Source organism: Genypterus blacodes, unplaced genomic scaffold (genome assembly GCF_046128005.1).
Source record: "Genypterus blacodes isolate CSIRO-AG114 ecotype Tasmania unplaced genomic scaffold, CSIRO-AGI_Gbla_v1 ptg000005l_1, whole genome shotgun sequence".
Lineage (NCBI taxonomy): Eukaryota > Metazoa > Chordata > Actinopteri > Ophidiiformes > Ophidiidae > Genypterus > Genypterus blacodes.
The window spans coordinates 108,350-232,500 of NW_027466819.1; the positions used below are offsets into that span (position 1 = coordinate 108,350).

At 45.6% G+C, this 124,151-nt stretch overlaps 12 protein-coding genes across 15 annotated transcripts; 7 read left to right on the plus strand and 5 right to left on the minus strand.

The window, feature by feature from the left end:
- Window positions 1–12,168: 12,168 nt before the first annotated feature.
- Window positions 12,169–17,690, minus strand: LOC142996409 (vimentin-like). Its single transcript, XM_076147397.1, has 9 exons — window positions 17,096–17,690; window positions 16,919–16,979; window positions 14,167–14,262; window positions 13,832–13,996; window positions 13,418–13,543; window positions 13,049–13,269; window positions 12,869–12,912; window positions 12,681–12,766; window positions 12,169–12,590 (listed from the first exon to the last, which is right to left on the minus strand). Exons 1-9 carry the CDS (start codon window positions 17,620–17,622, stop codon window positions 12,549–12,551), a joined length of 1,368 nt encoding a protein of 455 aa, XP_076003512.1. The 5' UTR covers window positions 17,623–17,690; the 3' UTR covers window positions 12,169–12,548.
- A 4,685-nt stretch (window positions 17,691–22,375) lies between these two features.
- Window positions 22,376–27,989, minus strand: LOC142996108 (uncharacterized). The gene is made up of 5 exons (XM_076146999.1): window positions 27,321–27,989; window positions 27,011–27,182; window positions 24,306–26,865; window positions 23,536–23,840; window positions 22,376–23,481 (listed from the first exon to the last, which is right to left on the minus strand). Exons 1-5 carry the CDS (start codon window positions 27,987–27,989, stop codon window positions 22,376–22,378), a joined length of 4,812 nt encoding a protein of 1,603 aa, XP_076003114.1.
- A 2,520-nt stretch (window positions 27,990–30,509) lies between these two features.
- On the plus strand, window positions 30,510–34,708 carry tcea1 (transcription elongation factor A (SII), 1). 2 transcript variants are annotated; one of them, XM_076149420.1, is made up of 10 exons: window positions 30,510–30,742; window positions 31,570–31,632; window positions 31,726–31,831; window positions 31,912–32,011; window positions 32,130–32,275; window positions 32,410–32,466; window positions 32,595–32,749; window positions 32,847–32,993; window positions 33,157–33,228; window positions 34,262–34,708. In XM_076149420.1, the coding sequence occupies exons 1-10, from the start codon at window positions 30,668–30,670 to the stop codon at window positions 34,268–34,270; spliced, it is 930 nt and encodes a 309-aa protein (XP_076005535.1). In that variant the 5' UTR covers window positions 30,510–30,667; the 3' UTR covers window positions 34,271–34,708. The 2 variants fall into 2 exon arrangements, with proteins under 2 accessions (XP_076005535.1, XP_076005527.1); XM_076149412.1 differs by having other exon boundaries at window positions 30,512–30,742; window positions 32,127–32,275.
- A 2,975-nt stretch (window positions 34,709–37,683) lies between these two features.
- rgs20 (regulator of G protein signaling 20) lies at window positions 37,684–44,266 on the minus strand. The gene is made up of 5 exons (XM_076147800.1): window positions 44,072–44,266; window positions 39,438–39,604; window positions 38,988–39,062; window positions 37,976–38,210; window positions 37,684–37,872 (listed from the first exon to the last, which is right to left on the minus strand). Exons 1-5 carry the CDS (start codon window positions 44,264–44,266, stop codon window positions 37,684–37,686), a joined length of 861 nt encoding a protein of 286 aa, XP_076003915.1.
- An 885-nt stretch (window positions 44,267–45,151) lies between these two features.
- atp6v1h (ATPase H+ transporting V1 subunit H) lies at window positions 45,152–58,411 on the plus strand. Its single transcript, XM_076147870.1, has 14 exons — window positions 45,152–45,228; window positions 46,042–46,169; window positions 46,685–46,784; window positions 46,875–46,964; window positions 47,237–47,350; window positions 48,197–48,301; window positions 49,347–49,406; window positions 50,360–50,457; window positions 50,968–51,160; window positions 52,575–52,753; window positions 53,114–53,239; window positions 53,682–53,783; window positions 54,230–54,343; window positions 57,993–58,411. The coding sequence occupies exons 2-14, from the start codon at window positions 46,066–46,068 to the stop codon at window positions 58,057–58,059; spliced, it is 1,452 nt and encodes a 483-aa protein (XP_076003985.1). The 5' UTR covers window positions 45,152–45,228; window positions 46,042–46,065; the 3' UTR covers window positions 58,060–58,411.
- Window positions 58,412–63,088: 4,677 nt separating this feature from the next.
- Window positions 63,089–65,396, plus strand: oprk1 (opioid receptor, kappa 1). Its single transcript, XM_076147612.1, has 3 exons — window positions 63,089–63,327; window positions 63,817–64,169; window positions 64,858–65,396. The coding sequence occupies exons 1-3, from the start codon at window positions 63,089–63,091 to the stop codon at window positions 65,394–65,396; spliced, it is 1,131 nt and encodes a 376-aa protein (XP_076003727.1).
- A 2,766-nt stretch (window positions 65,397–68,162) lies between these two features.
- On the plus strand, window positions 68,163–70,975 carry chmp5a (charged multivesicular body protein 5a). The gene is made up of 8 exons (XM_076147300.1): window positions 68,163–68,343; window positions 68,811–68,915; window positions 69,007–69,053; window positions 69,150–69,243; window positions 69,404–69,475; window positions 69,711–69,819; window positions 69,900–70,015; window positions 70,566–70,975. Exons 1-8 carry the CDS (start codon window positions 68,275–68,277, stop codon window positions 70,614–70,616), a joined length of 663 nt encoding a protein of 220 aa, XP_076003415.1. The 5' UTR covers window positions 68,163–68,274; the 3' UTR covers window positions 70,617–70,975.
- Window positions 70,976–71,570: 595 nt separating this feature from the next.
- Window positions 71,571–73,645, plus strand: bag1 (BCL2 associated athanogene 1). Its single transcript, XM_076147881.1, has 7 exons — window positions 71,571–71,691; window positions 72,046–72,171; window positions 72,273–72,355; window positions 72,430–72,543; window positions 72,622–72,729; window positions 72,820–72,882; window positions 72,975–73,645. The coding sequence occupies exons 1-7, from the start codon at window positions 71,655–71,657 to the stop codon at window positions 73,062–73,064; spliced, it is 621 nt and encodes a 206-aa protein (XP_076003996.1). The 5' UTR covers window positions 71,571–71,654; the 3' UTR covers window positions 73,065–73,645.
- A 60-nt stretch (window positions 73,646–73,705) lies between these two features.
- myl12.2 (myosin, light chain 12, genome duplicate 2) lies at window positions 73,706–75,232 on the minus strand. The gene is made up of 4 exons (XM_076147893.1): window positions 75,124–75,232; window positions 74,549–74,754; window positions 74,274–74,435; window positions 73,706–74,163 (listed from the first exon to the last, which is right to left on the minus strand). Exons 2-4 carry the CDS (start codon window positions 74,730–74,732, stop codon window positions 73,991–73,993), a joined length of 519 nt encoding a protein of 172 aa, XP_076004008.1. The 5' UTR covers window positions 74,733–74,754; window positions 75,124–75,232; the 3' UTR covers window positions 73,706–73,990.
- A 1,985-nt stretch (window positions 75,233–77,217) lies between these two features.
- Window positions 77,218–91,380, plus strand: myom1a (myomesin 1a (skelemin)). Its single transcript, XM_076147278.1, has 37 exons — window positions 77,218–77,453; window positions 78,999–79,139; window positions 79,245–79,431; window positions 79,525–79,682; window positions 79,884–79,976; window positions 80,121–80,209; window positions 80,496–80,540; window positions 80,653–80,814; window positions 80,902–81,063; window positions 81,418–81,559; window positions 81,801–82,000; window positions 82,102–82,158; window positions 82,373–82,497; window positions 82,598–82,781; window positions 82,886–83,060; window positions 83,194–83,315; window positions 84,177–84,373; window positions 84,517–84,643; window positions 84,731–84,915; window positions 85,019–85,133; window positions 85,208–85,364; window positions 85,450–85,556; window positions 85,718–85,762; window positions 85,931–86,067; window positions 86,231–86,375; window positions 86,666–86,725; window positions 86,814–86,881; window positions 87,001–87,126; window positions 87,748–87,831; window positions 88,086–88,173; window positions 88,278–88,316; window positions 88,463–88,568; window positions 88,932–89,095; window positions 89,202–89,238; window positions 89,473–89,495; window positions 89,979–90,034; window positions 90,161–91,380. The coding sequence occupies exons 1-37, from the start codon at window positions 77,263–77,265 to the stop codon at window positions 90,428–90,430; spliced, it is 4,569 nt and encodes a 1,522-aa protein (XP_076003393.1). The 5' UTR covers window positions 77,218–77,262; the 3' UTR covers window positions 90,431–91,380.
- A 464-nt stretch (window positions 91,381–91,844) lies between these two features.
- lpin2 (lipin 2) lies at window positions 91,845–107,655 on the plus strand. 3 transcript variants are annotated; one of them, XM_076147934.1, is made up of 21 exons: window positions 94,356–94,370; window positions 95,696–95,837; window positions 95,999–96,199; window positions 97,946–98,041; window positions 98,454–98,821; window positions 98,907–99,014; window positions 99,100–99,226; window positions 99,310–99,625; window positions 99,719–99,818; window positions 100,042–100,229; window positions 100,432–100,525; window positions 100,620–100,689; window positions 100,793–100,885; window positions 100,994–101,073; window positions 101,407–101,554; window positions 101,993–102,141; window positions 102,990–103,076; window positions 103,279–103,431; window positions 103,950–104,064; window positions 104,920–105,023; window positions 105,113–107,655. In XM_076147934.1, the coding sequence occupies exons 3-21, from the start codon at window positions 96,008–96,010 to the stop codon at window positions 105,255–105,257; spliced, it is 2,733 nt and encodes a 910-aa protein (XP_076004049.1). In that variant the 5' UTR covers window positions 94,356–94,370; window positions 95,696–95,837; window positions 95,999–96,007; the 3' UTR covers window positions 105,258–107,655. The 3 variants fall into 3 exon arrangements, with proteins under 3 accessions (XP_076004041.1, XP_076004032.1, XP_076004049.1); XM_076147926.1 differs by lacking the exons at window positions 94,356–94,370; window positions 95,696–95,837 and adding an exon at window positions 91,845–92,032; XM_076147917.1 differs by lacking the exon at window positions 95,696–95,837 and having other exon boundaries at window positions 94,030–94,370.
- A 484-nt stretch (window positions 107,656–108,139) lies between these two features.
- emilin2a (elastin microfibril interfacer 2a) lies at window positions 108,140–119,187 on the minus strand. Its single transcript, XM_076147904.1, has 9 exons — window positions 118,869–119,187; window positions 117,732–117,857; window positions 116,623–116,813; window positions 114,637–116,529; window positions 110,473–110,802; window positions 109,528–109,581; window positions 109,375–109,434; window positions 109,128–109,268; window positions 108,140–109,039 (listed from the first exon to the last, which is right to left on the minus strand). The coding sequence occupies exons 1-9, from the start codon at window positions 119,015–119,017 to the stop codon at window positions 108,702–108,704; spliced, it is 3,282 nt and encodes a 1,093-aa protein (XP_076004019.1). The 5' UTR covers window positions 119,018–119,187; the 3' UTR covers window positions 108,140–108,701.
- Between the last annotated feature and the right edge of the window lie 4,964 nt (window positions 119,188–124,151).

The following is a 124,151-nucleotide window of genomic DNA, read 5'->3' on the forward strand; positions in this document are numbered from 1 at the left end:
AAGGAAGGAGTGTTGACCAAAGAGCTGTAAACAAACATTACAGAGCAATCGCGAGGAAAGGAGACGAATCTGCACTCGAGCACATTTATGTCAACTCATTACATCACAGAAACACGACGGCCTGGTCGCCTCACGTAAACAAATGGGCGTTCTCGTGCCAATAATAAGAAAAAATAAGCTGTTAATTTCAGATACTGTAATCCTGAGATCAATCAGCTGTTGTGGATATCGCCATGCCAACACCCACACACACACCAGCCGATAAGCACCGCCCACCCTCACGCTCGCCTCCGGGTCACACTGAGGAGTTTTATTTACCGGTTTAAAACATCACAGTCAAAGAAGTGAAAGAACGATCTGTAATGAAGAGGAAGATGTGTTCTGTTGCTCCGTCTGGCCTTTGATCAGCTAAGGAATGCCTGTCCTTGTTAGTCTTATGATTAATATGCAATAAAATGTGTGGTATTAGTTCTCATTCCTATTTGAATGTCAGCCTAACAAACATATTTACAGGTTGAGCATCAGTCAGTCGCTGATACACTCGGTTCTAAATTGAATGTGTCACCGCTTACATCAACTTCATTTAAAATATTCAGAAAATATGTTGTTATCTCTCATCCCACCAGCCCAGTGTCACATTTTGTACTTTTTGTGAGACAACTCCAGCCTCAGTATCTCTGAATTGCTTTCCCATGAATATCCAGAGCTTATTATCCTGCCTGACTCTGCATGCAGACACCCGCCGTTCAAATCCTCAATGAGTTTAGCGCTAATTACGTGCCATGCACTACGGTAATTAAAAAGGATCTGCAAGGAAACGCACACAAACACGCAAAAAAAATACATAATCGGAAAGTGGCGAGGGAAAACACACAGAAGAAACCCGAGAAACACGGGCGGTCTGAATGCTGAGACCTTTCAAACGTGTCTTCCTTCACGTGAGATTTGTAGCATGGACAAATAGACCCGACAGAGGACAAAACACCTCAGTCGCAAACCCGGCAGGGTGCCAGCCAAGCTCCAGGCTGAGAGTCTAATAGAGGAGCGAACACAAGGTGTCCAGACGCACAATGAGGGACCGGCACCTAGGAGTCACGCTTCGGAGACGCTGATTGGCAAAGTGCTGTGCGGTCCAAAAAACCGAGGCCTGGTGAACAATTGATTGTGACTCTCCTGGGTTACCATGACAACTGCCGCGCTCGCGCTCGGCACAGATGTGATATAGGCCACATGCAATAGAGCCAAGGTTGTTAGAGGTAACAGGACGTGTCCGTGGAAGCAGAAAATCCAGAAGTCAATTTTCTGGGGGGTTGTGAAATCTTTCCCCCGCTGCTTTGATGACAGTAAAAAGACATCATAGATTTGCTCTGCGCTGCTTTATTCCCTTTGAAGGTCTACAAGTTGAGTCCGGTTCAACTTTTGTTCCATCTACCTTGAATGGAGCCGGGTGAAGGCCTGCAGGGCAGCCACTCAGGAGAAAGCACTCCAAAAACATGAAGGTTGGGGTTTTTTTATTGGACAAACTGTTCTCGATTAAAATCTTTTTTATTGCTTTAATTGAGGCTGCCAAGCATTTCACAGTGACAGAAACACTGCAGTACTTTTAACCGTATAAACAGAGTCACGGCTCGGTCCTTCCACGGCTCACAGAGTGAAGGCATCATGCAGGATGAACACCGGCTTAGTGATGGAGAATGACAGATTAAAATGGGAAATGACAGCCAAGTAGAGGGAGTGTGTGACGCTAAAAGGAAAAGCTGCTGAAAAAATAAATAACTGAGTGCCTCTGAGAGCGGCGCCGAGGATGCCAGGCCGCTCGTCCCTGTCACACGGCCTCTTCTTGGACTTGGTGTGGATTGATTGTCACTTACATCTCCAAACCTGCTGGTTGCTGACTAATGCTGTGTGTAACGAATACAAAGATGTCCTGTAGTTTTTTAGCAATAGTTTTGTTAGTTTGTATAATTACATAACTATGCAAACTATGTCAAAAAAAGACGGGGATCTGTCGTGAGAAAATACTGTTGCTGCTACTGAAACGTGTTCTGTAAGTTTCCACCCAGAAACTTACAGAACACGTTTTGTTGCGTTTGGAATGAGCCGACAGCCGAGGGCTAAATATCGACAGAATGTTATGATTCTGCTGAGTTGTTGAAATGTTTAAACTTGTCTGTGAGTCACAGCGATCACTGCGACAGATTTCATACAGATTTGGATCAAACTTTGGAGGTTGTTTGGGGTTTGGGGTCAGGCCCCCGGTTAAAGGTGGAGGTCACAGAGGAAGGTCGTGTTTGCAGCCCAATCCTGAATGCAATACTGAAGTAAATATGATGTAATGCAGGTAAACATTGTAATGAACACAATCTGACTGTACCTGGTGATATTTAATTACTGTGTGGGTGATAATAGGTGTAATTACAATCCATATAACAAGAAACACAGTATTTATCCCTCATAAATATTCATGCGTGGCATTAATCCCAGTAAGTGTTCAATTACTTGCAATGCCCACATCCTCTGCTCTGCACTGGCATCATCTCCATAAAGCATCATCTCACTGAATGCTACATGTTTTCTAATGTTGACATTGGAATCCAATCGATCAATACACGCGTTTACTTTCATAAATTGAGATGACATGATGATAAAAGTTGTAGACAAACTTTAAAGTCAAGACAGAGCAGAGTGGATTGTTTGTCTTCATTCAAACTTCTCCTGCCCTCCTTCATCCACATCCCCCTCTCTCTTCCCAACACCTTCATTCCTCCCATCGCTGCTGCAAGAGTTTTCAAAACAACGCTGCAACAAAAACAAAAACGAGGCAAGTGGCACATAAGTTCATCAACACTGCGGTTGTCAAGACAATGGAATGAACTCCTGGTGACGTCGGCAGCAAACAGCTTTAGACTGAAGCCCCCTTGTTTCCATGGTGTGGCTGCGCTACAGAGGAAACCATCAACTTCAATAGAACAGACTAATGTGTCCAGTCATGCAGAGAGGCTTAAGTGTGTGAGGTGTTTAGCGATGTCGCTGCGCTGACGCCAACTACTAAACATTCACGCAAGAGCCCTACTTGTTTTGATCTCAGTTGCTCTCTCTCTGCCCCTCTCCCTCCCTCTCTCTCTCTCTCCCTCTTTATCTCAGTCTAACACACACATGCACACACACACAGTAAATCCTCTCTCTGTCAGCCACTCTCATGCATGACGCTGCCATGCAAACACACTTATTGTCGCCTCTCAAACTCACAACTTAGCAGCGGCCGGGCTCTTACCTATGGTGATGTTAAAGCCGTCGATGCTGAAGGTGGCACTCCGACCCTTTCTGAAGCGATGCTTCTTAGAGTTTGCTTCCATTGCTTTGTTTTTTGGCAAACTTGTGCCTTTAAATCTGTTCTCTGTAGGTTCTGGTCAGCTGCTGTGTCTCTGGTTAAGTTTCAGCGGGGTAACTCTCCTCGCAGTGGGAGAGACGTCGCCCTCCGACTCCTGCCAGTGTCAGCGCACGAGGAGAACTGTCAAAGACTCGGCAGTTCTCGTGACAGCTCGCCCGCGCCACAGAAAAATTCCCTCAATTCCTTCTCCACCCCGTTGTCTCGTCTCGTCTCTTCTCTCGCCCTCTCTCTCTCTCTCTCCCTCTCTCTTGTTTCTCACCTCAACACGCTCATTTCAAGGAGCTTATGGTTCTTGATTTGTTTTTCCTCCAGCGATCTCCCTCCACCCCTCCCCACTTACCCTCCATCTCTCTCTCTCGCTCTCTCTCCCTCTATGTGACTTCCCCAGAGGTACAGTAGGTGTGTGTGCTTTAGGTAAGGTGGTGTGTGTGTGTGTGTGTGTGTGTGAGAGTGTGTGTGTGCGGGGGTGGGGGGGTGGACATCTCTAGGGGTCTTAAACGAGTGCGACTCCTCCTACTGTCAAGTATTGACAGCAATAGTTGTGTTATCCCTCTGTAGTGCCTTACTCTCTCTCTGTCTCTCTCCTTTTCTCTCGCACACACACACACGAGAGAGAGAGCGAGAGAGAGCAAACTACATGTTAAATCAATGCCACTGCTTTTCACAGAAGCCATTTACCCAGGCTGTTGATGGTGCACACAGATAGGAAGCCCATTACCTGTACACACGCGCCGAGCTGCTCTGAAACAAAGATCCCGCTTCTAAGGTCGTTACCTGTGCAGAGTCTGACGTCCATAAGAGACAGCATTGTCTCATATGCATTAGTTTATCCCTCTAAACTATTCTTTCAAGTGGTTGATGGTTCATTCATATTCAAATAGGGGCACAGCTTTCAGTGTTCAGAGTGCTTTGCATGAAACATCCTCCTCATACGTATTCAAATTACCTTTCTTTCCAACAATGCTCCCCTCTTCACCTGTGCAGACAAGGACACACACACACACACACACATCAGCACACCGGAGCAATAAAGGATTTAAAAAAAACCTTATTAGCACAATCTGACATTTAGCGATGACATTTTTCCGAGTTTCTTTTTTCCCCGTTTTGATTAGAGCCTGTGAGCGCCGCTTTTATTTCCAGCTGCCCTCAAATTCATCTTATAATAAGCGCATCAATGAGTCCTGATGTATTTGAATCGTGGTGTCGTCCTTAATTAGAAACGCTCCGCTAAAACTCCTCTTTAAACGTCGTCTTTGCTTTTTAAAATTGCTCACAAAACGATGAGATGAGCGCAGCGAAACCCTGAGTGTTGGGAGGAAGGCGCCGCTGCAGAGGTGTGTGATTAACTCATAACCGCCAATGTTTGAGAATCACAAAGCTACAATCAGGGGTTCTCACCAATTACTGTACGGCCAAGTTCCACATGCGAGTGTTTCACAGCTCAGGCACACGCAGAATTCTCCTGTTAGATAATTACACTCAATCTCATTTTTGTTTCCACGGCACTGCGAGAGCTCTTATGATGCCGAGTGCTCTCCTCCTCTAGTCCTCCTCTCCTCCTCCTGTCCTCCTCTCTTCCATAGCCTCTAATTCACATTCTCAGATTCTAATTTTGTCACCGTATCACTGCGCACACACACACACGGAGAGCCTCTGCCCGCTTCCTTTGTAGCTTTTGTTTGTGGGAAAACTTTAACTTAGTTATCTTCTCTGTGACCTTTGTGTTAGCGTCCACTTAACCAACCATTAGTGTGAGCGTAAACTCATTCAAATCTGCTTTTTAAGTGCTGCTTCACTACATTTGAATGAGAATAGACCATTGAGGCCACCGTCATGTCAGTGCATGATGAATGATTCTGATCATATTACTGCACCGCCCGCTCGCTGATGTTAAATTCATCCTTCATTACTGGATTCACAAAATGCGGGTAATTACCTCATAAATTAATCACAGAGGTGGGAAGTTGCTACAGGCCAGAATGTCTCTGACAGTCTACTTCATGAAATCCGGATACGGTTGAAAATATCACAAAGTCTCCTACGTGTTCAATTACAGGCTTTAATTTTCATGACGTTCTAATTGCCGGAACACAACGTAGCCTGCTGGAATCTATTAGACAACATGCTGCTACGGATTTAGTACAAAACTTCTCCAGACGTTCCTCATATCGTTGAATCTTGTTACGTCAGTTTGGAGGCAAGCGTTGGTGTCTTAAAGGAACATTCTGCAGAGAGTGGCATTTCTGAGAAAGCAAGAAAAAACTCACTCCTCCTGCCTTCAACCTGCTGAATCTTTTAAGTGCTTGTTTGTCATTCTGTTCATCTCCCCAAGACAGCACAGGTCACCAAGGTCATCAATGATTAAACCGTTGATGAAAAACGGATGTACATGTCATTCTACCGTCAATAACATCCGTCAATGTCACATCCCTAAGAGAGAAAAGTTAGACGTTCAATGACGATTACATCTGAAAGGCAACACACTGCGTCTCAGCCACACGTCGCACAGCCTCGGAGAGATGTATCCTACACACAAGTGTTGCCTCCTCACCGCAATCCGCTTCCTTGAAGGGTCAGGAGGTGACGTCATTGTCACTAGGCAACAGTGACACCTTTCATACTGTACGCGTTTGCATGCGGTGCTTTGTGTTGTGGATGTCGTGTTTACAGTCAGAGAGCGTGGTTTCTACAGTGCGTACTCAGGTTGTCTGTTATTTTCAGCATTTATTGACGTCTGCTGTCGTAACTGCAGTGGAGAAGGGAACCGTTCAGCCTTTACTGACTCCTGCAACAAGTCCAGATACAGATGGAGGGTCTGCACAGTAAGGAAAACACTGTCACAACCTTCTGTTCCACTGACAGCACATCTTGCGGACATTGCAGGTGAGGTAATTAGGACTGTTTCCAGAGGTGACACTTGCTGTGTGGACTTCAAGCAACCGCCCCCGCCCCACAGCCGATTTTCAGAAATACAATAAGTTGTTTCAGGCCATTTGAGATCTTTTATCAACAACACAGTCCATTACTGGAACACCTGCTCGCTATTATCTCCAAAGAAGACAAACAATTGCTCAACCTTTGATCTGACCATCAAACAGCAGGACGCAGCGTCACTACTGCACATTCATTACTAAAGAAGAGAAACGGGACGAGAGGTAGGGGGGTTTTATAAATACTCTGCTGCACCGGATTCATCCTGATGTTTTAGAATCGCATTTCTGACAGAGTCGGAAAAAGCTGAACACTTTAATGTTCACAGAAGAAGCCTCTCTAGCTGTTACCTACTAACCAGGTTACCCACTGCATCATGTAATAGATCCAACAGAACATCAACATCCAGAGTGCTGGGACACTCGGATTGTGTAATAGATCCCCCTAGCACATCACTATTCAAGACAACAAATATGTAATCAGACAAAAACAAGCTCATTAGAGGTCTTCCCTTGACTGTGGAACACTCGGGCTGTGTTGTCAGTCCCCACACTGCTGTTACCACAGTGACACAGTCATGTAATTAAGACACACAGGGAGCCAGGGAACTTGTCTTTCCCTTGCTAAATACTCATTAGAGGCACCTTTAAGGGTAATGTTAGTCCACGTTGCAAACCTGAGGGAGCTGAGCTGACATATCGCTGTATGAACTGTCATATCACAGTGATCCGGCTACATTAGCATCCGTGGCCGGGGTGTAGGTAATGACTTCTTCCACCAGCATGGGTCTGGATCAAAGAGGGGGCCAACACAGATTGGTCGAGTGTTAGATCAGCAGATCAGATAAATCTTTTGATTAGGAGCAGACATCTTAAACACCCCGGTCTCCCTCCTGCCATCCGACTAAAGGAGCTAATCAGTTATTTTGGTTTGGGTCGGAGAGCTACAGACATCCGGTGCTTTTCTGGAAAAATGACACAAATATGGGCTTTGCAAATTGGCACAGGCCCGAGAGACCTCATAGCAACAAGGCATGGCTGTGTGTGCTGTAGGAAAAACGCTGGGTAAATTAAAACAATCAATTCAATCGCAAAAGTATTTGTATTAGTTTGTCTGGGAGAGCAGAGACACAAAAGATGAAAACTACTGATCTTAAAACCTCTCCTAAAACCAACCACTAACCATCAAACGTCTTGGATGGATGGATCAGAATCATACGAGACACAAAGCGATGTGTTCTGTATGTTCACTGTCAATTGTTTACATGCTTGAATGTTTCTAGCTAATTATAATAATTGCAAAGTACCGTTGCCATTCTTCCTCACCGGGCTATTTGAATAAACGATGATATGCAAAACAGCCGACAGTCCCAGGAGATTAGCTGAAGTATCCAATTAGTAAACATATTTCCATCCACTGGCTAGCTGATGCCTGTTTAATTAATCAAGCATGTATGGTCAGACTGCAGTACTGTATATACAGCAGCAGTTCTACTGTATACAACAAGATTCAAACAGCAGACGTACGGCATCGTCTAACTTACGCCGACTCAGATCCGTATACTTCACATGTTCTGACAAGACCAGTACAAGTACAGAAACGAGTACTAGGAGAGAACCCAGGATCTCAATGACATCTTCCTCCAGGGACAGTGGGAGTTTCCCCTCGAGGGTTAGATCACATACAGGCTTAAACACAACCTTGCTCTGCTGTTTGTATCCAGGAAAATGCAACAATCATCAGTTGACTAACATCCGCTCGCTGTTTGTACCGCATGGAGAACAACCTGGCTCTTGTGCCAACACAACAACCAACAGCAGGGTAATTGAGGCTCTTCAGCATCACTGTTATTGCAGAGTCTCTACAGTGGCCTATATTTACATCCGGCTGTATTTCTAAGAAAACAAGACAATCCCCGTTAAGCTTCGGCTACACTGGCCCATCCATTGTTCCTCGGTCATTACATTTGCACTGTTTTGCATCTCGTTAATTGCGGCTGCGGACGGTCTAATTTGGCACGACTGACAAATAAGAGCCAGCGTCTCGAGTTCTTAAAGAGAAAGACAGATCTAGTCTCTGAGGCTTCAACTTCGGACCTCTAACGGCCAGAGCACAACAAGCAGCATGCACTGTCATGTCAGGTGAGATCTCTTAACCACCGCCAGGGACCTTTTGACATTGAACTGACCCAGTCGTGTGCTAATAAGGAGTTGGGTGTCTATGCTGTGTTCCTCGAGAGGAAGCAGAGGAGTGTACAGGTGTGAGTCAGAGAAGAGACTCCTCAAGACAACACTCTCACGGGGCCCGGGGAGGAAACTCAACAGGAGTCTATACTGTCATACGACCATGGAAACGCCACAGTACATATGGTATTTTGGGAGTCAGCCAGAGACATGCATTTTCCTCTGGGACACAGTTAAACAGGGAGTTGGAGGAGCTGCGGCGGTGGAGAATTGAAGACAAAAAGGATGAACTTGACATAAACCAAGATTAAGGCGGGGAATTGTCAGAAAATAATAGGTTTGTGAGTAGAAATGTTGGAAATATACAGATAAGGAGGCTGTACACAGAAACACTCTAATAAACACCCCAATAAACACAGACCATAAATCTTCAGTACTTCATATTCCAACATTCATCTGATGCAATAAATATAATTATTGTTGTGTTTTGTTCATTTGGGTGGGGTGGATACCTCAGACATCAAAGAGATGCTTTGGTAGTGGTGATATGTTGCATTGAGGCCGGTCTTCAAAGAGCTCTGCATTCATTTAATGAGGAGATTTGTTTCAGTCGCATATTCAGCCTAATCCTCTGAAGTGACCGGTCGCTCTCATCTGCAGATAAATGCACGAGCTGGACCGCAGTAATGTGGCAGGTGTGGCTGAGGCTAATCGGCCAGCAGGATGCTCCCAAAAACGGACAAATGTTAGACTCCTTTCATACTTTTGTCTTACTGTTATAATAATGGTCGATATTAAAGGAGGGCCTTACTGATTTTATAGATTATTTCAGTTTATTTTGTTATTTAGATTAAGTTTTAGCTTAGTCTTGGTCCCTGGGGGGGCTGCACTGAGTGATGACCCGCTGCTCAGGTCAAATTTCCTCCATGGAAATCAATAGGTGTAAATTTTACTTCAATAAAAGCATTTGTAGCTGTCAAGGCAGGAAAACTAACCTGTTCGACATCACAAAGGATGAACACAAAGTAACCCTGTGAGTGACACTAAAGGGTATACACACATTGGCAGTTTTACAGGTCTGATAAACATGATTTGGTGTGTAAAAACCCTTTAAATGTGGAAAACTGAAACATTGGCTTTGATACGCTTTCACTAACAACCGAATTTCAACATGGAGACACCTGTAGTACAGAAGTAAAGTTAAAAAAAAGGACGAGTTAGACACAAATCTAGACGTCTAACTCGAACGTGTCTGTTTGTTTTACCTACCCGATGTAGCAGTGCGGTGCGTTTTTTGCCGTGTTTAAATGCGAAATAGTCTACAGGTGGGTAAGTTGTTAAAGGCTGGAATCAAAATGGAGGGAGAGCGTCCTCACCTCTCTGCTCCGGCGGGTGAAAGAGTGAACTTACCGGCCAGCGGACACTCGGGCGAGCTTCCCTTCGCACTTTCCTTGGCTCCGTCCGCCTCCGGTCTGCCCAGTACATCGGACAGCGACTGGCGCGTGCTCTGCCGCCCGGTTTGGCCGACGTTGAACCGCGCGCTCTTCTTCTTGGCCCGGTCCGATCCGGGCGCGGACTGGCTCCGCTCCGGGTCATGCTCCGGCTCCGAACCCACTTTCACCAAGGCGTTCCTCGTCCTTGTGAAAGCGGATGTCACGGAGCCCATCACCGAACGGTTTGGGGGGTGAAAACGTCACTTCTTCGGTACAAACCGCTTACACTGAGTTACCAAATGAGTACAAACTTGACTCCATTTCTGCCCCAACGTCTACGTCCGAACGCGCTGTGAGAGAACATCACCCTGTCACCCACAAACTCTGGCGCGCAACTCCATGCTGAGCGTCAAAGCGGACATATGGAAGTGTTTACAGAGCCCAAATGCGTAGTTTGAACGAATCATACCGGCATCTCCCCCGGTTGGTGTTTCCTACGACAGACACGTCACGCATGGAGAAAGTTGCTCTCTCGACAAACACACCGTTCTCTCGGGGCAGGACAACGAAAACAACCGGCGTGAATTAATTGGCAAGCGGACCGGATTACTAAAATGAACGGAAACGCGAGATCACGAGGCTAAAAATACTTTACTAAGAAAATCAAAACACAATTATCCAAGTTAATCTCAGGCTGTTGCTCCTCTACCTGCGGGTTAAAGAAGGACAGGTGCCACATTAGGCCGCCAAATTAAATTGGATTTGAGTCATTGTGAAGCTTTGTTCTGGCAAAGAAAACAAACATAAGAATCTGCTGTAAGAGGCGATTCAAGGTTCAACAATCACCGACAGATGGCAGTCAAACATAGAAAGTATATGCCTGTATTCTCTTGACCTCTGGTTTATAAGCGGTGGTGGTGATTTTCTTTCTGTTGATTTATTATCAACTTCAGAAACGTGTTCAACTCTTAACTTCTACAAATGTGACACTTCATACACAATACATATATAGAAATGTAGGAATTTTGTCTCTTTCTGCTTTTTTTTAACTGGTCGTGAATTTTTAGCCAAGGAAAATCTTTCAGACGTATTTCTACTCGCTGGTTCTTCGTAATGGTCTTGTCTTCTAACACCCTTATACATCCTTACATTCAGGAAGTTCTCCTGCTTCTCACAGTTCAATCCCTTTTCATATAGGACATACAGGTTTTGTTCCACATGTGGTTTTAAGGCGTTTTCAGCTCTGTGTCTCTGCTTAATTGGCTGTAATTGGCTGCACCTGTTGTCTTGTACTGTGCTTGTGACTTCTTCATTCATTCAGAAATCATTCACACATTATTCAGGCCTACAGGCTTCATTCTTTCAGGGATTTTATTCAGCATTTCAAGCGTTTAAAATCTTTTACGGTTTTCCAACAAAATATTTTTTGCGTCCAGCATTTCAGGTGCTCTATACTTTCAAGTCTGTCTTGGCTTTAATCTTTCAGGCATTTCAGCTGCATTCAGCGAAAACTTTCAGCCTTTGCAATCACAGTGTAATTTCATCAGGAAATGCATTTGTAGTTATGTTTCCTATTTTTATATTTTTGCAACAGCATAAATAAAACAACATCATAAGGCTGTTGTAAGGAAACACCACATTTAGCAAGGCTCGCCCTGTGCCCACCTGGGATATGAAAGGATCCAAACAACTGTGGGCAGATCAAATGTCTCGGCCCAGAGGTGACTTTGATTACAGGCTTTGTAATAGAAACGTGACCAAATGCTGTTTTTACTCTCCTATCTTTTAGTTTAATTTACATATGCAGCAGGGTAATTGAACTTAGCTGGAGTCCCCAAAAATTAGGAAACCCTACCAGCTCACAGGTGACCCTTGACCTCGCTTTTGGAAGTGACTGGGGAATAAATCTGTGACTGAAAACAACATGTCATTTTCATTTCCTAGACAAGTCAAGTGATAACGGCGGCCACCATGCACAACTGTGACCGAAGACTTTTATTGTTTATGTTATGAGGTTCCAACCAAAACATGTGAATGGTTAATTTGATAATATAATCACATATATATACTTCCTTAGCGAAACGATTCAATTAGTTTCCAATTCAGTGTCACATCTTAGGTGTGTGTAAAATTAAACGTAAAGTACAAAGGATATTTTGTTGGTTTTGACATGCGTTTGGCCATCTGGTCTTTAAATGATGATGAACAGTCCACAGAAGCACAGACTTAATAGTTTATTGCTGCAAACAGGTAACTGTGACATCTTGTAGCGTACAGATTTCCTGGGAGTGTGCATGCATGTACTGATCAAAAACTGCAAAATACTGTTTTGGTTACAAATAAATCCTTCCATACCTCAATACGTACTCGTTGTGCTGATTTCGTAATCGTGTCTAAACAAAGGTGACAAAAGGTAACACTTTCAGCAGAAGAGGAAGCATAATACAGTCTGTGTCGACTAACAGGCTTGTTGGATCATCACGTAGAAAGGCACTTTGAGAAGCAGTCTGCTTTTTGTGTGTTGGTTGGTTGATTTGCTTATTTTTGCTCGCGTGAAATGATTCTGTTCGTATTGCTGTTGTGGGTCGTTTGGCAAAGTCAAAGACATTACTCGAACTCCTCGTGATTCTGGGTTGACTCGTTGATCACCTGAACAAGAATGTTGAGAGAAGAGATAAAGTGATGAGCGGACCACCAAAAGAAAATCACCGAAAATCAAGTCAAGTGGTCTCTACCTACCTGACCATCCCTGGTCTCAATGGTCTTGATGAGAACCTTCTTGGTTGTTGCCATTTCCACATGAGGTTTGAAATCAATCATTGTTTCTATGGTTATGAACAAGGAGGGGGAAATGTGTGTTATTAACTGACAATGAATCAATATTAACAACCCCCCCTGTGAAAACAACATGTAGAGATGTATCCTACCTCTCAGGTTTAGAGATGAGAAGTTTGGTAGAGGGGTGGTGATTCTGCAAATGAAGAAGAGCAAAAAGTTGTAAAATCAACACTAAAGCGACGTCTTTGTTTGGTGAAAGAGTCTATGAGAGCACTAAAACTCACTCAGAGAATATTAGTATTGTTTCTGAGAAAGTATTTATCTGTCACCTGCTCTCCTCTCCTTCCAGCAGCTTCCTGTAGGTGGCGATCTCAATATCCAGGGCCATCTTGACATTTAGGAGGTCCTGGTACTCCCGCAGGTGCCGGGCCATCTCATCCTTCATGTTGTGAATGTCCTCCTCTAGGCGGCTGACAGTGTCTTGGTAACCATTGGTCTCCAGGGAGAAGTTCTCCTCCACCTCCCTCATCTGGCGCTCCATGGACTCATTCTGGGATTGGAGCCAAGAGGGAGCAAAATGACATTTAGGGAGTGGCAGTATAAATCTCCCCTTTTCTTTTTCTCTGTGCTTACTTTTTTTTTTTATTGTTCGCGGTTTAATTAAAACTGTGCATGCGTGGTTAACATTACACACTCACAGTTCCTTTAAGGGCCTCCACCTCACAGGTAAGGGTCTGAAGCTGGCGTCTGTAGTCGTTAGCATCCTGCTTGGCCACTCTCAGGGCATCATTATTCCGGGCTGCGGCATCGGTGAGGTCGGCAAACTGGCAATCACAGCGAGAAACAAACAGAGGACATAAAAAATCAGCTGTTCAATAAATGAGTCGGGGGTTGATGGAGAGATTATTTGGCAGAGAGAGTGAACTGAGTGTAACTGGGATGAACAATATGACCATAATGGTGTTTGAGTTTAACCTCTACTGCCAACATCCCTAGGTCATTCCTAGGGAAGATTCCGGACATCTTGCAGTATTGGAAAACAATTTACAGTATCTGGAATATGTGTTCTAATCATTGTGTCGGAGATCCCACCTTCACAGTAGGAACCTTACCTTGGATTTGTACCATTCCTCAGACTCCTGAATGTTTTTGGAGGACAGGTTCTCATACTGCAGACGGACGTCCCTCAGAGCAGCTGTCAAGTCAGGCTTGACTATATCCATGTCCAACTGCACGTGCTGCTGCTGCTGGATCCGGCTCTGCATTTCCACCAACTCCTACAATAGATTAGAGAACCAGCATAAGCAAAAAGCTTAAACTGTATTTCCTTGATGAAGAACAACCACTGGACTATACAGAGTCTGTTTTAGAGTCTATTTCTATGGTTTACTGGGGAATTCCTGCTGCAGTCCAGTGTGTCAGCTTTTACACCGAAGTGGACGCTTACCTCATCATGCAGCTTTTTGAGGAAGTCGATTTCCTCCTGGAGTGATTCGACCCTCCGTTCCAGGTCCAGTCTGGCAAGGGCAGCATTGTCCACATCCTGTGCCATGACAGATTCTTAATAAGGTGATTCGTGAAGGTGACTTGCATTATGCATTAAGTGTTTGCTGACAGACCCAAACGTACTGTACAGGTTGCTCTGCGCACACACACACACACACACACACACACATACACACAGCAACCCCACATACAGTACAAAATGACCTATTGTGTCAGTCTACCAAGGTCACAAACAGGCACATGCGTCCAATATAAATCAAGTGTAAGCACATGACAAGGTGAGGTTGCTGGCAGACGGCTCGGTGTTTTCTTGTGATTTTCAAACGCAGCGCTTTCAAGCCACAGTCCCCTGACACGACCACAGGCAGATGGACAGGAATCAATTGTCAAGTGGTGTAGAAAAAAAGAAACTAATCAGGCTCTATAATTGCCTGTTCGTCTTTACTCATCTCTGGGAAACGCTTTTCAATCCCCATTTAAAAGATTGTGTTTAAATAAGGGAGAGCTCTGTTGAACACCCTGAATCCACTAAGCATTTTTCAGGAAGATTTAAAAACCATTTACTATAACCAAACCTAATTCCTAACTTGATATTTGAGATGAATTCGATTCAGTTCTATTGTATTGGCGTATATTTGGTTATCTCTCAGTCATGCGTACACATTCTGGCATGGTACCAGTGTGCTTTGTCAGGGCGGCGGCAGGCTGTTATTGAGGTATCAGCAAATGAAGCAGCTTTGCTCTGCTCTAATGCCACAAACAAAGTCTGCTATTCAGCAGAGTTTCCCCGCACAGACCCGGGGGATGGAGGAGTGACTGTCTGCCTGACTGAGTGCCTGCTGCTGGCCCTGCATTGTTGACTGTGTGCCACTGTGGCAGGACACAGGGACTTCCTTCCTGCCATTCATGGACATGGTCGAGATCCTTTACTGCCCTGAAATGACTCGACTGGAGAAACGGGAGTAACTGGATCAATTTTATATTACTGTTTTGTCCTTTGTCTTTTGTATTTTGCACAATGAGGCCCATTCTGAACAATTTGCCAAACACTGTGTGGTCAATTCCTTACGACTGGAGGTTCATCAACTTTTGACTCATCTCATTTTCACTAATTCACTCTCAAACCAGTCACAGGGCATGAACTCTGACAAATCCTCAATAAGTGACATTTTGCTGGTGGCTGTTCTTCTCGCTCTGATAACCACACGGAGCCCACATTGTTCAGCCAGTTCCTCTCATTGTAGGACTGATTTAACCCCTTAAACCTTTTTGGGATCCTGGCTAGATGCGGCTGTGTTTGCAATGATGGGAGTGCATTCCTTTCTCTCAAGCCCGTGAGCAATAATTAGATAGAGAACACGGGAGGAACAGGAGACTTGACACCAGGGAGCAGTTCCTTTAACTAAAACGCAGAGCCAGTTAAAATGCTCTAATCTCATTCGCAACAATTTGGGGGTTTGAAGGTTTATTAAATCAGGAATAGATGGGGACGTGGAACAATGCCCACTTTGTCGGATGCACATGTTTGATGCAATACCAAGAGAACTAACAACTAGCAACTCTGTGGCTCACACATCGCCACAGAGTAGAGGGTCGTGGAAATGGTTTATATGATTGTGTATTAAGTCGATCTTTGTCTTTCGTGTCGTTTGGTGGTGTGGTAGGGGGGTTCACCAGCTGTGGGTGAGGTCAGGGAGGGACAGAATGGAACGTGTATCTGCAGTATCTAGTTTGTGATGAGTTGTAACAGGAGACATTTGTGTGAGAACTTTGGATATACAAGGTTAGTGCTGGGTGAGAACATTCAGTTATGCCAGTTTATGCATTTCATAAACTGCAAGAGGACAACAGTGCCCATTACATAAACACACACATCAGCTCACTGATCAAGTGCGACAATAACAGTATAATATTATTATTAGGGAGGCAGTGGCTCAGTGGGTAGAGCTTCCGCTTGGGAACCGGAGGGTTGCCGGTTCGAGCCCCTGCCAAGGTGCCCCTGAGCAAGGCACCGAACCCTCAATTGCTCCCCCCTCTGCGAAGGGTGGTAACTGTAATGTAAGTCGCTTTGGATAAAAGCGTCTGCCAAATGATCGTAATGTAATGTAATTATAAATAATATTACAAGCTCACTTACTGCAGATGTATTGCGTATTTAAGTGGTCATTGAGGGTTCGTGCAGCCATTATTGACTGACACTTCACAGAGCACCACGGCACATTACCTTTATTTTGTCTCTAGTCATACATTATAAAGGTGGAGTAGAGTTTTGGCTTGTGATCAGGGCAAAACAAAGAGGTCTTAAACTTGTTCTTTTAGAAACGAAGGTTTATTTCCTGTATTTCTATACTAAATGCTATGTAAAGCCAATTGAAAAACACTAAAAACAAACAAATTACACCTAAAAACCGAAACATCCGTGTCTCTATTTATGTTTTGGTTTTTCTTGTTTCGAAGGACCCCTGCTGAGCTGCCCTATCAGCTCCTGCACAAAAATATCTGCTTATCATAGTTTAATATTAGGTCCGCATAAAAGCGTGTTGCTTAGTGGGAGGGGCCGCGCCACGCACACACACACACACACGCACACACACACACACACGCACACACACACACACACACACACACACACACACACACACACACACACACACACACACGAGAATAGAGTTAAAGGGACTCAGATACTGAACCTGTCTGAAGCTCTGCATGTTGGCCTCAGACTCCTCACGCTGGTTGATCTCCTCCTGCAACCTAAAGTAAACAAAGACAAAGCAGGTTTATATTCTGGCATCAATGAACCCTCTGGGATCAATCAAACACACTGCAGCTAAGTGACAGTGACTTTCAGATGGAGCACCAAAACCTACTTTTCTCTCAGCCTGTCGATGTCATCTGCCATGTTGTCCCGGTGAACCTCCACCCGGGCCTTCTCGTTGGTCAGCTGGTCCACCTGGCGCCTCAGCTCCCGCATCTCCTCCTCGTAGAGATCCCCGACCCGGGACGTCCCTTTGCCCCTCAGCTGCTCCAGCTCCGCCAGCAGGATCTTGTTCTGCTGCTCCAAGAAGCGAACCTTCTCGATGTAGTTGGCGAAGCGGTCGTTGAGTGACTGCATCTGGGCTTTCTCATTGGTACGGTTGGTCAAGAAGTCGCTGTTGACGGCGTCGGACAGGGAGAAGTCCAAGGTCTCGGAGGCTAAACGCGGCATGGCCGAGCTGCTCCGGAGCCGCTGGGTCTTCGTCGCGTAAACGGTCGGGGCGGAGGAGAGCCCGTAGGAGACCCGAGAGGAGCGGATCGGGCTGGAGAACTGGCGGCCGGTGTAAGAGGTCCTGGTCGGGACTCTGTCACCGCCGAACATCTTCTTGTAGGAAGACTGTGGAGCTGCTCTGTAAGACATCTTTGTTGTTGTTTTTGGTCAGCTGCGGTAAAGTGTGCGGTTTGGAGCAGCCTCCCGTCCCAACAGCATCAGCGGAGTGGGATGAGGAGGGCGTTTCTCCTGCGAGCACTGATTTATAGTCTCCTCCTTATGCAAATGCCCCAACAGCACCCTGAGTGACACCCTAGGGATCCTATGGAAGCACTAACGGAATTCAGAGCGAGTAGAGTATTTACGATGTAAAGAGTAAACAGTAAATGTCAACATAGTGCTTGTTCACAGAGCGATACAGTGTTAAGGTTGTGTGTGTATCACGTGTGTGTATCACTTTCATTTGACTCATGTATCTACAAAGGTGGGACATTTTATTCTCTATGTTCCGTTGCCAACTAACTGTTAACATCAATCTTTAGATGTGACAGCACAGTGTGTGTATCGATCAGATGGAGCACACGTGACTTGCAGAGCCATATTCTATTGAACACACACTGGATGGGGAAGGGGCGCGCCCACGGTGAGAGAGGAGAGAGAGAGAGAGAGAGAGAGAGAGAGAGAGAGAGAGAGAGAAGGTTGGAGAAGATGAGGTGGAGGTGCAAATCGATAGTCAATACTGACAGGTTTGCCGCAGTGTGGGTGCGTTAGACCATGTTAACTATCTTTAGATTGACCTGCAGAATGTAAGACTGAGTCTCTCTCTCTCTCTCTCTCCCTCTCTCTCTCTCTCTCCCCCTCCCTTTCTGCTTGTGCTGCAGTGCTGCTGACTTGCTGAGACTCAGTCATTCTGTGTGAGAGAGATGCGGGACAGGAGAGCTGAGCCAATGACTTTCTACCCCTCTTGCCCCTGCGCACACTCCAGCACTCGTCCAAACTGTTTGCCATATTCCACTTCTCTTCTTTCTCTCTCTCTTTTATGTCTCTTACAGATTTGTTGACTGGATCGCAGCCCCGCATGCACAAATATGACTTCTAGTGAGATTTCCACATTTCTGCCTCGTGGTGCAGGATGGCGGTGCATTGATTGGAAGTTGGCGTGATGCCCCTGAGCCAGAACTGTGTGGAGGGATAAGCCGCAGTGACCTTATCAGATCTTTTTTAAACGGTAACTGGTAAAAGTCTCACCAGGCAGCAGATTGTGGCTGGAAATGGAAGCCAAAGGTTTCATATTCACTGTTTCCTGGTACCTACACTGCTTTTATTCCTTTTTTTTCCGCAGCACCGGGGAGACAGAACCATTTTCTTAACTCTCAATGATGGAAGGAAGGATGAAATGATGAGAGGAATAGACCAGACATGCAAAGACACAGCATTAAAACAGTTAAAAGCCCACCAGCAGTAAATTAGTGAAATCCCGATACCAAAACTGGAACTAGAAATCCACATGATCAACACCCAGTTGGAGGCAGGAGGAGAAGAGGGGGGATACAAATTCCTGCTCTCGGGCCCATTATGACCCAGCACCGACCAATGTTTGTGAGCGAGACAGACAGAGGAGGCCGGGTTGTCGCACACACACAGAGCAGGGATTGTGTATTGCTGATCTGTCACCTCGCCACTGCAACAGAATGCAGACAGTGGGTGGTAATTATTGTCTGTAGATCAGGATTTGCCCATTTGACACAGTTTGGGCCAAATTTCTCCCTTTTTTTTGCATGGGGCAAAGTTTGTAATTGATTGTACAGTCGTTTCTTTCTTGTTGCTGAGGTTTGAGGCTGAATGGCGCTGCAGGGGAGCTCATTACAATGAATTTCAAGGACGGGAGGAGAATCAAATAAGGCAGGACATTACAGTCTGTGTCACTTGGCCTGAAATGGCACCGGGTTGCCAGATATATTAAATCCGTATTCCTGGGTGTCATCACAGCAGGCCGCAGGCACCGCAAAGTAAAAAGTCCTCCTTTGTTTCATCTCCCATGATGGTGAATCACTCGCCTGCACGCCCAGTAACCATAGCAATCTTTATTTTCAGAGATAAAGCCCAGACCGAGGCGGATTCAGCTGCTGCCCTCTTCACGGAGATTAACACTCACAGGATATTAGAGACACATTTTATATCCCTAAGTAACTCTGGCAGAAGAGTAATGTAAGTCATGTGTAGTTTACAACAACGTGCTGTGTATGATATGGAATTCATATACAGACAGATACAGAGTTTTGTTATTTGATCTTGTTTAAAACTGTTTGATCAGTTGGTGGGATTTGCTTTGGGTCATGACATGGCAGATTTAGGAGAGGGAGTGTTAGTGCACCAGTGTGTTTGTTGCTCAGTCCAGTGAGTGAGAGTGAAGCTAAATGTGAGAAAATAAAGGTCATAAATCCATGCGAGCGGCCCCCATTGAGCCTTTGTCAAATGTGTGTGCGTGTGCGTGTGCGTGTGTGTGTGTGTGTGTGTGTGTGTGTGTGAATTTGTCTGGACAGGCAGAAAGAGAGGCTCGGGAAGGGGGGCGTGGTTGTTGGATTGCTACAGCCGAGTTTCCCCTGCTGTTATTCCCAACATTTGCCATAAAGACTGTGCAGAGTGATTTTTCTGACAAACATGTCCCAGCTGTACAGATTGTGTTTACATCCGACTATTTGTGACAGAGATCCAATCACACTGGGAGTCAGATCACATCTGTATGTGGTATTGTTCATTTTTAAAGGCCCCATGCACCCTCAGTGGTGTTTTTAATTATTCTCACTGACTGAATCTCTTCTTGGTTGTTGTTGGCAGTCACCAGACTCCATCTGTACGTTCTCCCTCCCTAAAAGATGCAACAAACCAATGAGGGGTCTCTGGAAGATGTCGGTCAAGCAGTCTGGTACACACCCACACACACATAAGAGGCCTCAGCAGCTAACATAATTTAAAACACCTGTCTGAGTGAAATCACAGAAATAACCCAAACCACACTTTAGATCATGTTTTAGATGTTAGAAAGTTTATATAATGCCTGAAAATCCTCTACTTTTCTGGTAGAGGATGTTCTCTTCTGTTCATCACTCACTCATGTTTTGTCCTCTTCTATTTTCCTCTTCTTAAACTTACTGTTACTTAACTATTTCCCATCGTTTCCCCTGCCAGTTAAAATGAGTTGAATAGGGACGGGCACTCTTTTTGTGTGATGGCGCTTCCACCGAATACCTTTCGACTGTCGTCACAACAGGGGAATTAAACTGCAGCGGCTATTTTCCAAATCTCCATGGTGACTGACAAAACACTTGGAAAGCATCCAAGTTGGTAAGGTCTCTCTCTCGCCCCCTCTCTCTCCCTCTCTCTCTCTTTGTCTCCCTGTGTGTTTGTGTGGAGCGACTGGCTTAGGGGTCAGGCTGGGGGAAAGTGTGTGTGGCTGAGTTCAAGTTTCCACTTTAGATGTTTTTTTTTCCTCAACATTTGCCCTTAATTTTCCATGAAGTCATCATGTTTATCCTATAAAAGGTTCTTCTATTCACACACATACCTTACTATCCAGTAGAGTCCGTCACTGACTAAGTGTCACTTACATATGACTGTACCAGGGGGCGGTGCCAAGTCTGACTGCCACTTCCAGATGACACTCACTGTCTCCTCGCCTGCCTGAAACTGAGAGGCCCAGAATAAAACAAATCCTTTACATGTTAAGATAGAGAATGCATCTATTTAAAAGACCAAGATTCCCGTCTCCAGGCTCTTTCTTGTACCTTTCTGTCATTCAGGGCCTCTTTGTGTTCGGCTTGAAGGAGCTCCGCCGGCCCCCTGCACTCAGACTCTTCAGTTCACATCCCCAATGAACCCAGAGGACCCCAACTCCAGCCATGACATCACTTTTCCAAATCCAGCCATTTGCTGTTACTGACACTAAAGCTTTATCTAATGTTACTGACTGAAGGGAGGTGATGTAGAGGAGTCATATTTCTGGTAAATTGACTCTTATTGATTTAATGCAATTATTCAAATATGTAGACAAAGTCATCGGGTATGATTCATCTTCGTCTCTTTTCTTTTTCACTATTTATTTCAGAAGAAAAGACACGCAATGATCTGCATTCATTCAGTTCTAGGATAAGGTGAGCCTGTCAGATTGTCTATCAACTGCTAACACACACAGACAGAGAGTGTGTGTGTTAACAGTTGACATTCATTAAAAATGTAAAGACTAAAAAAAACATGTATTTTGATTTTGTAAAACAGAGTTTAAACCATAGAGGACTTGCTTATTCAGTCTGATATTGGACTTGTTGGCGTAGAAATGCTTTGCAAAAACAGCATAGGCTCACATTTTCACAGTAAATGATACATTGGCACAGCGGTTTGTCCAAATGCTCAACAGCCCAACTTGAGCTGCCATCCGGAGGTCACGCCAGTTTGATGTCCACCCCGTTACAATCAAATACGCCTACAGGTAGTTAAGTTCATATTTATACCATTTGAAAGTTTGAAAATGTGATCATACTTGATTAAAACAATAGATTATGTCCATTTAAGACTCAGGCTAAACATGAAAATGGCAAGTAATGCATTACAGGTGAAAAGTTAAATATGGTTTATTAAATAATATAATCTTACAAGCGATAATAACATTTGATCAGCTGCCTTCAAGTTCTTTATGTGCGCTGTTTTCATTTTATAAAAGCTCTCAGATGAGGAAGAGAGTGAACATTATTTACAACAAACAGTTTCCCTGCTCATATTGCACATTTTCACAGAACCAAAACAATCACAAGAGTCACAACTCTCTTGTTATTGTTATTGTTTATCATTTTGTTTACTGATCACAAAACATTTGTTATAATCGCTGTAGTCCCTGAGGAGTCTCCCTTTATAATATGGGACAGTATTGGCCACATCTCACACGCAGCGTCTCCATTGAGTCTTGTACTTGCATTACATGCCTCCTTGCACTAGATGGCGTTGTTGCCTGCGCCACGGCTGGGGACTGGTCCTCTGGATGCACTCGTCTGTCTGCAGGTCTGAACTCAACTGATGCAAAAGATGACAGACTGCCATTCTTATTGGCCCAGTTCTTGTTGGTATCGACAGTAGGTGATACCCTGGGTCCTTTACCCGTCCCTCCACTCGTGCCTTTTCGCCCATTTTTCACGCTGGCGTCATCGTCCAGGAACGGGTCAGAATCGCTCCCGTGCGACATGTTGAAGTAGGTGCACTTAGGCGTCGAAGGCTTGGCCATTTCTTCCAGTTCTGATGAGGAAATGGCCTTGAGGGGGTGGGGCGGAGCCTCGCCACGTGGAACGTAATCATGACTCGTGTCTGTGGACGCGCTGTCCAAATCGTCGTACATTCTGTTGGAGACCGGAGGAGATTTCCTGATGAGGTGATTCTCCCTGAGCAGCCATCGACCTTTGTCAATCAAAACTCCATCATTAGAGTCTTTTTCAGAGTTGAATGAGACGCAGTCTAAGGCCTTCAAGGGACTCGCTGGGGACAGACTCTCCGTTGAAGCTTTAGCCCCCGAGTCACAGGAAGAGAAGCTCCCAGCACTTTTTAATCTGGAATTTTCCACGTGTCCTGAATGTCTTCCGACGGACGACTTTGTCCTTTGCGTCTCAGTTGTGGGTCTCTTATCTGGAGACGTTCTCCCCGAAGCGCCTTCTTCGCTCTCTGTGAAGACATCTAATGATTGCTGAGTTTGATATCCACCGCTCTCCGAAGTCTCCGGCCTATAATCCGATAATTCCGATAAATCTGAGGTGCTGGGACTCGGGAGACGTTTCAAACCGTACCAGGGATCCTCTCTGCATTTAGGAATGGCTTGTATACCCGGAATGTTATCTGGCTCGATCCTGATGTTACCCTGAGTGTCGTATGTGAAGATGAGTGAGGAAGATTGAAGGGCAGCGTTGACAAAGTCGAGCAGTTCCTGAGATATTCGAACTGGGTGTCCCTCGCTTCCCTCCTCATCCTCATCTTCATCTTCATCACAGTCTGTTTTATTTTCATTGACAGATTCTGTACCATTACCTTTTTCGTCTTCACACTGGACCTCGTATAACGTGTTGTTCAAAGACTCAACTCCTTTGGGATCAGCCTCCTCTAACACTCTTTCACCATCATCTTCACACCCCTCGTTTAACTCGTCACCTTGCTCTTCTTCGTCTTCTTCATCTGTCTCTTCCTGCTCAGCTTTTGCGTTTACTTCCCTCATCTCTTCGACCTCCTCTCCTCCCTTTGCATCCTCTTCTAACCTCTCAAACTCCTCTTCACTGTTTTCCTCATTTACCTCCTCATTCACTTCCTCTTCCTCTTCTTCTTCAGCATCCTTTCCTCTTGAAAGTCTACACTGTTTCCCCTCATCTCCTTCCACAACCTCCATCTCCTCTTCCTCCCCTGTTGCTCTCTCATCCTCCTCAATCATTAATCTCTCTTCCATCTCATCAATTGCTTCTTTTCTTCCTCCTTCCACATCATTTCTCTCCTCTTCCTCATCCGCTGTCAAATCCTGCTCTGACACTACCTCCCCTCTTTCAACAGACTCCTCTATCGCCGCAGATCTGTCCTCTCTTATCTCCATTTCCTGCTCTTCCTGCCACTCATCATGGTTTCCTGCCCTCTCTTCTCCTTCATCTTCCATTTCATTCTCCCTATCTTCCCCTTCATCATCTTCCTCTTTTATATCTCCAACCTCTCTGTCTTTATTTACCTCTTTTACGTTTTCCCATTCTTCATTATTTCCTGTAACCTCTTGTCTAAACTCATCATCTCTTCCTTTGTCTTCAGCCGCTTCCTTTAACCTTGCTACACTGTCAAAGCTTTTAGAGATTTCTCCTCTAAGGTCTTGCTGGATACAAAGCTCCTCCATAAGCTTGGCAATATCCAAATGCTGATCATCAAATACATCTCCTCCTTCAGAGTTCACCTCCCATGTTACCTCTCGCTCCGACACCTTGACAGGGATGGATTCATTTTCAAGCCCGTCCCTCAGAATCTGGAATTCCCTCCATCGTTCTCTGAGCTTGGAGGATGTTCTGCTCTGCAAATCCATCAGCTTTGCCCTCTGCTCCTCCTCATCCTCGACAGCAGAAATCCTCAGCAGGGATTCCATCAGTTGCATGGCCTCAGAGGTGTTACTTGTCTCTCTGCTGTCCCCATCCACTCTGCCCTTGAAGACGTCTCGCAGAGTCACTGCTGCCAAGAACGCCAGGAAGACTTTGCACGGCGAACCAAAGACTAAAGCCACTTGTGATGAGAAATCAGGAAGGCTGCGGGACTTCTGAAGGTTTGACGGGCTGACAGATTCAGAAACGCCTCTAATGTTTTGAACCGTGGACCGAATCTGCCTCAAGACAGCTTGAATCTTTGCTTTAGGGCTTAAAATGTTCGATTCAGCAGTTTGGGGCGTCTGCAGTCTGTTCTCCTCGTGTGCAGTCGGTGTTGAATCACACAGATCTCCTGCTTCCTGTTCATTTGGTGTCACAGCTGTGTCTTCTAATGTTTTGACAGCATCACACTCAGGGCTCTCTTCAGATTCGGAGTCGTCGCCTATCTGAAACACAGGTTTTGTCTGCGGTGACTCTCTGCCTCCCTCCTCCCTGTATTGACTCACATTATGCAGCCAGTTCTCAACATACTGGTGGACGTCAGAGGCTGAGGAGTTGAACGAGGACCCTAAAGTCTTTGATTTAGGCTTGATAGTCATCTTTCTGTCCGGCAATACAGATTTTTTGGGTTTTAATACATCTAATGTGTTTTTCTTGACATTTACATTCGGCCCATTGACCTTAGCAGCTGCTTTGCTGGTATTGGTTAGTTTCTTCCCTAGGGTCTTTCTGGACGTGTTCAATAAGAGGGATTGGCTCTTCCTGGGTCCATTATCATCACTACTTGATTTCTTGATTGCTACTTTTTCATCTGGCTTACTCTTTTGACCACCTTTAGCCATTTTGGATGAACTCTTTTTTCCTACATCGGCATTGCTGAGCTTGTTAGCAGATGAATTTTTGGTATTCTTCAAGGGACTCGTGTTTTTTTGCTTTTGAGCTACTTTTTGAGCTACTTTTGAGCTACTTACTGAAGTGAAACTCTTCCTACTCGGCTGGATCACTTTTTTATCCTCATGTGGCGACTGAATTTGTGAATTTGTCACAATCTGGGCCTCACTGTTAGCGAGACGCAGCATTAGATCGTCCCTAACCTCGGGTGTTGCCTGGTTTGTCTCTGACGACAAAGACAAGATCTCCTCCTTCCATCTGTGTGGCGAGTCAGCAGAGGCAGGCTGCCAATTCAGATCCACGTCACAGTCATTGTTGGGTGAATGAGGCTCTGAGGCGCTGGAGGCCGGTTCACCCTGCAGCATCGGGTTTGAACAGAGTGACGCCATATCCTCTGAGCTGTAGTGATTAGTATTTGCTAAATAGTTGTTGTAGCATCCTTGACTCTCATAAATATGCATCACCGTCTCTGTGATCTCCATCCCGTTATTTTGTATCTGGAGGACCTCAGCGACTCCTGCGGACTTAAGGGAGGTGCAGCTGACCTTCTTGCTCGCCCCAGCAGAGGCTGTTCTCCGAGGCTTTGGTACTGGCCTGCTGCTGCTGCTGCTGCTGCTATGTCTGACCACACAGTGTCCCGCAGCTGTCTCACCATCAGATGTCCTCTCCGTGTAGGAATAATAACCTCTGCTCTCCTGGACCCCTGACACTGTCACCATCCGAACACTTTCAACAGATTCCTTCTTCTTAACTCTACGTAGACCTGGTGTAGGAACGCGTTTGAAGCTTGGTTTTATCTTTCCAGAGGTTTTTGAAGCGTCGCCCTCGTATTCTCTCTCATCACTGAAGCCAACAACGCTCTTCCCACCAGCGACAGCGGAATGGTTCTCTTCTTTAGATTCTTCTTCAGTGATGCTCAAGGGCCCGTTAGCGAAGGCCATGTTTGAGTCAGGGGAAATGTTACCTGAGCCGGTAACGGAGGCACAAACGGGCCCCTTGCTGAGGCTGGAGCGGCTGAGCGTGGTGGTCCAGTGCAGCATCTCCTCCTCCTTAATGGTCAGACGCACTTTCATGTCCACTGTCATGCTGCCGTCTTGGTTCACACGGAAGGACTTTTCAATTTCATCTTCTTCAGGTAGGATGGTGGTATGACACTCAGGGTCGACCGGTGCGTTTTCATGAGTCTCTGTGTCTGCAGGGGTCTGAGGCTGGTTGACGTCGCTTTGATTCGGTCCGTTGTGATGGTGTGGGTGATTGTTCAGGCCTCCGTTTCGAGACTTGTTTATCTGGTTGACCATATATTGCTCAGAGGATACTGAAAACTTTCTGGAGCCTCTTCCACTTGAGAAGGTTTTCCGGTTCTCTTTAGTACGAGGTTTAACAGAGAGAGAGAGATAGAGAGAGAGAGCGAGAGAGAGAGAGAGAGAGAGAGAGAGAGAAATTCAATAACGAGATCAATCTTGGAGATGACATCACTTATGTATTCAGTATTGAGGAGTCACACTTACGAGGTCGAGGCTCAAGTGGTGGCATTGAAGATGGTTCCACAGCATCTGACTTCACCGCCTGTGCCATGTTGCCTTTTCTGAGACCGCTGTTGTTGTTTCCTAATCTGAAGGGTTCGTTTCCCGCTGCTATGACAACTCCAGAGCACAAGATGATGGCAGCGAGCCCATCAATCTGAGAGGAGAGGGGAAAGGAGAGGAGAGAGATGCATCACTACTGCCAAAGATAAGAATACCAATTGATCACTTATATGGAAACATACTTGTCATTGTGATACAGATTTTTGTGTATGATGATATTGTAATCACTTACTCTTCTGCCATCCGTAGTGTAGAGTTTCAGCACAGGGAACTGCATAATCTGAGAGAGGTAATCTAACAAAGCATCAAATGTCGGTGCAGTTCTTTTGTGCAAAACAATAGTTTGTTTAGCCGAGGGATCCCTGTTCTTGATGACCACAAGTCTCTTTGGCGTCCTCACTGCCATCCTGTCATTGATCCTTGCTGGCCTGTTTAGGACTTTTTTCCTTCTCCCCAACTGAGCTAATTGGGCCCCACGCCGCCCTCGCCGCCCCGCGCTGACAGGTCTGGTGGTGTTCCACGGTACCTGCTGCCGGTTAACTTCATCCAGGTTTAACGGCTTGACCCGTTTATGATCAGAACACACATACGATCCCCCGTCATGTAAATCGTGTAAATCCGTAATAGAGTGTGTCCCCCGAGGTGTGGTGATGATCCTCACACCAAACGGCAGGGGGACCTTCTTGGACAGAGCGTCTAACAGAGCATCAAATGTCTTGAAGGTGCGTGCGTTGATGACCAGGCGCTGGCCGGTAAATTTATAGTCCCCGCTTTTGTAGAAACATACTCTTTTAGAGGCCGAGGGGTCAGAGGTGGGCTGTAACCGCCTGGAGGGTAAAGTCTGCCCACTATCAGAGGACAGGGCCGGGGCAGGCGGCTCGTGGAGGGAAGAGTGGCTCATACTGTGTGGAGGAGGCTAGGAAGAAAACAAAGAGAGGGAGATTCAAGTTGGACCAGAGTCAAATTGTTGGTCAAGGTAGTGCAAAAGAGATGCATCCTGGATTTGTGGCATGGATCACTTGTTGAGCAATGTTAAGATTTGTAATATTCTTTAATATTCTTACGATATTAGTATTGGCAACTAGATCATTTAGTTTCAGTCACACTCACTTTGTATTAAATTTCTGTCATGGCAAAATAAGTAAATTAGGTTCTATTACATTAAAGGAACTTTATACTGTTACTGTTACTTTCAACAACATAGCAACATGAGTACATAAGCTGTCTGTCTCTTCTCCATACACACACAATGTCAGTTGACTTGATTTGAAGTACAGTCAGCTAGAAACAAGACATACACACGGGTAAAAATCTAGATGTAGGTACAAATACAAATACGATCAGACACAGGCATGATTATAAGGCTTGTAAATAGAGCACTATATAGACATAGATGTAAATAGGCATCGATATAGACATAAGCATAAGGCCACAAACATATAACATACAGTACAGGTACTAAAGAAAACAAATGATTAGCAAACAAACTTGGAAACATAATGAACGCAGCTTACCTTATCTCATATTTCAATTTAATTATGAAGGCTAAACAGCAGAAAGTGTACATCCAGTATTCCTGCTAGCGCTTGTCAAAGCCTCTCAACGGCACTCGGGGGCTATTTTTGGACATGCAACATCATGGCCAATTTGCTTAATCTTTACTCACTCTTAATCAGTATATCAAGATAAGGTAACAAACAGAAGAACCACAGGGGGAAGTGGGTTGATAGTGTGTGTTGTAAGTCATATTTCACAAGGATTAAATCAAATAAATGCAATAACAATAATAATAAAATCTAATATATTCCTACAAGCATCAGATTACATTTTTATTCTATCATCTATGTTCCATCATCAATAAAATATCATATTACAACACAAGAATATATTCAGAAAGCATCTCTACGTCATACATAAACATTATCACTGGTGGTTGAGAATGTTTCTACTTGCCAGCAGCCTCCTAATCAGATTTGAGCAGTGAAGGCCTAATAGGGATTAGGTTAAAGATTCTGCGCACTTGCTGACAGCATGAGGGAGAATAATACATCTAGAGCGCAACAGAGAGTGTTAGAAAGTTTCCATCCGCTGATGTGATTTGCATGTTCGCTCAATATCCTTTTATTTATAGGAATTGGGACAAGAATGGGACCAGAATGTGAGGAATACTGCTGCCTTTATAAAGAAATTAACTTGAATGGCTGTCACAGTGTATCAGTGTGCTTATTGCATGTGTTTATGTGATGTGAAATTCTGACTGTTAACAAGGAACAACATGTCAAGATGAGCACTAATACTGTACTTCACGGCCGTTATCAGACAATGTGCCAATTACCAACTGTCCCCCCCCCGACTGAGTAAATCCTGCTAATTCCCTTTACTAGCGTGGGAAAGGCACGACAAGTACGTACACTGTCTAGAATTATGAAGACTGGCTGGGAGGAGGATTCAGGGAAGGGCCTGAATGAGGGCAGAATATGAGCACATAAGTCCATTACATCACTACTTATGTTGTCGGTATGTCACCATCAGATGTGGGAAATCTTTGGGGAAAATAATGTTATAATAGTGTCTGACATATATTGTGTACTGTACAGTGTGTGTGTACTATAAGCACATAACAGATCGTACAGTATTTGTTGGATGAAACCATTGAAAGAAATTTCCATATCCCGTGCCAGTCTATGTAGATTTGTCATAAACTAACAAAGTGATGTCATCAACCTAACAAATTGATGTCATCACACTACGACAGGGATGTGGTGATTGCAGTTTGATGGGATTTGATCACTTCGTTTGTTTGATGATATCACTATTGTTTATTTAAGTGGCTACAGAGTCTGACACTGTTGAGAGAAACATTGGAAGCAACACAATTTTTTTACCCCTATATTTGACTTTGACAATTTAAAAGAAAGTTACCTAGACTCTGATCACCCTCCCTCCTCCCAATCCCCTATTCCCCAACCCTCGGACCTCAGCATGACTGGAAGACCCTGGATCACCCTATGACTGTGAGTTTCACGAACGGACTTGAAAACAGCAACAATACCTACAATAATAACAACATTGCACTTAATCCGTGTATTGTCTGCAGTCGCACTTGAGATATTTCTAAACTATTTGTTAAAACAATGTAATATCTGCCGTTAAACAGATGTATGCGCGCTGTTAACTACTGCCGCAAGAGGGCATTTGGCGCCATCAAACGATACGTTGCGGTATTACCACAATGCGTGCAAGGTTTTGGTAGCGGGCCAGATGTTTGTTCACATACAGATTCACATTTATTTATCCATAAAAACATGTCCCTTTGATAAATGTGTCTGATCAGTGATGAGTACCCAGCTCAGGTGTATCAACTACCTGTCCAATCTTCGTCTCTGTTTCGATTCACTCAGCCCTCCCCAGGTCATCATCGTGTCTCGGCTAGTCAGGTCTGCTACACAGCGGAGGGTCTGTGTGCGGTCCCGGTCCGCCAACTAGACGCTGCCTGCACTTTAGTGGCGTGGTCTTTGTCGTTATTTTTCTTTTTTTATTTGCTCCTTTAAATTTTTACCTTCCACGAAATCAGCCGTTATGGGCAAAAAGGAAGAAGAGGATATCATTAGAATTGCGAAGAAGATGGATAAAATGGCGCAGAAGAAAAACGGGGTGAGATGCCTGAAAGAATGAACGCTCGAGCTGGCTGCTGTTGATGTGTTAGCCTCGGTTAGCCTCGGTGCTAATGGCTGGTGGTAGGATGTTATGTTGTGTTATGTCCCTCCAAAATGCAAGTCCCAACGTTTAGTGCATTACCAGCTTTAATAGCAAACCCAGCGGCTAGCGTGCATGCTGCTAGCTCCAGCTTTAGCTTCAAGTCTGCTTTAGTTCACTGTAACTATCATGGGGGTGCTAGCAGTTAGCAGTTAGCCGCGGCTAGCCTCACAGGACAGAAAACAGTTCCAGGTGATCATTTAAATCGATCGCACTCATCTGACCTGGCTGTTTTGGCGACAAGTAACATCTTATCTGTTACTTTAAGCGCGACTTTGGCTTCTTTCACTGGCTCAGTAACCGGTAGCTTTATTAGCTGGAGCGCTACTACACGCAAGTAAAGCAAATGTTGTAACATTTCGTCAACGTTTACCCAAATGAATGATCGCTTGCTTTCTGTGCGACGGCGGGTACGCGCGTTTGAAGGTTGCTTGAGTAAACTCAATGATCGATGAATTTATCTCGCGTCCCGGGGCAAAAATGGTAAACAAAACTGGGCTCGATTAGTCATCCTGTGTGTGCATGAACTACAAAACAAAACATCTTCTTTCATCATCTTAAGATCTTTGACCTGCAAGCTGATGCATCAACTAATGTGGGCCAGCTTCAGGGCAAAGTGTTATGTGCGTTATGTGTTATGGGATTGTTATGTCCAAGTGTATATGAAGCCTGATATGTGATTGAACTCTTCCTCATCCTTAAACTCTTCCTCATCCTCTCTGCAGTCGGGGGCATTGGACCTGCTGAAGGAGCTGCGTTCCATCCCCATGACCCTGGAGCTGCTTCAGGTACCTTTTGCTTACTTGTTGTTTAGGCTTATTGTCGAGGCAGCGTCACGTTCCCGAGGCACTCACACACACTCTCTCTCTCTCTCTCTGTAGTCTACCAGAATCGGGATGTCCGTTAACGCCATCCGTAAGCAAAGCACAGACGACGAGGTGACATCGCTCGCTAAGGCCTTGATCAAATCATGGAAGAAGCTTTTAGGTAATTACAACGTTTGAAGTTTGAGTTGGATCACGTTTGGCTTTGATTTGATCTCAACATTTGTGTGTATTGGACTCTAGATGAGCCTGGAGGTGGTGAGAAAGCCTCGGACGAGAAGAGGAAAGAGCAAACCCCCGTTCTCTCTCCGTCGCAGGGAAGCCCGGAAGCAAAAGAAGAAAGGTAACGGGATCAAACACATACAATAAGTCGGGACACAAATCTGCTGATCAGCATTGGTCGGCGGTGGCGTTAACGGCGGTGGCATTAACGGCTGTGTTGTCGCTCGCTCTCTCAGCAGCTCCAGCAGTAACTCCAGCAGCAAGAGCGAGTCCGCTGACGTCGCGTCCAACTCGCTCATCGCCACCTTCCCCCGTGCGCCCACCACCTCCGACTCCATCCGGATCAAGTGCAGAGAGATGCTGGCCAACGCCATGCAGACGGGAGGTAAAGCCGCTTCCTCCACACAATCAGTAACAACTTCCCAACAGAGGGTGTGAGTTTGATTCGTGGTTTAGTTGCTGCGGATCTGATTTGATCTATTTGTAACCTTTTCTCTCCGTCTCTCTCTTTCCTTTCAGACGACCATATTGCTATCGGCGCTGATTGTGACGAGCTCGGGGCGCAAATTGAGGAATATATCTTTTTCACACTTCCTTTGTGTTTACATTTATATCTTCTATCTTGCATTGAGAGCTCCAGCTGTTTGCCTCAGTGTTGCGTAGCTTACTGTATCTACGATTTGAGTTCCTTGACCGGCTTGCACGTATCTTCCAAGAGTTCAAGAACACAGACATGAAATACAAGAACCGAGTGCGGAGCCGGATCTCCAACCTGAAGGACGTGAAGAATCCCAATTTAAGGAAGACGGTGCTGTGCGGCAGCGTAACTCCAGAGCGCATGGCGAAGATGACGGCAGAGGTGAGAGAGTCTGTTGTTTTCGGTGGTACGTTGTTGTTTCAGCAGCGTTTGATTCGGGTCAGAAGCATCATTGTTGGTATTCTTGGCTTCCCTGCAGGAAATGGCCAGCGACGAGCTGAAAGAAATGAGGAAGAATTTGACCAAAGAGGCTGTCAGGGACCACCAGATGGCCACCACAGGAGGCACCCAGACGGATCTGTTCACCTGTGGGAAGTGCAAGGGCAAATGTTGCACCTACACACAGGTACGTGTGAGCCCTCCTGCATGTTTGGATGTGTGTTTGAAGCGGTTTCGCATCATTCAATCTTTAGCTTGCTCTAACTAGATGAGAGATCTAAACCCATGTCCTCTTGCTTGACCCTGAGCAGCTCCTCTCTTAACGTGTGTGTGTGTTTGATCCTCCCCAGGTTCAGACTCGCAGCGCTGATGAGCCAATGACCACGTTTGTCTTCTGCAATGAATGTGGAAATAGATGGAAGGTATGTTTTTCTATTTTAATGCTTCTCAACTCGACTCATGTTGAAGTTTACCTGCACACCAATATCCACCTACAACCCCGAGCCAAAGTATGTGGACACCTGATCAGAACACATCTTTGAGTTTGTTGGATGTCCCGTACAAAGGGAGTTCAGAGCCAAACCATGACCCGATGGACCTTTGCACACGGCTATGCTGGAACAAAGTGCTGCTTAAATGTCTTTGTATGCTGTAGCGTTCAGATCGCCCCCGCACGGGCGCTAAGTGGCCTCAAACAAACCCTGAAACACAGACCCAGATCATTCCTCCTCCTCCTCCTCCTCCTCCCCAGTCTGCACCATGCATGCTGGCAGGCAGCGTTCTCCTGCCATCCACCGCACCTACACTCATCCATCAGACTGGCAGATACCGAAGCGTGATTGATCACTCCAGAGAGCGTGTTTCCACCGCGCCAGAGTCCAATGCGGGCGTTCCACCACTCTAGCTTGAGGCCTGGCGTAGCTTATATTGATCTCAGGCTTGTGATCAGCTGATCCGCCCGTTTCATGAAGCTCCGGAACGCACAGTCGTCGTGCTGACGTTGCTTGGATTTGTACACATTTATAAGGAAGTCAACAAGTCTTGTTCAGGCGTAGGAAAGTGTGTTTGCTGGCCTCACCCAAGATGTGACACAGCTGTGCTGAAGAGGAAGCAGGACGTGACACTGCAACAGCAACTAAGGTTGACTGGAGCAGATCAAGCAGGGATCCTATGACAGTGACGGTGAAGCCGTTAGTAAAGGGTGTGGCTGAAAGTCAATGATCAGGAGGGGTGTCCACATACTTTTGGCCAGGCATGCTTCATCCTGTAGAGCTCTGAATGTTGCCTTGTCCCTGTAAACAACACGAGAGCGACCCACTGATATTCATGTGATCCGTCTTATATTCAGTACATTTAAGTGGCATGCAAACAAAGTAAAGACATTCACTTCTCATCATCAGTGTTTCCAGACATTTCTTGGACGTGCTAACCCAGAGTTTCTCCGTGTTCCCTCAGTTCTGCTGAATCGGCGGGCATCGTCTTTGGCACTCCGACAAAGTAGCAAAAATTCCTGGACCAGGTTCTGTCTCTCTGCAAACAGATTGGAGCTTTCTCTTCTGTGGTACATGGTGTACACATTTGCCATATAAAAGATGCCACTTGCAGTTACAGTTTGAACAAATATGTTTATAGATCCAATTCATTTGTCAGTCGCCGCCGCCCCCCTCCCTCCCCCCTCCTTCCCTCCAAAAACCCCCCTCACAGCCCCCAGAATCTTTTACTATTGTTATTAGTTGTTTCTCACTGTCAGATATATGCGATTATTCATGTCTCAAGTCTTTTATCCGCATTTTTTTATATGTAGTTTTAACACTTTCAATGATGTTGCGTTGCTTTCCTCTCACGACATTGCATTGTTTTATTTAATTTCCCAATAACGTGTAATCCATTTGATTAAAAAAGAAATGCTTTTCATTACGGCTGCTGTGCCTTCACTTCCCCCTCTGCTCGGGCAATCTACATTATACTAATGCAATTAAGGATCTCAAAAAGTGTGTGTGTGTGTGTGTGTGTGTGTGTGTGCGTGTGTGTGTGTGTGTGTGTGTGTGTGTGTGTGTGTGTGTGTGTGTGTGTGTTGGGAGTATACATTTGTTATTGGTGGAATATTCATTTCATCAAAGTGAATGTTGATGCATGCATATTAATCCGTCTAGGGGCTGGAGGATAATGTCATTGGCCGAAGCTCAGAGGGGCCACGATTGTTTCCCTTCCTTTCTCTGGGTTTTAATGGCCAGGTGCAGCCACTCGGCGCTTTGCTGCGGGACGCCCCGTTTCCATATAAACCCCAGAGCAGCCGGAGGAGCCGGGGATAAGTTAGATCTTCATACAAAGCCTCATCTTTAATATGAAGGCTTTTGTATTTGAAGCTCGATCCAAACGGCTTCATGTTGTGAGTACAGGAAATGGCTCAGCTTCTTCTACGTTGTTCTATTTACTATAAGGGATATTTAAACACACTAATATCAAAACAAACACTCCTCTAAAGAACACATTTACATTTGCAAGATAATGATGAATAATCTGGTTTTAGCTTTTACACTTTCTGAGATCTGTGCATCTAAAATCTTCAATCTGCCCAGAATCTTCTTATATTCACTATTATTATATCTTTTAGTCGTTTGGTTTGTTAGAATTGTGCTGCAGTGTTTGAGAAATCCTTAAATGCTACTTAAAACCCAGTAGAGTCGTATCACAGCCACACAAAGGAGAGATTTACATTTGAGAGTTTTGTGTTTGGTGCTTTTGAGATCAAATACTTCCAGACTCAGGCAGTAAAATTATTGTGCTTTATTTTATCTTAATCAAAATGCCCACAAGTCATTATTTTTCTTGGAGAGTAGCAGAAAAAAAAAAAAAAACCTAAACCATATACTGTAAACATTCACATTATTTGTTTTTTTAAAAATGTATTCTTCAGTAAACTTAGCGCAAAATAACACATTTTTATATAGTAAACAAGAAGGAACAACATTTATAGGCATCACTCCAAACCCATTGGCTTAGATTGTTTTTGAGGTTGATCTGCGTGGTGGTGGATCCATCAGCTCAAATTGCACATAAGTTCAAAGTTAACTCTAAGACAAGCAGAGGTGCCGGCGTGTACACACACACACGCACACACACACAGCTCGGATCAACCAGCCCTGTCCGTCCTCTGTGAATAAACACGTGTGCTGTGCCGCCGCCGCCGTCGCTCTGCACCACAGTAACGCTCCTCGGTGGCACCAAACCCAATCAAAAATGGACCCCGGTGCTGTTACCACTTAAGAAATCAAGACGAAACACATGCGATAATTTTGGCCAGTGAGAAAGGAGGAGTTCCAGTAGGCGTTATGGCCCTTTATGGCAAACGTTTGAACACGACTGTTGCTCGAGAAGATGTCACAAAATTGAATGTCAAGGCACTTCCCCTGTGTGAGGATCTTGTCTTTGTGAGTGACACATTTGTGAGGCAACAAAGTAATCGAACTAAACACGATCAGAATACACACACCAGAGTTATCTTAACACTTGGCAACTCCAATTTTTTCTTCTTCTTCTTCTTCTTCTTCCCAGGATTAATGGAAACAACTTTCATCATCTTTATTAACGTATGAACACAGTTTACATGGTAGCTTTGGTGTTGCTGCTAAGCTGACCCCTGACCCCCAGCGTTTATTTTGAATCATAGGTTAATTCGGGGCTTTGGAAACCTCTCGCAATATCCTCCAGTATGATAAAGAAAAAAAAAAATGATATATTGTAATATTTATAAGTTATAGATATATTTTTTTTGACAGTGCATTATGTAACAATATAGTTTTTCTCCTCTGTTATTTAAACATACTTCACACTTGCTGGTTTTCTGTGTTGGCAATAGATATTAATAAATAAAATACTCTTATCGGTAAATAGATTTACTCATAAAATGATATCAAAGGTGAGTGTTATATGAAACCTATGAGGTGTGTGGGTGTGTGTGTGTGCTGAGTAACATATTCAAGAAAACTGACTTAAGGCGCACTCCTCACTCCTTGTCGTCGCTTCCGTAGTTAAATCTGAGTAAAGAAAGTTAATAAACCCTTCCATCGTTGATTTTAGTTTCTTGGGGGAAACAAATTGCACACTGTGAAAAGAGCTTCTGTCACTTTCTCTTACTTTCGTCAACCGCGTTTTTCCCTGCACACACACAACGGTTTTACACGAACTGGAGTTGCCAAGTCACGGTTACGGGTCGTACCAAAGAAAATGTGAGGTTAGGTAACGAAAAAAAAGGGGTTGAAACCAAAGGTAAATCATACAGTACCCCACAAAGCTGCCTGCAAGTAGAGCTAACACGTAGCCTTTGACTTGAGCTTTGATTTTCATACGCAGTAAATAGAACCAGGCCTTTCCACCTAAAATACCCACAATTCCATTTTTCACTATTTACAAACTCATAAATATATATAGTCTACGGTAGGAATCATCTCCCCCAAACCATCATACAAAAAAAACAACAGACCATAAAAAAAAATCTGAACACAAATAAAATAGATTATTTCTACCCCTCCCCCCCTAAAAACATCCAAATCAAATAAACAAACAAACTGAACAAAACTGTATATTCATATTCCTTTGGAGTGTTGTCGCTATGTTGATCTGTAGCAGTACTTGCGATGTCGAGCCCTCGGGAGATTTTTTCGTTTTGAGACCTGAGTGTCTTGGGTCAGGTGCAGATAGATCACAATAGCGCTGAGATCCCTGGGAGGGGGGGCCGAGCTGGAGGCCCCGGCTTCACATAATCCTACACTGAAACATACAAAAAAAGAAAGAAAAATAAAGAGGAGGGGGCTGGGGTTCAGTGGGGCGGGGTTAAGTAAAGAGGTAAAATAAAGAGATCACAGGTCGTCGCCACCCTAAGGTTCGGGGGACTGCTCTGGCAGAGTGTTGAGCAGGTTTTTGTAGGCTGGGGAGTTCATGTAGCGGGGGTACGAGTCTCTTTGCATTAGTGTGTAGATCTGAAGCTGGGCGTCGTCAAACGTGTGGGAGTTGGGTTCCTGCATGTTCCTGTTGATGGCCTCACGCACGCGAGAGTCCAGGCTCACCTACGTGTGGAGAACAGACAGAGATCAAGAAGAACTGTCGCACTTTATCAGATATTGTAGCATTCTTATCAACACGACACACACAAGTGGAGAGCGGTCACACCTCTTTAGGCGAGAGGATGGAGATGTAGTCTTCGTAGATGCCACGGGCCTTCTCCTCAGTTAGGCTCTTGTTGGGCTCCTTGCTGAACTCGTCGCAGGCGAGCCAGAAGAGCATGTTCTCCTCGCTGAACTCGGTGCGAAGGAACTGACGGAAGGAGTTCCTCCCCGCCGGGCAGCACATCAGCTTGTCAAACGACTGCCCCCACGTGCGCACATCCTCCAGCGTGGGTTTAGGACTGCAGGAAGCACAGAAGATGCTCAGAAACCCTTCAACTATGTCCAACCAAACCATATTGTCCCTTTAGTATGATGTTATGCTATTAGGAAAGAGGCCTCCTTGTGGTTCAGAGGTCTCAGTTCCACAACATGGAGCTGTAATATCCCTGCCTCACACCCACTGGCATTGTTTTCTCCCCTTAGATTTCCTCTACAATAAAGGCACAAATCCAAAAATAAAAGTAATTTCAAAGAAGCCCATTATATAATCCTGGGAAAGTCACTGTTGTGCTATATTTTATTTCCCTCCCACGCGTGCCTTATAGAGGGGGCGTGGACAGATGCAGCCACTGCAGAGAGACCAATGAGAGTCGCTACAGTGAAAGCAACAAGGATCTCTCAACAAGCAACAAAGCCATTTTTATGATTTTGCATAATGTTACCATCCTTACATTACGAGGAGCGTGTGTGTGTGCTTATAGAGTGGTCCAAGGTGTGTACACAGGGAGCTTCATGGGCCTGTGAGTGTGTGTATACACTGAGCTGTCCGTTTTTAGCTCTATTTGTATTAGTCAGGGTACTATTCAACATATCTGCACTTCAATTAGGACTAGCCATGATTCACATAGCACTCACATATAGAACTTTAGATCTCTGGAATGTAGTTGTAGATCTGTCTTGAAATCCCATTCTTACTAGTACAAATTGAATTCTGACCCACTGGGCCAGTAAGCAGACGTACGCCTACTGTACCTCTGAGTCCATAACGATATTTTGGTGAACTGAATTCATCTTACCAGTCTTCACTGTCTGCCGTTCCTTCCTTGATGTCATAAGAAGCCTTGCGGTTCCTCTCATCCCTGTCTTCATTCCTAAAGATACAACATGTAAGGACAGAAATATAAGAACTCAGCTACTGAAAGGGAATTCCCGTTATTTCCTTTCACCTTCTTGCTTATTTAATGTTGGATTTATTCACCGGTGAATCAAACATCCTTGATTTTCCAACAAAAACAGCCCCACTGCACCTGAGCTCATTGATGCCTCGCTGTGTGCCGACGCCAATAATCATAATGTGAGACAAATCACCACAGATCACATGTAAATATTTGATGAAACGGCACAGGCATGAGCTGGAGCGTGTTGGCTGATACAGCGGCTCAGGCTGTGCTGTCCTGTGTGCAGTTATGTGGATCGTGGCGAGCACAGTGAGTGTGTGTGTGTGTGTGTTGGGGGGGGAGACCTACCAAGAGCAGCTACAGCAGCAGCACCAGCAGAAGCAGCAGGCGTTGGAGCCCCGTGGGTTGGCCTGGCCCGGCTGGCCCTGCTGGGCCGGTGCAGTTCCCCCTGCTGCTGACTCCTGCTGCACCGACATCTGCCTCTTTCGCATTTCCATCCGCTCTGATCCCATGGGCTGCAGATGCACAGAGGAGAGAAGCACCCACTGTATAAGTCCAACGCTCACTTTCAGGGATCAATGCGTTTGTCCGATTGGCGCCAGTGCAAACGAGTAGAGGACAAGGCGTCTATATCTGCTGACATCTATCTGTGAAATACATGTTGAGGAAATGGGGCAGTCGGTCAGGCGTGTGCTGGCATGCCCACAGGTCTCACTGTGATGGGATCCTCCATTCTCTGCTCAGGGGAAGGTGTGAAAGAATCATTTGCTTGATTTCTGTTTTCTTTCTTTCATTCCCACTGTTAAACAGGCATCAAGCACATCTCAGCCTCTCATCCCAAACTGACTGAAATGTGAAAATGGATGCAATTGCAGACCGATCATAGGTTCAAGCCCCACACTCTAAACTGCTCATATCATGCAGAAGCTCAAAGGACTTCAGTGGAGTGGATTTGTAAATGGTGTAATTAATTGTTTTGCATTTCTCATGTATCAAATTACAGAGCTCATGGGAAATAAATCCACATCTTCTAACTGTAAGTACAGTTGCAATATCAAACACAATCCCCCAGCAGCAGAGCTCTGTGGGCCTGCAGAGGACAGACAGACAGACAGACAGACTTCTTCTTCCTCTCTGATTGTAATAAATGTGTCATCACCGGGGGTCAGTCACAGGCAGAATCCCTTCAGATCATTTATGTAACGCAGCTGCTTCCCAAAAAGAAAAAACACGCGGCACCATGAAAGCGACTCCACCTGAACAGAAGAAGAGACGCTTTCAACCAAAAAAAAAAGAAGAAAAAAATGTCAGAAGATGTGGTCCATGATGGGAGGGGGACCCGAGGGCGCAGCTCGCAAATCTATAACCGCAGCATCGCTCTGTCAGATCAGGAAAAAAAGCCTCCAAGCCTCCAAGCCTCCAAGCACAACACAAATCTACCATTTGGTCATTTTTCTAAAATGGATCCGCACGCAGTTTTTCCCCCCCAGTTCCAATTCGCAGATGGAGCTTTCAGGTGCAGGATTGGCGCATCTGGAAACCAAATAGGTTCGGAGCTATAACAGCTTGACTCAAACAGCTATACAGGCGATGAAATGGGGAGGGAGGGGGGGGGGGGGGGGGGGGGGGTTGAGGGTGGTGGTATCCATTCAAAAAAAAAAAAAAAGGAAAAGGTTGAAATGTAATAACACAACAAAAATCACAGTTCTTATCAAATCCTATACGACGACGACGACGAGGATCAACAATCAACATTTTTGATCATAACAGCATGAAACCTAATTTGCAATGTGTAATCTACTGAAGCTGCTTCTGCATCGCATCAATGGTAAAGTGCCATCATGAAGAAGAAGAAGAACCGTATAGAGCTTCATCGCCCTGGACAACCACCACCACCTCCACCTCCTCCTCCTCCACCACCGCAAAATAGAAGACACTGCCTAGATCCGTTCGAAGCCCCGCACCGTGCAAGCGAGACAGCGACGTACCCGCACGAAAACGCCCGGAAAACGGCCTCTCACACTCCGCTCACCACACCGCCATGCAAGCACACGTCGGTTCGTCGCCAAGTACTTACAATTTCACCATGTATGCACAGCGAGAAGAGGGAATTCTTTGCCTTGATTACATCCGATGGCACATAAGGCTTTTTTTCCGACCGGCTGCTTCATGTCAGTACGCATGCGTCCTCTCTCCAAGTCGTAGTAGGACCAGAAAAGGAGCGTGAAGCCCACATACAGGATACGGACTTCTATAGCCTGTAGTTTGGCGTTTAAGATCATTAAAAAGGACGAGTTTGAGTCTCAATTCACGTTTTAAAAAAATAAAATAAAATAAAATAAATACATGAAAATAAAGCGACATACTGACAGAGAATGTTGCTTATATTGTTACAAATCTTGAAATCATTTATAGAATATTTTGTCAGTGAATTACTACAAGAAACTTCACTTTTGTTGCCACGTGATTGAAAACAACTGCGCCTGTCGAGTTGTGACGTCGCTGTCTGTGGTGCTGAAACACTCTGTGGTTGATCTCAGTGTTTCCAAACCTCCAGATGTGATTTTTACCGTAGTGTTGTTGTTTTTTTTTATTAACGTGACTTTAACCCTCAGCTGAATCAAGTTTCTCTATTTATATTGACCTTCTTCTTCTTCGACTCTCCTATTCCTACAATGCCCTGCTCCGTTGCCTTTCAGTTATATGGTTACAGTTTATGTAACTCCTTCACAGCACAACTCCAAGCTGCTGTGTGACCTGTAATTTATACGCCCTCAGGCAACATTGATGTACATTAAGGCAACAGCGCCCCCTGAAGGCAGCTGGAGCTACGGCACAAATAAGGTCTCCTCGGTCAAGATGTTCAATAATAAACAAATACCGCAGTGAATATTGATATTTGCATCGATTTCTGATTTTACGTTTGAGAGGTGCTAAATTGTTTAACGTGTCTTAAAATAATTTCCAATATTTGTATGAAAACACACGACCTTACACAGTATCAATACTCTGCTTATATTTGCCAGTAAATTAGGATAAATAGGGGAGTTTATATTCCAGAAATAAAGCATTTTATCGTTTTTTACATCATTATGAGCATTGCCTTTGGGTGCACAGCATGTTTTGCTTTATTCAAACACCAGGTGGCACTCTGTACTTAATAGATGTATTATCTGCTAAAGTCTAGAATAATAATAAAGATGTATTTGACCATACCATATTCGTGCTCTTTGATGCCAAAGAAATGTTTTTCACAAGTCATACACTGTAATAATCCTAGCCTCCGGGGTGTGAGTCACTGCAGAAGTGATCTTGCAGTGTCCGCATTGACACGTGATACTGTCTATTCATCCATTTAGAGAGTATTCATCTGTTTTCACTTATTTTCGTACAAACAATTTATTCCTGTCCTGTCCATAGCATGTGCTTTCATTTTGAGAGATGGCTGTGCCTAACTGGGGCATGCCCAGAGCATTCACACACTTTACTGCCCCTGGAGACATGGAAACATGTGACTTCTTCATATCACTTCATTTAACACCTTCTCCTGTGTTCGCATTATGCAACATGATGCCACAAATAGCTTAATCACAAGAGCCAAGAATGATACCATATGACTGTAGACTTTTCACTCGGATGGCAGAAGTGAGAGACGGGGCGGGGGCAAGTTTGAACTCAAAGGGTGGCACAGAATAGTCAGATGGCAGAGCTCCTTTCATTTTGTGATTTAGAAGATTCTAAGCACTTTCTAGCTTTGTGCAAGGTAGAATTTACTGTAGCTTCAATCATGGCTGGGCAGCAGTGGAGATGTGACATGACATTTCAACCCATCAGGTATGACATCTGTGGGGATTTTGAAGGCTTGGCCTCAGCCCTCAACTGCTCCCCTCTCTGCGAAGGGTGGTAATGTAATGTAAGTCGCTTTGGATAAAAATGTCTGCCAGTTGATCGTAATGTGTACTCACAGAAACAACGCTGAAAACATCATCAGGAAATTATTTCTAGTCGGGTCTCGTCCCAGCTCCAAGTCTTCATTTCTCCCACAAGAGGCTTTTTGTTCAGGCTGCTCTCAATAAATGTCAGACTCCATTTTATAATTCCCAATCAGTGACTTAATCCTTATACCATTTAATATGTTTTCCCCATTTAAACATTGCCTTTAGCCAAAGATAAGTAGTGAGTAATAAGAAATTGACTGCCAGGTTGGCAGGAACAAATCTCATAGTTGGTGCAGACTTACTGGTTCAACCCCTAACACTGCCAGGGGTTTCTATTTCCATTTGTGTGCCTTTGTATATGTAAGAGATATGCAATAGTATTCACTTAACTGTTCAACAACAACAACAACAACAACAACAACAAGACTTTGCAAGCTAGTATGTAGTGTACATGTTGATGACCTGAAGTGACTCCTCATTTGCTCCAATTCAGTTCTGGAAGCATCTCCTGTGTCCTCATGGTCTGGCTTACAATCTCCTCTCCTCTGCAAATAGTAACCCCACTACACACGCCCGTCGGAAATCTTCATTCATCCTTTAACCAATTACCATTTGTAATGACTCGTATCGGGCTATTTCGAGGCACATCTTCTTCTTTTAATCTCTTAAAGCCTTGTACAGACGGGACCTACTTCCTTATAATAACTTTTGGTTCTCAGGAGGAAAAACAAAACTGGACACTGATGGACAGAGACGTGTAAAGAACCAACAATAACAAACGGCAAGATAAAGGGCATCATCTCTACTCTGTATTAGTAAGAAAAGACCAAAAATATAATTTATTGACTTAGTTTTGGCAACTCTTTGGCTACACAGAGTGAAATAAAGCTCATTCATGGTTTTGCTTAAGGCACTGACAGGTTTCTGACTGAATTATCTCCACAGAGCATGTTTGTACCCATTATAAGAGATGCAATGAAAAATAGGCTCCTATTGGTTTGAATAATGCTCATTCTAATATAATATATTTAAACTTGTACTTACGTCAAGGCACACCATTTCCTGTTCCTCACTGTCCTGGTCCGGGTCATCGTGATTGACTGGGTACCCCACTGCATGCCGGCAGGCCCGGGACAGCTCCCATATCCACTGCCACATCAGGGCCCTGGTCCGGCCGATCCCCCGCAGAGCAAATGTGAGCCTGACCTCCCACCGCCTCACCACCCTAGCACATGGCATGACCAGGCCTCTCTGACCAGAAAGCCCCACTCACCACGTCTGTTTGACATCATAGGTAGGACACACTCCTCGCTCCTTACTCTAGGTTTTTCCGGTGTCCGTTCTGAAGCACATTGTGATGGAGGAGAAACATGCATCAGCGGCCCTGAGCAGTGTGTACGAAGGAGAGGAGGGCAGAAGGGGATTAGGAGGCAATCCTGGTTCCTCTGTGCTTTACTGCATTCAACAGCTTAGATCAGATTAAGCTGGGATGTCTTAGTGCCTGAGTGAGACTGACAGAGAGGGAGACAGTGACAGACAGGGACGTGCTTCTTGATGAAATCCCAACAACATCTCTATGCCATGTAACACAATGGATTAAAACACATTGCTAATTGGACTTTGCCATGGAAACATACAGCCAAAATGCAACTGTGGTGACACTAAATTTGATCCACAAAATAGTTTGCAACTGTAAACCTCTTCAGTGTGGTAAAATCAGCTGACTTTAGACCTCCAATGTCACAAAGTTAACTAAATTAAATTATTAAATGGCATAATTAAGACATCATACAGGAAACTGGTTGTAGCTTTCCAGGATGAAATCATAATGCAGAAAAAGTTACAGATTTCTAATATACACATATATTTATGACTGATACATTCATGTTCCTGCACACACCTTCAATTCTATTCAAACCTGAATGTGATGTGTGCATTTTTACGAAAATATAACAATATTATAGAAGGGATTTATGGACATTTGGCCTTAGGAACATTAACACTATTTATCTGCGAGGTTGCGAATTGTATGATTTAGTCGAATGATATCACTGTTTAATTGCCTGTTATCTCTCAGTTTAGATGAAAATGTATGTGTCGAGTTTAACTTCTGCTCAGACTCGCTGTCACATGAACGTCACATGACAGAAGGTGACGTATGTTGTAAACTGTCAGCTGCTCGCTCAACCACAGATACTGAGGTGAGTAACTCAGCTGTTTTCTTCCTTTATTATCGTTTAATGAAGTACAATCTTGCACACATGTTATCTGCACAAATGCTTTATTCTAACGTGACTCCTCGTGTATAGGATGTCACGATATTAGCGTGGTAAAAGACCTGTGAAGCTATGCTACCGTAGCTTAGCATCTCCTCCTCTTATTATGCTAACTTACTCCCGGCTGTCAGTGTTAGCGTTGCGAACGCTACATTCAGACATTTAACGCGGGTGTTTCATCTAAACGCATTTCATCTAGCCGGGACTGCTACGGTATAACATGACATTACATGAAGCACTGGTGTGTCTTGAACGCATCACGATACGTTCGTGACATTGGGTTAGCTAGCTAGCATGACCTGCTGCTAGCGGATTCAGGATCATATGTGACTGTTACTTCCTAAATAAGACCAAATATGAACAGTGCAGTAATGACAAATGGTTTTAGCTCAAATATCCGTTTTGGAAAATATTGAAATTCGTTTGTTGCGTTAACATTACAGTAGTTTTATTTAATGTCGTTTGTTATGATGCCTTCAGGACAGTGCGATGTAGACTGCGTAAAAAAGCTTTGGAGTGAAGATAAAGTACTCAGTATTATTATAGTTTGCGTAACAACATCTGTATTTTTGTAATTTATTTTGTCATTTCATTGTATTTGTGTACGTTTGCTCTCTCCACTGTACTTCTGTCACAAATGTACCACAAATGCACCTTGACACTACTTCTATCTTCTCAAACAATCCCTCAGTGAATATACATATACAGTATTATACACATATACGTTTGTCCATACAGATATTGTAGCCTGCATTTGACAAGATGGACATCCGTGGCGCCGTGGACGCTGCAGTCCCCACCAACATCATCGCTGCGAAGGCAGCAGAGGTTCGGGCCAATCAGGTCAACTGGCAGTCCTACCTGCAGTGAGTACAAACCACTAAAGGATGTAATGTTATCTTATTGCTCTGCTTCCGATAATGTAACCTAGAGAAGATAGATTTGCTACTTTATAGTCGTGTTGCTCAGGATGAAGTTACACTGAACACACTGATGTCTTCAGTGTGTTTGCCCTCACACATAGCAGCACTTCTGTCTTGTGAGTCATTGCCTTGAGTTAAACTTCCTCTTTGCGGTTATGTTTTAAGTTCCAAAGCACATTTCCATGGTTTGATTTCTGGCTCTGTGTCAAGCTTAAACACTTGACTTCTGAGAGCTTATTTTTCTGGTCAGTATTGTATCTATGTGCTGTTTCAGCTCCGTGGGTCAGCCGTTGTGTGGTTGTGTGTATGTGTGGTATTTGTTTTCAAGTGAATTGTCACTACTGTGTAAGCTGCCTCTTCAATTAGATACAGGGTGGTAGGATCTGTTTATCACCTCACTCCAGGGCAAAACACTGGGTTTTATGTGCCGCTCGATCAATGTCGTCATTGTCTCCTAGGGGTCAGATGATTTCTGGTGAAGACTGTGAGTTCATCAAGAAGTTTGAGGTGGCGAACTCTGAGGAGAAGCAGCTCATCCTCACCAATGAAGGACATCAGGTATTGGAGATTGACTTTTTTTATGACATTTCCTACAGCTGATGATGATCCCGGCTCGTATCTAAATGTCTATGTTGTCCTTTTACACAGTGTGCAAAGACATTTCTGAATCTGATGGCCCACATTTCCAAGGAGCAGACGGTCCAGTACATCCTGACTCTGATCGACGACACTCTGCAGGTACACAGACTGACTCCTGACTAATGAGACTTCCATATAGAGGTTTAAGGGGATCGACATTCATACAGTATGCAACCGAAATATGGATTCAATCACAGTATCTCAACATAAACTCAAATTTAGACCTTCAATTAACTAAACAAAGATCGTAATGGGGCATTGAACATTTGTGAACTGCATTCTTAGCAAATACACAGTCAGGCAGTTATAGAGGAGTGACTGGTTCCGCTCAAGAACATTTGCAAATCCTATTAATCCCATTGTCCTTTTAGGAGAACCATCAGAGGGTGAACATCTTCTTTGATTATGCCAAGAAGACAAAGAACACCGCCTGGTCCTATTTCCTTCCAATGCTGAATCGCCAAGACCTCTTTACAGTCCACATGGTGAGTAAGAAGATGTTGTTGACATGCAAAGGAAGGACTAAACCAAAGTTCGAAGGCTGTTTGTGACATTAAACTCCTGGTTAATTGCTAAATATTATAGGAAGCTATGAATCAGTTTCTAATCATGGCAGGGCATCAATAATTCCTCACACAGAAACCTTTCTTTGAAAACAGGCAATTAAGGTAATTATGTCCCTTTGCCACTGTATCTCATGTATGATGAAAGCGTCGTAGCTGTGTGCTGCGTCAGAACCCCCACATCCTTCATTAAACGTGCCTGCCAGAAGGTTCCCAGTAGGTGGGCGCAGAGTGACCCGGCATTTAGACCGAGCCCCAACACCACCGCTGACTCTCGCTTTTAAATCACAGCCTCCATATTTGTTCACGTCCTCCTCCTCCACGCCCGGGCCGGCATGCGATGATGATGGTGCACATCAGAGGGCCGAATTTGTTGCTTTCTCATCACAGGACATGAGGGAGAGCTAGGGGCAGCTTTTCAAGAGCAAATTGTTGATGAGACAGTCAGATCATGTTTTTTGTGTTATGTCTGTATTTTTCTGGTGTTTTTGCTCGGAACGTTGTCAATTGGAGGACTTCTTACCTTTGTGCCTCCAGCTGGCACTTTGATTTTGTTTTCAGTCTCTCCTCCAGTCTCTTCAAAGTCTTTTGAAGCGAGAAGAGAGAATGTGAGCCATGTTGCCGCACATATATGTATTTTTACACACATCAACGTTGCCTTTCAAAGCTGCAATAAATGATTGACATTACTCTCATTAATGCCCACATAATGGTAATTATATTGTCATCTGTTTAATTTAAAAAGGCCTTCCTATCTCCCTGTATTAGGCTGCGAGGATCATCGCCAAACTGGCTGCGTGGGGCCGCGAGCTGATGGAGGGAAGCGACCTTAACTACTACTTCAACTGGATCAAGAGCCAACTCAGCTCACAGGTAAATAGAATGACGTGCAAACACTTCATAAATGATCCAAAGGGCTGTTTGATGTCCGACTTCATCCCTGTCCCCATGTCATGGACTAGATTTGATAGGAAAATCAATCCATTGCAGTTTAGCATAGACTTGACATTTATTCTCCCAGTTTCCCATATTGATTATCAATACCTGAGAGTTTGGACCTCTCATTAAGTAAGATAGACTGTGTGTGTGTGTGTGTGTGTGTGTGTGTGTGTGCGCACATGTTCACAAGATGCATTTGTTGGTTTGATGCTGAAGATGATGCATGAATGTGCGTGAGCCTCCTGTCTTGTCGGATCTCCACGCCTCTTTGATTCGTACACAGGAAAGATTCCAGCTCTCTCCACGCATCTAATGTTAGCTTTTGAAAATGTCCCTCACTCTTTCTTGTGATTCTCCTCTGTCGCATTCCCTGCACATAATCTTCAATCATAATCATAATCTTGCGTCCTTTGTTCTCAGCTGGCATCACGTCTCTCAGCAGCGTCGTTCAGCAGCGACGTAGCAATCCTTCCCTGAGTTCATATCTTTTTGCTTGTGTTGCACCGGAGCGGTCGTGTCAGAGCCGGAGTCGGCTGTGATGAAGGAGCCGCTCTGGCCGCTCTGTAGGGGCTCTCTTTGCCTCGCCGCATGCAGACACTGGGGGGAGCAAGCCGGTGAAGCGGCGGAATATTGATTCCCAGTTTGACCGGCGCTTCCACTCGCTCCACCAGTGCTCCTTCCTCACATATCTGGAGGAGACGTTGCACTCAGATGCAGCCTGCTGTTGGAACAAAACAGTTTAATTTTAAATGTTCCCCTCTCTGTCAAATGTATCGAGGCGTATTCACTCTCACGTCCACAAACAAGTCTTAATGCTTTGTGATAATCATTCCTCCTCTCAGCAGTCGACAGCTCAACCAAATCGGCCTTTGGACATTTCCAGCTCGTAAAGCTCACTGCCGTTGTAAGATCAGAGGGAAGCGCTGAGCATATCTTCCAACAATCTTTGCACCTGTTTCTTTTGTTTATCTCTCATTAGAACCTACATGGTACAGGTCCAGAATCAGGCACAGGAGCAGGAACTATTTCCCCCAGTGAAGTGAGTATGAGTGACGTGTGTCGTCGGGGTTTTCTCTGGCAGCTGGCAGCGTTTGTGCAAGCTGGTTTCTGTCAACTGTCAGTGGTCTCTTCTCTTCTTTCCCCTCTCTCTCCATCCCGTTCTTGCACTCCCCCCCCCCCCCTTTTCATGACATAACTCCAGATTCTTTGCTGAGATCTCGCGGCTTATGGCGCAACATTTTAGGGATTAACATTCAATGGGGAACGTTTCCATTTAGACGGCATGGTGTTTGCTGCCACTGAACTGTAGCTGAAGCAGATGCTGCATGCCATGAAGCACTTCTCCCTCTAATGCTGAAGGCGCATGATGAAGACAGCTTTGGCTTAAATTAGAGTAACAAGAGAAAATTGATGTAGCATTTGCACAACAGCATCCTGACGCTTTTCTGTGTCTGACATATTAACACGGCAAGATTATTTCGGAGAATCGTGCTCAGACATCTGTTGACGCCAGCGCTTTCTAAAAACTGAACAAAATCTCTCTCCTCATCCCTTCTGCACTTTCAACCAGGTAACCTCTCCTCCTCCTCCTCCTCCTCCTCTATCTGGTCTTTACTGCTGCCTGTCTTTCGTGCTGGACTTCTTTGCTTTTAGACGCCAAACCTCTTTTTGTAACAAATTAATGTGATCTATTTCCTCCTCTCAGCTGCCTTCACTCTAATCTCAATCTTCTACTGTTCTGCTCAGGTGTGCTGGGGCTCTTTCCTGACCGCTTTCTCTGTGTGAGCATGTCTTTAACATGTGCATACTATAGATTGCATGGGCAAGTTTTTGGACTGGTCTTCCCACACTGTGCCGTCTCTGCTTGTCAACCACTACATGTTGCGGAAGTTGCCGTTGTTGACCTTTCTAACATTCTGCCTGTTCTCCTGCTTACATAGCTGAGAATCACAGTTCGGTCTTGCTTCAATGTTTGCTTTTGTCCTTTCGCAGAGCTCCCAGTACGTCCAGTGCGTGGCTGGATGCCTTCAGCTGATGCTGAGGGTCAACGAGTACAGGTTTGCCTGGGTGGAGGCCGACGGCGTGAACTGGTGAGCCACAACTTCTTCTAATGTTTCAGCAGAGTGTGGAAAATGAAATGCAATTTAATAGATGATGTCATAAACTGCATGTTAAACATCCACATGTCCACACATCCACTGTTTCCATTGTTGACTGTTAGTTTGTTGTGTAAAAGTAAACAAGTGATTACCAGCAGCTTCCACCTGCTGCTATCTATAGATCCATTCATCTCCCAGTGTAGGCTTGACCGCTCTTGTTGATGTAGATTACATAATCCTCACACTTCTATTAAGTCTCACCTCTAAGCGCTTCCTCTGCCACCGTCACCGTCCACCACTGTCCATTATCACACAGCTCGCCCGTCACTGAAACACTGTCGGAACATTGTATCCGCCGCCATCATCGCTGATAATGGATGAGCTGTGCGGTGGGGACAGATGTGAAAGCTCTCTGGACGTAGACAACAGCGTCCACATCCGTCCACATCGCAATTTTTCAATTTCTTTCCATTATGTTGTTTTCGCCCTCTAATCCCAAAGCATCACGGCGGTGCTGAGCAACAAGTGTGGCTTCCAGCTCCAGTACCAGATGATCTTCTGTGTTTGGCTGCTGGCCTTCAGCCCTCAGTTGTGCGAGCAGTTGCGACGCTACAACGTGGTGCCGGCTCTGTCCGACATCCTCCAGGAGTCTGTGAAGGAGAAGGTCACCCGGATCATTCTGGCTGCTTTCAGGGTACGTGGGTAAAGATTTCCTCCATTTTGTTGAGGAAATCAGTGCGTAATACCAGCTTTCCTATTTGATTCGATGCCCGGAAGTGTTTCTGTACCCAAACAGGAGCATTTAAGTGTTTAAAAAGTCTTTCCCAAAGTTTTCAGGTAATTCATTCATGCTGCTCTGAATATTTGCATTTAATTACGCTTGGATACACAACAAGAGCAAACTCCAGTGACTAATGTAAAAAAATTGGATGAAGCAATCAACCAAATAATCATAAAAGGCCCGTAAATGTGATTTGCGACGACGCTGCTTCCCTCTCAGCCCCTGAGCTGTGATTGCTCACGGCATCTGTTGGACATTTAATTTATTTCTAAAAGCCGGCGTGCTGGACCTGGGCTGCTGTTTGCAATTATGTCAGCTTATGAATTCTCCATCCCGCGGCCTGGCACAACCGAATTAGCGGCCGTGGCCTCCACTCATCTCATCACGCTGAAGTGCTTTCCAGCTAGAAGTAAATACAGCGTCAGACAGGAGTCCAACACAGGTGTGGTAATGACTTCTAAATGGATTTTAATCACGTTGGGGCCTGATGGTGTGATGTATTGTTCTCTCAGACCTTCACCTCACCTCCAGTCACTCTTCACCTCAGTAATAATTATCCGCTCTGTCCCCCATCAGATAATAATCATATTAAATGCCAGAATACCAGAATATTCCAGAACTTTTGAAAGAATCTTTGTGTGGGTCGGTGATGTCGTGCCGCCGTCACCCGTAGCTTCAGAACACAGCGGTGACGTTTGATTACATGACTGAAACATGAGCTTCACTTTGAGCTTTCACATACGGGAGGCAGGTCAGCTGATTGACCGACCCAAAGGCAAGGCACCGAACTGGAATGAAGCCGGGTCTCGCCTCAGTGCGGCTGTCACCATCCAGCGTTGTTTGTTTGGATAACGACCTGATATAGCAGCTAATTAAAAAACCCTCACTTTAGGCCGTGAAGGTAAAACCCAGCAGACACAGGTTTGTGTGAGAGCCAGAACGTGAACACATCACCTCTCGCAGGGATTAAACCCCCCTCTCACGAAAAGCACAACAATGATCATGCGTGTCGCTCATTTTCCCAAATGATCTAATTATGAGAATGATAACGCTCACTACATTACCAGTGTGCGACTGAGATCATCTGGACCATCTGCACATTGTTGGGGATGAAAGGTGTCAGTGTTACAGAGCTCAAAAGCCATTTTAATTTGGTTTTCTGAAGATCAACCACATGTCTTATTAAATGTAACCACATCAAATGGAATTGGAGCGAATTGTTTTGTAGCCTTATGGCTTCAGAGGCAAACAGACTCTGTAGAAGATGGATCTTCTCTGGGTGTTGTAACCTACGGACCCTCGTGTAATTCCCCCGTCTCGTTCACAGAATCTCCTGGAGAAGTCGTGTGAGAAGGAGACGCGTCAGGAGTACGCCCTGGCCATGATCCAGTGCAAAGTGCTGAAGCAGCTGGAGAACCTGGAGCAGCAGAAGTACGACGACGAGGACATCACAGAGGACATCAAGTTCCTGCTGGAGAGGCTGGGAGAGAGCGTGCAGGATCTCAGGTACTTCAACGCAATGAGTAATTCATGCGAGTGCAGAGTGGAGAGTGCTTGTGTGTGTGTGTGTGTGTGTGTCGCCTCACTGCTCTCACATCACCAAGGAGACTGTAGAGAATGACTTCACATACTCCACATGTTTGGTATTAGCTTAATGCAGCATTTTTATGAATCCAGTCTCTATTTCCTAGACATACTCTGCATTGTTAGCGTGTGCCACTCCATCCACTGCTCTACCACTCTAATCACTCTGGGGGAAATGGATGTTATGAGTGGAAGCAGCATTTTGTACAGGACTGGCACTGATAACCATGGCAATGCTTTTGCGCCTGACGAGACCTTTGCTTCTCTTTTTCCACCCGACAGCTCGTTTGATGAGTACAGCTCCGAGCTCAAGTCGGGCCGGCTGGAATGGAGCCCCGTGCACAAGTCTGAGAAGTTCTGGCGCGAGAACGCCGTGCGCTTGAACGAGAAGAACTACGAACTCCTCAAGTAAGACCAATCACATGTCGGTTCATACAAACTTCTTCTTCCCTCCGGCACAACTACATTTTGTAATCCGGGTCACTGGTCACATACGGATAGTGAAAAGCCGCCAACACTCACCCGCATCAGCATTCCTCTCTGGTTGATCTCCAATCCCAGAGAGCGGCTCACAAGAGATCAAACAATCATATTTGAAATCCAATCAAAGTCCTAATCTACTCATCTTGTTGTCTCAACACTGTAATCAGCCCAGGCATCATCTCTCCGCTCTGTGTTGTCGTTTATAACTTAAAAACCTTAAACTCCCTGATGTGCGTCTTTCCTCGCCGACACCTGAGAAGGATGTGATTTTCCGAGTGTAACGGGTGTTTGTAGGAACGCCGCGCCTCCGACAAAGGGACAGGCGCCTCGTCTGAACGGCTCTCCTTTGTCTCCCCTCCTCCGACAGGATATTAACCAGGCTGCTGGAAGTCTCCGACGATCCGCAAGTCATCGCCGTGGCGGCTCATGACGTGGGCGAGTACGTGCGGCACTACCCTCGCGGCAAACGGTAAGAACCTCCCCCCCGTCACCTCGCAGCCTCTATTACTCTCAGATTACGCTCACACCCAGGGCACGGATGTCCATTATCTGGCAGGTTGGACAGGATAATAATAGTTTCCCTCTCGTGCTCTTCGCCGCTCCCCCCATCTCTCGCCGTCTCACCTTGGTAGTCTGGATTTGTTAAGAGAAGGCGAGCATCAGTTTCCCCTGGCATGTCGCAGCACTTTCGCCTCCTCAGATAAGATCAGTCGACGCCGCTGTTATCCTTTCAAACCATCACGTCCATTATGCCAGTTTGTCCTCCTTGATTTTAAAAGCGCTTCATCATTTCTTTACAAGGACGCCGGAAACATTTTCAGACACGACGGGTTGATTCCAAAAAAAAGCAACTTCTCCGTGTGGATAAATGTTCTTCTCTCTTTCTCCCCCCCCTTTCTTCCTTTTCCATTTCAGAGTGATTGAGCAACTGGGCGGCAAGCAGCTGGTGATGAACCACATGCACCATGAGGATCAGCTCGTCCGCTACAACGCCCTGCTGGCCGTGCAGAAGCTCATGGTCCACAACTGGTATGAACGCTCCTGTTATCTGGTGGTGTGTGTCTGGTACAAACAGGAGGAACGAGGAAAGCGAGCCAGATGAAAGCACTTGAGGCCAGTGAAAGTGTGTGTGTGTGTGTGTTTATTGGATTCGGGATGGATGAGCGTTCCAAACCCGCCCCTTTCCATCAGTGAGTGCTGCTCAGCCAGTGCGTTTGCTGCAAAACAGGCAGGTTGTGTCGTATTGTCGCATCCATATTCCTGACGGATGCTGGACGTGTGTGTCCTTGTGTGTCCGACGTCCAAAACACGAGACGGATCCCATCTGCACTGCGAGAAAAGTCAAAGCTGTTTGTACTTTGTTACTGAGAGCACTTTGATTCATTTTTAAGGCGCCACTACCGTCTAAAATACTCCACTTTAATCTCTTGTTAGTTGTCTGTCCACCCGAAACTCGCTGAATCAACAAGGAAGCCTAAATGTGTTTGTTCTCTCGCCCCTATCTCAAACACACTCCGGCCTCCCCGAGCAACTGCCGATGGGCCGATTGTGTTTTATTGGCTTTGTGTAGTGGGTTTTGTCACCTAAGTGATCACCTAATGTGTCACGTAAACTACAGATCCACTGAAGTGTGGGGAGCATTGAAGATAAGGAGGAGCAGAAATCCGAAGCCGGAACGTTTTAGCAGCAGATTCCCGTAATGGGAACCTGCAGAGGAAGATGCAGCGTTTCCTCTTCACCTGCGAGTGATTGTAGCTCTGAGAACGCACATCGTATCTCACTCGAGGGTTAATGCGGTCTCTGAGAGTAGGGACAGCTTTCACAGCACATCTGTCTCTTCCCCCTTTTAGAGTCTTCTCGCCTTCTGCGGTGTCGGAATTCGTCTCAGCGCTCACGTTTGTGCTTTCTGCAGAGGCCAAAATGTCGCTGATGATTTGACAGGAAATCAGCATCTTACTTCTATTGCTGGAGCTTCAGGTGACCTCTAGTTGTCACAGTCGCAGGGATTTGTCAACACCTCGTCTGTGTTGTGTTATTACGGATCAGAATGGGAATCTGATGGAGCCACATCAGCACCGAGTGCATCTGTTGTCTCTGTCTGTCGTGAAGTGTTTTTCCCTCGGCCCAGTTTGAGTTTGTTTGCCAGTGGCGGCTTCTGTTCTGCGGGAGATCGCGTCTCAAGGTTGTTTCCCTCGCGCTCAATCGTCCGTTCGCAGAAAATGATTAAATACATATTGAGTTTGTTTGTTTTTTGTTCTTTTCGTTCATCCCTCCCTCCACACGCGTGTCTGAAATCATGCAGAGCTGACATTTCACCAACGCTCACCATGCCCTCTGTCACCTTTAGTGCTTTGTTGTTGTTGTTTCCAGAAGAAGTATCTCCTCTTCTTTACTTACAAAAGCCTTCTGCTGTCATGACGACGGCAGAGTCCATTGTTTGAGCTGAGAAATTACAGTTATTCATCGGCTTCACCCACATTCTGCTGTGTTAAAGTGTCACAATAAGAAGAACTTCTTCCCTTCAGCTCCGTATCCATGCTTTTGTACCGACCTTCATCGTCTCTCCCTTCTTCAGGCCTCGGCGTCTGGGCCAGACCCTGAAAAATAACGTTACATAAGTTGTAATTATATATTTCGCTCTCTCCCGCCGCCCTCTGTGTGGCACTGCAAGTCTGTCTGAGATCACAGTGTGCTGCCTTCAAGGAGCCGCAGAGTGTGAACGAAGAAATGAGCGCCTTCCTCATTTCACCTCAAGCAGAGTTTCAGGGGACCTAATAATCCTAAGGGAAATCGATTTTGCACCTCTCGAATCTGTTCCCCCGCCGAGTTTTACCAGTGAAGAGGAGAGGGTGTTGATTTCCACTGACCACATGCTGAACATGTCGACGGGCTTTTGAGTTATGTTGAGTGAGAAACGTTTTAATTATTAGCTCTCAGTCTTCTCACCAAGCTTCAGCAGCTCACGTGTCCCTGCTGATGGGACACGTGAGCTGCTGTAGAAAGCTCACTCACTCACTCACTCACTCACTCACTCACTCACTCACTCACTCACTCACTCACTCACTCACTCACTCCACTATTCACTCACTCACTCACTCACTCCACTCCACTATTTGCTCACTCCACTCCACTCACTCACTCACTCACTCACTCACTCACTCCACTAGTCACTCACTCACTCACTCCACTTCACTATTCGCTCACTCACTCACTCACTCACTCACTCACTCACTCACTCACTCCACTATTCACTCACTCACTCACTCACTCCACTATTCACTCACTCACTCACTCACTCCACTATTCACTCAATCACTCCACTCCACTCCACTATTCACTCACTCACTCACTCCACTATTCACTCACTCCACTCCACTATTCACTCACTCCACTCCACTATTCACTCACTCACTCACTCACTCCACTCCACTATTCACTCACTCACTCACTCACTCACTCACTCACTCCACTATTCACTCAATCACTCCACTCCACTATTCACTCACTCACTCACTCCACTATTCACTCACTCCACTCCACTATTCACTCACTCACTCACTCCACTATTCACTCAATCACTCCACTCCACTATTCACTCACTCACTCACTCCACTATTCGCTCACTCCACTCCACTGTTCACTCACTCACTCCACTCACTCCACTCACTCCACTCACTCCACTCACTCCATTCACTCCATTCACTCACTCACTCACTCATTCCCGTGGCTGCTGCAGAAACTCCGCCTCCACACTTACACAAGCCCGGCTGTTGTCAGGTGCCGTCATGCTCTCCCCGGGAGTCCTTCCGTCCTTCCATCTACATACTGTTCCTACGCCGACACGCCGCAGAGTGACTCAAGGTCATTACTGCCAGCTTCCGGAGAAGTCTAAAGCTTTCAGATGTTTGAATTCATAACCGAAGACGGTGAATGAAGGATCGGCGGTTTAGAGCAAGATCGAGCAGAATTCCTGCATCAGAATATGGTTGGCTCACCTGACTGTATGCAGATGATCCACTGTTGTTCCAAGAAGACAGAACTCACAGTTGAACCATGCAGGGAAAGCACTTATATGTACGAAAAAAGGAAGTTTTAGTTTTTAGTAGTCTTGACATAATAAGTGCAGCATTTACAGTTCTTCTGCTGTTTCCTTCTGACAAGTGTTTGATATTTCCAGTGGAGGTGAGGGGAACCCTGAGAATGTTACTGCCAAGAAAAACACTGAAGGAGAAATGTGACCTTTCACAGCAGCTGGTAACAGTTGTCAACACAAAGAGAAATCACAGAATACAAAAAAAAAACAACAACACTTTTTTGGTTTAATTGGGTAGACGGGAGAAGGCGCAAGATAATGTTAGTTGCCAAGCGATTCAAGGGTGACGCACTCCCTCAGGATTCCAGGTCTATTTGTGTTCTTTCCGTCTTGTCTATAATTGACATCAACAGCGTCGTTTTTAAAAAGAGTTGCTGTAGAGTTTAGAGTTGAAAAGTCTTAACTCACGCTGGAATTACTGAAATACCCCCAGGTCCTCCTCTGATTGTGATGGCGTTCAACCCCAAACATACAAATTAGCACTGTTCAAAGACCGGACGGGGAATTCTGTAGTCTGATGATGTAACGGCTCATCTGTCGCATCCTGACACCTTCTTCTCCTCCTTCTTCTTCTTGTGTTCTCAGGGAGTATCTGGGAAGACAACTGCAGTCCAGCGACCAGCCGCAGGCTCCGGCCGTAGCCGCCCGCTAAAACCTCCTCCTGCACACGCGTGTTTGTGTATCACTGTGCGGATGAGTGTGTGGGTGTGTGTGTGTATGTGTGTGTATACTGTACGTACATGCTGGCTGCTGTCCATTCCATGTAGTGACTTGAAAATCAAAGGCGTGTGTTCTCCTTCCCCTTCTTCTTCTTCTCCTTCTCCTTCTCTCTCTGATTCTTGATGTTATTGGTTGATCCATCTGTGTTGTGGCCTCACAGCTAAATGGTGTTTGGTGGTTGGAGTCAAACTCTTGTGATAATGTATAAAAGCTGCAAGTTATTTAAGTCTTACCTGTAAAACATTGTATGTGTGTGTGTGTATGCCATTAAAGATGCTGATCTATGGAGTTTGTGTTGATTCTTGCTGCATCCAAATTCAATTGATTTTGAAAACACCTTCTCTTCTTCTTGGATAGAAACAGTTCTCTCTCCAATTGTAAAGTTAAATAGGCGTTATTGTGGTAAAATAGATGCAATTTGAATGGGTGATTGTTGAAGCAGATTTTCAGTCTTACCAACATCACACACAGACATTTAACAGACACATGCAGACGCAGCACTGAAAGAACAAAGCTTTCAGTCCTCGGACGCCTGTTACTATTCTCCTCCCTGGCACAGAAGATAAACGACTATAATCTATTTACTCTAGCCGAGCTGCTCTGAGAGAAAACGACTTCACGACCCCATTTTCAGGCGTTCTCCTCTGTTCTACTCCCATCAGACTTTCAATTGAATCAGCCGTCGGTCTCGTGTCCCTGACCTTTCTCTCAGATATGATTGTCTCTCTTTGCCATCTCAGCACTTTAACAACGCTGATCGCTCCTAAAGCTTCTTCTAAGTTCGTATCGCTACAGCAACAGGCAGAGCTGAATGTGTGAGTGCCACTAGAAACCGGCGCACCAGGGAAGAATCTCCCCCAAACAACGTCAATGTGCCAGAATAACAACTGCGTTGAAGTTCTGCAGACGCACTTATGTCGTTATGTTTTGTTTACCTTGCATAATTGAGTATTCTTAAGTAAAAATGATTTGGGTGTGACAATATCAGAATGCTATGATGAGCAGACGCACAAAGCATTGTCGCTATAGTAACAGTATAGGAATCTGACACTGTCTTACCTTGGATTGGTTTTATAATCACTTTATGATGAGTCAATATGTGATGTTATCTAGATTGTGAGTAAAGCAATCATGTTTTGTTCATGCAACCTTTAAATTGAAGTCCTTTTGTAATGTCTGTGTGTGTGTGTGTATACATTATATACAACGACACACAGGCTATAGGAGAACATTGTCACACTGTAATATTGGTAACTACAGCCAGTACTTTCTACAGCCTGTGTCTGAGCAGTTAATCCCTCTATTGGGAATGTGTGTGTGTGTGCGTGTGTGTCCAGACAGCTTCCACTGAATCCACAGAACAAGTCAAACTCTCATCTCTCCCTGTGTGAGCTCTTCCAGGTAGAACTGAACAGCTGCACCCAAAAACCAAACCAAGCCTTTGAATTTGACTTTATTTTCCTTTTCCCTCTCAGCCTCCATCTGTGAAAAGCTCCTATCCACCCTGACTCCCACAGGGCGAGTTCACTGAGCGTCTCGAGTGTCCTTAACTTTCTCGGCTCCCTTTCGCTGTCTTTGCAAAGTCCAACGCAGTCGCCCCTCTTCCTTTGAAGTCTAAAAGGTGCGTGGAGCTTTAAAGTTCAGAGTCAATATTGATGTAGAGTCTCTGATGCAGTCGCCTGAGTGTTATTTACAATGGCACACACTCTGTGCTCCCTGTGCCGCTCACCTGTAACATCTCACTGACCGGACTGGACTCTCCCCCTTCTCCTCTCTTTATTATGCTGCCCACACATGTTTTTCTTCAAGGCAGAGTGTGATGGAGGCTGCTGTATCTTCACAATGGGACTGTGAGGCTCTCTGATAGTGAAGCTGAGCGTGTGAGTGTGTGTGCGAGACCCTTAATTGTTCATATACATCCCCACTTAAGTCCTCATTTGTCCAAGCTTACAGCGTAGTGATTTGGAATGCATGTCACCATGTGCTGATGGCGAGTGCAGGTTTAGGTGTCATGCAGGTCACATCATCTCCATGTGCAGCGTGGTCGCTCGCTGCGAGAGGTGAAGCTTCATCGATCAAATCCCCTCGCTCTTGTAACCATGGGTCAGACTATCCGTTCCCATAGTGACCATCAAAACAAGGCTGAAGCCGAGCGAGCGAGGCAGTGACCGAGCGCCGCGCAGCAACTAGGCTCAATTTTAACCTGCATCTGAGGAGAATCACAAATAGTGTTGACGGCTTCCTCATCAGCCTGAACATTGATCCCCCGTGTGTTATCAGCTGTGCAGCCTGGGAGCTGGAAGAGCCCATTACCCGCCTTTTTCCAGAACATTCTCACTGCTGATTACTCTTCCCTCTCTTCCCCACAGAAGGACACAGTTACAATAGATCTCTAATTATATTGGAAATGCTTGAGATATCAGCATTTTATCTTCTTTCTGTACAGTCGCCTCCAGAAGTGTATAATCACATTTAAGAGATCATTCCGATTAAGGATTCATCTTTTATACATTTGTCCTCCTGCAGGACATTTGGAGGCAATTTTTACATGAAGCTGCTTCTGTAATATTGAAATGACACGGCCATTCTGATTAGAAACGATTCCGCCGTTGCTCAATAGAAGCGGCGGAGAGGAAGCAGTGACTCTGTCCTTTCAGCCACAGCATCTCCAATATATTCCTTTTCAAATGAGAAAATACAAATGTTACGTCAGAGCAGATTCAGAACGGACAGATTCCGTATTCAAAGCAGCTCTGCAGGTTTTTTTTGTCTTATCTTTTATTTCTCTATTTTCCAATTTCACTCATCCGGTCCAGTATTGTGCGTTAGGTAGAGACGGAGGTGTTAGGGACAAAAGGGACCCGTGGTAATCTGCCCACTTACCCCATTTAACTAAGGATAGGTCCTTTTTTTTCCCATTTTACTCGTCGAGGTCACAGTTAAACCAAGCTGCATCCGGTTTGTTTGTTTTTTTCCCCCGACTTAAAGCCACTTTAACAGCAAATTAATGAGGGCGGAAGGTAGAAATTGCATTAAAGAATGATGTGTTTCTGCACGTTCTGAGTCTTGTGTAACTATAGGGTCACTGCTGTTCATAATGAGTGAAGAACTGTGACCTGAGGAGAGAGAGAGTGTGTGTGTGTGTGTGTGTGTGTGTGTGTGTGTGTGTGTGTGTGTGTGTTTGAGGGGGGGGTCGGATCTTTATGCCTGGCCTGGTTTTGCTGATGATTTTGTTTTGTTATCACCTTTTTTATGAAATTGAGCTTTTGCTGATGAAGCACTGAAGAGCTCCCAGCTGGTCAAAGATATACAGAATAATACCAACAACAACAACAACAACAACAAAGGAGGCCCTGGTTTACATCACTACAGGCTCATTCACTCGTCCTTCTCTCTCTCTTCCTCAATGGGTAAATTAACATCGTAGTCGTGAGTGAACATTGAAAGCATCACGGAATTATAGGCACCAACCACCAAAAGGCAGCAAAAAGCAGAATTGCATTTCCTCTTGACCTTTTTCTTGTTCCGTTGAAATAATTTCCTCCTCCTCTTCCTCCTCTGCAGCTGTGATAAAATGGCGGGTTTGAGGAGCGGTGCCAGATTGAAGCTGGGTGCAAACTAACCTTTGACCCACAGTTGTTAAGATTAACGGCGGATTGCTGCGGCGCTTTCACCTGAGGAGAAATGCAATTCTCCCGTTTTTGCTCCCGCAGGTTTTCGGGGTCAGAGGGTAAAACCTCAGGGAAGCAACACATATTCCCTCTGATAAACGCCGTCGCCATCGCCATCCTCCGAGCCATCGCAGTCATCAACAATAGAACACACACGCACAAAATAAGTCTTTGTCACTCAAGCAACACATTGGCATGATGGGTCTCCAAGCAACAAGTAGCAGAGCCTGAAACAAAGGAGAGGAAACAGCTTGTAGGTGCCGGATCCTACCTTGATTTCAAATCTAAAGGAATGCAATCAAAGTTCAATTATCAGTCTGAGCTTTGGGGTTTAGTGGTAATCAGGGAATCTTTCATCATTTTGATATCAAATAACCTCTTTTGACACACTTTGTGATGCGATGAGCCGGTTTGAAACACACCCAATCCTGAAAATCTTCCTTCTTTTTCCTCCTTCTTGTGGATCATAACATGGTGCAGCTGGCAAACAAACGTCTATCACAATTCATCCCTCTCAGATCTTTAATGGATTGCAGCGGTATAAGGACATGGGGTTGCTAGGGAACATCTTCAGAGAGTGTGTGACATCATGAACGATCTCTAAAGATGTTGATGTTTACTTTTACGAGGAACTCTATAAAGTATAGATACTGGAGTGATGTGATGTGAGATTTGGAGAATATGGACCTCAAGCATCCCAAATGTTGATTTTAGCAAATATGTCATCAATCAAACATGAAGATTATGGATCTTCAGTTCCAGTGGAGGTTTGATGTGTGTGTGTGTGTGTGTGTGTGTTGGCTCAGCCTGTGATGTCACTGGCTGAGCAGTGCGGCTTTGAGCGCGCGCCTTCGGGGAGACGCAGCAGTTGCAACAGGCAGCTGCGACTCTTTCTGCTCGAACGCAATTGGACGGCAAACCTTTGCAAACACACTGATCACACACTCATCACGCACTGATCCTCACACACACGCTGCTCCTCATCACTCCAGGCTGATTTTGGATGAACTTTTTTCTGTTTTTGTTTTTTTTTGTTGTTGTTTGAAGCGGATCATCAGGCACAAAGACGCTGTTGCCACCGGAGTCTGTCGCGCTCTTCATCATCGCACCACTGGAACCAACTGATGAAGACCTGATCTCATTGTTTCTGCACAGCAATCGTCGCTTCTTCCTCCACATCCGGCGCTCCTCGTTGCTTTCCCCCCCGGTCAGTTTGCGCACCTGAACGCCGGCTGGTGCGAGTGAGTGTGTGTGTGTTCCTAAGTGTGTGTGTGTGCATCTTTCGGCACCATGGATAGCGGCGTGGTGCACATCTACAAAGAGGAGCACCGGTGCCAGGCGGAGGAGTGCAACCCGAACTTCACCTGGCAACCCGGCGACCCGGACGCCCTCAACCTCACCGCCAACGGCACCTGGGACACCGAACCCGAGCCGCTGTCCCCCATCATCCCCATCATAGTGGCGCTGTACTCGGTGGTGTTCGTCGTGGGCTTAGTGGGCAACTGTTTGGTCATGTACGTGATCATAAGGTAAGGACGTGCAGGTGTGATGATGGATTCAAAGATGTATGGAAGGAAAATGGCTTTTGTTTAACAGTTTAATCAGTTATTGTGGAGGTACTTTGCTCATTTGTGCTCTTCAGGATGGAAATGATCACACAAAGACAGCTTAACATGTTGGGTTTTGTTGGGTTTGAGTGTTGGGATTGTGCCTAAAAGGTGTGTGTTTGTGTGTAAAATGTCTAATAAAGGCTTTACTCTTATTCAAAGCTCATATATGTCACCTTCCTTAAATGCTGGATGATAGATTTGACGTGCAACAGGTGAGCCCTGATGGTTAAGTGGTGATAAATAGGAGTTATAGCTTAAGATTCTCCCTTCAACCTGCAGGTCCGTCTGCTGCACAATGTGGCTGCCAAAGTGAATTTTGTTTAGTCAGGAATTCTGCTAAATACACACACAGATACACACACACACACTTTTAGAAACTCTTGCAATCCCCCGTCTTCCTTCTTCCAGATACACTAAAATGAAGACAGCCACCAACATCTACATCTTCAACCTGGCTGTGGCCGACGCTCTGGTCACCACCACCATGCCCTTCCAGAGCGCCGACTACCTGCTCAGCTCGTGGCCCTTTGGCAAGGTGGCGTGCAAGGTCTTCATCTCCATCGACTACTACAACATGTTCATCAGCATCTTCACCCTGACCATGATGAGCGTGGACCGCTACGTGGCCGTCTGCCACCCAATCAAGGCCCTGGACTTCCGCACGCCCGTCAAGGCCAAGATGATCAACGTGCTCATCTGGGTGCTGTCGTCTGCTGCCGGGATCCCTGCGATGATACTGGGCAGCACTCAGACCAGTAATGGTATGAGCCAAACACACACACACACACACACACACACACACACACACACACACAGAGAAACACACGCACACACTTATTGACAGGGTTGATATCCTGAGTGCATGCAAGCTCACATGGCGTTATTTTGTTATTTGTTTTGAAGTTGCATCCATCACTGATCATCATAGCAACCGATGACATCATCTATACGCTCTGTTCGATGACCTTTCATAGAAAAGTATTAACCTTTAATTCTGCCTGGTATAATAGGTCACCACTGCGCCGAATGAAACGACATGTGGAAGACAGAAATGTTTAAAGCTGAAAAAGTTGCCAATAAGGGCAATTTCAAGCATTAAGCCTTTTGAATTCCAACACCAATCCACTTAATTGGCTTCCAGGAAATGTCTTCAGATTCCATGAAGCAAATAAGTTTTACTGGAGGAGTTCTTTTATTACAGCCGCTTGATGAAGATGAAGCCTGTGACAGACATAATGAGTCTCCCTAGAATGAGAAAGAGACTTGAAAGTGTTTAAGTGGCGGCGTAATGAACTGTTCGTCTTCACAATGAGCCTCTAATCACTCAATCAGCATATTGCACTTTACTCAGAACTATTAGAGTTAGACTTTGAGGCCAGGCTCTGATGATGATGATGATGATGATAATGATGATGATGATGATGTGATGTTCTAATGTGATTCTGTCAGGGACCACAGAATGCGCCCTGCAGTTCCCTGAACCCTACATGTACTGGGACACCCTGATGAAAATCTGCGTCTTCATCTTTGCCTTCGTGGCTCCCGTCATCATCATCACTGTCTGCTACACTCTGATGGTTCTAAGGCTGAAGAGCGTGCGCCTGCTGTCTGGCTCGCGCGAGAAGGACCGGAACCTGCGTCGGATCACGCGCCTGGTGCTGGTGGTGGTCGCCGTCTTCGTGGTTTGCTGGACCCCAATCCACATCTTCATCCTGGTTAAGTCGCTGTCCCACCACGTGCCAGAGACCACCGCCGTCATGGCCGCCTACTTCTTCTGCGTGGCGCTGGGCTACACCAACAGCAGCCTCAACCCCATCCTCTACGCCTTCCTGGACGAGAACTTCAAGAGGTGCTTCAGGGATTTTTGCTGCCCCAGCGTTCCGGGACGCCGGGACTCCCAGGGTGTGAGCCGGGTGAGGAGCACCCTGCGAGACCACTCGTGCCCCGCTGACACCCGGGGAGACAGGAGACAGGCCAGGGCGGTATGACTAGCCATGGACACGTCCTCCGCCCACTATCAGGGCCCAGAGGACTCCAACGATCTGTGCTTGACTCAAATCTCTGCTTTCTGAGGGCGGAGCTACAGGGCTCAGTGTGATCTTATCTCACACTATTGATCCCAAAGGCCTCCCAAAGCATTCACAATTTTATCCTTTAATCTAACACCTTACTAGCCCCTTGAACTTTCCTTTGTGGCTTTGGAGTCTGCATAAATCAAAACAGCTTAATTTGATCCTTAACAGGCCAGAGTGAATCCCTAAATGCTCCTTAATACGCCTCGAATGAAGAGCTTGATCCTAATAGAAGCTTTATCAAAGCAGCATGTCTGATAATTAGGTGCTGTTTGATATTCTGAGGTCAGGGGGAGCGGCTGGGGGGCGGGGGTCCCTAGTTTGTATCAGGGATAATCAAATCGCCATGACGATTATGTATGATATTGACTATCTGAGGCACCACGAGCCTTTCTCCCTAGGTGACTGATTTTATGCATGAAAACAAAATGGTGTGAAGACTTAAATAACCTTTGAAATGTCAGACGCTGCACCCGACACAGGATTCACGCGCTTGTTTCCACACAGTATGTTCAAGCCATGAGACACTCAGAAAAAGGAACAGTACTGGAGGTGATTAGATGAAGGAGAATATTAAGAGAGTAGATTGATAGAGGTTATACTGTATATTGACTCAAGATGCCCATATAAGGCAAAGCTAAAGGGTTTTATTGTGTAGCAGCATCAGGTTTGTCCTTTGTCTGCAGGTGAATAAAAAGATGAACTACGGTATTTTGATGATGTCACTGTTTAGGGAAGAGATGACATCATAAGCACTGTTTTGAATGTGTTGTGTTTCATGTTTACTGTTTATGAAAAGGTTTGTAGTAGGATCTTTGTTGTCTTTATGTAGAAGTAATCTTTGGAGAGGCAAAAGAGCATTTTTTTACTCAATGACCTCACAGGGATCGTCTGCAAATCACAGCAAAAAGAAACTGAGTTAATGGAATGTGTCCTTGATGAGATGATGGTGACAGTTTGTTATTCAGAACCTCCAGGCAGTTTAACACCCGCGTTCACACACCTTTGAATATTTTTAGCTGCAGGTGATACATCTGAACTCGGAATTTTGTATTATATTATACATAGGGGCTGTCAACCCGGCAAAGTGTCAGTAATGTTATTGTACGTGAACACTGGGGGGAAGGACTCCACGGCAACAGCCCTAAAGACAATAACATGCTGTATACCTGCTGAGATGTGTGCAGCCATAGATTTATCTCCATATATAGAGAAATGTATCACTTTTCTGCTTTGTGTTCATACAAGACGAGGATCATTTATGATGAGACGTGTTCTAGCGATTTTACATTGTTTAAAATGCTGTAAAGCTTAATTTCGGCTTTTAAATCAGAGGCTTTTGACATTTTTTAATAGTTAAACATGTATAGTAGCTGTAAATTTCATTCTGATACAGTAGGTCTGCAGAAATTGTGTTTTGGTGCCTTGTTTCATGCCTTATCTTAAACCTCTAAACTCTTAACTTGCTCTCTAAAGGTCTGCAGTTACCCATCTTATCTTATCTTATGCACTGTTTACATATAATCCAATTGATTGACTGTCTTTCTTTCTTTCATTTATGATTTTAAGTTCAAGTATGCAAATATGTACATTAAGCATATGATTACTGTTATTTCAGTACACATGATTACAAGTATTGTAGCCTGTCGTGCCTCTGGGAACGTTGTCACAGACCACATTTATCTCTGTTCTGTTATATTTACAGCTCTATGCATTATACAACACAGTATGGATGTGTTGCGCTATGCTTCATTGCTTACTATTGTATCTCTAAAGTATTTTGCTGTATCTCTTAGCTCTTTAGTCCAGACATGTGTAACATATGTGCAACCAAGTCACAATAAAGCTGTAAAATCTGAAGGACGCGAATTCAGTTCAATTCTTTACATCAAAAGGCTCAAAGAAAACAAAGTAAACATAAAGAACACAAAAACAACCATGACACGAGAACCCACAATTTCAATCATTTTTAATTCACAGCCGGCAGTATAGTTGCAGTTTAAAAAGGTAGTGTTACCATGGTGATTGCACTGACTGAAAGCAGCGGCTCAAGGTCCGCTGCGCTCACTCACAAGGCGTTTTGTGGCCGTGGCCTTGCAGGGGAATTTGCAGTATTGTAAAGTATAATATTTTATTTCATTTGATTGTGTTCTGCACCAAAGCTGTTAAAACCCCACATAAGAGACATTTGAGGGACAAATCTTTTTCAAGGTACATTTGAATGAGGCAGTAATTATGCCCACCCAGGCTCAGTAACAGCCCACAGTGTCGAACAAGCCCGTAATTACCTTCACTGTGCAGAGACAAGTCACTCGTTAGTTGCTGCACAAAACATAGGCTGTACTGTAAAGGCAAACAGTGGGAAATCAAATCTGCTATAAATATCAGATGGTGGGTTTAGACAAGAAGAGAGGCAAACATGACGCAATACCACTTAGAAAATCACAAATCAGCATTTATCCGCACATAAAGAAGACTCAGATGGGTTAAAATCATGTGAAATATTTGATGCATTTTCATCCGCAGTGAGTGTGTGGCAAAGAATGACAAACACAGGGCTGTCAACGGGACAAAAGGAGCCATCTGCAGCGTGCACTCCCACTCCTGACCACGCGAGGGCGAGCGCGAGTCTAATTCGTCATTGACCACACGCGTTCTCGCCGACCAATAGGATCCTGTTGCGTCTGTCGCTCCGCTTCCGGGTGTCTTCATCTAGAAAGCTCTCTCTCTGTGCTTTTGATGCTTCTTTTTGTATTTTCTAAGGGAAACTAGGGAATAAATAAACGTCCAGAAAATGAATCGAATATTCGGACGTGGCAAACCGAAAGATCCTCCTCCAAATCTGTCGGACTGTATAGGAAACGTAAGCGCTATTTGGCTCCGATGTATTGTTGTTTATGTATCATCTGACGGTATCGGTAGCTAGCGTGGCCACAAAGGGCAGGCCGAGTGTTTCATGGCAAACAGCGACATTTATACGCTGTACATGGCAAACATCACTAATGGAGACCGTGTTTACCTTTATTTATCTGCTATGTAGCACTAGTGACCGAACTAACTGCTTACTTCCGTCTGCTTGCAGCTCAAATCATAAGCTGTCCCCTTGAATGCGTTTTAAATGACAATATAACAATGATATAGTATCATAAGCAGGATACAGAATTAAGGAACAAACCATTATTACACAAATTCTTTTTGAAAGCATTGTTTTTTTGATTGTTTAGCCGTTTCTGAGCACGAATCATAAAGCAAACACACAATAATGAATACCTGAATAGGATGATGTCATCAGTTGCGTCTCCACATGTAACCGGTTTCCCTCTCGTGCAGGTGGACGCTCGATCCGAGTCCATAGAGAAGAAGATTGGCAGACTAGACGCAGAACTGATGAAGTATAAGGAGCAGATGAAGAAGATGAGGGAGGGGCCGTCAAAGGTGGGCCCCTGTTATCTCCCCTTATTAGAAATCTGATGGATTAAACTGATTTAACATTCGCCATTAACACTTTTATTCCATTTTAATCCAGAACATGGTGAAACAGAAGGCAATGAGAGTCCTGAAGCAAAAGAGAATGTGAGTCCACTGTAATATGAGAGGTGAGCGTGCATGCAGGAGAAGAGGCTGTTTGGATCCACCTGTGTGTGTGTGTGTGTGTGTGTGTGTGTGTAGGTATGAAGGTCAGAGGGAACAACTGGCTCAGCAGTCGTTTAACATGGAGCAGGCAAACTACACCATCCAGACATTAAAGGACACCAAAACAACGGTAAGAGCGCAGAATGTGGCAGGAAGTGACCAAGTCCAGCTTTTATTTTACCATGATACTTTCAATTACAACTAATATGACTAAAAATTACAGTTTACAGTCCATTTGAGTATTATTATGCTGATGTCACCTCAAACCCCTTCTGCTGTCCGTCCCGCAGGTGGAGGCCATGAAGATCGGTGCAAAGGAAATGAAAAAGGCCTACAAGGACGTAAAAGTTGACCAGATTGATGTATGTTTGTTCTATACACTCTTTCTGTTATCTCAGCAATAATACCCGGATGGTTCAAGTATCCAAGCTACACTAGGCAAGAATTTTTGAGAATAAATGTTGTATTTGAATGTTTTTCTAATGTCTGTTGTTGCCTGTTGTGGGTTGTTTTATGCAGTATGTTGTTGTACTAAACTTGTTTGCATGTGTGTATTTGTGTGTGTGTGTGTTTGTGTGTGTGTGTTTGGATTGACAGGATTTACAGGACCAGTTGGAGGACATGATGGACGACGCCAACGAAGTACAGGAGGCCTTGAGCCGCAGCTACGGCACTCCTGACATCGACGAGGAAGATCTGGAAGCAGGTATGCAGCAGGTTAAAACTTATCCACCATCTTGAGTGTGTGAGACAGAAACTCTCTGACCGAAGGACTGACTGTTTCAGAGCTGGACGCGCTGGGCGACGAGCTGCTGCTGGACGACGACAGCTCCTACCTGGACGAGGCCTCGTCCGCCCCCGCCATTCCTGAGGGAATCCCCAGCGACAGCAAGACCAACAAGGTGAATTCAAAGTGTTCCATAATTCAACATGTTTGCTCACCTTTCAAGATGTCAGACTTGTTAAACTATAATCAAAATGAGTCAAACGGAGCTTAGCTGGTTATGGGGAAAATGTCTTAAGATGTCAAGAGTTTTTCATTTTCCAACAGCAATTAAATGCAACCTGCAGGAGAATATCTGAGGATCTAATTTTAAGTATCAAGTCTCTACAAACAGGCTGAAATGAAGCTGAACCTGCTAGATGCTGATTTGTGAACACGCACCCACATGTGTCAAATACTACGTCAGGCTTTGGTAAATGTCTGGCAGCAAAGTAAACGATATTCCATTAGTAGTGGCTTAAAATAAAAGACAAAACTAATGGTGTGGTTAAATTTACTCGGATACTCCCAATACGATCTGTGTCACAGGATCACATTATCCCATTATGTGTTTCTGAGGCTGTGTAAGTACAAATCTATTATCTGACACACAGGCGGTCACACACACATGAAAGGAGCAGCCACTCAGACGCCCGTCCCTTTCACTAACGTCCTGTCTGTGTTTGCAGGATGGTGTTTTGGTGGACGAGTTCGGCCTACCGCAGATTCCCGCCTCATAAAACACAGCGACGGACGGAGCGACTGCACAAACACTTTTATATGTAGAGTAACATTTATACACGCTAAACCGTTTTGACCTGAGAACACTTAATGTTTTGAAACTTTACCGGTGTCGGGTTGTGTACTATTACTACTACCATCACTACAGCATGTGGCCTTGTAACATACCAGACCTTTATTTTACAGCTATCAGTATTGTCCATCTGCAGTATTACCAAGTATTAATTTATTATTATTTGTTTATAGTATTATGTGTGACACAGAACACACTTGTGAATCCACGGCCATTTTGATTGAGTTGCAAATGTGACGACATCATTCCCATCCTGTCTGATCAAATAAAATACATTTTGATTTACTTATTTTGTGTTGGTTGAGATGTGAATGATGCCATAGCCGTTGATGTCATCATGAATGATATCACAGTTGACATACATTACTTGGAGAACACATTGGGGTTCATTTCCAAAGATCAACCATCTGCATCATGCCAAAGAAGAGGCGACCGTCACTGTCTGCACGCTGCAAAGCAAAAGAACGGAGCTCCACAAAAATCAGGTGATTGACCAAATGTTAATGCTGCTTTGTGTCCAAGATGAGGCCGGGGTCGCTCCTGTCAGCTGGGGAAAGAGAACAAGCAGCTTAAATGTCTTTGCTCTGTTATTAATAATGTCTGGCAAAATCAAACTGAAGCTCAGTTTTCACAAATAAAGGTTTAATATTATTGGATTATACTTATTAATTGAAAATGTATCGCAGTAAAACAAGTCAATAAGTAAGCTTACATTTTCAGACATGTTTAGAAGAAAATTATATTATTAAATTATATGGTGAAAAAGGTTAATTCAGAGTTAAGTTGATTATTTATTATTTAATTACGGAGTGATTTAATTGTAGTTTATGTTATTGATGTATCGCTTTTTGATGTTTATGTAGCACTCGCGTCGTATTAGCCACTTCCGCTAACTTCCTGTCTCCTCCGGAAGTAGCTAGCATCAACAAGTTCGCCGTATGAATTAAGGACGGTATAGATCAAAATGTCGGAACAAACCTTAACGGTGACGGTTGCGTACGGTAAAAACACATTTACGTGATATTAGACTGTAACAAGCAGGTTGTGTAATCTGTAAATAAAACGACGGATGAGTAATAATTACCGCTAAAATGGCTAAGCTGGGCTAATGTAGCTAATAATAGCAGCAAGACGTAATGAGTTTTTACTCATTTTACAAGATAAATACAAAACTCAGCGCTACGAATAAGACACGATACTCTTAATATTTGTGTGTTTCAGCAGATAAATATCAGATATATTCATGGTTGGAGTCTAAATCACCACTCGGACTGCAACTTACGATCATTTCAATCTCATTTGTCCCCATTTTTGTCAATTAACTCATTAATAATTTGCATTTCTCTCCCCTCCAGGTTCTACCAAGCATAGCATCACTCTATCGTCGCAGGATGAGAAAGGTCCCACTGTCAAAGACTTGTCAGAAGCTCTGGCTCAAGCTACTGGAGTTCCATCAGCATCACAGAAGCTCATCTTTAAAGGTAAAACAGGGGAGGATCCACTCTCACTCACAGGCTGAGAACCATAGTGTTTGATTGTAAACAAGGCCTAGTGTGGTGACACATTTATCTGGACGTTACAGGGAAATCACTGAAGGAGATGGAGGAGAGTCTGTCCAGCTTTGGAGTGAAAGGCGGCTGTAAACTCATGCTGATTGGGAAGAGGGTAAGGCCTCTGTGTTTGTAATACTTAATAAGTATAAGTAATTTAATCAGACACTGACTATCATCTCTTAACAGAACAGTCCCGAGGAAGAATCCGAGCTGAAGAAGCTGAAAGACATCGAGAAGTCTGTGGAGCAGATGGCAAAGAAACTGGAAAAGGTCGACGGGGAGTTGACTGGACTCAAGAACGTAAGAATGAATTTGTTGTTTAAAATGAACGTTTCATCTATGTCACCGTTTTGCTCATGAACCCTTCTTGTTCCTCAGGGGTTCCTGGCGAAAGATCTCCAGGCGGAGGCCCTCAGTAAACTGGACCACCGGGTGAAGGTAGCAGCTGAGCAGTTCATGAAGATCCTGGAGCAGATAGATGCCATGGTAGCCTCACATCTGCTTCTTCACACTTCAGCCTTTTGCTTTGATTTAATGCAGCAAACTAAGTCATGTCGGGATTTCTTCCTTTAACAGACCATCCCAGATAACTTTAATGACTGCAGAATGAAGAAAAAGGGGCTTGTGAAGACGGTCCAGGTGAGCAAATTGTCTTCTTTAGGGCTCCTACAGACTGTAAGATGACATCATACCACTCTCTTGTTATTAAGTGTGATTGTTTTGCGTCCTAGGACTTCCTGGCCCAGTGCGACAGAATCGAGGCGTGTATATCGGACCACCTATCAAAGGTCCAGTCTAAAAACCTGGCCCTGGCTGAGTAGAACACACACTCGCCCGACGCCGTCATGTGGTTTACATTGCTCTGTGAGCAACTACAAACTGTACAGGAAGCTTCAGTTCTGGAAGCAGGTCTTTGTCTATTTATTGTGGGTGTGCTTAGTGTAAGATTGCCCCTCATCACAGAGAAGCCTGTGAACAGGAAGCGACTGAAACTGGTGCATACTGATGAGCATATGTGGCTTATGTGTTCAGTGATAAAGAAAGATGAGGTGCTTAAACACAGATAAGTGTGTGAAGTCAAATCCATCAAGGCGTTATTCAATTAAGAAACCCGAATCGAAGTGAAAAAGCAGAGGAAGTGATTTTGCCTTTAAAGTGTAATTCATGTGTTTGGTGTTCAGTCTGAGTCGGCACCAAACCCTAAACCTAAGTGACTGATGTGTGTAATCGTGTCGTATAAACTCTGCAACTGTAATCGTCCAGTGGATCCCAGTCCAGTATTTAGCCTGCCCCCGCCTCAGAGTGGCTCATCCTCTGCCAGCTGGTGTGAGATGATCATTATTATTCCTGCAGCTTTGTTTTGTCTTTTCATCCAAATTAAAAAGACTTTTCCCAACATGAAGCAGCCCATTGTTGATTGGACACTTTACTGTAACATTCTGATGATCCAGCAGCACAGACGTAGTGTTTCATTTTATTTCCAGCTTAAACTTCTCGTAACAACTTTAACCCGACTTATACAGACGCTTAGTGGAGTTACCACAGATGTGCAAATGAGCTATGAGAGAGAAAGACAGATCAGAGTGAAGGCCCAGAGGAATGGACGGTCCCAACAAGCAGCTTATACATGACCTCCAAGAAAACAAACCACAGTGAAGCTTTGTTGCTCTTTAAGCTGTTTGTAACCCAGGCGGAAACCCCACACACCGATACAAATCATCCAGCCACCGCCGCCATCATCACGCCTCTAATCGTCTTTGTCCTTGGCGCCGTGCTTTAGGATGCGTGTGAAGGCTACATAGTTGAAGTTGCCCCCCTTGTCTATGGGGGCCTCACGGAAGAGCTCATCCACCTCGTCATCTGTGAACCTGTCGCCCATCGTGGTGAGCAGCTCTCGTAGATACTCCTCCTGGATCGCACCTGGAAAAGGAGGGAAACGGCATTCATCACTGCCAGCTCAGGAAAGTAGAAGACCTAGAAACTTATGAGCACACGGGGGAACAGAAGTGGGGACTTGAACCCTAACACACCTGTGCCCTCCTCGTCAAAGCAGGCGAAGGCGTTCCGGATCACATCCTCGGGGTCTGTGCCGTTCAACTTCTCTCCAAACATGGTCAGGAACATGGTGAAGTTAATGGGGCCTGGAGCTTCCATCATCATGGCCTCCAGGTAATCATCTGTGGGGTTCTTGCCTTGATGGTCGGACAAAAACACAGAAGCATTCGCCCTTAGTAAATACAAACAATCCATAAACAGTAATGACACTTTGCTCTTGTACTTCAGAAAACAATCTGAACACTCTTACCTAAAGAGGCCAGCATGTCATGCAGGTCCTCTTTGTCGATGAATCCATCTCTGTTCTGGTCGATCATGTTGAAGGCCTCCTTGAACTCCTGGATCTGGGACTGGTCGAACATGGCGAACACATTGGAGGTGGCGCGCTGCGGCCTCTTCTTGGTGTTCTTCCCCTTGGTCCTTTTGCTGGACATGTTGGCGGCTGGTGGGGTCCTCCTGACAGTCAAAGGGACAGTTGGTAACTCCCCTTTAAGTCTGACAGTCTTAACTTATAGTTGGCTATGACGTCACACATTGACTGACACGGAAATAGTTAACGTAAGAAGGCATTGAGTAACAATATCCTTACCAACCGTAAACATATACAGTATCTTACAAAGCCTTTAGCATCCTCCCAAAGCAAACTGTGAGCCTTTAGCTAACCCGTCGTCTGTGACCCAAATAGCACTCAGACTAGCCTGTAGACTAGCCATCAACCGTCCACAAGCTTAAAAACACGACGTACATCTGTCATTTAACTCGTCGTATTTATGTACACAAACTGACGGACGCCAGAGGATCAAATGGCAAAAAAAATCGACTCACCTGGAGTAAAATTGGTTTCCGGGTTTCAGCTAAATAGCTGTTAACACAGCTGCTACACAATATGCGGCTCGGTGTGTGTTTTACTTCCGCGTTTCCCTAAACTGACCAATAAGAGTAGAGTTCGGCGGGCGGGACCAACAGCCTGGAACATTCCACGTTTCATTTCCGGCTGCGGTTCTATATGATACAACATATATGTCAATCTAAGCCTAATGTTGTGGGATATATGCAGGTTATGTTTTGTAGATTATTACAATTTGTTTTATGGCTCCAGGTGTTATTGTAGTTATGTATAAATATCGCCATTGTACCCAGATTAAACAGCATTTGTTGTATGTAGTATGTTGTACCGCTAGATGGCAGCATTTGCAAATAAACAATGACCCTGCTTTACGGCAACTTCATAGCGGTCATGAAGTCAGTTGTCATGCTTCACGTGCAGGGGTGTCTGAAAGTTGAAACTATTAAAAACGAATAACTCGGAGTTTTATTTAATTATCTCATATATTAATTGAATAATCGCAATTAACAGGCAGCAGTCACTGACGCCACAAATTAACCGTGACGACTCTATGAAGGGGAGCCAGGCTGTGGCACCCCGAGGCCGGGCCCGGGCCCAGCAGCTCTACCCGGGTCGCCTGCTGGTCTCATGGGCTAAATTTAAAGTCGTCGCAGCCTTAAAAGGTCGTGACGGCGTCTTGTGCATTCTGCCGAGTGGCAGCATTATTTTTGTTCGGTGCTCCGCCGTCCTGTCCGCCGCCCCGCAACCTGCTGCTTCCCCCGGATTTGGACTTGCTTTCGCCACTTTTGGGATTAAACACATCTTTTCTGCTCTGAACGATTGCGGGATTCTTAGTTTCGGTAAGTTCTGCACTTTTATTCATGTGTTTGTTCATACGTTCTAAGGAATTAGAGTTATCTTGTAAGGTTCTCAAGTAATCAATAAGACAGAGGCCTAGTTTTAATATCTCACCTTTTATTTGTTCAAGTAATCATTACATTTATTCATTTATTTTTATTTCTCAAATTATTGAAAATGTTTTGTCATAATTTGTTGTGCCTTTGTAGACTAGATGCATGGTTCATTGTAGTGCAATTCCATCCTAACTGAGGGCTAATTTGCATTCAAATACCGCAGGTTTTACTATTCAGATGTTCTGGATAGTAAAGAGTCTAACATATGCGCTTTATGCTTTCAATGCCTAGTTCTGGTCTAGTAGTTTATAGCCAGGCTCTTGAATGAAGCGTTCACCATCTATTATGAGATGTTACTCATGTGACATATTAAGGATACAGAATAATAAAAATAGATTCCCCCTTAACCGAAAGCTAAACCTTTACTATAAACTGAAGACCTGACAATCATCACAATTGTCCTTTTATGGTCATTTCATTGTTTTCTTGGGAGTAAAAAGGATTTGTCAGGCCTTGTGTTGTTCTCACCTATTTAGGCCTGTCAAAACAATTCCAACTTTAAGTCTCACAAACAAAAGGGATATTAATAAGTCTGATCCTTATAATGGTCTCTGATTTCATTGGGAGAAGGGTCGGGATGGGATCCCAGTGTTGAGGTGTTGTTTAATAGTTCAATAAGCTGTTAATGTTTTCACGCTGTCAGGGTTGAGCATTCCTCACACGGGTCAATACAACCCTTAAGCCTATAAAAGCCTATAAAATCATCTTAATGCAATGTTCACTCCTTATCTTAGCAGTCCTTTAGATCCTCTTATTAATCAGTTCATCATCACACAATCTTTTAGTGGCCGATTCATCACAAAACAATGCAATGCTATTTGTGGGCTCCTCTCATCTAAACGTAGACGCTGCTTTTAAAGACACAACATCTATAACCAGAGATGTTTGTTGACAACTGTGATGCTACCATACTTTCTTCTCTGCTATTCCTTTAGAAGTAGAGCATAACCACTGCTAATGCTTGACACACGCCATCTTGACAATTTCCATCTACCTAAGGTGAAAAACCTAAACCACCATGCTTAATCCCTAACCACCATCTCCCGGCAACACTAACTCCCAATCCAGCAATCAATCTGCCCATATTAACAATACGATTGATTTACAGAACTGGTAAAGTAAAAGGTCAGTCTGACATTGTAAGTTGGTGGAGTGGCCCTCAGGATGTCAGGAACAGTACGTCTGTCGCAGAAGCAGCAACTGCAACAACAGTCGCAGTCGCAGTCGCAGTTGCAGTCGCAGTCGCAGTCGCAGTCGCAGCAGCATCACCATGAGAGCAGAAGCAGCAGTCACCAGAGCACCAAGTCAACTGTTAGCATGCAGTCTTACTCGACTGTCAAGACGACCAGCCATCGGTAAGACGATGCGAGTGACGCAGACATGAGGTGAACAAAAGCCAATCTGGTTGATATTTGAAAAATGCATATCATCAAAATGAGGTTCTCTTAATGCAAATGTTTCTTATACTGAACAGTGATTTGAATACTGAGGTGTTGAGTGTGTGGAGCAGTGGGAGGGATAAAACATGAATAAGTGTGTGTTCATCCATCCATACTGCAGGTGATCAACCTTTATAATTTCAAACTTGTCTATTTGCAGAAGCAGCATATTATAACACAAGATAATGCAATACTTCCTGCAGCAGCGATCAAACATCACACTATGAATCCAATAATACACTGTAAACATAACGTATAATATCAGTTAGATGATTGATAATGTTTACCTTTTACCACCCTTAATGTAATACCATCGTTCTGGACCTAAAACAAATGTCACTAGATGTATTTATCATTTATACACCTGGTTGTACTGATTGTAACACGGCTCCGTCACTGTATATGTACCATTATGCATAGAATAGGGAATGTGTGTGTGTAAAAAGGGGCAGTGTACATCAAAACAAACCTGAAATAAATACTTGTAGTGCTTCGATCCACCAGAGAAAGTGTGTGTACTGCTGTGTAACACTTATCAGCGTGTAATATAGTCAGCGATCCTTCGTCCTTCAGGCTGCAGGGCTCTCTAGTGTACACGCTGAACACTGATACCTTTTCAAATGGGGTCAGGGAAGGAATTTCAGCTGTAGTGAGGCGCTGCCAGATATATTTGTGGACAGCTGGGCTATTTCTGTTTGCTGGGTCTGAGAGGGTGTCGTCAGTCCAACTGTACAGACACAGCACAGAGAATATTGTTCAGTCATTCTCCCACGTTTAATAGTTAACAAAAGTAGCTGCATATTTAAGTTTTCTGTTAGTTTGTACTTTGGTCACTCAGTTAATTCCTTCTATTCTTCTATTAATTAGGCCATTATACTCTTAAAAGTAGCTAAACATATACTTTATATATGCACTAAGCAAAGACACTGCTGACAAACCTGATGAGTCAGCAGAAATGTGTGCCGATGTGCATACAGCCCATTTCTCGCATCGTGTCAGTGCCAAATGGACGGTCCGGGACTGACTTGGCAGATGTTGTGACTAAGTGAATGTATGGGCGTTGAAATGAAAGCTTCCACCCTGATGCACATCCCAGCGTTCTGGTTCCATTTATAAACTCACCTGACCGTAGGAAGGCCTGAGAGGCTGAGTCAGAGGAACAGTTTCAGCTCAGTGTACTATATGGGTCAAGATTCTCAGCACAACTGCAACTATATTCACAATATGATTTAAATAACAGCACATTTTACTTTACATATCCACAAATAGGTGACATGAGTCACTCAAATCAATAAGTCTATTTCAGATTGCACTTTTTGTTTATCACAATGGTTTATTGTTAATACTGTCTCATCAACAATGTATTGACAGCAAGATAGGTGTGATGTAATCATTTATAAATATAAATAGAGCTCAGACTGTGCTATGCGAGTGGCGTGACTGTTGTTTGTTATTTGTCAGCACGAAGACCTTTGTGAAGACACAGAAGGGGGAGGTGGAGGTTAAACTCAGCCCACTACCTAAGAGAGCCAAGCGCACCTACCTGGCCATGGACACGGACAAAGAAATCATCGGCTATGTTATTCCTGTATTCAGAGCTAAGTGAGTGAGGCATGTTGGACACAGTGACCAGTAATTAAGATTTTCTTTGAGTCTGGGAGTCAAAGTCATAGTTTTCATGCCTTGGCTTGGGTTGTTGTGTTCCAGTCATGAGGAAGTTCGGGGTCTGATGGAAGCCCGTCAGGAGGATTTCACAGAGGAGGGAATTAACTATGTGGCCATGAGGAACCTGTTTGTCAGGGAGGCCACAGAGGCCATGGAGGTACGGGTGGAGAAGAAAACCAGGAGGACGGTGATGAGGGAAACTGCCGAATTCGTGGAACTGAACAAGACGGTAAATCCTTTCATCCCTTTGCTAGGCTTTGAATAGAGAGCACAGCGGTGACATTTGTGCTAAATGAACTTTCACTTGTTAAACTATCCGCAGATGGAGGAATGGACAGAGTTCCGTAAGAAAATGAATCAGGACAGCCTGACTCACCGTGCAGAGTTTATCGTCAAGCCCCGTGGTCAGACTGTGTGGGAGGGCCAGACCATCAAGCTGCACTGCACAATGGCCGGGTGGCCCAATCCCAGAGTTACCTGGTAAAACATAGAGCAAATATCACTATATTACTCTCAGTGGCAAGAAAACAAGGCTGGTGACAGAGATTCCTCCTGTATCACGCTCACATCATCAGTCAAGCCTGTTTTCCCCTGCTGCAACATGAACACCAACACCCCTCTGCAATTACAGACTGGGAAGACGGTAAAAATAAACCCAGATGTCTTTCTGTTGTTTCCAAGGTACAAAAACAATGTGCTGATTGATGCCAAGACCCACCCGGAGAAGTACACAACCGAGAGCAATTACAACATGCACTCCCTGGAGATCAAGAAGTAGGCAGCAGCTAAACTCAGACAACCGGGGCTTTAGAATGCATTTTTAACCACACAAACTGTTTTATGATGAAAGTATTCAACAGAATCCAAAATACTAAGGCAGCGGAGATGACTCGTGATGTTTGTGTGTTTTATTTTCAGCTGTGATTTCATCGACACGGCTCAGTATCACGCCTCTGCGCTCAACATGAAGGGAGAGGCTTCCTGCATGGCCACCATTGTTGTCAAAAGTGAGTAACTCAGCTTCAGAGGTCAAAGACAGGAGTCTAAACCACTGCCAAACTAAACACGCTCCTTTCCCCCAAAAATGGACCTGGAACACATCCAGGAGTCGAATAACATAGAGGAGCGTGTTTGTCTGGGGGAACAGCCCCAAAGCTCAGAGGGAGGGAGGATTTGTTATCTAGACTCATTTACAAATCAACCAGAAAAGTTCTACTTAGATATAATACACAAGTAAAGTTCTTGTACTAACAGTTATACACATTATACACTGACTGAGATGTTTGTCTGCAGGGTTCCAGGAGGGCGAGGAGGCCGCGCCGTTTGCTCCCAAACCACGTGAGTCAGTTTGGAGAAGTTTGTTTGGAGTCTTTAGCTTTAATCGAACAACTTAAGTAAAACACAATGCTGTGCGGTTGTTAATGATGTTCTTCCCCCCTCATCCCTCCAGACGGTTTCAGCTCCGAGCACGGCGTCACCTTTGAGACGACCATCATTGACAAATTCGAAGTGGCGTTTGGCCGCGAGGGCGAGACTCTGAGTCTGGGCTGCACCGTCATCGTGTATCCCACTGTGAAGAAGTACCAGCCGGAGGTGGTGTGGTACAGGAACTGTAAGTTAAGAAGAAGGAAACCAAATTCTTTATAAATACATCACCTGTGCTTGGCCTTCACCACTTCTGAACTTCTTCTCTGCTCAGCTGTGGCCTTGAAGCCCTCCAAGTGGGTGCACACCCATTGGAGCGGAGATCGCGCCACGCTCACCTTGGCCCACCTCAACAAGGAAGACGAGGGCATGTACACCCTGCGCGTCAACACTAAATCGGGCTTCGACACCTGCTGCGCCTACGTGTTTGTCAGAGGTAAGGTGGATTGCAAAAGTGAAGTAAAGCTGCTTTTTTATGGGTCATCGCTTTCAAGCTGCTGTGTCTGTAAGTGACACAGAGCTCTTCGGGGACTTAGGTTTCCCCTCAGGAATGTTGCTTCTATATTCGTCTCCTCGTCATCGCTGGCTGTTTGAACTGAAAACCAGCTGTTTTACACATAAGAGGTGTCTTTGTTTAGAGACGATAAATGAGGACATGGCTCATTAATGGAGATGAGACTCATTTAGAAGCAGCGTCACCTACACACACACACACACTGTATACCTTCCTGTGTGCTGCTCCCTTGGGGGTCGTGTGTGTTCTGGAAATCTGTGTGTGTTTGTGTTCCAGATGCTGAGCTGGAGGTGGAGGGGGTTCCCGTGGCGCCGCTGGACGTGCGTTGTCATGACGTCAACAAGGACTATGTGGTGGTCACCTGGAAGCAGCCGGCGGTGGAGGGCAGCAGCTCCATCCTGGGATACTACATCGACAGGTGGCTCCTCCCACTTACTTTGAGATGGTTTTATAATATTATATTTGTATTTATTATGAAGATATAGAAACTAAATTGTTGCTGTAGTTACAAAGGCTGTTGAACAATCCGTCATCCTTCTGTAGGTCTTACTTGTGCCATTTCCTAAATAACTCGAGTCAAAATTGCTTTTCCCTTCAGTTGTCATGGTGACAGCGGTGCTCAGTGTTCACTCACCTGATATGTGTCTGTGTTTTGGCAGGTGTGAGGTGGGCACCCATCACTGGGCTCAGTGTAATGACTCCCCAGTCAAGTACGCCCGCTTCCCCGTCACAGGACTGGTGGAGGGCCGCTCTTACATTTTCAGGGTGAGGGCCCTGAACAAGGAGGGCGTCAGCCGTGCGTCCCGCGTCTCCGAGACCGTGGTGGCCATGGATCCGTCTGACAGAGCCCGTCTGCGGGGTAAGACGGCACGCCGGCGCCGCCCGAGTGCTGCTGACACGCCGCAGCCAACAACAACAACACTGATCAAAGCGTCTCCTGTGTTGTGTTTCCTCTCTCAGCTGGACCCTCGGCTCCTTGGACTGGAATGATCAAATTCACAGAGGAGGATTCCACCGGTATGAAAACCTCTCACGCTGTTGTCACTGGCAACAGAGAAAGTGGGGATAGATTAAGGAGCCCTCATATCTGACATTTTAAGCTCCAGGTGGTTCAGCAATTTATAGCGGGATGGCATTTTATCTTGACATTTACTGATTTAAAGGTTCTCACGGAAACACTCAACCAGCACACTCTCCCTCCAAACGCTGCGTTCTGCTCTTATCTCTGTAGTGGGCGTGGTCCCAGGGGAGCCCTCTGATGTGGTGGTTACCGAAGCAACCAAGAGCTACGTGGTGCTGGCCTGGAAGCCCCCGGTGCAGAGGGGTCACGAAGGGGTCATGTATTACATCGAGAAGGTGTGTTTGAGTTTGTTTGGTAGATAAAGAACTTTATTTTCAGCCTTTCTTTAACCTCCTGCCGCCTGGCTGAAACTCTGGCCCCCCTGGTGGTCATCAGTGTATTGCAGGCTCAGAGTCCTGGCAGAGGGTGAACACCAGCATGCCGGTCAAGTCCCCCCGCTTCGCCATGTTCGACCTGGCCGAGGGCAAATCCTACAGCTTCCGTGTGCGCTGCTGCAACTCCGCCGGCGTTGGCGAGCCGTCCTCAGCCACTGGGGACATCATGGTCGGTGACAAACTGGGTGAGAGGACGCCGACGCTCATGATTCACACACACCACACACACAGTTAGTTTTGTGATTTAAGGACAACTCTTTCTCTTTCTGACGCCCTTCTCTCTGAACAGACCTGCCCGCCGCCCCAGGCAGTGCAGTGGCGATCAGGAACACCGACACCTCAGTGGTGATTTCCTTTGGGGCCTCTAAGGAAGTCACACACCTGGCAGGCTACTACATCGAATGCAGCATTGTGGGCAGTGATGTGTGGATGCCTTGCAACAACAGTCCTGTCAAGCAGACCAGGTAGACCACTGCTGGATACGTTCAGTTACAACTTATTGATCTGCTTGGCAAACTCATCCTGTGGGTGAAATCAAACTAAATGTGTTTATAATATAAACCTTTTAACGTTGTCGTCTCGTGTGTGTGTGTTCAGGTTTGTGTGTCACGGCCTGTGCACTGGGGAAAACTACGTGTTTAGGGTGAAGGCCGTTAACGCTGCCGGGTACAGCCAGAGCTCCACCCAGTCTGAGGCCGTGATTGTGAAGGCCGCCGTCGGTGAGTGTCCCCGATTGTCCTCTCTGTCGTGTCTCACTTTCACCTGCACCATTCGAGCCATACCTCCTTCAAGCCCCGCCCCCTCTGCTCCATCGTCCCAGCTATTGATTGACCCAGGGAGTGAATGTTCAGCATGCACCCTGATCCTCTCCCCCATGTTCATGTATTTCAACGCAGCTTCGTCTCTTGTCTCATTTTGTCTCTTCATCTATGTCCCTTCCTCACTTCTACCGTCTCATACCTTCATCCTCTTGTATGCAAATGACCCTTTACATGCTTCTATTTTGACTGAGGCTGTTTGCTCGTGCTTGCCCGGCCCTCTACTCATCCCTAACCCTTATGTCTGGATCTCGCCATAAATCAGTGACATCATTAAATAACCAAATAGTTCTTGTTATAAATTGCTTATACTTTGTTTTTTTACGTAATATTTGTATTGATTTCTGTTTAAATCTGTGTTTGCTTGAGTTCTCTTAACTCCTCAGGGACGCCTTGTGGGTGCATGGCCCAGGTGAAAGCTTAATCGATGTTTTCTTATAGAGCATGAACCTAATGAGCGTCTCGTCCGCCCATGGAGAAATTCTTAGCGTGAAAGTTCCGCTGCCTCTGGTCTCCAGTGTAAGTACTCTATCCAACACGGTGAGCTTAGAAACATGTTTTTGCTGGAAGCATGTAGCATGTTCAGCTGTAGTGGCTGTAATGAATCAACTCTGATTACCAGTACAGATCTGCAAACTGTAGCTGATGACAGGATGAATTTACGAGGGCGGCTCTGATCCAGGCTTTACAATGAGAACGAGCCCCTGTGGCGTAATTCCATTTGCGGTAGACGCTGATGAGGCACGTGTCCTCTCTTCACAGCGCTCCCTGGAAAGCCCGGTGACGTGAGCCTGCTGGAGGCTGTCAAGGACTACATGGTTCTGAGCTGGAGGGAGCCTGCTAACAACGGAGGAGCTGACGTCAGGGGTTACTTTGTAGACTACAGGACTGTAAAGGGAGGCGTCGCCGGGAAATGGCACGAAATGAACCACAAGGCTGTGACCACTACCACCTTTAAAGTAAGAGGTTTGACTTTTAGGCAGGAAATGTTAGAGGCTTGAAGGCTCCAATGACATAATGCTTTACGAATCTAGTTTAGTTTGTTAGATTGATATGATTTGGTAGTTTGTTGTTACCTGATCCTCCTTTTTTCTCTTCGTAGGCTGAGAACCTGAAGGAGAACGTCTTCTACGAGTTCCAGGTTCGTTCTATGAACATGGCCGGCGTGAGCAAAGGGTCTCTGCCCAGCGCCAATCTGGAGTGCAAGGAGTGGACCCTTACCGTGCCAGGTGAGTGAAAACAACCTGCACTGATGAACATATATTTGCTTTATAAAGCTTCATTTCACATCAGACAAAACTATTTTCTTTTCCAAGGTGTCCCTGTCGGTCTCCACGTGTTGGAGGTCCGGGACACTTCTGCTGTGGTCCTGTGGGAGCCGCCACTGTTCGACGGACGCTCTCCCGTCAATGGTTACTATTTGGACATCAAGGAGGCCTCAGCTGGAGAGGAGGGATGGATGGCCGTGCACGAGAAGGCCGTCAAGGGCAAGTACCTAAAGGTGAGGATGAGGGAGGATAAAGGTTTCTGCGGTTCAGGCATTCGTTCCACCGACAGGATCTTCCTCACTGGATCTCCTTCTGATTCCTCTTGTGCTGATTCAGGTGACTGGACTGAAGGCCGGTTCTTCCTACGTCTTCCGTCTGCGTGCTCAAAATCTGGCCGGAGTGGGAAAGCCCTCAGCTCCGTTGGGTCCCATCGTGGCCCAGACTCGCCCCGGTGAGTACCAGCTTGTGATGAATTTAAGGTGTTGAAGTGGAGGTAAATAAATGAGGTCATTCTCCCTCCTTCAGGCACCCATGAGATTGTTGTGGATGTCGACGACGACGGCGTGATCTCCATGATCTTCGAGTGCTCCGAGATGGCCGCAGGCTCCGAGTTTGTTTGGTCCAAGAACTACAAGTCCATCACAGATACTTCTCGTCTGACTATTGTCACCAAAGGGGGCAAGTAAGTCTCACAAGTCTCACAAGCTGACATTGAATCCATTGTTACGTCTCCATCTTATGACACCCTGCCGTCCTGTTGTGTTCAGGTCCAGAGCGATCTTTAACGACCCCTCTCTGGAGGATCTTGGCACCTTCTCCTGCGTGGTTACCAACACTGAAGGCATCTCCTCCAGCTACACGCTCACCGAGGAGGGTGAGTCAGCCTCCATCCGAAAATTTGATTCGCTTGTTATTTGACAGTGTGACGTAAAAGCTAAAGGGGGCTTCCCAGCAGCTCTATCACATTTGTGCGTCTTGAAGTTTGTGTGGCGGTGAAGGCATGCAACTGTTCTGCATTTGTTTTGGCTTGAACAGGTCTCAAACGTCTGCTGGACATTAGCTTCGACCACAAGTTCCCTGGTGAATATCACACAACAACAAAACACAGATTTTCCTAATTCCACTTTCCTCAACATGAATGTTCTTCATTTGCTCCTCTTAGTTACCAAAGCTGCGGTTTCTTCATGCACCATGCACACAATGTGTAGTTATAAAGCCCCCCCTAATAGGGAATGCCTTGCTCTCCAGTTATTCCCTTTAAGAGTGAAATGGCCATGGAGTTGCTTGAGAAGGGACGCGTGCGATTCTGGACTCAGCTGGAGAAGTTCACCTCCGCCTGCCAAGTGGATTACGTCTTTAACGACGTCATCATTTCTCAGGGAAAAGTAAAGGAGCAACATCTTATAATTTGTCTTGTGTAATTGCGTGTGTACGTGTGTGTGTCCGTGTGTGTGTGTGTCCACATCTGTTGCGGATCACATTCCAGTATTAAGGGCGTCCAACTGAGCCTAACGAGTCGGGGATTTTTTTGTGTTGTTTTGTTCCCAGAAATATTCAATGAACTTTAACAAGACCACTGGCATTATTGAAATGTTCATGGACTCACTGGAGGTGACCGATGAAGGAACCTTCACCTTTAACCTGGTGGATGGGAAAGCCAAGGGTACAACCAGCCTGGTGCTCATTGGAGAAGGTAAGTCCTTCAATGATGTAATGCGTGCAGATTTGTCAGTATGTTCATGTTCAAAGTGGAGATCCTGCATAATGTTTTTAGGCTGTGTGGAGCGTTTACTTCCATTTCAGCTTTAGGTTTGCCATAGCTGCAGTTACAGTAGATGTCCATTGGGTGGCAGCAGAGGAGAAGCTTTCCTTACTATCTGCTGTTCTGTGCTTGTTATGCAGCCGACTGGACTGTATTTTTTCATTGTAATAACAGAGAGAAGTAGTTTTTTTAACTGTATCTTCTTTGCTATTATTATCCAGAGTTCAGGGCTCTTCAAAAGAAATCTGAATTTGAGAGAGCAGAATGGGTCAGGAAGCAAGGTGAGACGTCTGACTTTCACTTTTACATTAGTTTCATGTTAGTCACACAAGTATGCTTCAATAATTAGTTTTTGTTGGCTGTTGACAGGTCCTCACTTTGTTGAATACCTTGATTTCACTGTCACCCTTGCTTGCGACGTGCTTTTGAGATGCAAGGTAAGAGAAGAAACCGTAAACTGCATTTGTTTTGACACCTGTTGTCATTTTTGCAAACTTCACAACTTGAAACTTTCCAAACTTCTCTCATCTTTCCATATTATTATTCTTCTCCACAGATTGGAAACGTCAAACCCGAGACTGAGATTTTCTGGTACAAGGACAGGATCGAGATCGGAGAGGATGACGAGGATTCCAAGAAAATCGAGAGGAAGGATGGCGAGCTGACCTTTAATATTGGAAAGGTCAGGCCATTAGAGGGAGGCTGTGCTTTGTCAGGATTTGTGAACTTATGTGTACGGAGCTAAAAGCAGCGCTTCTCTAATGCAATGCAGCCGTGCTTCTTCTATACTGTGGTCCTATGCTACGCTGTGCACTCTCCCTCTCTGACACACAGACTCATAAATGATGAAATGCTGTTAGAAATGCGCACGTCAGCGTCCTGCTGAAGTGCTGCTGGACTCAGAACGATTGCAGGATCATACGTAGGATTCAGCTCCAATTGTAGTACAGAGTTTGATACTTTCCTATCATTTGAATCCACTCGTCCATCACGCTCTTCTACATTTATACCCCATACAATAATTCAGTACATGAGTTACCTGTGTCTTTAACTGCTGAATTTATAAAACTGTTCACTGCCTTTAATCAACCTGCTCTGGCTACCACTAACAATCATTTGCTAAAGTGAAAGCCAGCCTATGTTTTGATCTATCCGTCAATTATGGAACCAGGGAAGTTTGATTGATGGCTCAAGGTACCTATGTGAACTTTAAAGCTCTCTTAACATGAGTAACAGAGAGGGTTGGAGTCGTTGCATGCGCTCACGTCGCTGGCACTAACTGGCTTATCTGTCTAATTCACAGTGTGTTATTAAGCAAGAGAAAGAGAAAGAAACAGAAGGAAAAAAGAAACCTGCAGAGGACGTTCCCCCGCCGCCAAGAGAAAAAGTCTGGATATAAAGCTTTGCCGCCATAAGTTGTCGCCGATAATCTCTCTCTGCCTCTCCCATGTCTTTCCATATTCATGTTTATGTCTCGTAACGCCTGCAGCATCTTTGGCGCGACAAAAGCTTTCCCTTATTACTTTTGTCTGTCTCGCCGTCCTATCGTCTGTTATCTGTCCTAATACTTTTTAATTGAGGTGGGAGGTGATTCAAGGTCATCTCACGGACGGCTAATGATGCTTTTACCTCAAACTGTAGATTTCCAAGAAGGATGCCGGTGTTTATGAGGTGGAGCTGAGGGACGAGAGAGGCCAGGATAAAAGCTCATTCAATCTCACTGATGCAGGTAAATTAGTGTTATTGTGAAAGAGTGTAAATATGCTGTTAGTCTTCCAAAAATGGAACATCAGGGTGGATATTGCATCAATCGCTCTGCTGTTGTTTTTCCAGGCCTGCAGGCTGTCATGAATGAGCTGTTCAGGGTTATTGGTGAGTCACTCTCTTTCACTCTTATGAAGTGGTAACGCATTGTCAGCATAGTATGGATTAGTGCCAAAGAACCTAACACTTGATCCAGTATTTCATATAATCCACAAGAATGCAGCCATCTAACATTTTGCTTCTGTCCCCTTCAGCCAATTCCTCCTCTGAGATCAAGGTCACCAGCACTGAGCACGGCATCATCCTCCACTCCTCTGTCACGTATTACACAGAAGAACAGCGTGTCGGTTGGCTTCACAAGTAAGTCCAGTAAACTCAACTCCACCTTACTGACTGAACAGTATACTGCACCATGTTTCTGTCTGACATGAGGCTAAACCAATAAAGACACAACGGTTTGGGCTATTTTGATGCAGGCTGTTATCAAAATCAGATCCTATGTCTGTCTGAGGCCCATGAGAAAGATTTTAAAAAAGGACCTCAGCAACTAGGATTATTAATTGGACTATATGGGAGTTTGGGAATCTGTCTAAACCTTATAGTTGTGCAGAGAGGTTTGGAATTCACTTCATGTGGCCCTTGTTGCCTTCTTGTTTCACCTCTCCTTCTCTGAGTCCTGATCACATTCTTATGCCTGATGTTCCCTGATCTCGTCTCTGCTAGAGACAGTAAGATCGCTGCCTCAGAGAGAGTCAAGGCCGGAGTCACCGGAGAGGACCTGTGGCTCAAGATCAACGAGCCCACCGAGAAAGACAAGGGCAAATACACCATGGACATCTTTGACGGCAAGGACGGCGTGAAGAGGGTCTTTGAACTGGCTGGTCAAGGTGAGTGAATACTTCTAGATCCTTCAGATTAGATACAAATAACTGTTAATCATCACTTGTGGTGCTGATAATAATAATACCATATTTGTGATTTATGCTGAAACAGCTTGGCAAGAAGCATTTGAAGAATTCCAGAGGCTGAAGTAAGTAAACAATCACATCTTGTCTAGTGTAACTCAGACTATAGAGGAGGTGTGCAGACAGTAAATACAGCAGCACTTATCAAAACCTTAAAATAGTCCCTGCACTTTGTGAGCCCTTTCACAGGCGCCTCACTCAAAATACATTTCCTGGCTTTGTGTAACTCGCCGACCAAATGTAACCTTTCCGCCCGTGACACCATTTTGAAATGTTTGTCCGTCTCCTTCCTTCCTCAGGGCGGCAGCCATCGCAGAGAGGAGTAAGTGCTTATTTCTTCTTTGGTTTGTCCCAAGAGGCGTTGCTCTCTGAAATGACGTAACATGTTTCTGGGCACAGTGCCCATCAGGTTTTTCATAGATTTTTTTTTTTTGCCTGCGCTGATTACCACTGAAGATGTATAAGGCTGTTAAGGTCTCATAATATCAAGAACGGATTCTGTTGTTACTTTCTGGGGAATGAGATGTCAACACCTTGAAATATACATCTGAAAAGCAACAATATTCCCTACAAAACTATTACTCAAGGACAGTTTGTAAAATGCATGTAATGTGAAATTGTGTGATTATGTGAAGTAAATCCTTGGACTATAGTTAATGGTTTGATAGGCGGCCAAACTGATGAACATTAAGTTTAAATGAGACCTATTCATTTTGTGTGTAATACTTGTAGTATTACTCAACCAAATATTCTATACATTTCAAATGTGGCTGCGTCTTGACTCACGTGTGTTCATCTTCGTCAGACCGTGCTCGTGTTGTTGGAGGTTTGCCGGACGTGGTTGCGATCCAGGAGGGCAAGGTCAGTAAATCATCTCTTTCTCTCAACTTTCTTACTTTCCTTCTTTCAGTCCCACATTCATCTGAGCTTTAATAACACCTTAGACACACACCATCTAATATCTAACAATTCAATTCCTCCCTTTAGTCCCTGAACCTCACCGGCAACGTCTGGGGCGAGCCCACTCCTGAGGTGTCCTGGACAAAGAACGAAAAACCGTTGAAATCTGACGACCGCTACACACTCAAGTTTGAGCACGGAAAGTTTGCCAGCATCACAATCGCCACCGTCACCACCACTGACTCTGGCAAATACGCCCTGTGGGTCAAGAACAAGTACGGAACGGAGGCCGGCAAGTTCACCGTCAGCGTCTACAACCCAGAAGACGAGGAGCACAAGGAGGAGAAGAAAGACTAAAGGATGATTCGGTGTAATTAGAAAGCAGGGAAGATGGAGGACGGGGCGATCTCCAAAGCATTTACCCCGGCACATGCTGTGCACGCAAAGCAGTCTAAATAAATGATGAATTTAGGAAGAAAACAACAGAGCTTCCTTCTGCCTCTTCCGTGTGCCGGGCTAAAGAGCTTTGGGCATTGCTTGTCATGGATGTGACCGTTTGTGGCTAATGAGGATAATTGTGTGCTTGTAGTTGCTTGACATGTCTTCTGTCACTGCAGTAAATGTTCTGTACTGTATATTGGAGGGAAATAGTAGATCAATCTGTTTTTAAAATGGCAAGAAACCAGCTGAAGTATTACATTACATAACCTTTGCCCTCTTCAACCAAGTTGCCTCTGAGGATTATGTACTGTAAAAAAAGGAAATGCTGATAAGGAGAACTCCTTATCTGCTATCTGCTCGTTGTTGTGGGGCTTTTGAAATACAGTATGTGCCAGTGGAAACACAGTGTAGGCCACGTGTTCTGCTGATTAAATGAGTATACACACCCATTATGTTTTTATGGCAATGTGTGTGTACGTTATGTACCTTTGTTGTTCTTGATTACACTCTACAAACAACAGTCCTCACAGAAGGAGGAGCTAGCAGGTCTCAAGCATAAAGATGTGACGTACGAGTGTCAACACAAGTGTGAAAGTCAGTCAGAACTGGTTTGTTCAAGGTGTCTCGCCTGGAAGATGCATTGTTGTGTCGGCATATGACCACACTGTTAAGGTCTTTCTATGGCACGACACTGGCCAAAAATGCAAAAAATGTGTTTGGAAGTGAGGCAAGGTTGTATTTCAGGTACGACGGAAGTAATACAAACATACAGCATTTGGTTTTTGAGGCTGTGACCCTAGTGAACAAGTAAAATATGTCTGTTAATGTTATGGCACTACATGTTTAATAAAGGTACATTTGCTTTAGTTAAGTTTCTCTTTGTTCAATGTCAGCTCACAGGGATGATTATAATGAGAGAAAAGCCTTCAAATACAAATGCTTAACATCTAAAATAGAAGATAACACATCCCATTATCCATAGACACAAGATACTGTGAGTTATTATTCAAACCCACAGGTGTTTAATAACAACATAACGATGGCTGCGTTCCCTTTAGTCACCAACTGGTAGTAAGGCCATGGGTCGTCATGTACAACACCAGGATGTAACGAAATGGAACGCAGCCATCATTAGCGTTATTCATTACAGACATGTCAAAATATGCCGAAAATCGATTTCAAGTCTTAAAAACAAATTTGTTTTGAATTCTGATTACTGACTCATTCCTTAAATCAAATATTAAGACTACATTTTGCTATATTAAAGATTGTCACGTCGTAATCAAGCGTAAACAGAACAGCAGCTGTGCGACTCTGCTGCCGCTGCGAGGCTGCGAGTCCCATCAGCCGCATCGCACCGGGCAGGCTGTCTGTCAGTAGCCACATCAGCCAGCCGCGGCGGTGGTCCAGCCACGGATTCGTCGGGAGGATTTGAGGAGTTTCACCTGCTGAATAAATGGGGACCGACTGACCACACCGCGTCCATCACCAGCTGCGTCCCGCGGAAGCTACACAGAGGTATGTTGTTTTTTTCCCAGACAGTGATATCGAAGTTTCCAGGTTCTCTCTGCTAACGTTAGCTAGCCAATACGATGGCTAACATTAACGTAGCTACGACGAATTAATTCAAAACCGGGGACAGACGGAACCCGTTTGTTAATTAATGTATATCTTTATTTTGAATAAAACGGGCGACTCATAACAAACCGTCAGCCGTTTGGAGTCACCGGCTGCTGTTCACGGTAACGTAAACCACAACGTTAGCAGAGGGTAACGGGAGTTGACGCGGACTAGCTACCCGGCTAGCTGAGCCAGACTCCATTCATTTGTTTACTCGTCAAACATTCGTGTAATCTCTCTTTCTGTCTGTGTGTTTGTTGTTGTTTACGTTCTGGCTGACGTTTAAAACCAGATATTTACTTGGCTTTTGGTTTCTGTTCGCTTGTTGTTGGTGTAACGTTACACCGTCGCGGTCATTAAGAACTGCAGGGTGATGTTAATCTCTGAAATAAGGATTTCTAACCAACAATTTAGTAGAATTGCTTGTTGTGTGTTTTCTATGCTCGATTTTGAGATGTTGTTTCACTGTTATTATACCTCGGTGAGGAAGCAATGGTGCCAACTCACCTGGGTGCTATTTACAAATGACGTGCGCCTTCCTTCTTCCTGAAAGTAAAACCACCAGACTTTTAGTGAGTAAATGAAGCCTTAGGTCATTTTAATCGAGGAGAACTTCCTTTGTAATGTTTGACATCTAAATACCCATATATCTAGAGTGTGTGTCGGTCAGCCACAGCCTCGTGGTCGCTTTACACGTCACGTTCATGTTTTGTTGTGGGGTTGTTGCGAGTTTCACCCAATGTCTGAAGCAAGGGATCGCACCAACATTACAGAAATAGTCGTTTAGATTCACATTTTCCCAACTGAAACAGGCTGAAGCTGAGGATGTTTGTCTCTTACTTTATTGTTGATTTAATAGTTTGTTTAGTTGTGCCTTCACTTGGATACAAGTAAACAATCGGATGTTGTCGTGGAGCATAAAAGCTGTTTTTCTGTGTTATTCCTGTTGTGCAACAATCATTACGTTGGTACTGACCTAAAGAAAATAATCTGCCTTGGATCCTCATACATGTAGAGCCTGAGTAAGGTTAACTAGGAACATACTCAACATTCTTCATCTTCAATTTGCAGTCACACTAGGCAGGCTGCAGACACAAACATCGCAAGTGTATCAAAGGGATGTTATTTTTCCACCGTTGTTTCACATGTTTGTTTTGTTTTCCTTTTCACACCCACGACATTTGCCAGATCATTGAACACTGACACTGCTATGAAAAGGAGCGCAGATCCATCACCCTTCAGCTCCGGGTGTGATGTGATGTGATGTCTGTGATGGTTTGCACAGATCGTAGCAGATGTGACGGAAGAGGAAAGGCCTTTTTGGGACAGACGTGTGAATCTCTGAATGATGAAAATACACTGTGATGAGTGTTCCTATTGTATTTGCGTCGAGTTGTCGATATAGCAACAATGCGTATTATTAGGATTTGGACTAATAGTTGCAGTTTGTTGTGATTTAAGCAACTTAATGCTTGCAGAGAATGCACTATTGCCATATATTGTATTTTGAAAAGCACAAGTACAACAAATAAACATGTCAAAGTACAACAAACTGAATTATCTTATTGTTATCTTATTGGTAGCCTCCCATTATACCCATTGATGAGTCATTCACCGACACAACAACATTGACCACCGTACCGTACTTGTGACCAACTGAACAACGTCACTCTGCTTACATGCGGCTCATGTTCTCCCCCCGAGGTTGTTGAGCTTGTACTCTTATCAGGGGAAAACATTATGTAGCCCTTCAGATGAATTAGCTGTCCCTTATCAGCCGTACAACCGCCACCTTGAACCGCCCGTCCTATTGGCTGAAGCCTCTGTGTCCTGTCAGCTGACTGGTTGAGCCCCACCCTGCATCAGGCAAAGCTAAGGCTCAAAACGAATGTGAAAAACCTTTATGACCCCGTTACACAATTGCCAGCGATGCTATGTATGTGGCAGTGTATTTGTGTTGACCCCTGGGTAGGTGATTGCAGGGTTAATAGGAGGGTTGTATTCCATAGTCAGTGCAGGATGGCAGGAACACATTATCATAACTCTGTGAGAGAGGAGAACCTGGCACCCAGTGGAGTATCCTGATGCTGGTAAAATAAGTGCTGGTGCTCCACGAGCGACCATGAAGAGGCTGCGACCCCGGGGCGACTGGGAGCCCCTGGGAAGCAATACAGAGGACAACACAGACACCAGTGAGCAAGAAGACTCGCCAACCTTGAGGTCCTCCTGGTCCTTGGTGAGTCAGCGTGGACGGGTCTCTTAGTCAGTCCCAACTCAGGCCTGACCACAGCGTTAGTCATCTTGAGTAATTTGACTGCTCAGTGTGCTTGGTGCAATATGGGAAACCCAGTCACAAGGCTTGATACCTGGCCAGAATAAATCAGATGTGTCATTTAAATATGGGATTTGTCATGACATTTTTAGGGACTATACCTTTCCATGTGTGTTGGCTGACTGTACTGATTTAAGTCACCTAAAGACAATCACAAGGTACAACTGCTGCAGGAATGGTTGTACGTTCCATACTTAAGTTTGTACAGGGTGTTCAACTGTACTTGTAACCAGATAAGAGACAGAGCTATTGCTACTACTACTCGTGTCCAACTTCTAGATACTTAATCCATCGCTGGCATTTTCAACCGTTTGTTTATTCTCGCGGTTTATGACGGCAGATTAAAGCGTTCCATCACATGACTTCATACCAGTGTGTGCTGGTTGGGGCAGGATATGGGTACGGTGTTGGTTATTTGGTGACACGTGTGTGTTTTGTTTTTTCCTCTCCTCTCTGTGTCAAACTGTGGAACAAATTGTGTATCCAAAGTGCCATATCACAGTGATCATGCTCGTCTGTGTTATAAGCATTATGTGTGTGTGATTATTGTGCCTGTTTTGATCGCTGGTCACTCTTGCACAATGTGCTCCCTATTTCGCAACGTCCAACCCCCCCCACTGCTAGACTCTGAACATAAGTTCAAGTCAGAAAGGACCATTTCAGGTTATATAAACAGAATGACGTCATCAGTGTTGACAAGCTCCACTAAAGTAGACCAGGGCCTGAACAAACAATTCCATTTCCTAGGAAACCAGTCTAGCTTATTTTGCTCCGATATGCAAATAACTTCGAAGAATCTCCCTCTGGAAACTCAGAACTATGTTTGATATTCTAAATTTCCACCCCTCTTGCGGGTTCGGTGTTAGGCTTGTGGTATGATTGGCCTGGCCTAGTGTGTGTTTTACAAGCCTATTATCTATGATTTAGTGGCTTGGTTAGATTGCTCGTTGTAGAATAATTTGCAGCCTCACAAACTGCATGTTCCCATTCACAAAAACAGCCTCTGCAGTGTTGCTATTCCTGTCCTGGTAATGTGTTTGATATACATTACAGAAGGGCCAGGATGTAAACAGGAAGTCAGCAAGGATATGGGAACAGTGCGAGGGGGCCTCTCCTCTGTTTGTCTCAGCTCAGCCATCGTGCCTCTCCCTCTCAGATGCTCTTATGACACACCGGCCAGTGACAGCAACTACATAACCGAGGCTCTGTCTCTGTCGGGCTGCATGTAGGTTGAGAGATAACAGACAGAGCAGGACAGTCAACAGTGGTGGAGCGCCGTGTTGAAAAGACAAACAAGGCATCTCGACCATTCATAAGACTTGAGAGAGGCACACAGCAGCGGATAGTCAGACAGACAGGCTGTATATCAGGGTAAGAGAATTGGGGTGAAAGCACGAGGGAGGTTTGCAAGAGTCTGTGACCTGTAATGGCCAAAATAAATTGTCTTTTCCTCTGGACGCTCACACTCCATCGTGTTATTCCCCCCTCTCAGCTAATACCTTCTCCTTTCTCCTCTCCCCTCCCCTCTCCAGGCGGGCACCATGAACTACGTGGGCCAATACGTAGGTCAGGTGCTGGTCACTGTAAAGGAACTGTACAAGGGCATCAACCAGGCCACGCTGTCCGGCTGCATCGACGTGGTGGTCGTCCGCCAGAGAGACGGCACCTACCAGTGCTCGCCGTTCCACGTGCGCTTCGGGAAGTTGGGAGTGCTGCGCTCCAAAGAGAAAGTGGTGAGCTGAGTTTTGATTATGACATTTCTCCTGTCTCCGTGGATTTGACTGAACCCTAAGCTGTCTCCTGATTCCCCTTCCTTGTGTTCCCGCTTTAGTCTTTGGTTTTGTTCTCATATCACAAATTGGACACTGTGACATTGGACATGCTCCTGTTTTCTTGCCTGCAGATAAGGTCGCAGTTATCATGGTTGACAAACACTGAGGCTATTTTTAGTGTTTTTCTTGTGCCTTTCCATTGGCCTCTCTGATGAGCAGGGAGATCTCAGAAGTAGCACAAAGGAAAAGTTGAAATGATGGTGGATGTGTTTTTAGATGGTAGGGTCGGTTATAAAGATCAGGGCACCAAGCAGGCCAGATAGATCCGTTATTCGTCTGTCATTGAGAGCCGCAGTCCTAATTGGAGTTACATTTGGGCCTCGGCGGAGGTATTCCCTCTAATTTTTGCCACTCTTATTTTGCTCATGTACCAAATGGGTGATGATTTGTGGGGGATGCACGCTGCCTCACCACCTACCTAGAATGCTGATGGGATTAGAGGCAGGAATGAATGGCTGGTTTCTATGGAAACAGTTCCACAACTTGCACATGTGGGAGGGGAAGGAAATGTGAAGAAGTGCGACAATAAGGGCTGTTGTGTAATAGCGGCGCACGTGCCGCTGGGATCACATGTCAAGTGGAACAAATTGCCCCGTCCCAATTACATGTACTGTTATGAGCTACAATAAATGAAGTTCTAGGTTCTTTTTCAATTGTTGTAAAAGGGATGGAATTAAACCGTAGCCCAGCAGACGGAGCCCAGCAGATACCATGTAAAGTTATCACTGCTGTTGGAACGACGAGTTACTTGTTCGCCTTCCGCTCTAGAAGTCACACTGACCGATTCTGTCAGAGAGGAATAACAGCAGCATTTGGGAGCATCTTCTGGCAGCTACAGTAATCCAACAGGATGCAGGCAACGCTTACGACTCAGCCGCTCATATGAATGTCACAGGTCATTGAGTTTGAATGGGCGAGGAGCACCCACATTTATCCTGGACTCATTATTAATTCATGGTTTAAATTCCCTGCCATCATGGATAACACATATTCATATTCAAACCTTGGCATCCCTGAGAGTGCGATATTCAACCTCGCGACCGCTGAGACGCCACACAGGCAGTAAGGAACACGAGGAAAGGAAGTGAGGCAACATCCGAATCGATTAAACGCGACGGGGAAAATTAATAGATGCGATATCGATTGTGATTTAGCTTCAGGTTGTCGGACTGGAATGTCACCGGATATTCAAATCTGCAGTCTCCGCCAGACGTGACCTAGATTTGGCTTTGTGGTGTCAGGTTTCCGAAGGGCCTCCGATCCACTTGGGGTTTGCCTGCCAGACATGAGTGGCCCTGTTCTATTGGCAGGCTCCACGAAACGCAATCCCGCCGGACCCATACACTAATTAGGTTCAGCAAATCCTGTGGAGATAGACGAGCTGTATGGAGCTACAAGCGTTCTGTGAGGTCTGACCAAATATTGAAAGGGTATTGAAAGAACCTATTTACCTTAATTTGTTTCAAAGCTCTTACATAGGCAGGATTCATAGAGGTAGCCTCTGTTGGTCCCAGCAGATTAAACAGCAAGTACACATCATGTCTGCTTTTTATGATTTCCTATTCACAAGCACTTCAGATTTACTGTATAAATTGTCATATTTTTCCTGTTGCTGTCAGCTTTTCACCGTCTGCCTAATGCTTTCAGATTGACATTGAGGTAAATGGAGAGCCTGTCGACCTGCACATGAAGCTCGGGGACAATGGAGAGGCCTTTTTTGTCCAGGAGAGCAAGCAACAAAATGTGAGTTTCTACATAACCGCAGAGAATAACAAACACTCCCAGCCCAACCGTGTATCATAGTGAAGGACATTTATGAGTTCAGACAGCACAAACCTGAGGCAAACCTTTTGTAGAAGCAAGTTAAGAAATGTGATTGATGCCGTCTCAGTAGGCCTTTATTTCATAGCCTGCAGCAATCGTGTTAAGAGCGTAAAACAGCATTTCATGAGTAACAAAATACTCTTCACTTGAAAGACACTTGCTGCTGCATTTGTCAGGTGTCTTATTGCGCAAAAGGGTGTCAGTCAACATGTCACCGACTCTGATTGTGACAGCTCAGCAATGACAACAATGCAGTTTGCCCTGCGTGCTTTGTCGTGCCGTGCCACCCGCCATCTGGGTCTCCCAACTCTTCTGTGCTTTTGTGTTTCAGCAAATTGTTCCTGCCCACCTCGCCACCTCCCCGATCCCCACTGAGAGTCACCTGTTCTGGATCTCGGAGGTGGAGCACATGGCCCAGCAGGATTTAGAGGACGACGACCCCGTCGATCCAGAGGACTTGCCCGCTCCACCGGCCCCCAGCACTATGGCCATAAAAAAGAAGAAGAAGCGGAGGAAGAAACACAAAGGAGACCCCCGGAGGGAGGAGCTGACCCCACCCATGTCGGTCACCACTGGCAATACTAATGCTGCTAACACACCTGTTGCTACGACTGCTGCTATGTCCAGTGCCGGGCAAACTGAAGAGATCTTTGAGATGGAACTAAGCTCTGATGAGGAAGCTGCAGCTCACGCCTCAAGGTTTGTTTGGGTCATTGCTTGTTTCTTTCGCTAAGCTTTCTGAAAATTGAGATGAATTAATCATAATTTTCACCCTTGGCTTTAGGTCACCATCAATGACCACAATACGAGACATTGACCCCATATTACCTGCAGGAAGACACAGCCTAGATAATTATCCGTTATCTGATGGTGACTGGTCAACAGCTGACAGGTATGTGCTATTGAACTGTATTTGACACCTACATACACTCTGACTATCTCATTAAATGTTTCCATTTCTCTGTCTATCCCTTTAGTCATGGATTGTCTCAGGCCTTTTCCCCAAAGAGTGACTCTGAGCTGGTAGTAAGGCCTTCAGAGAGTCTGCTGAGGGCCGAGTCCCACATGCAGTGGACATGGGGAGAGTTGCCAGAAACAACCAGGGTAAGCTTCCTCCGACAGCATGGTTTCATGTGTGCTCGGCCTCAAAGTGACTTGACATCTAATATGTGAAATCTGATATCCAGGTCATCAAGAAAGAGAGACAAGAGCTGCTACAAACGGTGACCATCACCCCATCAGAGAACACTCACTTCCGCGTTATCCTCAGTTCTGAAGCCATGGAGAATGACATGGACATGGACAGTGCGGAGGCCAGTGGTGCCTCGTCAATGTGCGCCATCGTCAAGCCTGAGCCCCGCACCCCTGTCGCTGCTGTAACGCCCATCATTCCCCCTATGGGTCCTTTAACCCACACGGAGCCCATAGACGTTGTGCCATCAGAGGTCACGACCTCCACCCCTTGTAACAGTCAACCCAGTGACTCGCCCTCCAAGAAGAAAGGTGCCCGTCAGCTTTATCTGCCATCTGCTTGACAGATTGTATATTTGTTGTTATAGTACATTAAATGACGACTAACGTTGTGGTTGAATGCAGGTGTTCCAAAGAGGAGCCAGCATCAGGGGCCTGAGGACATCTACTTAGATGACCTGAATGTACTAGAACCTGATGTCGCCGCACGTTATTTTCCCAAGAGGTTAGTTTATGAAAGACGCACCCTAAGGATATTACTGCTTGACATGCCTCGATTGAAGAGAAAACAAATCATCCAGTATTTAATCCAAAGAGAGCAAAAGCCATACAAATAAAACTAAAGTGCCATAAGGAGGTGGTTTTATGTTGCTAATCAAAGCCTAAACAGTCAGAGTAATGATGTGCTCTGCTTGCATTTGTGACATAAACTGTTGTTTGCGTTCCAGTGAGGCTGAGGCAGCCACAAAGCACTGGATGGACTCGGAGATGCACTCCGGCTCACAGTCTCCCCAGTCAGTGGGCAGCGCAGCAGCTGACAGTGGCACAGAGTGTTTGTCTGACTCGGCCAGTGATCTCCCCGACGTCACCCTTTCTCTGTGTGGCGGCCTCACAGAGAACGCTGAAATATCCAAAGGTACGGCAGAATGACACCCAACATGAACTCTTCTATTAAAACAGCGAGTTGACCTCTTCAAGGGCTGTATGTGTTTATGCATCTGTCTGTATACATTATTGTAGTGACTTGCTTGGCCTTCCCTGACACATTCTGGTTCACTACCCCTGGCAATTTCCTTCACTGTGTTTGATTCATACGTTTCTTCTTTCTCTATTTGCAGAGAAGTTCATGGAGCACATCATCACCTACCATGAGTTTGCTGAGAATCCGGCAATTATAGATAACCCCAACCTGGTAGTAAAGATAGGAAATAGGTGAGCTCGCATTTCAGTTTCACAGGAGTGCAGTGTGCTCAGATTTGTGTGGTATGTTGTTGGTAATTGGCTTTATACATTTCTACATCCCCAGATATTATAACTGGACTCTAGCTGCCCCTTTGATTCTAAGCCTACAAGCATTTCAGAAGAATTTACCAAAGGTGAACCTTCTTCTCCATCATTCTGTGTACAGTGTAGTATATATATTGAGTGTGGATCACAGCTCACTGTTTACTTTTGTCTTTTTCTATGTGCGTATCCAAGGCAACAGAAGAGGCCTGGATGAAGGAGAAAATGCCAAAGAAGTCAGGCCGCTGGTGGTTCTGGAGAAAAAGGGCAGACAGTACGATCAAGCAGGTGTGTAAACAGTCACGTCCGACTCAAATCATGAAGCACACTTCTATATGTGCAGCATTTTGATTTTATGTCTGTTCAAATTTGAATTTATTTCCTTCCATCTTACAGTCTGAAGCCAAGTCAGAAACAAAGGAGGAGTCTCACCCAGAGGAAGGAGCCTCCATGTCTCAGGAGAAGCTTCCCTTACCGTAAGCGCCGACACACTTATCTGTCTGCTTTATTGATACTTGTCAGCCGTAAGAGTTCAGTGACACGTTGAACTCTCTGCTTCGCTTTCTGGAAAAAAAAGTAACAGCATGTAATGACAGCCGGGCTTATCACATGATTAGATATCTGAGTGAGAACATGTTGGTATCTCTCCAGAAGCACAAGGCGCGATTAGGAGGGAGTATTTTTCTTCAGTGTAATCATTTGATCACTGCTTTGAACAAATGTGAAGTCGCACAAAATAAATAAGGAAGAAAAATGGCACACTGTGTTTATTCTACTACGTAATATTATATTGTTTTTTTCATCTGCAGGCCTAAAGCAGGGGACACCTCAAGTGACGAAGAGTCGAAGGAAGTGTCTGCTGTGTCCTGCCAAGAAAGGCTGCAGCCGGCTGATGGCCAGGCCTACCCCAGCCCACACACCTATAGGAAGTCACTGCGCCTTTCCTCGGATCAGATTGTAAGCACATTCTTCAACATGTTGCCACCTGAGTCATTGTAAAACATAGATGCTTTCTCTTGCAGGTCACTGTAGTAAAGCTGTCTTAACGTAAAGTAATGCTGGCTATTAATCGTAATAATATTCCATATTGAGTTGGACAGTAATGGCGTGTAAAGATGGTTTTTTGTTTGAATATCCCAATTCAAAACCAAACTTCAAATGCAAATGAAAGACTTGAGACATATAAAGGTTGGAGCTCCCTCTGCTGTCCAGTGATGAATTGCATTATATAAGTTCCAGTTGTGGTCTGTAGGTGGCTCAAAAGTTCAGTGTGTTCACTGCACCGTGACTTAACTAATACTCACCAGTATTACTAATGTCTGCACTGGTGGAACACATGAGTGAGTGGAACGAGCCGCGCATGCTGATGTTCAGACTTTCCCCCTCTGTCACCAGGCGAGTCTGAAACTGAAGGAGGGTCCCAACGATGTGACGTTTAGCATCACCACCCAGTACCAGGGCACGTGCCGCTGCGAGGGAACCATCTACCTGTGGAACTGGGACGACAAAGTCATCATCTCCGACATCGACGGCACCATCACCAAGTACGTGCGCTCCGAGTCACTTAAGACCGTTCTTCTTCCCCGGACTTACCAAACTAAAATGAACAGAAATCACACTAACAAGCCGGTCACAGAAACGTCAAGGTCACACGCCTCACCGCCAGGCTGCTGCGAGGCCACGAAGTAACTCAAGGAAAGCTCTCATACATTATTCACTTGCTACCAAATAATATTCCGATGCTGATTATAAATTTGTTTCGGGGATGATTCCGGCCCTCGTCTTCTCAGAAGTTTAATGAAGTGTTTCAGCGGCGTCATCGCCATGGCCACGTCCTTGTCCTCCCCCAAAAATAGCACAAGCCTCCGCTCTTTAATCCTGCTCCACTTACATGAAACTTTTTGATGAGCTAGAACCCAGCGCCGTCCCTTTTATACATACATACTTTACACTTCCTGACACCCCTTGTGGAGGAATCATAGGTGGTCAACATCAAACGGAGTCGAAGCTTATTATCTCCATGACCCCGTCGGCCATCCTGTGACGTGCAAGCTGTATTTCAGAAACTAGGCAAAGAGCACAAGGGGCAGTAATGAGCACATTTACATTTCAGTCCAAGCACAGTTGGAAGGCAAGTTTGATCCCATGTCCCTCCCCCATGGGCAAAGGTGGCCTCATTAAAGCAGAAGGGTCCATAATGTCCTGTGTTCAGGGTGAATCTTTGAAATACATGTCATTCTTTCATGTAACCTCCCTCCAAACAGCCTGTTCTGGCAATCTGCCTCATCTTCGTCACACTCATGCGTCCTGAGTGTCTCTCTGTCCATCTGTTCTTTATGTGTGTGTATGTGTGTGTCAGTGATATTTACTTGTTGCTTTTCATACATTTTAGATCGGACGTGTTTGGACAGATCCTGCCACAGCTGGGGAAGGACTGGACACACCAGGGCATCGCCAAACTCTACCACTCAGTAGCAGAGTAAGTAGGAAAAACACTTGATTGATCCAAGAGCAGGGAACAATGGAGGCTCAGTGGCTTTGCGTCGTTTGGGTTTGATCCTGAATTCTGCCTGTGTGCAGTACAACGACAAATAGATTTGAAGATGTTGCTATTCTTCTGATGATGATGATCAACATAAGTGAAACGATCCCTAATGAGCTGTGTTCTCACCCGTCGTCAGGAACGGCTACAAGTTCCTGTACTGCTCGGCCCGCGCTATAGGCATGGCCGACATGACCAGGGGCTACCTGCAGTGGGTCAACGACGGGGGCACCATCCTGCCCCGGGGGCCCCTCATGCTGTCCCCCAGCAGCCTCTTCTCTGCGTTCCACAGGTACGGCCCATAATCCAGTTCCAGTTTTGACTCCAGTTTGAAGGAGGCGTTAAGCTGCTGCCATTCCTGTCTATCGTGATGCAACCGGCGAAGTTGTGCATACTAATGAGCTTTAGTGCTCCTGCTGTAAACCGGCAGCGGCCGTGTCCAAACCCCAAATCCTCTTATTACCGAACTCATCACACACACACACACACACACACACACACACACACACTGTCTCAAAACTAATGCTTCCATGGTCCAAAAGTCTTCATTCTGATTTAAATTAATCTTGTGTCAAACTTCAATCCTTTCTGTCCTCAAACTTGATTTTCTCTGACTAAGCAAATCTTCGTCCCTCGTACACTCCTCGTTTATTATTACAAGTCATTCATATTCAGTGACTGTTAAGAACGAGGAGTAGAGGAGACTGTGAGACATCAAACGTGTATTTGGTCAAGTTATTAAGTCTCTCTGTGTGAGCTGTCGCTTAATGTAAAGGCTGTTCCTTTAATCAAACTGTCTGTCTGCTTCAGGGAAGTCATCGAGAAGAAACCAGAGATCTTCAAGATCGAATGCCTTACAGACATCAAGAACCTGTTCCAGCATAACAAGCAGCCATTCCACGCAGCCTTTGGGAATAGAACCAATGTGAGTTAATGAATGTTTGAAGATGTGAGACTCCAGGGCGTTAAAGTCAATGTCTTGTCTGTTTGGGAGTGTGACGCAGTCGTGGGCTGATGTGAAGATCAACAAACACCACGGTTTGGCTATCGCTGTAACAGACGCAAACATATGAATTCAGTGTCGGGGCCGAACCCGACATGAGTTCACCGGCGGAGTATGAGACCACGTGACCTCGTCTGTGGACAGGGGCTCAAGCTGGGCACAGCATCCTCAGCTGCATAAACACCAACACCCAGATAGGACAGCCAACAAAATGTCTGTCTCTGTCACACACACACACACACAGAGACACACACACCGTTTCTTACTTGAGCACTTAGTCATTTAGCCATTACATGCATTAGGTGGGACACAAACAGGAAATCTGTGGTTAATCTGAAGGCACTTAGGTCAGTTTGTACCAGTGTGTGTTTATGTTTGAGTAATATCTTTATAAAACAATTATGTAATCAAGCCTAGAAGCCCAAATAATGATTTAACCACATAAGTAATGGGAAAATGAGCATTTGTGTGTTTCTCCACTGATCCTACTTTAATAAATAGACCTGTTTTACTCCTGTGGTTAATAATATTATGGATGTTAAGGTTTAATAGCATCAAAATACCTTTGATTTAAGTATTGGAATGTGTTCTGAGTATTATAATCCAGACCAACTGTAAACCCCGTCCATCAGTTTGGAGGTGATGCTAGGTTCTGGTCCGGTCATTAGAATGGCGGGTCTGTCCCTATGTGTCCGTGTGGCTGGTTGCTGGTTGATGGTTGCTGGTTGCCTCTGGCTGTAACTCTGTGTGTGTGTGTGTATGTCTGGTCCCCTGTAGGACGTGTTTGCCTATAAGGAGGTGGGAGTTCCTGTGTGTCGGATCTTCACGGTCAACCCCAAGGGAGAGTTGATCCAGGAGCAGACCAAAGGCAACAAATCCTCGTGAGTACCGGAAGGATCTTTGCGTCCCCCTTTTCCCTTTGTCTCTCATTCCTCCTGTCTGACTCCTCCTCCTCTCTCTCTCCCCATAGTTACGGCCGGCTGAGTGAGCTGGTGGAGCACGTCTTCCCCCTGCTGAGTAAAGAGCAGACGGAGGCCTTCCTGATGCCCGAGTTCAGCTCCTTCTGTTACTGGAGACAGCCCATACCGGCCATCGACCCCGACGAGCTGCTCTAACCCGGACACGACACACACACACCGAGACACATCCACAAGGAGACGACGTTTATAACCTGGGGAGCAATATCTGAGATCCTTCTTTTGGGGGGGAAAGGAGAGATAAATCGGCGACTTAGTCACAAGCTCACCTGGCACCCGACGAGCTCTCTTTATAGGCCAGACTGACGTGCAGAGATGAGGTGCGGCCAGGATGCAGGAAGCTAGCGGACTGCAGACGCCACAGGTGCTCTGAGTCTGCTGAACCCTGAGCAGATGGAAACCACAGCTGTATTTTCACCTTTTTCCCCCCCAGAACACGACGAGACACGACGACGGCACTACGACACACGTGGCAGTGAACCGTTGCTGCGGCTGCTGAATTTGTCCAGAAGTGCAAAAGCTGCTCACCAGGCGGCGTAAGATTTGTTTTTGTTTTTGTTCCGTCATGTGAAAGTTAGGCTAAATAGTTACAACAGCTGATAGATAACGGAATCGTGAACCGTGTGCGGTTTGGAAAGACGATTTCCCAGTGTGAGCCTCAATCCGGTTTTCTCGTTCGCCGTCGAATTGACAACACAGAGCAGCTTTAGTTCTTTATTTGTTTAATATGCTCGTTCTGTTCTAGAAGCTGTGGGGAATGGAGAGTGTTTAGTTGACAGTACAGTTGTTATTTATGATAAGTGATATCGGTTTAAGTTATTGATTTCTGTTGTGCTGCCTTTTGTCTGAAAATGTGATGTGGTAATACTTCAATTGGTGTTCAGTGATTGATCGCAGAGTAAAACGCACATAACCCCTAATTGCCAGACCACAGAGCTGCGTGTGTGTGTGTATGAGCTTTGACCTTACTTTGACTTGAATCCCTTCTTCGTTTCTTCCCCCCGTTCTAAAACGCTTTGTATTTCCTCGTTCTACAGTCAAAAGTTTCCACAGAAGGAACGGAGACATTTCATAGCGAACCTCAAACTCCGCAGCTTCAGCTTCAGCGTCGAGACGCGTCTGTGAATCATGAAGCTCCAGTTTCCTTTGGTGGGATTCTCTGTAGAATGAGTCTGAGAAGGTTATGCGTGTGTGTGTGTGTGTGTGCATGTGTGTGTGTGTCTCTCGTTTGTGAGAGCGGGTCACGCACACTTGAAGGCCGCGCTGAAGTTCCCTCTGTGGCTTTGCCGAGCCTCATCCCGCACAATTTGTCCGAGCCGTTGCCCCGGAGACGGTGAGGAGGCGAGTATGCAGCGAATGCAAGATGAAGAATTCTCGTTTGACCTCCTTGTCGTGTGCATGACCTTGTTACTCCACTGATTTTGAAATTGTGAAATATATCAGTATGGGGTGTGTTTAGAATAGAGGAATGTGTCGTCATAGGCAACCACAGATGGAGAGGTGGGACTTGAACCAACACAATAATGCATTGACCATCGGTTCTTCGTGTGTGTGTGTGTGTGTGTGTGTGTGTGTGTGTGTGTGTGTGTGTGTGTGTGTGTGTGTGTGTGTGTGTGTGTGTGTGTGTGTGTGTGTGTGTGTGTGTGTGTGTGTGTGTGTGTGTGTGTGTGTGTGTGTGTGTGTGTGTGTCAGAATTAGACTGATCCCATGCCACTGGGTATTGATAGGAAATAAACAGGAAATCCTTCAGTGTGTACAGGAAGTTCTTTGAAGTGCTTAAGGTGTGTGTGTTGGGACAGATGTGCCACTTGGCTGACCATGGATCTTACCTCTAGCACAGGTGTAGTCAGAGGCATGATGGTGTACTATAGGATCACGTGTGTGAGTTTGGGGAAGGAGCAGGTTTAATCTCCACAAACTGAACTTTGTATTGAAAAGCACAATTTTCTGACGGCGGCGGCGAGGCGTTCACACTCTGCCGCCGCCGTCCGTAGACTTTATTTTGGGTGAAGTGTTTCTGAGATCCACTTAAGCTTCGGATTGCGTGTCTTTGTCCGTGATGATCCAGTTGTGCGTTTTTGTTCCCCATTTGTTCCCTTATGATTAAAAAAAACAAACCCCCAATTCCATTCTTTCTATGAAAGTAAAACCATCTTGTGTGGAAAGCTCACACTTCATCCTCCGTTTCCAGGATTTGTGGTATAATCGTTCTTCTTTATGACTCAACTGTTGTGGAAGAAGCTTATATGCTGATGACATTCTTCTGCTGCTGTCGTTTGTATTCTTCCCTTTGCGTCGTAGGACCTTTGCGGGACTATTATTCGTTTCCTTCTGTTTGGAAGTACAGCTTGCTATTGGATTGTCTTACCGACAGAAACATGTTAAGCGTAAGCAGTGTTGATTTGTATAGAGATGTGGTGTAAAAAATAAAGTTTAAAGAACAAAATGCATTGTAAGAGTAAAGTACCGACCTAATGAAGCTAACACATTGTGGCTCGTGGTCTTATTTGTATTGAATAAAGTTTCTAACTGAAAACATTTGCGTGTGCTGCTCTTAATCTTCTCCTCAAAGTTGAACTCTGTCCACAGGCGAGATGAAGGGTTTGTTTCTGTTTCTTATTTTGTGTGCAGGACTCGAGGTCTCGCAGTTCAAATCCTCCCCCGATCCGTGCAAGTTTACTCAACGGTGAAGAGTTATGAAGCAAGGATTCTTTAATCGATGCTCACGTTTCTGTCAAAGGTGCATATTTTCCTTTGCACCTAAGGCTCAAATGCCCCTTGCTTGTACTCTGCAACGGCTGAAACCTGACAAATTAACTGGTGAAATATCTTTCAGTCCCCGGAGTGAGCAGAGGAACTTTATTTTTCACCCACACCCACATTACGTAATCAATTTCCTCTTCCCTTCTATCCCTCGTCTTTCTCAATAGTTTCTGAAACTAAAGCCAAAATACTATAGCTGCTTCATCGATCGACTCTTTGTGTAACACTTTAACCCTCAGAAGCAAAGAGAGGAAGACTTCTCACAGCGTGGGCTTTATTATATCATTAACAATCAACACGGACCTCAATGCTACATTGTAACACAATTGAGTTTCAATAAATATGAGTCCTGATACAGCCTCTATGTACAAAGGGTTTAGCTGTGCAAATATATAAAATTTGAGAAATGTTATTGTGGGCAAAGTCACACAAACAGTCACACAGGATGAAAGGGTTAAAGTGAAGATTACAAAGGAAGCTGAAGCTGAATGTGAGTCCTCAAGCTTTACTGCCTGACTGTTAACCGCGCTGTAAATTGAGTCTCTGAGATCGTTTTGTTAAAATAAAAATAAAACTTAATGCATTTGTTAATTTATAAACACTTTTACACAGAGACATTCACACAAGGTACAAAAAGGTAAACTGGTTATTAAATATATTAGAAACATTCCTGCCTGTTGCACTCGAGTATCTTTGGCAAATGACTTGTAACTGTAAATCTCCAGACAGTGAAGCCGTGTGATTAAAAAGCGACGTCAAGCTGTCGTTTGTTCAACGTTTCCTCCTGACGGGAGCAAACTAGTTCTTGCAGAGTTCCGGCTATCTCTTGCTGTGTGGCGTGTAGAGGAAGATGGCGCTGTAGGTGGACAGGATCTCTCTGGCGTCTGTGGTGGCGAGCTGGCCTCCGGTCCTCACCAGGCCCAAGCGGTCCCCTTTCCTCAGGGACAGGATGGAGCTGAAGGACACCGAGCCTCCGCAGCCGCAGCCCCCCGAGGCCGAGGTCCCCCCTTGGCTGGCATCAGACCCTCCCGCCGAGCTCCGCAGCTTCTGGACGCTGCGGTTGGACACGGAGAGCACGGCCTCAACACGGTTGCCCTGCGCCGCAGTCAACAGGCCTGAAACCAGGTAGCGACCGTCCACGGGGACAGTGAAGACACCTTCAAACAGGAAAACACAAAGAGGAGGATTCAATGACAATAATAGAGGGAAATCTACATCATGGACGTATAAATGTGTCTTCCATACCTGTGTGAGGATTGTAGTGGCCGCCGTCATTGACCAGAACTCTGTTGAAGCGGATAATGCCAAAGTCTCCAGAGAAGGACTGCTGGGTGAGACCGGCGGAGAAGGAGAAGGGATCTGTGAAGGCACTGTTGTCTATTGAAACTGAAGAGGACACAGGAAGTTGGAGACAGATACGTTTGCCACCACATGATGATGAGCAGATTTGGACAAAGATTCAGGAAAGATTCCATTTCCAAATGCATTGTACCTGGAGATTCCACAGGAGTCTGATACATGGGGTTCCAGGGCACCTTGGCTGCTACAGGAGCTGCAAGAATAAAGATCAGGTGTTAATGCGCGAGACATCCTTCAATCAGGCAAGGTGGCACAGAGGGAACCTGATAATGAACTGATTTGTCACCTTGGCGTCTGGTTAATTGAGGCTTGAAAGACGCCGGCTGCACAGGAGGATAGCCTGCAAGAGGAACGAACCATAAATACACCAGCAGCGGGGATTTCAGGTATTTACTGTATAAGATAGTTATGGCGTTAATGAGTTCATGTCAACCACGACTTGTACACTCAAAACAACATGTAAACAAACATCTGAAGGGAGAGTTTAGCGAGCGCCCACGCTGGCCTGAGGTGGTGTTTGGCTTCTGAAGGGATGATGCCACTGTGGGCTGCTTTCCCAGACTGAAGTATAAATGTAACCCAAACATGTTATGATCTATACTGCTGCATTACGGCTCTCTGGATCCGTTTCAGCTACTTCAGGAATTGTGAATCCATCTAACTGCTCCCAAGCAGGAGGGCAGCGTTTTGTTCAGAAACTTCTTTGTGCTGTTCCAGTTGAAAACAACAAACAGGCCTCTAGAATGATGTCATTGTGTTTGGCTCAGAGGAAGAACAATAGGAATCTTTCAGCATTATTTTCTGCTAAATTTGGAATTAAGTTAATCTTCCTGTGTGCAGCTTAGACTGTTGGGCTAATGCAGCCTGAGCTGAGTCGTCCTTGGTGCCAAAATGATGACAGCTGCCTCAGGGGAATGTGATAAATGTCACGGCAGTTGAGGACAAATTTCCCATTTCAGCATTCCTGTAGCAGCAATATTTCAGATTGTGGAAGATTGGAGCAGTAGTTTAGTTTATTGAAATTATTTTGCAAAGTAAATGGAGCTCGGTATTTTTTAGTGGGGCTACACCTTTTTTTGGATTGAGACTTTTATTTTGAAAGGACGATTTGGAATTTGGCCTTCCTCTTGGCCTTCCAGAGCTGACCCTCAAAGGAACACTGTTGGAAGACTGTGAGAGCGGAAAGTGGCTCGATCAGAACTTTCCACATGTCATCATCATCATCACTCACCTGGCGCTCCGGCGAACCCTTTCACCGGCATAGAAGACGAGTCCTCTGACCCCCTCCGCACCGTCACCCTACGCAAGAACCCCGGGGGTCCGGCCTCGCCCGCCTCCTCCACCGGCCTCCTGGGCTGGCCGGGTTGCTGCGGTCTGGAGGGCTGACTGGGCTGGCCGGGCTGGCGGTGCACGTTGGGCTGGAGGTGTATGTTGGGCTGCGCTGGTTGGCGGCTGCGAGAGATGATGAAGGGGATGTGGAATTCTGGGATTGCCACTATTCTGGGTCTGGATTGTGTTGAATCCGGTACAGCGGCGGGACCCTGTGGCCTCAAGGTCATCCCTTACAAACCGAGACAGAGACAAGATCAGTAAATAACCGCATGACGCCTGTAGTATCCATCCAACGCTTCTTCTCCCATTACTGCTTCCTGTTATCCAATTAACACGATGAAAGCGAGACAACAGACTCATAAACCCCCTGTTTCCTCTCTCATACGTAGTCAAACCAAGCCCCGCCCCCCTCTCTTGTGAATTCTCACTTAATGACTTCTATCTTGATGACAGGCCAAATTAAAGTAATGGCGCTCAGCTGGTGCCGTTACTTGCCCAAACCCCACCCGGGGGGGCCGCAGAGATCAGCTGGGCCTCTGAGGCGAGAGCAGAGACAAGGGGGGACAGATAACACACACACGCACACACACACACACACACACACACACACATCACAGTGCCTGCTTTGTGTCGGCCCCTCCTCACACCCGGGGGGGGGGGCACACACAGATTGTTTCATGCTGTATTTAAAGGAACTGTATGCTAAAAAGGCCTTTGAGCATTAAATGAGCGGTTTGTCTCTAAGTATCTAATATCAACCTTGTGGACAATCTGGGCACGAATGGCGCACGAGAAATAGGATTAACGTAATGTCATCAGTCAAACTTTAATGTGATTTCTGGAGATAATGCGGTTAAAGTATGGATACTTTCAACTGCTCTCATATTTTGATGGAAAAAGCATTTGGGTTGAGGCAGAAACTCTATATTGGCATCCAGGAAGCCTAATAATGGCTGCTAATGGCTACATGAGGAACGCTATCAGAGATCTGTGAGGCAGAGTGAGTCTGATAATGAAGCGAGTGAGCAACGTTTCTCTCCTCGTCAGATAAAACTTAATCAGGCATCAACCTTTCTTACTGCGAGCAGAAACACAAGTCACTCAGAAACCTTCGCGTTTCATCCAAAACAGATTAAAAGCAGCGATCACGTAGCGATGAGTAAATCAGAAATCTCCTCTTCATTTCCTGGCTATGCCTCTTTCAGGATGCTGGTTGCCTGAGTGCATATTTCCCATGAGCTCTCAGCCTGTGTCTCACTAAGGGGGCAACCACAAATAACACAGAAATGCACACACACATACACACACACACGGAGCTCTGGTGTAACCAAGTGCACCACCAAAACCAGATGTTATTGCTCACAGGCGGATTGAGACACTGCAAGGAAAGAGGAGGGAGGGAGGGAGGAGGCTTTAGTCACTGTTGCTTAGGTGACTCTGTGTCTGTGTGTGTGAGTGTGCTGTGTGTCCGAGCGCGCCCAGGATTATTGCAGCGGACAGGCCGACCTCACCACGGAAAAGTGGTGTCAGGGGCCATGCAGCGTCACAGGGTGTGGCGGTTACATACACACGCGCACGCAACGCATCGCTCACATTCTTTCGCAATTTCGTCTTTTTTCCCTCCATTTTCCGCACGTTGGCGCTCTCCCACGGCCCCGGCCCTCATTCATCCACCGGCGATATTAATGACGAAGGGGGTTGTGCGTGTGGCACACCTTAGGGATTCCCAGTGTGTGTGTGTGTGTGTGTCTGGGTTCCAGTCTCCTCCTGAAGACTTCCAGATGGGCTCCCCGGGGTCGGAGCTCCTGGATGGAAACACCTCAGCTCGCAGCTCCAGAAAGCTCTCCAAGGGAAGATCTGCAGTAAAATCACCTCCCGACACACACACCCCTCATAATTCTGCCGCTGACTGAATATATGCAGTGTGTATGTGTGTGGCGGTGTCGAACACAATCTTCCATTTTCCTCCCTGACAGACAAGCTTTGACTTCAAACGGCCTTTGAAGTCTTGTTATTCTTGTATTCCCTGATCACACTCAACAGCTCATCTTGCTCGCCCGTCTCTCCGCTAAAAAGTCAGAGCGATCAATCGCCAGACATTGATCCGTGAAATCAAAGGATTCATTTCAATTTACAGAGACTATCAAGTCCTCTGCCATTCACTGAAGGACACAGATGAGAGAGCGAGGGGGGCGGGGAGAGAGAGAGAGATTTGAGCTGAGGGTGGGGTCACCTCACCTCCCAGAACGGAAAATGTCTGTGAAAATTCACTTTGCACCTCCGTGGACGGTGAAATCGTCGCTAAACCGCGAGAGAAAGCATACACGGCGTCATGGCAGCAGCTCCTCCTGAAAGCAACTGCCAGTGCCAACATTCAAGCAACTTGAAGTCACACGGTTCCACTCGCCAGTCGCATTGTGTAAGATCGAAGCTATTCCTCTTAATCTGGGCAGCGATCTTATTACAACACTTCATCTGTTTGCAGCTTTTCCTCCCCTCAGGCGCCTTCATGTGACTGCCACGACGACATCGGGTCAAAGATGGAGAGGAAACGTTTCAGTTGGTTCCCACCAAAGCCAAAGGATCTTACATGGAAACTTGATCTGATCTGAAGCCAGGTGCCACACACTGATCTGCCCTCAGGCGTTAGGAATGATGGACACAAAAAATTCCGGGAGTTTGCTATTGTGTGATAACAGCTCATAAAAACGTTAAGATAAACAATTCTCGATCCAGGTGGAGTGCAAGAAACACACACACACACACACACACGCACACAGAAGAGTCGAAGAAGCAGCGTTATGTTCCATGTAAGGTCACGAAATCTAATATCAGCGCCGTATTTGGCGCGAGGAGAAATCGTGATGCCTTTGCTCGCTTCACACTCTCCGTCTCTCCACACCACAGTCATTCAGTCATTAATACTCTCCCTCTCCCGCCCGCCGCCCCTTTGCTTCTCCTCAGGTCTCTATCATACCGTTGTTTTGGACGACGGCCTTGTGAGCCGCTGGAGGACGGGAGGCACCGCCGGCGATAGGGGCCCCCCAACTCATGACGTCACAGCTGAGGGTAGTGGAAGCATCTGGTCCTGGGTGTGGAGCCCCTGTTTCTTCCCTCCCTCCCTCCCTCCCTCCCTCCCTCTCTCTCTCTCTCTCTCTCTCTCTCTCTCTCTCTCTCTCTCTCTCTCTCTCTCTCTCTCTCTCTCTCTCTCTCTCTCCAGTGGTGAGTCAGGGCCCTTAATGAGGACCAGACGCCACGCAAGACACACACACATCGGGGCTGAGGTCACTCTACGGGAATCTCTGGAGGTTGGCGCATGTACATAACGTCAAGGCGAAGGATGGGGGTGCGGTGGGGAAGGTGGCGGTCTCCGTGATGTCTGGTATGAGTGAGAAGAAGCCTGTGTTATGGTGTGTGAAAGACGACCTCACAGCCTCGCGTTCATAAAGGGAGCGAGAGGAAGGACGGAACGTGGGAGCGGCGAGGCGCAAAGTAAATCAAACCGCCGCTTCAGGAGCGCCGAGACCGGGATGCAAACCGAGCTGAACCCAGCTGCATTAAAAACATCGGCTCAGGTTCTAATTCACCCGCCGCGTCCCATACATCAAAACTAACTGGGTACCAATCTAAAATCAGAGGAACCTTTCAATGTGGTGCCTCGGACATATTGAATGACACACTCGGGGACGGGGGTGGGGGGGTCCCAGGCACCGAGAGGCACTGTTGAACTGTTGTCCTCCCCGCTCCGGGAAATACCCTGCGGCCATTCCGTGGGATCTGATCCCGCTCCAAGCCTCCGTGTAAACCGACCACAATTCATTGGAGGCAGGGAGCGCTGACAGGAAGGTTTGTGTTTGTACAGATGTTAATCACGGTGTCACATGGTAGAAGTTAGGGAGGAAGTAGAGAGACCTGATGTTGGTTCTTTATTATATTTTGGCTATTTCCGTACCTCGCTGCACTAATCTGAGAACCTGATGTGGTACAGTGTAAAAATAAACCTCCACACGTGACCAAATCTGATCATCTTCATCACCTCAGTGCTTATCAGTACACAACTCACCTGGTTCATTGGCGGCGTCTTTGAGGACGTGTCTGGCCATGGAGGAGAGCTGCGCCTGCAACTTCGTGATGTGATCCCTGCAGGTGGCGTTCACGGCGTGGACTCCGTCCCACAGGCCGCGTATGTGCCTCTCTAGATCGCCCTTTACTTCTTTGATACTGGCAGAGATGGCGTCTAACCCCCGGCACGCAGGGTCTTCCCCGGTGACTCCCTCCGTCTTCTCTTTGCATCGTCTCAGTTCGGAAGACACCGTCTCACCCAGCAGGTCCAGTCTCTTCCTCAGCTCCTCCACCTGGCTGTCTGTGACGCCGTGACCCCCGGGCCCCTCGCCCACCGAGGGCCAGCTGCTCCGCGGCGGACTCTCGGCCTGGCAGCACGTGGAATTCACTCTGTGCATATCCTGAGAATATTTGCTCAGGGAGTCACTTAAGCCCTTAACAGCCCCAGCCAAACCAATCACATTATCCTGCAGATTAATCAAACCTCTTTGGAAGTCGTCCATCGTCTTGGCACGTATTTCATGCCCCACCGCCTGTATCTCAATAATGTCCTCCAGTTGCTTCAGCTTGTCTGTGTTGGCGGTGACGTCTGTCTTAAGAACATCCAAGTCGTTTCTGTTCACACGCAGGTCCTTCACAACGCTCAATATGGGCAAAGAGCTTCCTTCAGCCGCAGGAACTCCAGAGCCTGAACATCCTGCAGAGCACAACTCCCCAACAGCATTGACCTTATCGTCCAAACCTTGGAGGAGGAACTTGTTGTTGTTAACTTCTGTCTGCATCGCGTCCATGGAGTTGCCAAACATTCCAGGGAAGGAGGAGTTACTCATTTCCACCAGCACGTTGGTGAACTGGTCCTCCATACCGTCCAGGAGCTTCCGAAGAGCTGCCACCTCCTCCGTTATGGTACGGGTCAGCTTCTCTTCAACGTAGAAGCAGTGAGTCTCTGCGTTCTGCTCTGTGACATTGATTCGTGCCTCCAGCTCCTCGATGAACGGACCAAACTCGACGTCCGGCTGAGGGATGGACAGATGTGCCAGCTCATTATCGAGACGAGCATTCAGGATTCGGTGAGCCTCTGCAATGCGGTCGATCTCACGCCACAGGTCTTTGTGGTCGCTGTGCTCGTCTTCCTGTTTGAATGGATCGATCTGCCTTTGCGTCCGTATGGGTCCGTCTGCGGCCGTCATGTCCAAACGCAGCGCTCGGATCTCCTTCCTCAGCTCGGCCTCCTTGCTGTCCACCAGCTGTGTCAGGCTGGTCAGACCTTTGTCGTAACCCTCTTCGCAGGTCTTCTCCAAGGTCTGAATGCGGTCGTTGCATGAGGTCTGTAGCTCGGCCATCCGGTCCTCCATGTTCTGATCCAGCTCCTTCTTCAGCTTATCAAATTTCCCATCAATGTAGGTCAGGAAAACGTCAAGGTCGGCCGGAGGGCTCGCTTCCACCATGGTCGGAGTCTGAGCCTGCGAGGCGTCCATCAGGAGACGAATCTGCCCCTCGTGACTCGTTACAGTCCCTCTAAGGTCGTCCAAAACCTCGTCCTTGCTCTTCAACGCAGTATTGATGTCATCCAGCCGAGCCACTATCTTTTCTACGCCTCTGTCTCCTACTATCCCACCTCTGGTAGCCTGGTGACCGTCTACCACCGCAGGGCTCTCCTCTGTGCCTGCGGGCGCAGCGCTGTCCGGCGGGCGCATGTTGTTCAGGAGATTCACCAGCATCTTATTGGTGTCTTCCTGTAGATCTGTGCGAAGGTTGGTGGTTAAACCCGTCAAGGCGGCCTGCAGGTCCTGGACCGTCTGAGAGAGGCGCTGGACTTCACCTTCCAGGAGATGGACCTTATCTGCACCGCCATGCCTTGTCTCATGGTGCCCTGTCTCTCTACGCTCCGGCCCTGAAATCAGAGAACAGAAACCAAATGATTTTACGTGAACAACAAACAGAACAGCAGCATATTACTTTGACTGAGTGAACGGGTGTGTCTTACTCTGTGTGTGTCTGGTTGTGTAGCCAGGGTTTGGCGGGAGGTACGGCTGCGTTCTCTGCACCGCATGTTGGTTTTGAGTTGGTTTCAAATCTTTGCAGTCTCGACCTTGGTAACCGGGGCAACATCTCCACTCCAATTCTGTGACGGCTTTGAAGGCGACCTTGTATGTCGGCCGAAACCGAGTTTGGTATCTAAACAAAAACAGAGCAAAACAAAGTGTATGACACACACACACACACACACAGCTCAGAGTCGTACTCTAAGATGAAACCAATGCTTCTGTGTTGTTCCTGCGTTTATCAGTTACTCTGGCTTGTTCATGTTGCAATATGCAGGTCTAATATTTTCTTTTACATCTCTGTTTACTACTTGATTCCTGCAATCACTTTGGCCTTCTCTAACATTACCCACTACAAAGAATATTTAACTTCCCATCCAAAGTAAACATTTCCTGGAGAAACAATAGATGACATCACTTCCCTGAAGGCCTGGGTCGTGTCATGCGAAACATCTGGAAAGTTTGAAAGATTGAAACATTCATCTGCGCTCAGTTCCCAACTGTCATCCGACTGATAACCCTGCTCCGGCCTGACTAATGACGGAAAGACGGAAACCTGAAAGCTGCGAGCCAAATGACATCTGACACTGTGACTGTACTGAAGAAGATTAAGTCTCATCCCAATATGAGCTAATGGGAGAAGTCAATACTTGCATATGATAATGGAAAAACCCTGCGTCTGCTCTCTTTGCCAGCTTTTTAGAGGAAAGTTGGAAAAGTTCTGGGGCGAGGAGTTATCAATTTCTAGGGATCTGTCCCACAGCATAGTGGAAAAGATTCCTTCAAACAGTGTATTATTTTATCATGGGATCTCATAGCTAAACTAAACCACAGATAGCAGAGGAGGAAAACTTAAAATGTAAGGGACTGGAGGGACTTAATGTCTTTTGTTTTGCCGTTTTGTGACATTGTTGGCATTTAACGTTCCTTGAATATTTCTGTCACAAGACAACTGTGTCTCACGGGAACATCTGTAGCACAAAATCTGCTCTGTGTCATACATCTACACATGCATCCCTGAACCCTTCTGCCATGCTGCTCTGATGCTCACGTCACTTGTTGCTGGCAGTCAGGCTGATAGGCTGGGCAGGGAGCCACCACAGGCTCCTGGAAGCTCTCCACGCCGCCCTGCACGGTGCAGCTCACGTTCTTATGCACAACATAAGCGCACCAGTTCCTGAGGGGAGAAGCACAGACACAGATACATACATAAATTCAGCTCTTTCGCAATAGAAAATAGGCAAAAATATGACGCACACATGCTAAATTGCTTTCTCGTGAAACTAAACTTTGTCCTTGAAGTCAGGCCTCATTACTGTCAGCACACCAATTTAATTATCGTCCACAGAATCATTCATCCCTTCTCTCTGCCCGCTTATCCTGCATGATGCAAAACAGCACTGAGCCTCCCGTGGAGCCTCAGGCCAGAACACGAAGCCTGGAAGATCCGCACACAGACCAGCATGGACAAACACATTCACATTCAGTTTACAACGCCCAATTCATCTGGTCTGCAAATGTTTGGAGTACAAGGTTTGATGTCACCGTGTTGCTGCAGTTTATCTGATGTTTATGTCTTACATGTGTAGATCTGGTATCCCCTTGTTTTCCTGTACAATAACATTTAATCAATTCTTTCAGCAAACATTAATTGGTATGTTGAGTCTCAAAAAATCCAATCAAATCTTGATTGGATTGGATAAGATTAGATCACACCCTTTAACCGCCTACTACAAGAATGTATTTATGATAATGCTGAAAATGAGTTTGTGTCATATTTCATTTTTACATTTAAGACTTGTAATGACGACAGAATCGTTTGATTATTTGTTGACAGAATTGAAATTGAATCGACTTTTTACTGGATTAAACTGTGACAATGAAACTGGCACTGCACTGTGTGTTTTATTTCTTTATTTGATTCATTGGAGCAGCTGGAACTGCACTTATCGGAGACATTCCAGCGTTTATCTGCATCAATCACCTCTAGCAAAGACCAACAAACTCCAACTAAATATAACCACAGAGCGATAACGGCGCAGGGAGGGAAATAGGAAAACTGGAAACTACGCAAGAACGAGAATCCGCATCTTTCCAGCTGGATACAAGCGCAGAAAGTCCATTTACGGACCTGTGTGTGTGTGTTAAACAGAACCTAAATCAAAGCGCGTCCCGTCCCGTCACCTACCTGTTTCTGTGCCGCTGCACCACTCCGGCATACGCGGGGCCGTGGAACAGGTCAAACGAGGAGGAAGGGGTCCCGTAAGTGACATGGAGGTTCAGAAACAGAGCGAAGACGGTCCGCAGCCAGTTCACCTCTGCGCTCCGGCGATCCATCCTTCCCAAAAAAAACTTCCCAAACAAAATATTCCTAACAGAGAATCTTGTGCGTCGATCCCCGAGCCTCAAATCACATCGCTCCCCCCCGCAGAGTGTGTGTGTGTGTGTGTGTGCTTTTGCGAGTCGACTCCAGCTGCGGCGAAAGTTTGGGGAAGTTCACGCGCTGGAAGCTGACTTTGGTGTGACGTTCAGGGCCCACACCCTCTTCCCAAAACTGGATTAAGAAAAAAAAGGAAAAAAGGAAAAAAAAAGGGAAATGTGCTTTTGTTTATGGAATAATAAAAAAACCCTCAACAGTATTTGTGTGTTTAGACTTGGATACCCATGGAGACTAATTACATTAACAAGCTCTGTCACGTGTAATCAAGATGCTTACAACTGAAAGGGATTTGGAAAGTAAATTGATTGCTTCTTTGTCAGATAAATGGCCTCATTTACATCTCACTGATGTTTATAACGAGATAACGTTTGCAGTGAAATCCACACAGTTGAAAAAGGTGTTTGTGTTGTTATAGTGTTCCTGACGATCCTGGCTATAAATAACTTAATTACTCCTCTGGCTGGCTGGCTGGCTGGTGTGTGTGTGTGTGTGTGTGTGTGTGTGTGTGTGTGTTTGTGTGCGTGCGTGTGAGAGAGAGAGCCTCACCAATGTGCAAAAATTAAATTTTCTGGTTAAATTGAGCAATTTGCTGAGCAACGTCTCCGCACAAACACGTCAATTCACAAACACTTTTGGGGACTGACATCCATCAACGGTGACACTCTCTCTCACACACACAAACACACACACACACACACACGCACACACACAGCAGAGATTGCGCGCAAACAGAAAAATAATCATTTTTGAGAGAAGCTTAATTAAAGCTTGAAGCGGTTTAGCCAGTTTGTCTTGGTGCTGTGTGTGCTCGCGCATGTGTGTGCGTGTGTGTGTGGGAGCTCTCTCTATCACACAGATGCGTTTATTGGGTGGAGTAGACACACACACACACACTCACAGAGAGGGGGGGGGGGGGGGTGGGTGGGGGCAATAAAATCTGAATGGAAAGTGCAACGCGCGCGCGCACGCACACACACACACACACACACACACACACACACACACACACACACACACCTCTCCTCTTCTTCTATCAGTCCATAGATAGCGTTTCCCAAAATAAAGCCGCACTACTTTATCAGGCAGCGCGCGCTCTGTCAGGGGCGGTGACGCGGCTTATATAAGCGACGAGATCTGCAAACGCTTTTAATCAACTTTACACCACGTGACACCTACACCACTTGACATGTCATTAACACCACCACCCCCTCACACGCACACGCACGCACACACGCACGCACACACACACACACACACACACACACACACACACACACACACACACACACACACTTTACAAGCACAGAGATGTCGTCGCCCTTCTCTCTTATCCACAGCTTCACATTTACATTCACATATGATCCAGGCCGTCATTTTACCAGCAGCAAGGCCCATTTAACGTAAATATGTGTGGCGGTTTGATTTGTCGCCAGAAGAGGGCAGCAGAGCAGCAGTGAAATGTATTTTTAAAAAAGAGGTACATGTCCTTGTAGTCATGGCAATCTCATTCCATAAGTGTTGCAGTGAGAAAATAACAGTTTAAAGAACATTTTTGTGACTGAGACAGTATGAAACTCTTGATTTCCTTCAATGTCACCATGTTGCTGTGTTATATCCACGTCAATCATCCCTGTCATGATCCCTGATTTTCCACATAGATAGAGAGACACTCGTTATTATCAGACTCTCTCTCTCACACTCACAAGTGCATTAGAAAATCAGAAATTTGTCACCTCAGAAAATAAAAGCGGACTTGTCTTCCTCGAGATGAGTTTTAAAATTAGCTCCACATATGCTCTGGCCTTCATGCATAATGGAGAGGCAGAGGAGTCATGACTGAAGCAAAACACCTGCAATGTTTTCATGTTGTTCACTGGAAACACGATGTGAGTTATGTTCTGAATTCGAGCCCCTTTTCCTTCTTTGGTTAATCTCTGGAATCTCTCTCCCCGTGGATTTGTGCACTGTATTCTTGCAAACACACTCCTGACTTTTATCTGTATGTTAACATACGATAAACACATAAACTAATGCACGTATCGCTCACGCAGGATTCAGTTCGCTCCTGCCGCAGTTAAGCGTTCACACACATCCTCGCCGCGGCCTCGAGGGACTGCAGCTGAAAGTTCCCACTAAATTGCTGCAGAGATCATTTTCTTTCGGCCAGCGATGCCTGTGCCCTGCGTGGGTTATTTCACTATACAACTGCACTTAGGCTGGCCGAACCTGAAGGTGCACACGACCACACACACACACCGCTTACACACACACCGCTTACATAAAGACTTTGCCAGACTTTGACTTTTCTCTTTTTGCTTCACACAGTGAGAGTTGCTGATGTGATGTTTTGATTGTATGTTGCAGTTTGTCCTCTGACAGTGAAGCAATTTATACCTGAGGTGACTTCAAACGTCCATGACCTCTGACCTCTCTCATGACATGTAGGTGGAGGAAACTGTGCATGAAAAGCCACCAGACTCTCAAACACACACCTTCTATTTCTCCTTTTCTCATCGCCTGCTGTTACTCCCACTCTCAGAGGCTTTTTGAATGTGTGTGTGAGGTGTATAGGAAACAGAGATGGCGATGACGACGACGACGATGATGATGATGATACCTTTTCCGTCATACCGTCCTCTTCCATCATCTCAGATTGTCCCTCATGAATCAACCCGTCCATTGCGTGAGACATTTGTTTCGTCAGATGTCGTTATTGTGTGATATTAATTAGCACCCTTAACGCTGTGAGGTCAGAGGTCAGAGTGGAATTTTCCCTTCTCTCTTACATAAAAGCACACAGGCTGTAAATCACTGCAGTGACATGAACAGATCAGAAGAAGAAGAAGGTTCAAACAAATGTCATGGTCAGAGACAGGTGAGGATTAGAAACACACACACATAGACACACACACAGACACACACACAGACACACACAGCAGATTACGGCTGGTGATCTATTGGCTGTAAAATGTTAATATACCCATAAGCCGTGGTCATAAATTGTTAATTAAGCCTGTGACAGACTCGTCACCTAAAATGTTAATGAGGTGAGATTGCATCAGGGCCAAGAGGGCCCAGCGAGCTCCTGAGCAAAGACAAGAGATGAGCTAAATCCACACAATCCCCCCCACCCACACACACACACACCAACACACCCACACACACCAAAGACCCTATAATAAGACACACTGAGACGGGTCGGCGCCCATTCAGCCCATTGAGCAGCTTGATTAATGAATTGCAGCGTGTGAATATTAACCGTGGTCATGGTGAAGGAAAGGATGAAGGCGATCCATTTCCCCCCTTTCCAGTCCACGTCTCCGCCCCCCCCCCCCTTTCCCCCCCACCCTAACCTGGTCCAGTCTGACTCATCAGAAGAGCTGTACTTCCTGTAAGGCTGCGTGTTTCTGCAGGAACGTCACAAAGTCTGTGAAGAAAGTAGAATAGAGACAGAGAACTGTTGTGACTCTTGAAAAGGAGTGATATTGTTATTTACCTGGGTTCATGGATTGCATTTGTCAGACACACACACACACACACATACACACACGCTCTCTTCTCATCGGGACAGAATGTTTATGGCATTTTAGACGTTTTCATCTCTCAGTGCAGCACTTCATTAGTCAACTCTAAACTTCTGCCTTTCATCTACCTGATTCCCCCCTCCTCCTCCTCCTCCTCTTCCTCCTCCTCCTTCCAGTTCTTTTCACTTTTCATTCCTTCATCTCTGCTCTCTCTCCTTTGTCCTCCTCCGTATCGACGCAATCCAGTCGAGGACTTTTACTCTGAATCAGACGTGGCGTGCAAGTGATGTAATCCACTTTCAGTTTTTTTTGTCCTTTTGTCGTTCAGAGAGGAACAAACACTCCTCCTCCATCTGTGCTGTGTGTGTGTGTGTGTGGGTGTGTGTGTGTACGGTGTGAAGGGAAAAAAAAAGTAAAAGTAACCCTGAGAGTTTGGCTCGAATGTCACAGTGTGTGTATGTGTGTGCGTGTGTGTGTGTGTGTGTGTGTGTGTGTGTGTGTGTGTGTGTGTGTGTGTGTGTGTCGGAAACAAGGACGCTGGTCTGCAAAACTTTACTGCTCCGGTTCCGTTTGAACTTTGCCGCGATGTGAATTGTATCCCCGGCATGCATCACCACGTAGATGTGAATCACACTGAGAGGCGACGATTATTAATTTGAAAGCCTGTAAGCTCACTATCCTTTCTTCAGTTAACCTTGATGGAGTATTGATCTGAACAATAACAACAGCATGACTCAGCAGGATGCAAACGACTGGACTGCATCTGTACAGCAGGTGGGGGTGATGACGTCAGAGTGATGTCACCCTCTCTCTCTCCCTCTCTCTCTCCCTCTAGCCCTATTATCCATACTGTGCGTACTGTATACACATACCCACTCTCCCCTCCCATGTTCCCTCACCGTCCCTGCTCTTCCTCCCACGTTACCTTCCCTCGTATTCATCCTCTCTGCTCTGATCCAAAGCGCCCTGCAGAGATTCACAGAAAATAGGCGAATCGTCTCTCTCTTCAAATCAACCGTAGAGCGCCACACAAGACGTCTAAAAGAGACAGGAGAGGAGAAGAAGAACAGAGAGAATGCATATCGTCGCCGGCGCTCTCTGATCCGTATTGGTGTGGACGTAACTGATGTCCCGCTGTGTGGAATCTGCCACTGTGAATGGCAGAACAAATGCTGAGCAAATAGTTGAAAGGGCAAAGACAAACTTTATCTGGCGCCGCTCTGTGTATCGTCGTCGGGCTTGTCGTCTTCCGGGCTTCATCGCAGCTGCTTTCAACTCTTTGGGCTCAAACGTCACTCAGATGTCTGTCGTTCACCTGTTTCTGGCTGGAAAACCCTCAGTATTTTTCCGACTCGTGTCTCAGCCAGAACGTTGGGATGCCATAAAACCCCCTCAGAGTGCAGGCGCTGCTGGCAGGAAAGGCTCATCTGTAACACTGGAGACAGTGATTAGAGAGAGGGAATCAATAATACATGGTAAGGGACGACTAATGTACCACAGGGGCCGA

Excerpts from the sequence above, each read along its gene's own strand:
- LOC142996409 (XM_076147397.1), bottom strand. The coding sequence starts at position 17,622 with ATGTCTTACAGAGCAGCTCCACAGTCTTCCTACAAGAAGATGTTCGGC. Across the intron at positions 14,263-16,918 it reads ACATGCAGAGCTTCAGACAG|GATGTGGACAATGCTGCCCT; the intron begins GTTCAGTATCTG and ends GTCATGGCACAG. Across the intron at positions 12,767-12,868 it reads CTCATCTCTAAACCTGAGAG|AAACAATGATTGATTTCAAA; the intron begins GTAGGATACATC and ends TCATAACCATAG.
- LOC142996108 (XM_076146999.1), bottom strand. The coding sequence starts at position 27,989 with ATGAGCCACTCTTCCCTCCACGAGCCGCCTGCCCCGGCCCTGTCCTCT. Across the intron at positions 27,183-27,320 it reads ACACTACGGATGGCAGAAGA|ATTGATGGGCTCGCTGCCAT; the intron begins GTAAGTGATTAC and ends CTCTCCTCTCAG. Across the intron at positions 23,841-24,305 it reads AGCTTTGACAGTGTAGCAAG|AGGAAAGGATGCTGAAGAAG; the intron begins GTTAAAGGAAGC and ends TAGACTTTCAAG.
- tcea1 (XM_076149412.1), top strand. The coding sequence starts at position 30,668 with ATGGGCAAAAAGGAAGAAGAGGATATCATTAGAATTGCGAAGAAGATG. Across the intron at positions 30,743-31,569 it reads TGGCGCAGAAGAAAAACGGG|TCGGGGGCATTGGACCTGCT; the intron begins GTGAGATGCCTG and ends TCCTCTCTGCAG. Across the intron at positions 31,633-31,725 it reads TGACCCTGGAGCTGCTTCAG|TCTACCAGAATCGGGATGTC; the intron begins GTACCTTTTGCT and ends CTCTCTCTGTAG.
- rgs20 (XM_076147800.1), bottom strand. The coding sequence starts at position 44,266 with ATGCCATGTGCTAGGGTGGTGAGGCGGTGGGAGGTCAGGCTCACATTT. Across the intron at positions 39,605-44,071 it reads AGGAAATGGTGTGCCTTGAC|CCCATGGGATCAGAGCGGAT; the intron begins GTAAGTACAAGT and ends GTGCATCTGCAG. Across the intron at positions 37,873-37,975 it reads CCATCCTCTCGCCTAAAGAG|GTGAGCCTGGACTCTCGCGT; the intron begins GTGTGACCGCTC and ends CTCCACACGTAG.
- atp6v1h (XM_076147870.1), top strand. The coding sequence starts at position 46,066 with ATGGACATCCGTGGCGCCGTGGACGCTGCAGTCCCCACCAACATCATC. Across the intron at positions 51,161-52,574 it reads TCATTCTGGCTGCTTTCAGG|AATCTCCTGGAGAAGTCGTG; the intron begins GTACGTGGGTAA and ends TCTCGTTCACAG. Across the intron at positions 53,784-54,229 it reads CACTACCCTCGCGGCAAACG|AGTGATTGAGCAACTGGGCG; the intron begins GTAAGAACCTCC and ends TTTCCATTTCAG.
- oprk1 (XM_076147612.1), top strand. The coding sequence starts at position 63,089 with ATGGATAGCGGCGTGGTGCACATCTACAAAGAGGAGCACCGGTGCCAG. Across the intron at positions 63,328-63,816 it reads GTCATGTACGTGATCATAAG|ATACACTAAAATGAAGACAG; the intron begins GTAAGGACGTGC and ends TCCTTCTTCCAG. Across the intron at positions 64,170-64,857 it reads CAGCACTCAGACCAGTAATG|GGACCACAGAATGCGCCCTG; the intron begins GTATGAGCCAAA and ends TGATTCTGTCAG.
- chmp5a (XM_076147300.1), top strand. The coding sequence starts at position 68,275 with ATGAATCGAATATTCGGACGTGGCAAACCGAAAGATCCTCCTCCAAAT. Across the intron at positions 68,916-69,006 it reads TGAGGGAGGGGCCGTCAAAG|AACATGGTGAAACAGAAGGC; the intron begins GTGGGCCCCTGT and ends ATTTTAATCCAG. Across the intron at positions 69,244-69,403 it reads TAAAGGACACCAAAACAACG|GTGGAGGCCATGAAGATCGG; the intron begins GTAAGAGCGCAG and ends TCCGTCCCGCAG.
- bag1 (XM_076147881.1), top strand. The coding sequence starts at position 71,655 with ATGTCGGAACAAACCTTAACGGTGACGGTTGCGTACG. Across the intron at positions 72,544-72,621 it reads AGTTGACTGGACTCAAGAAC|GGGTTCCTGGCGAAAGATCT; the intron begins GTAAGAATGAAT and ends CTTGTTCCTCAG. Across the intron at positions 72,730-72,819 it reads TGGAGCAGATAGATGCCATG|ACCATCCCAGATAACTTTAA; the intron begins GTAGCCTCACAT and ends TTCCTTTAACAG.
- myl12.2 (XM_076147893.1), bottom strand. The coding sequence starts at position 74,732 with ATGTCCAGCAAAAGGACCAAGGGGAAGAACACCAAGAAGAGGCCGCAG. Across the intron at positions 74,436-74,548 it reads TGACATGCTGGCCTCTTTAG|GCAAGAACCCCACAGATGAT; the intron begins GTAAGAGTGTTC and ends CCGACCATCAAG. Across the intron at positions 74,164-74,273 it reads CTTTGACGAGGAGGGCACAG|GTGCGATCCAGGAGGAGTAT; the intron begins GTGTGTTAGGGT and ends CTCCTTTTCCAG.
- myom1a (XM_076147278.1), top strand. The coding sequence starts at position 77,263 with ATGTCAGGAACAGTACGTCTGTCGCAGAAGCAGCAACTGCAACAACAG. Across the intron at positions 84,374-84,516 it reads TGACCACTACCACCTTTAAA|GCTGAGAACCTGAAGGAGAA; the intron begins GTAAGAGGTTTG and ends TTCTCTTCGTAG. Across the intron at positions 88,317-88,462 it reads TGAGCTGTTCAGGGTTATTG|CCAATTCCTCCTCTGAGATC; the intron begins GTGAGTCACTCT and ends TGTCCCCTTCAG.
- lpin2 (XM_076147917.1), top strand. The coding sequence starts at position 94,257 with ATGAAGAGGCTGCGACCCCGGGGCGACTGGGAGCCCCTGGGAAGCAAT. Across the intron at positions 94,371-95,998 it reads TGAGGTCCTCCTGGTCCTTG|GCGGGCACCATGAACTACGT; the intron begins GTGAGTCAGCGT and ends TCCCCTCTCCAG. Across the intron at positions 98,042-98,453 it reads AGGAGAGCAAGCAACAAAAT|CAAATTGTTCCTGCCCACCT; the intron begins GTGAGTTTCTAC and ends TTTGTGTTTCAG.
- emilin2a (XM_076147904.1), bottom strand. The coding sequence starts at position 119,017 with ATGGATCGCCGGAGCGCAGAGGTGAACTGGCTGCGGACCGTCTTCGCT. Across the intron at positions 116,530-116,622 it reads CACAACCAGACACACACAGA|GGCCGGAGCGTAGAGAGACA; the intron begins GTAAGACACACC and ends CTCTGATTTCAG. Across the intron at positions 109,269-109,374 it reads GACTCCTGTGGAATCTCCAG|TTTCAATAGACAACAGTGCC; the intron begins GTACAATGCATT and ends TGTCCTCTTCAG.